This window comes from Theropithecus gelada, chromosome 17 (assembly GCF_003255815.1).
Source record: "Theropithecus gelada isolate Dixy chromosome 17, Tgel_1.0, whole genome shotgun sequence".
In the NCBI taxonomy this organism is placed as follows: domain Eukaryota; kingdom Metazoa; phylum Chordata; class Mammalia; order Primates; family Cercopithecidae; genus Theropithecus; species Theropithecus gelada.
The window spans coordinates 77,753,940-77,898,118 of record NC_037685.1 but is presented as its reverse complement, the minus strand read 5'-3'; the positions used below and the strand labels follow the sequence as shown (position 1 = coordinate 77,898,118).

Genomic DNA, 144,179 nt, shown 5'->3' with positions numbered 1-144,179 from the left:
TCTCCTAACACACAAAGAGCAACTCAAAATGAATTAAAGACTTAAATGTAAGTCCTGAAACTGTAAAATTCTAAGAGAAAACAGAGGGAAAGCTTTACGACATTGGTCTTAGCAATGATTCCATGGATATGACACCAAAATTACAGTCAACTAAAACAAACAGTGGGACTGTATTCAATTAAAAGGCTTCTAGCATAGCAAAAGAATCATAGTGAAAAAGCAGCCCACAGGATGAGAAAAAACATTTGCAAACCATCTATCTGATAAAAGATTAATACCCAAAATATATGAGACTCCTACAACTTAGTAGCAAAAAAGACTAATAATTTAACATTCAAAACATGCTAAAGACTTGAATAGATATTTTTCCAAGGAAGCCATACAAATGACCATATTCAAAAAGCCATATATGAAAAAAGTTTAATATCACTGATCAGAGAAATGCAAATCAAAACCGCAATGAGATATGACCTAACACCTGTCACAGTAGAAATTGTCACAATAAGTAAAGACAAGTGTTGGTAAGGATGTGAATAAACTGAAACTCTTCCACACTGATGGGGGAATGCAAAATAGTGCAGCCTCTATGGAAAATAGCATTAAATTTCCTCAAAAATTAAAAAATAGAACCACCATATGATCCAGAAATCCCATTTCTGGGTATTTATTCAAAAGAACTGCAATCAGAATCTCAAAGAGCTATCAGCACTTCCATGTTCATTGCAACATTCACAATATCCGAGATGTAAAAGCAATCTAAATGTCCATTGACAGATATATAAAGAAAATGAAATATTATATAAACTTTAAAAAGAAAATTCTGCAGTATGTGACAACGTGAATGAATCTTAAGGACATAGATGAACCTAAGTTAGATAGGCCTGTCACAGAAAGACAAATATTGCATGATTCCATTGAGATGAGGTATCCAAAATGATCAAATTCATAGAATCAAAGAGTGGAATGGTGGTTGCCAGTGGGGTTGGGGGAGGAAAATGGGGAGTTTCTAATCAAGGGGCATTAAGTTTCAATTAATCAACATAAGCTCTAGAGATCTTCTGTACAAACTTTTAACTATAGTCAACAATAATGTATACTTAAAACTCTGTCAAAAAGGTATATAGCACACTTTAAAAGTTCTTACCACAGTAAAATAAAATTTAATAAAATAAAATAATTGAGCTAAAAGACAGATCTCCACCCAGTTTGGTGTTCCCAAACTGACCAACAGCTGATGCACAGATGGAGTAGATCCAAACATTGCAAGACTTTTAAAACTGACTTGACATTGGAACCACTGCAGTTTTAAACTTTCAGTCTGACTAATCAGACTACTAAAACAAAACTATTCATATTCACCGCAGGATTAAACAAGACCCAGAGTCTCACAACATAATATTTAATATGTGTCAGATTTAATCCAAAATCACTTAGCATATGAAGAACCAAGAACTTCTCCATTCACATGGTGAAAGACAACCTACAGACATCAAAGATTAAACATTTGTTAGGATTATCTGACAAAGACTTTAAAGCTGCTATTATAAAAATGCTCCAGCAAGCAATTGTAAACACTCTTAAAAGAGCAAATAAATAAAAGACACAAAGAAGAACAAATGGAAATTTTATAACTTAGAAGTATTGTCTTGGTCAGTTGGGTAGCCATAACAAATTACCATAGATTGGGTGGCTTAAACAACAAACATTTATTTCTTGTGGTTGTGAAGACTAGGAAGTCCGAGACCAGGGTGCTGGCCTGCTCTAGTCTCTCATGAGGCCCCACTTTCTGGTTTGCAGATGATTGTCTACTTGTTTTATCCTCACTAGGCTATTTGTGTTTCAGAGGAGGATAATTCCAGATATATATAGTACATGCTTCTCAAACTACCCTACTACCCAGGCACACAGATTGATTTTTTTATGAAGAGGAGACCACAGTGCAGAATGAGCATAATAGAACATCATTAGGAAATCGAAGAGACTGATAGCTCTGCTTTAAGGCAAAACATAACACAAGCTGATGTGGAGCATCTTGCCAATGTCAGATGTAGAAGAGGCTAGAAGTAACCTGGACCCTGGGCTTCCCCTTCTGCTTCACAGCAGCAGAGAAAATGCCTATCACAGCCTGGAAGAGGTAGGGGATGGTCACCTCACATGGTCACCACAGCCCTTCACACATGTAAGGACCCCTCAACCTCAGGGTTTCAGAGAGAGAAGGCTGGAGTCCTGACAGCTTTGAAAGTGGAGAATCAGTTCGAGAATAAATTCTCCTCCTAGTCTGTGATCCCCTTTACCTCCTGGGGAAGTGCAGGTGTCATTGCTTAGATCCAAGTTACCTTGGTAATCTTCTCTTGCTGAGAAGGCAGGGGAACTGGCCCTAAGTGGACTGCTACAAATCATGACCAGAAATAAGCAATCCTAGTAAATAATGACTTTCCTCCATATTTCAACATTGTCAGTGTGTGTATTCAAACACTATATCCAAATATTAGTGATAAAGAGGATTTTTTTTCCTATCAGCAGACTTCCTTTATTTTTATGAGAACGCCACGGTGGGCTCCTAAGATGAATGTGGGTAAACTCACTAAGCAGACGTGGCCTGCTTTCACAGACCCACAGACTCAATTACTCTATGTACATCTCAGCAGTGTGACTACGATCTGAGCACATGCTGGCAGCCAGCATGACAACATAGTTTCGTTATTAGGAGGTGGACAGATATAACAATCTGAGGGAAGATACTCAGGGGAAGATGTAGCCAACACACTTCTCCACTTATTTCCCTTCATAGAATATCTACCACGTTCCAACCAAAAACAAAAATTGTTTCCAACAAACAAAACATTTTTCTTTCTTTCTTTCTCTGAGGCAGAGTCTCTCTGTCACCCAGGCTGGAGTACAGTGGTATAATCTCAGCTCACTGCAACCTCTGCCTCCTGGGTTCAAGCGATTCTCATGTCTCAGCCTCCTGAGTAGCCAGTATTACAGACATGCACCACCACACCTGGCTAATTTTTGTATTTTTAATAGAGACAGGGTTTCACCATGTTGGCCAGGTTGGTCTCCAACTCCTGACCTCAGGTGATCCGCCCACTTCCCAGATTGCTGGGATGACAGGCGTGAGCCACCGTGCCCATCCCATTTTTGTTTCTTGATTAGCATTCTTGTCATCCAATAACCTTGTCCTTTAAATATATAATTTTAACTGTGTGCTATAATGCAAGGTATCATTAGGACTCTTTCAGATACAACTGATAGAAACTTAAATCAAACTAGCTCAAGCAGGAAGAGGAAACTACTGGCTCAGGTAACTGGAAATTTTAAGGGAGAATGCAATTTGGGCATAAATCTGGAGACTTGAATGAGGCTGCTCCCACTGTCTCTCCACCAATGGGCTCCACTTGTCTTTGCTTCTCTGTGTATTTACCTCATTCTTTCCTGCCTTAAGTTTATAGGTTATTCTCCAAAACAAAAAGAGTCATCCTGCCTCTCAACATCTGTATTTAAAATCTTACCTCTCAACATCTGTATTTAAAATCTCACAGGACTCCAATTCAGTCTTTTTTTTTTTTTTTTTTTTTGACATGGAGTCTCACTACAAGCTCTGCCTCCTGGGTTCAAGCCATTCTCCTGCCCAGCCTCCCGAGTAGCTGGGATTACAGGCGCCAGCCATCCCACCCACCTAATTTTTTGTGTTTTTAGTAGAGACAGGGTTTCACTATGTTGGCCAGGCTGGTCTCGAATTCCTGACCTCGTGATCCGCCTGCCTGGGCCTCCCAAACTGCTGGGATTACAGGAGTGAGCCGCTGTGCCCGGCCCTAATTCAGTCTTCTTATATCCTATGTGCACACCTAGACCAACACAGTGGTGAAAGGAATAAGGTCTCCCAATCAGCCTGGCTAGGTCCTGTGCTCACCCTAGAGGTCAGTAGGAAATAAGAGCAGGTCCATTAGAATTCTGAACTCAAGAGACAGCAGATCCCCCACTTAGAGAATGGAGCCAGACAGACAAAAGTAATACATGTCCATTTCACATGTCCATTTCACATGACCAGTCCTGTGTTTAAACTGAAAAGCATGTGTTCAAAGAGATGGTTAAAAAAAATTTAAAGAAAATAACAGTTTAAAATGAAAATATTTTGTTATATGTTATTCTAATCTGCTTTTATTTTGTTGTATTTTATTTTTCTTCTATCCTATTTTAATCCTCATCTTATTCCATTTCACATGTAACACAACTAGCAATCTCTTCTGTCTCAGTACTTCCATCCCCCTCACTATGGAATTGTTCCCAGCAACACAAACATTTTGCAACATTTTCCATCAGAAACAAACTCCAGTACCACATGACTTCTCTCCTGCTCTTTATTGCAAAACCCAAGAACAGTCTCTATTCACTACCTTCTTTCTTCTTTTTCTCCTCACATCCTATTTAAATCTATCCTAATCAGACAACTTTCAGTCCCTATACTTCCCTGAAATTTCTCTGTCAACAAGGTCATAAAACAAGATCTATTTTGTAACTTTTATGGTCAATTCTCCATCTTCTCCTTGTTCATCATTTAGCAACATTTGACACCCTCTGGTCAACTTGAAAAACTCTGGTCTCTTGGATTTCACAGAATTTTGATTTCCTAGGTCTCCTCCTACCTCAATGACTGCATCTCTGGTATTTTTTTTTCCAAGCTAGCCTTCCTTCTCTTACACTTTAGAACATTCCAGGGACTCCTCAGTCATCTTCTTCTCTTCACCTCTACAAACTCCTTAGGCAACTTTTTCCAATCACATGGCTTCAAAGTACCAAGTAGTCTCAAATTTTATACTCTATCCCTAATCTCATCTCTCAATTCCAGACCCATATATCCAATGACTTATTTAACATCTCCATTTGAATGTCTAAGAAACACCTCAAATTTAACATGTCTAACATAGAGTTTAATCTTTGCCCTCCACCAGAAATACATTTTTCCTATAATTTTTCATATCTCATTAAATGGCAACTCCATCTTAATTGCTCAAGCCAAAAACTCCAGAGTTGCTCTTGACTTCCCTCTCTCTCTCACACCCCACATTCAGGGCATCAGCAATCCTATTGAGGTCTGCCTACTTCATATATCCTATATCCCAAAACTGAAAAGATCACTTTCACCAATACCAGCTAGTCCAAGCGTAGACCACTGCCACAACCTCCAACTGGAATTCCTTCTACTTCTCTTGCTTCCCACAATCAAATTTCTATCCAACAGCTAAAGCACTCTTCTCTTCTGAAGTCCCAATTTTATGACCTGCACAGCTCTCCATAATCTGGTGGTTGCCTATTTCTCCAACTTCATGTCCCACCATTCACTCTTCCCCTCACTTCCTCTACTCTAGCTACCGTGTACTTTATTGTTCTGTAAATATCCTAAGCTAATCACACATCAAAGGTCTCTGCATTTGCTTTTTCCTCCCCTGGAAAGTTCTTGCTCCAAGTCTCATCTCCTTGTTATTCAGATATCTGCTCTAATATTATCTCTTAAGAAAGATTTTTCCTAGCCACTCTATTTAAAATACTCCTCACCCCTCACCATTCATCACCCCCATCCTCTTACACTGCACCATTGTTGTTCTATGCACACCACTTGGCCAAATGTTATGTGTCATTCTGTGTATTTTTTTGTAGTCTGTCTTCCCAGATAGAAAGGAAGCTCTGTAAGGGAGAAGCACAGTTCCACTCTACTCCCATCTACATATGCTCAGCCTCTAGAGTAATACCTGGGTAACAGCAGGCCCCTAATAAATAGTAATGAGTGAGGAAAATGCCAGAAGATGTTTCAGAGAAACTGGAAAAAACATGAGGAACTGTCAGGGTAACTGGAATTTGAAAGAAGTTACAGAAAACATCCCTCTGTTCAATTAAAGAGTTTTTATCAGAGACAGAACATCTCTAACCTAATTATGTTTGCAGGAATCTAACTGATTTTTAAATACTGTTAAAAAAGCACAGCAAACACTGCAGAGAATGTCAAACTTCTGACAGGAAAATGACAGTTAAAATTCATCAAGAATATGTAATGAACATCTTATGACTGAGTAGGCTATGATTAAGAGGTTGCATCTTGGAATATGCTTAAGTATCGCATATGGAATTTGATCATTTCCAGTTATCTTTGTAAATTCATGTTATGTGCTATTTCTCATTTATTCTTAAAAGTTATTTGTATTTATTATTTATTTACAATTTAAAATTTGACTCAATTTTTTGAGAAAGAGTCATTCTATGTTCTCATCTCCTTTTGTATTTAATTTGTTCATTTATACACAATCTTCAAACTGTCCAGGTATTGCTAACCTAGATAATTAGTATCTTTTCTCACAAATGGAACACAACTTAGGAAGAAGGTAATAGTTCTTGTATTAGTTATGGTTCTCTAGAGGAAGAGAACTAATAGGATAGAGGTATATATGAAGGGCAGTTTATTAGGAGAAGTGACTCATATATTCACAAGGTAAAGTCCCTCAACAGGCTATCTGCAAGCTGAGGAGCCAAGAGTAGGGAAGCCGATAGTGCAGCCTTCAGTCTGTGGCCAAAGACCCAAGAGGCCCTGGCAAATAAGTCCAAGAGTCCAAAAACTGAAGATCGTGAAGTATGATGTTCAAGGGCAGGAAGCATCCAGCACAGGAGAAAGATAGAGGCCAGAAGACTCAGTCAGTCTAGTCTTTCCATATTCTTCTGCCTGCTTTTATTCAGGCCATGTTGGCAGCTGATTAAATTGTGCCCACCCAGATTGAAGGTGGGTCTGCCTTTCCCAGTCCACTGACTCAAACGTTCATCTCTTTTGGCAACACCCTCACAGACACACCCAGTAACAATACTTTGCATCCTTCAATCCATTCAAGTTGACACTCAATATTAACCATCACAGTTCTTAAAAACCTTAAGAGTATATAGTAACCATTTCCTAGAATATCAGGTCATTCAAACTCTCTTTTCAAAGCCTCTGCTTCCACTCTGCAAGCTGAGTTGGTAGCAAGCCATGGCATTATTGCCCTTCCTGTAGACAAATAGAACAGGAGTGGACAATTAACCCCAAATGGACTATTGAGATGGTCTCTGCCCATAATTCTGAGATAATCTTCAAAAGCTCCAGCAAAGGAACCTCTACTTCCACGAATACAGAGTAGACATACTTTATCCTACTTATCCCTCTAACTACAACTAAAACCTTGGATGCTGTACATATTTTAAAAAATAATAAGATAACCCTAAAAGGTATAGAAGGCCAACTGGGTCCTTACAATCCAAGGACCAACACATTAGTAATTTCTTTGTTTTTTGGGGAAGAGGTAGGTGGGGTCTTATCTCAGATATCCTAAACTGGGTGCTTCAGAAAATGGCAACTAGGAAACACCAAGAGGAACAAACAAGAAAAGTCCCAACAAAAGACTCTTTCTAACCAAAGAACCAGGAAAGGGGCAGCCTAGAAAGATGGAAAACTTTTAGATAATAACTACTCTACTAAAGTCAAATACCACAGAATACACTAGATGTGGCCCCAGCTAGTGAAGGCTAAATGGAGAGTCCTGACTGCCACACTTGCGAGGCTGTCCTGAGGCCCTGAAAGCCCCCACACCAAGATGGTGTCAGAGAAGGCTGAGTAGGTAGCCAGGACGTTTGCCCCTGCTGGGTGATAACAAGTCACCCCAACTCAGTGTCAGTGGAAGCCACGTGGGGAGCCTGGACTTCTACTCCCATGGAACAGAAACAAGGTACCTTTCCTCTTCCACAGTGTGGTAGTGTCAGAGGTGGTCCAGTGGATAATCAGGATGTTCACTGCTGCGTGTAATGAGGCCGCCCCCTTCCCATGGTGTCACTGGAGGCCCTGGGGGGAAAAGTAATGAGGTGCTGGTGTCACTTCAGCATAGGAGGAATCAGTAGAGGCCTAGAGAGGAGCTAGAAATCCTACTCAGCAGTAAAAATGAGCCCTACCCTCAGCTGTCAATGATGGCTGTATTAGTCCATTTTCATGCTCCTGATAAAGACATGTCTAAGACTGGGCAACTTACAAAAGAAAGAAGTTTACTGGACTTACAGTTCCACGTGGCTGGGGAAGCCTCACAATCAGGGCAGAAGGCAGGGAGGAACAAGTCACATATTACATGGATACAGCAGGGGGAAAAAAAGGGAGCTGTGCCGGGAAACTCCCATTTTTAAAACCATCAGATCTCCTAAGACTCATTTACTCTCACGAGAACAGCACAGGAAAGACCCGCCCCCATAATTCAACCACTGCCCACTGGGTTCCTCCCACAACATGTGGGAATTCTAGTTGAGATTTGTGTGGGGACACAGCCAAACCATATTAGTGGCCAAGTGAGAAACCTGGACTTCTATCCCCACACAGCAGTAACAAGCAGCATTATCCCTTCCCCTGAATAAGCAGTGGTAGAGAAAGCCAACTAAAACAGAAGGTGTAAATAAGATGCAGAATCTTATAACAAAATACACAAATGTCAGCTTTCAAGTGAAGATCATATGAAAAAATTCCAGAAACATCTCAAACTGAATGAAAATAATCAACAGGCAACAACAGTCAGATGACAGATATGTTAGAATTACTCTGACAATTACTTTAAAGCAGCCATTATAAAAATGCTCCAAGGAGCAAATGCAAACATACTTTAAACAAAAAAATAGAGTCTCATCAAAGAAGATATAAGAATGAACGAAATGAAAATTTTAAAACTACAAACCGCAATAATCAAAATTTAAAACTCAGTGAATGGGCTCAATAGAATTAACTGAAAACTATAATAATAAAAATGTAAAACTCAGTGAATGGGCTCAACAACAGAATTGAGCCCATTTGAGGACAGAAGAAAACAATCAGTGAGATCAGTGAGCTGGAAGATAGAACAACAGAAATCACCCAACCTGAACAGAGAGAAAACATACTAAAAATATATTAACAGGGCCTCTGGGACATGTGGAACCAAAAGATCTAATATTCAGCCATTGGAGGGTGGGAAGTAAAGGATAAAAAGAAAAATGCTGAAAAGGTATTCAAAGAAATAATGGTTAGAAATTTTCCAAATCTGACAGAAGACATAAACCTGCAAGCTGAGTACGCCCCAAACAGGATAAACCCAAACATGCCTACACCAAGATACATCATAGTCAAAGTTCAAAAAACAGAGAGAGAAATACTATCTTATCTGTAGGGAAAAACAATTCAAATGACAATGGATTTATCATCAGAAATCATGGGTGCCAGAAGGAAATGGCACATTTTTCAAATGTGAATATTTTTCAAATATGAAGCAGAAACAAGACATTCTCAGGTGAAAGAAAGCTAGTGTTGCCAGCAGACCCATTTTTAAAATGGCTAAACAAAATTCTCTACAATTAGAACATCAACAAGGATATAAAAGAATTCAACACCATTATCCAACAGGATCTAACACTTACAGAACACACCACTGAACATATAATAATTTGAAAACACAAATTATGTTCAAGCACTCTCGAACATATGGCAAGAAAGACCATATCCTGGCCCCTAAAATAAACCTCAACAAATTTTTAAAAACTGAAATCATACAAAGTACATTATTGCAACCACAATGAAATCAAACTAGAAATCAATAAGAAAAAGATAACAGGAAATTCTCCAAACTAAGCTACATACTTCTAAGTAACTCATGGGTTAAGGAGCAAGTCTCAGGGACTACAAAAAAAAAAGATACCCTGAACTGAATTAAAATGAAAATAAACTATATCAAAATTTGTGAGATGCAGCAAAAGCAATGCTGAGAGGGCAGCTTGTAACATTAAAGGCAAACCAATGGCAATGATATTAGTAGAAGGAACCCTGAAACAACAGGACAAAAAAATATGGATAAATACAATGGACTTTTCTTCTTTTCAGTTGTCTTATGTTTGATAGTGAGAAAAATAACACTGATGAGGTTCTAAATGTCTGTAGAGGAATTATTTAAAATATTTTTAAGTTGGGAAAATTGACAAGGGGAAATAAGGTTTTCATACTTCACTAGAACTGGTAAAATGATGACACCAATGGACTGTAACAAGTTATATATACATAATATATTAGCTACAGTAACTACTAAAAGAGCTGCTCAAATGGATATATTTTTAAAGTAATATAAATAAATCAAAATAGAGTTGTAAAAAATGTTCAACTAACCAACCTGGGCAGCATGGAGAAACTCTATTAAAAAAAAAATACAAAAATTAGTTGGGCATGGCCACTGCACTCCAGTCTGGATGACAGAGCAAGATTCTGTCCACAAAAAAGAATAAAAAGTTCAAGGAACCCACAGGAAGGTAGAAACAAAACTAAGAATAAGAAAATACAAAGAAAGAAAAAAAATAAAACGAAAGGCTTAAGTCTTCCAAATTAACAAATACATTAAATAGAAATTACCTAAATATATCAATTAAAATATAGCTATTGGCAGAAGGAGGAGTGGCTGTAAATACTGATGAAGCTTCTTTGCTCACTTGCCCGCCACTCATCTCTTGCTGTGCAGCCCGATTCCTAACAGGCCACAGATCAGTACAGGCCAGGGGTTGGGGGACCCCTGACTTAAAAGACACATAGTGGCAGGCTAGATAAAAAGATAAAAGCCAACTATCTGTTGTTTTCAAGAGACCCATCTCACATGTAACACCCACAGGCTCAAGGTAAAAGAATGGAGAAAAATCTACCATGCAAATGGAAAACAAAGAGGAGGAATCACTGTCTTTGTATCAGATAAAACAGACTTTAAATCAATAAAAATTAAGAAGGACATTAATATGTACTTTAAACCAATAAAACTTAAGAAGGACATGCATTAATACATAATAAAGAGAATTACATAATGATAAAGGGTACAATGCAACAAGAAGGCTTAAATATCCTAAATATATATGCATTCAACACTAGAGCACCCAGATTCAGAAAACAAGTTCTTCTTGGCCAATTAAAAGACTTAGACAACCACACAATAATATAGGAAACTTCAACACTCCCACTGACAACATTAGACAGATAGATTATCAAAAGGTAACAAACTCTGGACTTAAACTTGACTCTTCACCAATTGGACTTAATAGATATCTACAGAACACCCAACAACCACAGAATATACATTCTTCTCATCTGCACATGGAATATATTCTAAAATCAATCACATGCTCAATCATAAAGCAAGTCTCAATAAATTGAAAAAAACTGAAATTATACCAAGCACATTCTGGGACTGCAATGTAATAAAAATATAAATGAATATCAAGAAGATGTCTAAGAACTACACAAATACATGGAAATTAAGCAACTTACTCTTGAACAACTTCTGAGTGAACATCAAAATTAAGGCAGAAATCACAGAATTCTTTGAAATTAAAAGAGAGATACAATTTACCAAAATCTCTGAGAAGCAGCCAAAGCAGTATTGAGGAAAGTTTATAGTTCTAATCAAATCACTTATAATCAAGAAGTTAGAAAGACGTCAAATTAACAATATAAATTTGCACCTAAAGGAACTGGGAAAAAAAAAGAACCAACCAACGTCAAACCTAGCAGAAAAGAAATAACTAAAATTGGAGAAGAACTTAATGAACTTGAGATGCAAAAATCCGTACAAAAGAGGAAATAAACAGTTGGTTCTTTGAAAAACTAAGATAAGTAGAACACTAGCTAGATTAACAAAGATCCAAATAAACACAATCAGAAATGACAAAGGCAATATTATTGCAACTGATCCCACAGAGATATAAAAGATTCTCAGAGACTACTATAAACAACTCCATGCAGATAAGTTAGAAAATCTAGAGGAAAAGAATACATTCCTAGAAGCACAGAATCTCCCCAGATTGAATCAGGAAGACTTTGGAACCTTTAACAGACCAATACCAACTTCTGAAATTCAATTAGTAATAAAGAACCTACCACACACAAAAAAGCCGAGGACCAGATGATTCACAGCTGACTCCTACCACATGTATAAAGAAGAGCTTATGCCAATCTTACTAAAACTATTCAAAAAAATTGAGGAGGAGGGTCTCCTTGCTAACTAATTCTATGAAGCTAGCATTAGCCTGATACCCAGATCTAGCAGGGACACACACACAAAAATTAAAACTTCAGGCCAATATCCCTGATGAACATAGACACAAAAATCCTCAATAAAATATTAGCAAACCAAATGGAAAAACATTCCATGCTCATAGATTACAAGAATCAATATAAAAATGGTCATATACCCAAAGTAATTTACAGATTCAATGCTATTCTTATCAAACTATCAATGTCGTTCTTCACAGAATTAGGAAAAACTATTCTAAAATGTATATGGAACCAAAAATAACACAAATAACCAAAGCAATCCTAAGCATAAAGAACAAAGCCAGAAGCATCACATTACCCAAATTCAAACTCTAAGCTACAATAAACAAAACGGCATGGTAGGTTTGGCGCAGTAGCTCATGCCTGTAATCCCAGCACTTTGAGAGGCCGAGGCAGGCAGATCACAAGGTTGGGAGATTGAGACCATCCTGGCTAATATGGTGAAACCCCATCTCTACTAAAAATACAAAAAATTAGCTGGCGTGGTAGTGGGCGCCTGTAGTCCCAGCTACTCGGGAGGCTGAGGTGGGAGAATGGCCTGAATCTGAGAGGTGGAGCTTGCAGTGAACTGAGATCATGCCACTTCACTCCAGCCTGGGTGACAGAGTGAGACCCCATCTCAAAAAAAAAAAAAAAAAAAAAAAAAAAAAACACACACAAACAAAAAACAAAACACCATAGTACTGGCACAAAAATAAAAACATACATCAATGAAACAGTATAGAAAACTCAGAAATAAAGCCACATGCCTACAATCATCTGATCTTTGACAAACTAACAAAAAAAAGCAAATGGAGAACGGACTTATTCAGTACATGGTGCTGAGATAACTGGCTAACTAAATGGAGAATATTGAAGCTAGATCCCTACCTTTCACCATGCACAAAAATTAACTCAACATGGATCAAAAGTTTAAATATAAGAACTCAAACTATAAAATCCTAGAAGATAACCTAGGAAATACATTTCTGAACATCGGTCATGGCAAAGAATTTTTGACTAAGTCCCCAAAAGCAATTGCAACAAAAACAGAGATAGACAAGCAGGACCTAATTAAACTAAAGAGGTTCTTCACAGTGAAATAAACTATCAACAAAGTAAGCAGACAACCTACAGAATAGGAGAAGATTCACAAACTATGCATCTGACAAAGGCCTAATATCCAGAATCTATGGGAAACTTAAGTCAACAAGCAAAAAACAACTTCATTAAAAAATGGGCACATAACATAAACAGACGCATCTCAAGAGATGACATACAAGTGACCAACAAACATATGAAAAACTGCTCAGCATCACTAATTGGAGAAATGCAAATCAAAACCACAATGAGATACCATCTCCCTCCAGTCAGAATGGCTACTAAAAGGCCAAACAACAGATGCTGGCGAGGCTGTGGAGAAAAGGGAACGCTTATACACTGTTAGTGGGAGTGTAAATTGTCCAGCCATTTTGGAAAGCAGTTTGGAGACTTCTCCAATAACTAAAAACAGAGCTGCCTTTTGACCCAGCAATCGCATTGCTTGGAATATACTCAAAGGAAAAGGAATCATTCTACCAAAAAGACATGCACTCGTATGTTCATCACTGTGCTATTCACAATAGCGAAGACATGGAATCAAGTCAGGTGCCCATTAATGGTGAATAAAGAAAATGTGGTACATAGACAGCATGGAATACTATTCAGCCATTAAAAGAATGGAATGTCTTCTGCAGCAACCTGAATGCAGTTGGAGGCCATAATCCTAAGCAAATAAATGCATGAACACACACACACACAAAAAAACAAATACTGCATGTTCTTACTTATAAGTGGGAGCTAAACATTAAGCATACATGGAGATAAATATGGGAACAATAGACACTACAGGCTACTAGGGTGGCGGAAGAAAAAGGAGGGAGGGGTTGGTCAGAAAACTACCTATTGGGAACTATGCTCACTACCTAGGTGATGGGCTTTGTACCTCAAACCTCAGCATCACATAATGGTCCAAAATAAGAAACCTGCTCATGTACCCCCAGGATCAAAAATAAAACTTGAAATAAGAATGAAACAAATCTAGTTCTTTGAAAAGACTTTTAAAAATTAAAAATCTAGAGGTTTGTCAAGACTGACAAAAAAGAGAGAAAAGACACAAATTATCATCATGAACTAAACCCAGGTTATCACTAAAACATTGTAGACATCAAAAGAATAAGAGATTACTATGAACAATTCTACATGTATAAATTTGACAATTTAGATGAAAAGGACCATTTCCTTAAAAAACACAAACTACCACAGTTTGCTCAGTGTGAAATAACTAGTTTTATAGCCCTGTAACTATTAAGTTATTTGAATTCTTAATTTCAACACTTCCAAAAAATAAATCTTTAGCCCCAGATGGTTTCACTGTAGATTATGCCAAATGTTTAAAGAAGAATTAACATCAATATTACACAGTCTCCTCCAGAAAACAGAAGAGGTGGAAAACACTTCCCAATTCATTTTATAAAACTGGCATTACCAATACCAATCCAAAAAGTATCATAAAAGCCACTACAGACCAATATCCCTCATGAGCATCAACACAAAATTCTCAACCAAATGTTGACAAACAGAACTCAGCAATACAAAACGAAGTATACAGCGTGACCAAGTTGGGATTACTCCAGGGATGCAAAGCTGGTTTAATATAAAAAAAAAAGTAACCGACCTTATTAACAAGCTAAAAAAGAATGAATCAAGATCATATCAATGGACACAGAGAAAGCATTTGACAAACTTCAATAACTATTATAAAAACTCTCAAAAAACAGGAATAGAGGAGAACTTCCTTGACAAAATAAAGAGTTTATAGCATACTTTATACTTAATGTTATACTTGAAACCCTGCAGCTGACATTATACTTAACGATGAAAGACCGGAATAAGGCAAAGATGTCCACTCTTACCATGCTAATTCAACACAGTGCTGGAAGTTCTAGCCAGCGCAATAATAAAAAGACATAAAAGGCATAGATTGGAAAGAAAAGTAGCCCTGTTTGCAAATCATATGACTATGCAGAAACTCCCAATAAATCTTCACAAAATACTCCAAGACAAAAGGACATAAGTTTAACACAAACTGTGGTACATCGAGACAATGGAATGTTATTCAGTGCTAAAAGAAATGGCTGTCAAGCCATTAAAAGGCATGGAGGAACCTTAGATCATGTTACTAAGTGAAAAATGACTGTCTGAAAGACTATTTATAGTATGATTTCAACTACATGACATTCTGGAAAAGGCAATACTACAGACACAATGAAATGATCAATGGATGCCAGGGACTGGAGGAAGGGATGAACAGGCAGAGCACAGGGGATTTTTAGGGCAGTGAAAAATATACTAACACTACAATGATGGATACCTGTCATTATACATTTGTCCAAACTCATAGAATATACAACACCAGAAGACGACCCTAATGTAAGGCTATGAACTTGGGAGGATGATGTATCAATGTAGGTTCATAGATTATAATAATGTACCACTCTGGTGGGGATGTTGCTAATGGGGAGTTAGGGGGATATATGGGAACCTGTACCTTCCTCTCAATTTTGCTGTGAACCTAAGACTGCTCTAAAAGTCCTTTTAAAAAGGATGTATAGAATACATCAGAGGTACATTTCCTTTTGTTTTGGGTTCCACCAGGGCACTCATTTTTTAAGGGTAATATGAAATGGCTAATTTGTGGAAATATGCATAATATTACCAGTATTGATTATAGTTGTAACCAGGGCACCTGCTCAGATCAATTGACTTGTATTTAACCTTTGGGATTAAAAGGCCTTATTTTCAGTGGGAGAATCTCAAATTGTTTTTCTAGTAGTTGAACCAAACCATTTTAAGCTTCTCTTACTTTCCTTAAATTAGGTCATCATGTTCAATACTTAGAAAAACAAAAAGAGAATGTTTAAGAACAATGTGATTGCTTAGAGGACATCTATTTTTCAAGCTGGATACTTTGAGGGGGAATCAATTTATGTTACTGAGCTATATGAACCTCCAGTAAAACCTAATTCTTTTGCTCTTCTGCTTATGATCATCCTTAGCTTTTCATATGGCCCCCAATTAAATACAAAAGATAATTCTGATCCCTTCTTATAAAGCAGAGGAATGTTCATTTAGAAAAATCTTCTCAAAAGCATTTATCTCAGGTTTGTTTGAAATAGCCATTATCTTTCCATCTTGAATAAAATTCAAGTTTAAAAAATAAATAAGTGAATAAAATTCAAGTTTACAAAAATTAGCCACAATTCTTTCAGAACACATCTATTACATATATACATACCTCCTTACATATTGTGAAGAGCACTTAGCCACATGCTTATTCATTCTATTCAGTAGTTATGGTACTCAAACTGTTACACATTGGACTACATCTATAAAGTAGAACAGCATATCTTAAGATCCTCACAAGCAGTGAGAACTGTACTGGGCCTGTTAATTGCATGCTATCTCACAGTTGTAAATGAGCAAGCATGTGTTACAACATGTAGAGAAAATCAGCAGAAATAATTCTATTTAAAGAAAAACTATGACCAGACTGGGCAACATAGCAAGACCTCATCTTCACACACACACACACACACATAAAATTAGCTGGGCATGGTGGCACATGTCCATAATCCTAGCAACTCGGGATGCTGAGGCAGAGGGATCACTTGAGCTCAGGAGTTCAGGGTTGCAGTGAGCTCTGACCACATCACCACACTTTAGCCTGAGCAACACAGCCAAACCCTGTCAATCAATTAATAAAGTAGAACTAGTGGGGTTGTATTTATGGGTTGTGTGTAAGTCCAATAACATCATCATGAAATTGAACAAGGAGCCCAAGAGGACCATCTCGTAGCTTGTGGTGTGCCAACTAAAGGTAAGCCTTTAGTGAAGTGTCAGGAACAAGTTTCATGGAAAATGAAAGAAATCAAAATGCAATACAATATTTTAGCAATTAGGAATCTTGTATTTGTACCATGATAAAAGTGCATTTGAATAGAGGCATAGTAACAAAAATGCATTATGCCACACAAGCTGTGAATATAAGCATGAAACTTTGTCATATTTCTGACAGTGAGAGATGTCTGGATCCGAGAAAATTTACCTTCAGGAAGCTTGGCATATTTGTAACTCAGCAAATTATAAGAACATTGTCTCTGACATTTTCTGTGAATGGCACAAGCTTCCAACCTGCTTCTGCGTATGTGGAAATTGGATTAAAATGGAATAGACATTTTTGTAAGGTAAGCAATACTGCCTAAATGTATCATACAAAACACTTTCCTCTTACCTCATTAAAGTGCTTTGTTCTGAAGGCAGACTGTTAGTCAGTATCATAATTATAACCCTAATTGTTCCATTTATGAAGTGCCTATCACATGCCAGGTACTATATTTGCTACTTTCTGGATGTTGTCACATTCATCCTCACAATAATCCTATGAGGTATTGCCACCCCACTTTATAGAAGAGGAAACAGTCTCAGAATGACCTGGCTAGCCTAAAGTCACAAACAAGAGTACCATATCACCAAACAAAAGTCAAACACCTCACATATGCTTAGAAAATGGAGGAGGGAGATGGTGGTTGCCTCTGGAAACTTGAGACTGAGGGGTGGTGGGTGAACAAGCAGAACTTTCATTTTTATTTCTCTCTCTACTGTCTTATTTTTTTTTTTTTTTACAAAGAGTATGAATTACTTTTATAATAAAAACAATGTAATTCTTTGGTCTGAAAAACACCTGCTATATGAAAACATCAGATCCTTGAAAGCTAAACACACAACAGGCACTAAGTAAACACTAGATAGAACTGAAACAGGTTAGAGTGTCTTGTTCATTTTAAAAAGGAAAGATAATGATTGAAAGTAGCTAAATAGAAATGTGTTTGTTTACACTTATAAAATATCATTAGATAATATACACATATATGTATATACACATACCCTTATATGAAGTGTAAAAAAATATCTAAGGAATATTTAACATGGTTTGCCATAAAAAAGATCAGTTATTCTCAACTTCTGTTGCATAACTGAATTTCCATGAAGTTTTGTTTTTAATGAAGAAAACTTAGTCTTAATCAGGTAGGAAGTGGGACTTCTGGAGGCAGAGCTCTGTCACAGGACCAAATTGAGGACTAGTTAAAAATCAGGTCTGGAAGTATCTCCTAATTATACGTGCCCACCAATGTACCATGTTTACCATTGCCATGGCAATGCCCAAGAGTTATCACGCCTTTTCATGGCAAAGATCCAATGACCTGGAAGTTATCACCCCTTTTCTAGAAATTTCTGCATAGACTACCCCTTATTCTGCATGTAATTAGAAATGGGTAGAAATATGACTACAGAACTCCTTCTGAGCTGCTATGCCCAGCACATTGCCTGTGGGGTAGCCCTGGCTCTGCGGAAGCAGTCATAGAGCCATAGCACTTCAGAGCAATTCTTTCCTAGGCAAAGCCAAGAACCCTCCCAGGCTAAGCCCCAGTTTAGGGCTCCTGTGTCCTCCATCATTACTCCACATGGCTGACCTGAATTTAAATTGCTAAGGTGGAATTAGACATAGGAATGTTTAAAAATCTCCAAAGATATTTGTTGAATAAACCAACGATTTAGTATCCCTACTAAAATTGTTCTTTAAAAAAAAAAAAAAGACAGAAATTCCACTCCTAGGTATATACCCAACATACATATGTTTATCAAAAGACATATACTAGTCTGATAACAGCACTATTCATAATATCCCCAAACTAGAAACTAGCCAAAAGCCTAGAGACAGAAGAATGGATAAATGAGAATCTTCACACAATAGAAGGTTATAAAGCAATCTACAGCTACAAGCAACAGTAAGGATGAATCTCATAAATGAAATGTTGAGAAAAAGTATCCAGATATAAAAAAGTACACAGTGTATGATTCCATTAACATAAAATTTAAGAACTAACAAAACTAATTTTTGCTGCTAGAAGTCAGGATAGCAGTTACTCTTGGAGTGAGGAGTTTGGGTAATAAAATGGAGAATAAAAAGCACTTCTGGGATGCTGGTATTTTTCTGTTTCTCAACCTGGGTGCTAATAATATGGGTATGTTCACTGGAGAAAAATTGAGCTGTACACTGAACACTATGTGCACTTTACTGTAATATGTAATACAGCAATATAATAAAAAGTAAAATACCTCTAAAATGTCCATAACAAAATAAACAGGAGTTATTAGGCAATTGAACATTTTAAAATCAAGACATAATAAAATTTAAAATATATAGTAAAGGAAAGGTTGACGTAATAGGGAGGGAAGGAGTAACAGATGTAGGCATTGAGATCCTGGCACCAGAGCATGAGATAAACTCAGGCGCATCTTTTGACCTGAGGGCCATCTGTGTCATAGACTCTATTTTACTTCTCTTGCAGAGTCATTGCCAGGATTATGTAACATATGTATGTAAAGCATAACACTTGGCACTTGGTTCAATAAGCACTCATTCATCTCCATTCCTTCCTTGACTCTAAAGCAAAATATGAAAATAAGTTTCATAGAAAGCCAACTGCTATATTCTTAAATGTAGTAAGGGTATATAACCAATGTATAACTCAATATCAGTGTGAGCGTACAGAATACAACAAAATGTTGACGTCAGTTCAGAATTACATAATCCCTGAGGATTTTTTAGGTATTTCCAATTTGCATACTTTTCTGCGGTGAGAACACAAATGGTGGTAGTGACTGAGCTACCAGACACACACCTTCTCCAGCATCCATATCCATGAGGTGGACAATGTAATGTCTAAAAAAACACTGGCAGTGATACACCGTTCAACAACCTGGATCTATTGTGTCATTGAGGAAAGGATGATAAAACTAAAGCAGCCAAATCCAGATGCAACAGAAAAAACATCTGGGTATTGAAGGATTTCAAGCTGAATGGGAGTAAGCACTAGTATGTTCTCATTTAAAAGACAGCCCATTACCTGATGCTACAAGAGGAGCTGGCATGGTCTGTCACGGCACTCTGATAGTATGGAACATCTGCCCTCACCCCCAGTTCTCATCTGGGCTCCAGAGCAGATGAGACTTGGAGAAGACTGAGAGGAGCAAAGGTTGAAATCTAAGACAAGTAAGCAAAATGTTAAATTAACTAGCATTCTTCACACAGGGAGAAAAGTTGGGGACACTTCAACAACCATTAACTGTGTTTGAATCAAAACATCAATGACTTATGAAGAAAAATAACAGAAATAAATAGGCAACAAAACCGAAAGTGATAAACCTTATGGTGTGGTTTTAATGCCCTGCATATTGGTTCAATTACTGCTTTCCCGGGCAAGAATGATGCCTTCTTGACTATTTTGCTTTTAGAACAACAAATACAGTGAGGGAATAATAACTATAATTTCTGGTGGCAATAAAAAAAATGCCTGGAAATAAAAGAAAAAGTAGATGAAAAAGAAGTGTTTGAATGAATAAAGTTGTTTTATATTCCACAAGCTTCTAATATGGTCTTGGCTACTAGGGTCTATTGCAAATGATTCTAAATGTCATGGATCATGATCATCCCCAAAATAGATACTAAGAAAATTTGGAGGCAGTTATACAGTCATGAAAGATCAATATATTACATGACGGTCTTCTAAATATCAAAAAGGATGATAAAGACAATAGTAAAATATCATAACTTTGCTCTTTACCTTGAAATCTTTAAAAACTTAATTTTCAGGCATCTTCCAAAAAGTAAATTGATTGCAGACAAACAATGGGTCAGGTCTGTGGCTAACAATTTAAAAGGTCTGTTTACATGCCAAACTTTCACATACTAACTACAAAGAGGACAGAAATGGGAGATGGAGATTTCTGATTTATTTTTAGAGTGATTATAATGGAAAACCATAGAAGCGGAGAATTAATTTTAAGGTGACAGAGAATTTGCTCTTATATAGCAGGGGTCAGCAATTTGTTTCTGTAAAGGGAAAGATAAATACCTTACAATTTGTAGGCCACGTGATTTCTGGCACAACTACTCAAAGTTCTGCCATAACAGCATGAAAGAAGCCATAGACAATATATAAGTGAATGAGTATGGCTGTATTCTCATAAAAGTTTATTTTCAAAACAGGTAGCAAATATTTAGCCTTAGGATCATCTGCCCACTCCTACTCTAGAGAGTACTATTAAAACCACCTTTCTGTTCAGTGGAATATATCAAACACCCATTTTAATAAATCTAGCCATGAGAAGATATCAGTCCTCGATGCCATATTAAAAGCTTGGGCATTTATTCTCATAAGATACTAGCTTCCTCTTTAAGTCTTCTTACACTTAGAAAAAATAGAAGAACTTCTTTCTTGATATTTAAGCACATATTTCACCTGTTTTCATAAGCTTAGAAAGCATAATATCAAAACCTTAAAATGAATGAAAGATAAATGCCTGACACAAAATAGAATTCTTAGGGGAAGAAAATCCAGTCTATGTGAGTGATTCAAACATGATTCATTCCAATGCAACAAGGGCTTATAATCTAAAATATGCATGCAAATAAAAAAGAATGAAAAAAATGTCTTTTGCAGCAACTTGGATGGAACTGGAGGCCATTATCAAAAGTGAAGTAACTCAGGAATGAAGAACCAAATACTGCACATTCTCACTTATAAGTGGGAGCCAAGCTATGGGCACGCAAAGGCATACAGAGTGGTACAATAGATATTGGAGACTCAGAAGTGAGGAGGGTGGGAGGAGGGTGAGGGATGAAAAACTATCTATAGGGTACAAAGTACACTACTCAGGCAACAGGTCATTAAAATCCCATACTTAACCACTATCCAATTCATCCATGTAACCAAAAACCACTTGTATCCCTAAAGCTACTGAAATAAAATAATTACAATTAACAAATAAAGATGTATGCAGGCAAGACAATTTTGCTCCTTTCTCCTTTCAGTGACACTATAAAAAACGTAAGAGTTAGAAACAAATGCAGGTTCTATCTTCAACAAAATTGGTAACCTACTGTGGCCTTGAACCACCATATATGAGAAAGGGCTGCCAAATTCAGGGGAAGTCAAAATAATTGGTGTGGGAAGATGTCAGGAGAGCATGCCTGTGGCTACAGACATCAGACAAAGCAAGCCACATCCATTTTTCCAAGAGGTGGCGAAATATGCGAGAGAACAGCAACAATTCCTTTTTTGGTAACAGACTGCGGTAGGTGCACTGATGGCAAGAGCTTCCCTAATCCCATCTGGTACAGAAAAGGCAGGAGGGATGAGAAGTCAGGAAGCAGTCATCAGTGAGTGGGACAGGCTGACTACAGGAGATGGTTTGCATTGACTGCCGTCCTGCAGCATCAATCTCTGCTGGCTAGGGAAAAGATTAGAATCCCTCTCCCTCTCATCTGAGAGGTGGAAGGAGAATGAGGGATGAGAAATTACCTATTGGGTACAATGTACAACTATCTGTGTGATAGTTGCATGGAAAGCCCAGACATCACCACTACACAATATACCCACATAACAAGTCAGCACTTGTACCTTCTCTAAGTCTATAAAAATAGAAACACACACACACACACACAGTGGGATAAGAAGCTTGACCAAACCAGCCATAAACCCACTAAGACTAGGCTCTAGTTCTATAGGACCTATGGAGAAATTCCCTAAGAAAAAGAACAGAACAGAACAGAACACAGCAGGAAAAAAAAAAAAAAAAAAACTGGCAGACCAAGAATATTCTCCCCTCCTAAAAAGTGACCATGGAGAGTAAAACTGAGCAAACATGACATGTATGAACATAAAGGTCTTAATCAAGCAATCTTTTGTATAAATAAGACCTTGAAGCAGCAATTCTAAATCTCAAATAACCTCATGTAAGATTAGCAGGAATATCGGGAGGAAGCATAATAGGAAGGAAAACAAAACGCAGTCACAGAAACGTAGACCACGTTGAAAGCAGCAAGAAGAATAGACACTGCTAAAACACAGTAAGAGACAAGGGGGACAGGATTGAGAAAAGTGACTAAGATAAATAAAAGTGAATAAAGGCAACATATACTCACTATTGGTGCCCCTAAGGAAGACAATTTAATCAAGATAGCAAAAAGATATGTAAAAATGCAGTCAAGAACATTTTAGAGACATTCGGCCAGGCACAGTGCCTCACGCCTGAAATCCCAGCACTTTGGGAGGCCAAGGCAGGTGAATCACTTGAGGCCAGGAGTTCAACACCAGCCTGGACAATATGACAAAACCCTGCCTCTACTAAAAAATACAAAAATTAGCCAGGTGTGGTGGTGCATGCCTGTAATCCAAGCTACTTGGGAGGGTGAGACAGGAGAATCATTTGAACCCAGGAGGCAGAGGTTGCAGTGCGCCAAGATCATGCCACTGCACTCCAGCCTGGGTACTAGAGGGAGACTCTGTCAAAAAGAAGAGGAGGGAAGGAGAGGGGAGGGAAGGTGAAGGGGAAGAGGAAGGGGAGACAAAGAAAATTTCAGAGACATTCAAGAATTTTATCTGCAGATGAAAGGGCATACAATGTTCCAGGAAAACCTGACACAAAACAACCAATAGTAATAGGTATTCTAGAAAACTTACTAAATATCAAAAGCTCAAAATGAATAAAAGAGTTATTTGAGCACCCAGACAAAAAGCTTAAGACACCTAAATGGCAGAAGAAAGTCGCTGAACTCACACCTCTCTGCAGCCATATTCAACCCCAGAAAACAGTTAATACTTACAATGTTCAAGGAATGAAAATGTAACAAGAATTTTAGACTGATCAAATGTTATTCAAGGATAAAGACAACATAGAACTGGTGAACTTTAAATCACTCAGGAAATACTTTTCCATGACTCATTTTTGAGGAAACTACTAGAAAACAATCTTTAACCAACCACGAGCTAACTGGAGAGCTATAGCAAAATGGAGGGTGGAGAATATTCATCCCATTAAACTATAGGACTAATACCAGGGCAGATGTGGGAATTGTGTTCATAAAACAGGATTTAACATTATAAGCCCTAGAAATGTTTAGAAATTATATAATTAACAAAACTGGAAAGATAAGAAAGAAAATATGTATGATGGTTTTTCCTTCTTTTATAGATATTAGCTAAAGCTGGCAAATCAAGCAGTAAAGGCATACATATGCTTAAGAGTCAGACAATCCATAAAGACCTTGATGAGTCACAGCTCTGCACAAGGCTATGATGAATTTCCACAGTGCATTAATAGGTGAAATATTTTCTCCAAACACATTATAGCCTTTGGATTTTCTTTATGGCAAATGATGTAAAGAGAAGTACTTAAGCTTTGTAGAGAAATTTTCTAGAAACAAGTTATTGAAATGCAGATAAAATAAACACTGATGGAAATGGTAAAAGCAGGGAATCTCAAACTGTGGGAAGAAGATATTATATGAGGATATGGTCACTTTTTTGACTTATGAAGATTGTGACTTCCAAAAATATTGCTCTATTTTTAGGCCTTGAACATTTATATATTTGTGAAATTTTTCATAAATATCTTTATTAGAAAAACTAAGAATTTTGTTTTACAATGAGAAGTTCTAATAGAGTGACTGGCATTTCATAAGATATAAAGGTGTTAGAGTTGGCAGTTTAAAAAACTCCATGTTAGATGTGAAGAAAACACTAATACATTGTTGGTGGGAATATAAATTAGCATATTATTTTAGACAGCTATTTGGTGAGATCTTTGAAATTTAGCACTTGCAATCCTAATAATTTATTTAACGTGTTCAAAGAAAGACCAGTTAAATAAATTATGGTATATTCATGAGAATTCTATTACCAATCTATACATTTTTAAGTCATATGTATTATATATATAATACATATAATCATATATGTAAACACTTGTATACGCAAGGAAAATATCTGAAAGGATATAAAATATGAGTATGAAAGAGTTCTTTCAACATGGTTTGACTTTTTTACACTACGCATTTTTATAGTTAAAAATGAAATAAAGATCAAATTTATGATACAGTACCAATGTTTAAATTTTTTTTTAGAACACAGAATCAAACATTAGGGTTGGAAAGGACCTACAAGGACATCAAAGCCAACTCACTCTATGAATATTTCTTCTCCAGAGATTCTAAAAATATAGTTGTCCAGTCTTCTTCAACCTTTCTGTTCTGAGAATTCACAACCTCCTGGTGCCTAAGTATTTGTGGTTCTGGCAGGAATATCCCACAACCAAGTCACCCTATTATAGTCTTGTACTCCAGGGCCAATGGCCACCATGTGAGTATGAATGAAGAATTGTACTGGCCACCTAACCACTGCAGAATGCCAAGGAGCAAGGGTGCTTCCATGACAAATCAGCTTTTCTTGAAAAGGGCAGAAAAGGCTGCAACAGAGACACTATGTGGCAGCAAGAAGCAATGGCAGTAGAGGACTGATCAGTTACCTCCCCTCCCCACATGAGGTTTGGTGTAGGACCGACCTCTTTGGTCAGAGACTCCAGAGTCCTTCATCAATTTGGGGGAAAGTGGGGATAGTAACGGGCTTCAAAAGGGAGATACTAGACATCTTGTTTTAAGGGCAGATAGGAGCTCAAATGATTAATTTTTACAAATAAAGTATGTAACCATCTTTTTTACTCCAAAATTATGGAGCATGTCTTACCAGACATATTGAAATAGAATGTACAACCTTATCCTGGACAACACCATCAAGCATAATTTGAGATAGAAAATAGAACAGGAAGAGTAATTTCAACTAAATTGAGATAATGTTCTGATCCATTTCAGTGGTTTCTAGGACCCCATCTGAGATATTGGTAAAACGCTCTGAGGGGATTAAGTGCCTAAATCATCACTATCAGGTGGACGGAAGGAACCATAATTTGGTTTTTAAAAGTATCTTCATGAAGGTGAGAACTTGACTTTTCTGATATACTGGGAAGCTCCCAAAGAAGGCAGCATTTCATATTCATACTGACTGACCTGTGGCTGCTGAAGCCATTGGAATACAGAGGAAGCAAGAATCTGCTCGACCCATTCTACCCTGAAGTCAAAATTCAAGACTTCCATTCTCCCAAACTGCCACTCACCACAAAGGAGGGAGAGCACCAGCGTGAGTCGAGACCAGGGATGCCATTAGGCCATATTTTGTTAAGAGATCATTGAAAGCAGGAAAGAGGTTAAAAATCTATCCTCTGAGTAGAGAACTCTCGTTATTTTCATTTTAGGTGTGTCTTCTTCCTCCCATAGGCTGCTTTTCTCATATAGCTGGTTTAATAACATTGGTCCAAAAGGCTCCTCTTTTCCGTGGGAAATACCTGAACCATCAGTCTCTCCCCATCCCTCTCAGCATGAAGTGGGAACCGGCATGGGCTCAGAGGACAGATCTAACAGGCTGCTAGCCAGTCCCTGACCAGGAAAACAGAACCCTTACAACCCAAATGGTCCTGTCTGGTTCACTACATGCCCTCTTTAAGAGTAAGAGGTAAATGTACCTCGAATATCCATTCAGCCACAAACACCTGACAGTTGGTGCCGGAACAAAATTTGGGATCCTGGCCAAATAGCTTAAGTTTCAACCAACAGGCATCTGCAAACATCGGTGAGGGTAATTCTTTGGGACTAGCAAAAATCTTTTGCCTCAAATAGTTCTACGCTTTTCTTATAAGAAAGGTAATCATCTTGCTCTATGATGATCTAAGTGATAATATATTAATTTCTCCCAAAACCTAGGTGATGCCTGGTAGTAAATTAGATATTTTGGGAAACACACTTTTAGATCACTGACTGGCTGAAGTGCTATTTACCTCCAGAGTAAAAATGTAAAAAATGACCTCCCTGTGACCTCACAAAAAATGTGATGCCTCGTGAAACAACCAAGTATGACTCAGACACCAGAGCCAATGTGGCTGAGTAAAAACACAACAAAAAATAGACAAGGTGAAGAGTACCTTCCGCTAATAGGCAGTCATTATTTTACGGGCCTGGGCAAAACACGTTTATTTGGGAAAGGGTCCATTTCCTACAGTGTCAGTGAAGCTGGTAAGTCGTGTTGCTCTGACCCCCTGCCCACAGGGACAGCAGGGTGACCCAGATTGGCTAACTTGAGTACTCTATTCCCCTAGCTATCATGATCATTTCAGAGATGGGCATGTGGGTCTAACCAGCGTCTTGTCTGCAAGCAAAAAATACTCTCTTGCAGAGTTAAATCCTGTTTCACAGGCTGCAATTATGTAAAATCAGAACTGCCAACCACCACCTTTTCCAGTTACATGAAAGAAGCCATGTATAGAAGAGAATCAGGTCAGTGAAAGGGAAGCAGATTCTAGAGGTAGCAACGTAGTCCTAATAAGGTCCTTTCAGCCACTAGATCCAGCCATGCCTTAAGTTAGTCCCACCTGGGACTTGTCAATTACTTGCACATCTCCCTTGATCCTTTTCGACTTGGATTTCTGCCATTTGTCTATAATAATCCTGAATAAAACAACTGCCACACCTACCAAAAACAAGCGGTTTAAAAATTTTAACTTAAAGCCAGTCTGTCTCAGTCATGATTAAAGTATAAGGTCATCTCTGACCCTCCTTTACCTGAACTTATTTTAAATATTTTTTAAATAATTATGTTTATAAACACATGCATGCTTCAGAATATTTAGAAAATTCAAAATCAGCATTGAAATAAAAAAAAAAAATCACAACTCCTTGACCCAGAAGATATCACTGTCAACATTTGAATGTACTTCCTTCTAGTTTAGAACCATGCATCCATGGTTTTTTAAAGCTGAGAACATGGACTACAGAGCTCATTCTTATTTAGCATTAGCTTGTGCATGATTTCCCACATAATGAAATGCTCTTCAAGTATTATGACTCTTAGCAGCTTCACCATATTTCATTCGGTCTCTCTCCTCGAGATATTTTCTTATCTTGGCTCCTAGAACACCACATTCTTCACTTTTCCTCCTTCCTCACCAACCCCCAATCTCCTCTGCCACGTCTTTCTTATCTCCCTTACCTTTAAGTGTTGAAGAAGCTCCAGATTCAGTCTTTAAACTGCTTCTTCCTCTACTCGGATATTTAGGGAATCACATTCTACCTCACAGCTTTCAAAATCATGTATATACTGACAATTTCCAAATTTATATCTGCATCCTGGACCTCTGTGCTCTATTTCAGACTCTTATGTTCAATGTCTTATAGACATAGTTATTTGTCTTATACAGACCTCAAGTTAGCATATCCAAGACTGGTCTGATAATCACCCCAAATAAGCTCCCACTGAAGCCTTGCCTATTTCTCTTAAGGACAATGCCCCATCCTTCTAGTTGCTCAGATCTAAAACCTTCAAAGTGATGCAGCTCTCTTCTTTCTCTCACATCCCATATCCTATCATTACCTGTCATCAAGTTCTGTTGGCTCTACCCTCTACCTTTAAAACTTACACAGAATCTGACCATTTCTCACAAACCCACTAGTACTACCCTAGTGCAAGCCACACCATCTCTCACCTGAAACTGATGTTCTTGCTTCTATCCTCCCTCTCCCCTCTTGAACCCATTCAGTTGGGCTGTTATTCCAACTACTCCACTGGAACAGTTCTTATCAAGGCCGCCAAAGACTACCATTTTGACAAATTTTATGGTGATTTCTCAGTCCTTATTATACTTAGCCGATCAGGAGGCATTTCACCCAGTTGCACACTCATTCTCCTTGACGGTCTTTCTTTTACTTAAGGATTAGTTTCTCTTTGTATGTCTCCTAACTTGCTGGGTGCCCCTTTTCAGTCTACTTGACAGGTTCCTCCACACTCTCTGACCTAAAATATTGGAGTAATCCATGGCTCAGTTCTCAGACCTCTTCCCTTCTTTATCTCCACTCACTCTTTAGATGATTTCACCTAGTATCATACCTTAAATACCAATATGCCATTGGCTACTTGATGTCTCTTCCCTAAACTCTGTACTCATCCATGCTACTGCCAACTATTTCTTGAACAAATGAAGGCAGGAACTATGCTCATCTTCATGGTTATACTCAGCACCTAAAATACTGCTTGACACAGCAGTCAATTATCAACTGTTAAATTAATGAAAATTGTGCAACTCAATGCCACCGAGAGAAAATTAAAAAGATAGATGACAGTCATTAGCTAATTTCAATTAGTTTTTTTTTTTTTAATACAAGCCGGTGCCATAACAGAAGGTAGTTCATGATATTGTTTTCCAAGTATACGTTGGTCAGATGGTCTGGCTTGTTCCAAACCTGAGAATCAGAGCACCGAAAGGAAGTGATAGATTAAATGTCAGTCAGTAAAACCTCTGTTAATATTTTTTTCCCTCATTCTCAGGCCATTAGTAATGTTTGAGCAGCAGAAATCTTAGAGACATATTCTTAAATATCATAGAGTAAAAGAATTCTATGCTGCCAATTCATAACAAAATCAGGTATAATCAATTGAGTGAAGGTTAAGGTTGGCACTGTCTTGAAAAATTAAGCAGCTTAAAAAGGACAGATGTAACAAAGAAAAGGTACCGAGTCTATGTTCCTTTGAACAAGAAAAAAAAATAAATGTTGATATCCCAAATGTCCAGGCCATTTCAGTTTCTCAGACTACAATCCATTAAATAATAATTTAATCACAGCGACATGGATGAACTCACAGATACACTGTTAAGTGAAAGAAGCCGGACACAGAAGACTGCAGAAGATGCTAGTCTTTGCCTCCACTAGGAAGGAGGGCCACATGTTTCCATTTAAGTTAAAGTCAAAAAAGAATAGGAGGGTACTTTCAAAAATGATGAAAATGATGGATATCTTAATTTGAGTGATGGTTACATGGGTGTATATATTTGTCAAAACTCAGTGAATTGTATACTTAAGAACATTATAATAAATTTAAAATATAACTCAATTTAGACAAAACAAGTGTCCTTCAATGTGTGTTCTGGAAGAGGAGGAATGAAATAGATAAATATAAACAAATTTCCTTACTGCAGGATCTTTCACAGCTTTTAATATGCAATTATGCACTGTATATTTCTAAGAGGAGACTATATGATACAGTAATGTTCCAGACTTACTTGGTCAAAGAACTTTTTTTTCCTCATATACATTGACATCTATAAGGCACTACAGTTTCAGAAACCCAATAACTTTAGCCTGGAAAAAATTCAAACAAGGGCTACAAATACCACTGAAGTCATTAAGAAAAAATTAACATCTAATTTTAAGCAATGACTTTGTGGTGAACCTTCCAGAATGAACTAGTTATAAAAGGTATTCCCATATAAGGTCCAATTAAGGACTAGAGAAATTCTGCCCAAGATAATAAATATAGTTCTGAAATTGTTGACCTTAAATTCCTTCTGGCAGTAATTAGACAACAAAGCCAGATGTATATTGAAGAACTCTAAGCTTATGGCAAGGAAGCATCATTCATCATTATATAGACAACACTTACCTGTTTTGTGTAAGACATCCAACTCAGCCAGAGATGTTATTCAAGGCATTAAAACATAGCTAAAGATGATAGGTCACAGGTTGAGCTCCCCTGGAAGCTGACTCTGTGACTGATCTGTGTGCAAGAGGTTTGTGTGGGGAGAGCTCTCAGATCAACACCGACAAGGGAGCAAGAGAAGCAGACTGGACAAGGGGGGAAATTTAACCTGGATTTGGCACAACAAAGGCCTCAGTGGATCCCATAGAAGCACTGGAACCAAAGTTATTCAGCCATCAGGCAAGAGGGCCAGCCCTTTATATCCTCTCCTCACAGCAGACCAGTGTCTGCATGCTGGCCGTCACAGAGAAGGGGCATGACCACTGGCAAGTTGGCCTTCTTGGCTGAGGGGAGTCTTCACAGAAAGAATGGAGAGCCAGCTGCCAATCCTTCAGCAGCAGGGAACCTGAGTGTCCCAGGCCTGAAGCAGAAGCTGGGCGATGCATCACAGCGCACACTACAGCAGCCAACACACACTCGTTTCACCAAACTCACAAGGGGCATCTGCCCAGCAAGAAACCATTCCTACCTAATCTGACTCTCATGCTATTAACCAAGAAGCTCTGTAAAAGAATCAGGAGCCTAGATTGTGCCCCTACTACTTTGTCCATAACAAGTATTCATAAAATTGCAACAAAAACTACAAATAATCTTACATGGTTGCCAAAAAAGTATTTCCCAGTGTAAACCACATAAGAAACACTGATTAGTTTTGACATGACTAGAAGCCTAGCTGTTCTTCATGAGACATAATGGACTGAGACCATCAGAATCAACAAGAAAATCTGTAAAATTTAACCTCAGAAAACTTTTGAATAACTTCCTAACACTGGAGTACTTCTTGTATCACATTTCCCTTTGTTCTCTTTAATAAAATTAAATTGGTATCCTAATAAAGTAACAAGAAAGAATGAGAGGTTCTAGGTTTCTCCCTGGTTCTCCTTTTTAACAATCAATTCATCTTAATTTATGCTAATAACAATTCAATCAGAACACATCTATTGAGGACCTTCCATTATGAGATACCATGCTTAGATACCACATGTGAGGTTTCTGAATTACATCTCAGTGGATAATATAATAGTATAATATAGTTGTAATAGACATTACATCTATATTAAGGGCATAGAAATGAAGTTCAACATCTAATAGAGAAGACATTTACACAGATGTCTGTCATGCATTCATTCAACAAACATACTTAAGCACTATGTGCCCAGCTGTGAACAAGATAGACACAGTTCCTGCCTTTATGAGGTTTACATGAGATGTGATGTGTTAAAATAGCAGGCTGCAGAAGATGCTATAGTCTTTGCCTCCATTGGGAAAGAGGGCTAAGGAAAGCTTAGGAACAGTAAACTTAGTAAGAATAATAGCAACTAGCCTTTACTGAGTGCTTAAAATGTGCCAGGCACATATGTAAATTTATTTGGCTTTCACATCAATCCTCTGAGGTCTTTTAATTATTAATATTCCCTACTTGCAGATGAGGAGACTTAAACACAGAGATTAAGTAGCTTAATCAAGGTCACGCAGGTGATGAGTGATAGGCCTGGGATCCAGAGCTGCTCTGGAACTGAGCAGGAATTTGCCAGCTGGACACACACGCACACACACACAAGGAATGATAAGAGCACTCCAGGCACAGGGAAGTACAAGTACAGAGACATAAAAATGGTCAGAAACATGTAAGTTCAGTCTGCATATAGGCTGACTGGGAGAGTAACCAGAGTCCAGGCCCACAAAGTGGGGCAAGCAGGGTACAGGTAGATGAAGAGAAGTGTCATGTGCCCCACATGGAAGGGACTGCAGGAGTGCAGGCATGGGAGTGATGCCAATTCTGTCATTAAATAGTATCAGTAAGAATATCAGTAAGAATGAAAGTGGCTGACATTCCTTGAGAACTCCCTGTAAGCCAGACATGAGCCAAATACTCACACACATTATCTCATTTTAGCTTCACTACAATCTTATGAGGAAAGTACCACCATTATCCCATTTTACAAGTGAGAAGACTGAGCTTTAAAGGGAGCAACTAGATGATGCCAGATTCTACTGTTTATGAGTTACAGAGCTAGGATTCAAAACCAAGGAACTCGAAGGTCTGTGTTCTCCGCTGCCTGCTCGCCAGTGTGCACATTTGACATGGAGGGGTAGGAGGGTGGCAGGCAGGGCAGTGAGGGGGACACTAAGGTACCCACCCAGGAAATGGATGGCCCAGGTCTCAACCACAGGCTGCGAGCTGCAGGCTGCAGGAGAGGACATGTGAGAAATATGCATACAGAGGTAGCGCTGGAGACTAAGTGGGATCTGGCAGCCAGAATGAAGAGTTATAGATAACAGCAGCTGTCTGAAGAGGTGGTGATTCCATCACGCAAGTGAATGGGTAGGAACAAGCACTGAGAGCAGGGCAGGGGGATGGACAGTGAGGGAAGATGCTGAGGTTGAGGTCTCATAGGCTATCATGGAAGGAGCCAATGGGCAGCTGGAGATTTAAGTCTGGAACTGAGGGAAATAATCAGCTATGAAGGTACAGACTTGGCCACAAACATATTGAAGCCATGAGAGTAACTGAATTTGTCTAGGGAGAACGTGAAGAACAGAAGGTGATGAAACTCCAGAAAAACCCAACTATTGAGGAAAATATTTTCATGCCTGCAAAAATAGAGAGATCGAACTGCTTCCTTGAGAAACCTACTTGGGAAAGGGCTTTCTTTACAAGTAAGGCAAGTTGTCATTACCGGTGGGGGAAAAAGTTGGTACTGCAAAACCAACTTATTTCCTACCACATGTGAGGTTTTGAATAACATCTGGGTGGCATACTTCTGCTGAAGAAAATAAGCCAGTTCAATGGCATATCTATTAAATATAGTGCTAATAGTGAATCAGAGTTATCACCATAGATGTGCCTGGCCACCCTGAGCCCATGTGGCCAACGTCAGTAATTCCACTCTGGACACAAACACTGTTGGCTTTGGATGGAAGTGCGGGACGCTCACAGCACTCCCAGGACGTACTGTTTTTCAGCCTTATTTATGTTCTCTCTTCACCCTTCAGCCTAAAAAATTACCACAGTGCCACTTACCCACCTTAATGGGAATCTGCACGAAAGGCCATTTCTCCAGTTTCTCTCTCTCAAAAGCAAAGGAAAACTTCCCAATATTAATATGTAGCAAAAAGAGGGAGAAGAAAAAGCCTATTTGGTCCGCCCTCCTGGCTGTTGCTACCTTGCAGCTTATGACATACACATAGAGGGAGGTCTGACGAAGTGAACGAGGCAGCCAGAGAGCTACTCCATTCCCGTGGAAACCAGGAGTCCCTTGGTGCAGACAGCTCTTCCTACTTTCCCGTGCAGTTCTTTTGTGTGACTTTGAGGGGCTCGTGAATGATTTCTAAATGTGTGCCTGCTGAGGCGAGCCGCACAGGGAGGGAGGAACCCAGCCGAGCCGTGCCAGAGGAAGCCAACAGGATCCTAGCAGTGCGGGAGCTGGCTCGGCTCTTGCATGCAGTTTTTGAAGTCAGCAAAACAGAAACCAAATTACTATCATATTATGCTGGTGGAAGATCAAGAAGAGGGGATTCTACACCAGTTTAATTACTGTGAGTTATACACTTGTTATTCTGTGACTCGCTGCATCTCATGTGTGGACCCTGAAGACAAATGTAAGTTCTCGTGCCGCTATATTTTATTGCTATGTAATTTTCTTTCCGGTTTGAAATCATGCTTGGCCAACATGTAATCATTTCAGTGAGAATTTCTAGTGAGCAAAGTTGTCTGCTAATCTTTACTTAAGACTTTTTTTGTGTTCCTTTTATTAGCTAAGCAACATTGTGGGAGCTGAAATTCCTGACGGCAGCTGTGGCAATTCAGCCTAAGAATGGCTGAGAACTGTAACCCAAAGTACATCCAATTACTATGGGATTAACACTGGATGTATTTTTAATTGACTTTCTTAATGTAGAATGTGTACATCCCCACTGTTTCTGATTGCATGCTATTTTAATAATACTGTGGCTAAACTAGTACTATCGGCATAACCAACAAAATGAGATATAAACAAGAGTCCCAGTAGTTATAAAACTTTTCTTCTTTGTCCAGGACATTTATCTCCCCAAATGCTCAAAAAAACCTGCAACCTCTATGCTAAAAGTTCATTCTGCTTTTTTGTCCTCGCTTTGCCGAGAAAATAATAAAATCAAACCGTGGACCTCCTAAAATTGTGAATGAAGAAAACTTAGAGCCACCACAGTTCGGTTCTTTATCATTGTAATAATTGTAATAATGGAAGACAAAAATCCAGCCCCGGGAGACCAGCATGTACACCAGTCTCAGTGTTACAGAGCATGGGGACATCAAGGTGAATGGTGAGCAGAGGCTATAACGTGTTAGTCCTTCCACACCTCATCTGCTACAAGTTCTGGCTTAGACATGGATATTCTTTGTGAAGAAAATACTTCTTTGAGCTCAACTACGAACTCCTTAATGCAATTAAATGAAGACACCAGGCTCTACAGTAATGACTTTAACTCCGGAGAAGCTAACACTTCTGATGCATTTAACTGGACAGTCGACTCTGAAAATCGAACCAACCTTTCCTGTGAAGGGTGCCTCTCACCATCGTGTCTCTCCTTACTTCATCTCCAGGAAAAAAACTGGTCTGCTTTATTGACAGCTGTAGTGATTATTCTAACCATTGCTGGAAACATACTCGTCATCATGGCAGTGTCCCTAGAGAAAAAGCTGCAGAATGCCACCAACTATTTCCTGATGTCACTTGCCATAGCTGATATGCTGCTGGGTTTCCTTGTCATGCCCGTGTCCATGTTAACCATCCTGTATGGTGAGTGGCATTAGTTTCCCAGCTGTACTCGCACTGGTAATAAAGAGCATGTGCATGCCATCAGCAGATGAGATGGGGCTCAGGAGGCAAACAAATGATAAATAGAAGGCTTTATTTATAGACTAGGGTCTACTATGTTACTTATATTTTACTCTTAAAATGGGATTTCACATAAAAATCAGACAGTCTATGACCTGTGATCATTGGAGAGTTTCGTGCTTTAAAACATGTACATCCTGTGTAAAAATGATCATTGGAAAGTTTTGTGCTTTAAAACCTGTACATTTAATGTAGACATTTTTATAAATTACCCCGATGCAGTCATAAACCAGTAACTTACCCGTCATTCTGAATCTACTTGATTTTTGCTCCTTTATATTCCCAACCAATATTCCAGCCTTCAGGACAGAACAGTTTCATCTTTGTCACACAGTTTTCGGCACTTCTAATGGAGTGATAAAGCCTTCCCAATTACCTTGAACATTTGCAGGGAGGACATTAGTGGTGCAGTAGGTTTTATGTTAAAATATGCAGAGTCTCCATTAGAATAAATGAATTACTCCAGTTTTAATTGTTCCCTGCCCAGAGAAGCTAATTTGGAAATGTGCCTTTGAATTATATCCTCAACTCTTTAAAAATGCATATGCATACACTCCTCCCGTCTGGTTTGGAGGAGGGTGGGAAACAAATGGGAAGGGATTAATCTTGCTTTCTTCTCAATAGAGTTTGAAACAGTCAAACCTCTCAGCAAGGGACCAGAATGTGATATTCTTTCCAAATTATGAGTAATACAGCCAGATACCTCCTTAAAGGAGAGAGAGACTATTGTGACTGCTGACACAGGCACGAGCAGCAGTCACCCCAGAGCTTAGAGACAGGTTATGATAGCTATCTTTAAGGGGAAATTTTCTGGCCAAGTCTTAGGGGCTAAGATTTTTTAAAAAATCAACCCAGCCCTGGAGAGTGTGAAGAAGGAAGGCGGTAGGCAAGGGCGAGCAGGCGCCAGTTTGCACAAAGCTGGTAATTCTCATTGCAAGTCCAGCCTTCGCTTGACCATTTAAATGCCACACCAGAATGATTTCATTAAATTTGCCTGTCCTTTCCCCGGCATCCTGGGGAAGATTCTCCCCTTCCCAAACCCCCTCCCCTAGGGGGCAAACTCCAGTGGGGGTAGGAGGAGTGACAGAGCAGGAACCAAAACAGCGGCTGGAGGGTGGGGTGACCCCAGGCGTCACCCGCTTGGGGAGCAAGGGCGCCCCCTGGCGGCCGCCGCTCTGAGCGCAGCCTGTTCCCTCCGGAGCCCCGCCCCTCCCTGAGCTGCTCCTCCCGCCTCGCCCAGTCCACGGGGCGTGGGGCATGAGGCTTCTCCTACAAGGAAATGCCCCCTCCTTATCCCGCATCGGAAACACGGACTGAGGCCTGGGCTGCCTGCTTGCGGAGAAAACCCCTCCGAGGGCCATCTGTTTCGAACAGAGAGTGTGGTTTCCCCCATCAGGCGCTGCAAAGGAAAAGGCTTTCATTTCAGCTCAAGCTCTTTGCAAATAATCTAAGTGAATGGATGTAAATTAGGCTTGTACCTACGCTCTTTACTGGTCTAAGTATCTCCTGTGGCATTTTGGTAGAGAGTGTACGTTTGCGTTGGAGTTTGTTCAGCTTTGTGGGTCTGTAATAAGAAAAGTAGACTTTCAAATTTTCCTTCTCACATGCAGGCAGATCTAACTCCGCTGCTTATGCAGCGATCAAAACTAATTAAAGTTTATATAACTGCTTGATCTACCTCCAAAACACAAAACCAGGACACTTTGTTTATGTCCATAAGGCACACTCTAACCTTCCTCATACAGCAGGTGACCTGCAGTGTCTCTTACATTGGAATTGTCTGGGGAGCTTGGAAAAGGCTTTGCAAACGCTTTGACATTTGATGTCCACCTCAGCCCCCCCTCCAAAGATGATTTAATTGGGCTGGATTTGGCACAGGCATCAGGACCTTCTCTAAAGCTCTCCAGCTGATTCTGATGTGCAGCCAAGATTGAGAGCCACCACCCTAAAGCAGCTGTTCACATAGCGTGGTCCCTGGACCAGCAGCATCCGCATCACCCTGGAGCTTGCTAATTCAAATGCAAATTCTACAGCCTGCTCCAGACTAACTGCATCAGAACCTCTGGAGGGAGGTCCAGCAGTAAGAGGCATGGCAGAGTCTGATGCTCACTAAAGTTTGAGAAATGCTTCCCTAAAACAAAGCTCAGAGCAAGGACACCTTCCTTTATTTTTCTTCACCCTTGTCTTCACCTCTCCCTACAGATACCCTAAATTTGAGTTTGGCACCCAAAGCATTATTAGATCATTATTTTTCATTTTTACAAACAGACATATTCACAATCTGAATTTTTAATCATTTAGTCATTTGCACCAATGCAATTTATTGCCATCACTGTATGGGACTGGATGGTTATAATAATGACTAAGAGGTGAGATTAACCTCAGGGAAATACAATCCAGAGAATCTGTGACTAAATCCTGACAGTACAGGGTGAGAGGTGCTCCAGAAGAGGAGCCAAAACACAACTTTTGACATAAGCCATTAAGAAAAGTTTTGCCAGGTGTAAGGGGGAAGAAAGAGAACCCCCAAATAGAGACAATCTGAGTTTCCATGCCACACTCACATAACTCCAGACGCTAGAAATGTTCAAACCCTGCATTCATCAGCCAGTGCTAGCTTATCATATTTAAGTACAGTTGCCAGTGGGCTTTTTTTCAAATACTAAAAATATATTGTGTTGTCCTTTGCCATCACCTGTGCCTGTCCCAGAGCTGGAAATTGTCATAGGGTAGGGATCCGCATGCTCCAGGAGGCACAAGGTTGCTCACTGACACCAACCTTCTGCCCTCGTAGGGTACCGGTGGCCTCTGCCCAGCAAGCTTTGCGCGGTCTGGATTTACCTAGACGTGCTCTTCTCCACGGCCTCCATCATGCACCTCTGCGCCATCTCGCTGGACCGCTACGTCGCCATCCAGAATCCCATCCACCACAGCCGCTTCAACTCCAGAACTAAGGCATTTCTGAAAATCATTGCTGTTTGGACCATATCAGTAGGTAAGTGGGAACATATTTCAGAGTCTCATTTGAAATGACAGTTCGTGCTTTCTGAAAAGACTTGTTCCATTTTGTTGTACTGAAACCTGACATCCTCAATCTACTGTTTTGGGTGGTACAAGATACGTTACAACATCGTAATTATCAGATTCGCTTCAGGAAAGAAAAATCTGTTTATGTCACTGGCTGACAACATCAATTTGTATTGCTTTGCACAGGCAAGACTATAAACAGTAGAGCCAAAAAAAATCAGAAATAACTGTGTTTTCCCTATTTCTTACTTTCAAATCCACGACTCTAATTATTGGGTTTCCCAAAGACCTCAACTTTTATAATCACTGGACTTACGGTCAACGTAAAGATGCAGACCACTGTGTTAGAGAACATAAAGCCTCTGGGCTCTAGAGAAAGGTACCATGTGCTGAAGCTTGGAGGGGAAAGGTGGGCCAGAGGAAAGTGCCAGGATTTGCTTTGGGGCAAGGCTGCTTCTCAGTCTGCCCCGGTGTCCTTAATGACCTTCCTCCTTTTATGATACCACACACCAAAGGATTTCAACCCGCTTCTGTTAAGTTGATCACATACATTCATCTGTTGCCAGTATTGATCTTCTGTCACACACCTAACAGTGAGAAAAGCCAAGGGAAGGGAAGCTAAGGGGGCAGGTCTCAGGCAGTGAAGTGCATTGTATCTGTCAACCTCGGCGGCTTGGTTGGTAACCAACGATTCTCTGACATTCATTTTAAAATCCAAAAGCCTGTCAGGCAGGAGTGTTGCACCTGCTTATGGCCACGCTGGTGCCAGCATCTGCTAATATGAGAGACTGAGATTCCACCGCTTGAAATCAAGGGCTTGAGTGAGCTTATCCACAGCATTGGATAATAGTACCAATAATAAGAGCCAACACAATGATACAATATCTTGTGTTTTTTAGTTCCCATTGTTTACTTTGCTGCTAGCAATGGGAACTATTATGCAATTTGAAGAGCAGGTAGCTCCATCTTATAGAAGAGGAAAAACTGGGATTCAAAAAGCAAAATGAGCCGTCCAAAGCCCCACAGCCAGTAAGCAGCACAATGAGGATTCTGTTGAATTCTGATGGGAACATCTGATGGAAACACTAACAAATCACACTTGTGTCGCTTTCAAATGTTTAAAAAGTCTTGCCTACATTCTGTTTTAAATTTCCCATTACAGTTTGAGACAGAAGATTCTATGGTGTTTATTTGATAAATGAGGGAACCAGAGTACAGAGGTATTGTGGTTTATTGGGTCATATCTCCCACTTGCAGCAAGACTAGGACCCTAAACTTCCAGCACCAAGCCCTGTTCTTTCTGCACCGTCCTTAGGAAACAGTTTTTGCTCCTAGAAAATGCTTGTAGTTTCTGGGACTGTGCAAGTTGCACTCATTCTACTAGGAGCAAGAAAGTGAAGGGCCAGTAACCACTCATTGCCAGTTACATATAAAATACTCCTGGGGAACATTCTGATTTAATGGCCTAGGGTGAGGCCAGGTGATTCTAAGGAGCAGTCAGAGTTGAAGACCACTGAGACAGGTTTTCAGGGTGGTCAGTGTGATAAGTAGGAGAATCAAGAATATAATGCAAAGGGAGCAAATGAAGCTATTTATTTTTACCCTGATACACTGCCCATAGTCTTACCCTAATATACTGTGCCACTGGTGAGACAAATGCTGAGAAGGTCAACCATCTTTTTCTCAGCCACACTGACTCCCCCATCTCATTCAAGCTTCATGATAACAGTAGTAAGGTAACAGTTTCTGAGCACTGAGTACAGACCCAGTAGTATACAAAACCCCTTAAAGAAAATCAGCTGCAGAGAACTCAGTTGCACAGGATGATATTGCTTATAATCAGGAGTCAATATGGGTCAATCGGAGTCCAAAGCCCATGCTCTTTCCACCGCCCAAAAGATAGCCAGAAAGAGCCAGAGGCAGACTATCACCACAGGAGGCAGGCAGGCTGGAATGGCTGTGGTGATGCTGGGCAAGGATCATTCATCCATCCATTTGGCCAGTCTTTTTGAGACGGAGTTTCACTCTTGTTGCCCAGGCTGGAGTGCAATGGCACTATCTCGGCTCACCACAACCTCCGCCTCTGAGGTTCAAGCGATTCTCCTGCCTCAGCCTCCTGAGTAGCTGGGATTACAGGCATGTGCCACCACACTCAGCTAATTTTGCATTTTTAGTAGAGATAAAGTTTCTCCATGTTGGTCAGGCTAGTCTCAAACTCCTGACCTCAGGTGATCCACCCACCTTGGCCTCCCAAAGTACTGGGATTACTGAGCCCACATTTGGCCAGTCTTGTAATGTACATCTATTATGTGCTTGGCAACGCATAGACCAAGATGAAGAAGATATGCATTCAAAGATCTCTCACAGTAAGGTAGGAGAAGACAATTGATTCTTTTATCATTAAATGTCCCACTTTATATCTAGTGATGCTTCTTGACTTAATATCTATTTGATCTTAGTATAGTTAATTTTCTTTTGATTATCATTTTTGGATATATCTTATTTCATCCTATTACTTTCAAACCTTTTGTGACTTTAAAGTGTTAGCCTATAAACAGCATATAAAGTTTTGTTTTTAACCCAATCTTTGTCTTTTAGTTGGAGTATTTAGTCCTTTTACATATAATGTTAACTCATATTTGGGTTTAAATCTGTTATCTTACAATTTGCTTTCTATTTTCTTTTTTGTTCTATATTCTAGTTTCTTTTCATTCTTACCTTCTTTTGGACTAATCAAGAATTGTCAATCCATCATTCCCCTTTATGAGCTTTCATCCATTGTTTTAAATTACATTAATGATTACAACATTCCTTATTGACCTTCGAGTCTAAAACAAATTATTACTTGTAACACTTCTTGGTTAGTGCAAAAACTTTAGAACCTTTTAACTCCATCTATCCCTGTTGTCTTTTAGGTTTTTCCCTGTTTACTAAATGTCTTTTTTTTAAACCCGTAAGACATCATTATAGCCATTCTATTCAGTGTTTCTCACATATTAACCCCTGTTGCTGTTTATTGTTTTCTTCACTTTCGTGATTTTGCCTGGGTTCCTCATTCCTGAAGAATTTCCTCTAGAATATCATGTAGTTTTTTCTGTTTTTCTTATCCTAGGCACCTTTATTTTGCTTTCATTTCAAACACATTTTCGCTCAGTATAAAATTCTAGGTTGACAGTCATCTTTTTTCCAGCACTTCATAGGTGGCAAATCCAACATTTCAGGCTTATATTTTTTGTTTATAAGAACCCAGCTGTCAGTCTTATTGTTATTCCTTCAGAAGCATTGCCTTGTGCCACACCCTGCTGCTTCAGAATATTCAGTCTCTATTTTAGCAGCTTTACCATGATGTACTTAATTGTGAATTAGTTTCTGTTTTTATCCTGCATGGTGTATATATTGATTCTTAAACTTGTGACTTTGGCCACTTTGAGAAAACACTTGGCCATCATCTTTTCAAATATTGCTTCTGCTGCATTCTCTCTCTTCCTCATGTCTGGGACTCCAATTTCATGTATGCTAAACCTTTTACCCAAGTTCTTTATAACTCAAACACTTCTACTTTTTTTTTTTTCTTTTTTCTCCAACTTTTAAGTTCAGGGGTACATGTGCAGGATTTTGTTACATAGGTAAACATGTGCCATGGTGGTTTGCTGCACAGATCATCCCATTACCCAGGTGTTAAGCCCAGCCTCCATTAGCTATTCTTCCTGATGCTAACTTTCCCACCTCCCCGCCACCCCAACTGGCCCCAGTGTTGATCCCCACCATGTGTCCATGTGTTCTCATCATTCAGCTCCCACATATTAGAAAAAACATGCAGTGTTAAACACTTCCACATTTTCTACATTTTTCTTCTCTTATTTCTTTAGATAGTTTTACTGACTTTTCTTCTTCTGTTTCTAGTCCTCTCATCAGCTACTTCTAATCTGCTTAAGACCCATCTCGTTTTCTTAATTTTAATTCCTACACTTTTAGTTCTAGATTTTTTCATTTAATCCTTTATAGATTCCAGGTTTTTAGAATAATTCTTCATGTCTTCATCTATTTTCTTAAATATTAATCACAAATATCTGGATATCTATTTTCTGGGTTGTGGGATGACCTAGGGACTTCTCTTTTCTGAGTTGTGTTTTTTTTTCTTCATTCTGTCTGTTGGTACATCTGGTAATTTTTTAAAATTGAGTACTGTGTATGCCTGGTAATTCTTTTTAATTGAATACTGGACACTGGAATAAAATGTTTGGATGCTTTGTTGATACTGTCTTTCTCAGAGTGGAGTCTTTTAGCATTGGCAGCAGTTAAAGTAAGCACAGGTCCCCTTAATCCAATAAGGGATTGAGTTTATTTAAGGCAAGGTTCTTATAAAAACCAGTCTATTTCCAGTTTGCCTTTACACCTAGGATGTATTTTTTCATGATCCCAGATGAAAGCCTGACGTGTTCTCCATTTTGAGGAGCCCTGAACTTCAAGTTTTATATCCTCAACATCGTAAGACTACGGCTAACTCTCTTTAGCTATTCGGTCTCTCAATCTGTTCAATTAACAAACTGGCAAGTGCCTGAGTAGAAAGGTAGCTCATAGTGTTATCTTGCTTTCTTGCTCTTCCCTTCACTCCACAATCTTAACTTCTTAACATCCTGGCTACCTTGGTACCCTCTCACCAACTGCTTTTTATCTCCCTGATCCCAAGGACAGGTTTGGGACCTCGAATTCTGCTTTATGTGGTACTAATATTACTCCACCTTTTTTGTTTGACTCTCCCCAAGCTATTTTCTCATCTTTTCATTTTTAATATGTTTTTTGTAGCTTTGCTTTATGTGCATTTTCACAAGTAACATAGGGACAGATTTATTTTTAACAAAATCTGTGAGTCTTTGCCTTTTTAATACTGAAATTTGACCTGCCCACATTTGTGACAATCAACACCAGTTTTAGCCCTTCCATCTTATATTCATATTTTAATAGCTCATTTTTTAAATGAACTGTTTCATTCACTGACTTTTACAATGTCTCCATTTCCTTCTCCATCCCAGTTAGTTTGAATTGTTATGGGCCTCTTCCATTGCTCTCATGATTACAGTCCCATTGCAAATCATCACGTTATTTCTATTAATATATCTAAAGTAAATAATCTCATTAAGTTATTTCCTCATTACCCTGAGTCCCAAGTCACAGGTTTTCCAATAATTTCTAAATTACCTAGTGGCAGAGCAGATCTTTTAAAGCAAGTCAAAAAATGCAGAAGCCATAAAGAAAAATATATAAACAGTTATATAAGTTTGATGTGGCAAAAATCAGTGTAAGCAAAGTATTTCAATGTATATGATCGGCAGACCAAGGATTAATAACCTTAAGATACAAATAGCAACAGATTGAAAAAGAGGAAAAGGAAACAATCTAACAGCAAGAGAATAAGCAAACTAAAATTTCAGGCAATTCACAGAAACATAACATGAAATGGACAATAAAACTTATTAAACATGTTGAGCCTCTTTAACAGTCATGGCAATATAATCTGAAACAATGCAGTAACATGTTTCACTTATCCAACTGGCAAAATGAAGTTAGTGAAAACAGCCAGCGCTGCCCTGAATATGGTACCACATGCGCTCTCTCAAAACCCTGCTTGTGGAAAAGTGAATTATTTATTCTTGGACTATCTAGCAAAAGCTATTCAAACTTGACCTACCAGTTCCACTTGAGAGAATCTATTCTATAGAAAAACAAGAGTACATGTAATGATCTTTAACGCAGCAATTTCTTCAGAATGGAAGAAATGGAAAGGCTGGATTATGTTGAGATACATCACTTTTCTCTAAATTGCAGAATATTTAGATCATCTTAAAAATACTGAGACTACAGTTGTTTCCATTTATCCAGAGTTTCCCTTTCCATGGTTTTATTTACCCAGTTAACCACACTCTGAAACTGTTAAGTGGAAAATTCAAGAAATAGACAATTTGAAAGTTTTAAATTGCCCTCCATACCAAGTAGAGGGATAAACTCTCCCACCATCCTGCCTCATATTACCCAGAATGTGAATGTTCCCTTTGTCCAGCATATCCACACTGCAGATGCTATCCACCTGTGAGTCACTTGGTAGCCATCTCAGTTATCAGACCAACTGCCATGACATCATAGTGCTTGAAGTCATCTTTATTTTACTCAATCATTTACTAATACTTTAATTCTTACTGCTGCTAAGCTCTTACTGTGCCTTATTTATAAATTAACCTTTATCATAGGTACGCATGTACAGGAAAAAAGTCTATATAAAGTTTAGTATCCTTGGTTTTGGGCATCTACTGGGGGTCTTGGAATGTATGGCCCTCAGATAAGGGGGACCACTGTATTTAAGTGAAGGAATGTTCATGATATTAAATGCAAGCAGCAAGTTTTGGGGTGGTATGCATGGTGTGAGCTCATTCTGGTAAACTAATAATATAGGATAATATGTGGGGATATAGATGTATGTATATAGACAGACACAAATACACACACAAGTGCTGAGAATCTGTCAAAAGATTTCACACTTATCAAGATGATTAAATTAGAAAGAATGGTAGGATTGTCATCTTTTTCCTTATGCATTTCTATATAGTTTTGTGTTTTTTCTTAAGACAGAGTCTTGGTCTGTCGCCCAGGCTGGAGTACAGTGGTGCGACCTCAGCTCACTGCAAGCTCTGCCTTCTGGGTTCACTCCATTCTCCTGGCTCAGCCTCCTGAGTAGCTGGGACTACAGGCGCCCGCCACCATGCCCAGCTAATTTTTTTTTCGTTTTTAGTAGAGACGAGGTTTCACCGTGTTAGCCAGGATGGTCTCAAATCTCCTGACTTTGTGATCCACCTGCCTCGGCCTCCCAAAGTGCTGGGATTACAGGCCTGAGGCACTGCACCCAGCCTGTCACAAATATTTTTATTCCAAAGTGTTTCAGATGATCCAGAATGCAGCTGTTATACCTGCATCATGGGTCAAAGACAGCTTCTTGGATGAGGCGGCCTACTTTCAAAGTTAGCAAGGATCTGACACATTTTTACCGTGGTAACCACATCATAGATTAGTCAGGTTTTCCTGCACTCAGTACTCCTGAAATGTACTGCTGCTTTTCCCTTGCTCACCATTATCAGTGTGGTCACTTCACTGCCTGCCAAGGACTCCATCTAATTCTGAGGAAAAGGAACATCATCGCAAATCAATTGTGTTCTGTGTGGGAGCTTCTGACTAAAGCAGCAATGACAGGAGATTGAAGCATTGGATTAAGAATAATCCTAGGGGGTGGGGAGGGAGGGATCCTGGTGTTCTCTATGGGTTTCATTTTCCCTTCATAAACCTACCTCCCATGATCAGCAGTAACTGTGACTTCACCGCAACCTATAAAACGAGCAAACCCTTTCCTCAGGATGGTTTCCTTTCTCATAATGGACACTTCATGATGTATCCTTTTTCCATATGCCAATGCCATGAGAAGAGAAAATAGAAGCTACTTTATTTCCTGTCTTTAGCAAAGATGTATCTCAGAAAAGGTGAAAATGACTATTTTCACATTGTCATATTCTGACAGGCAACCAAAGATACCACTTTAAATTCCTTTTCCAGACATTTCATTTCAGAAATATATTTGCAGTTTATGGGGTAATTTTGAAGTACCGTCGGTCTAAATAGATTTTTTTTCCCTCAAGGATAAACATGATCATGTATTTTCTGCATTATTACTTTTGTAATGGGAGGAAAGGCAAGCTGTGTTACATTTATTTGGGGCCATTCCCCTCAAGCTGTGACACCTTACATAGAATCTTAACCTGAAGGCTGAGGTCACCGGACCTAACCTCTTGCCTTCATGCAGCTCAAATCCTACCTTCCTAGACAGTGCAGATGTTTCAGGAATCTTTGAAGGACAGTGAAAATAAGCTCTCATTGTAGTTTTGTGTTGATTTAGTATATGGGGGTTTTAGCATCGTTTCCAGTTTATTCATGTTTAACATCGTTTCATGTTATGTTTATGTTTTGTTTTCTATGATTGGCTGTCCATGGCTTTTACTGTAGGACGTAGGGAATATAAGCAAAATGTCTGGAGCCACACTATCTGGATGTGAATCCTGGCTCTGTTCCTCCTAAACTGTGTGGCCTTGGGCAAGTTACTTCACTTGTGTCTCGGGTTCCTGGTGATAAAATGGTGATGGTAACAGTACCTATATTATGGTCTGTTTGCATGATGGATCTCTCTTGGATTCTATTTCATATGCTAATGCCATGTGAGAAAAGATAATAGATGCCGATTTATTTTGTCTTTATGAGGTTATTTTAAAGATTGAGTAAATGTAATGCTTGTCATATAAGTGTTAAGTTTTCAGTATAATTTGAACTCTTGTCTATAAAGTTCTTGGCCTTTTCCTAATTGGTAAATTAGGGGATTAAGCGCTTTGTGTTATCACAGCTTTCTTGTATATTCCCAGTTTGTCACTTGTCACTTGACATTACTTGTTTTTTTTCCACATGGATTTATGGAGTCTCATTTATAAATGTTCCTTTCTCTTATAGCTTCTGAATTTTGAATCATTACTACAAAAGCCTTTTCCACTGCAAAGTTAAATGTTTTCTCCCATTACTTTTATGGTTTTGTTTTATAAATTTAAGTCTTTAAACCATTTAGAAATTAACCTGTGATCTAATTTTATCTTTTTCTGCATGGCCACCTACTGTCCCCGCATCATTTGTTTCCCCATTGATTTCATATACCACGTTTGTCATCTACTGCATTCCATGTGTATTTAGGTATGTTTATTGACTGTTTCTACTGATCTGTCTACTCATTCACCAGAGCATACTTTTAATTAAGGATTTTTTTTATTGTCTGATTTATTAGTTTCTCATTTTTAAACTTCCCTGATCATTTTCATTTGCTTATGGGTTTCAAAACTCAGCCTCTAATTTCCCAAAAACTACTATACTTGGAATTGCATGTAACTTTATATATCTACTTTCTAGACCTTTTGGCTGGCGTACTTTTTGCACTTTTTTGGTCTTATTTTTTATTTCTTTTTTATGAGCAACCTCAAGTTCTATATGGAATGAAGTGAATGTATATAAGCAAATGTAACAACATAAAATCTAAGCACTTAGGTTGAAAAAATAGCATGCTCATTTAGGTCCAAGAGGAATGACAGTGAAATATGTTTTCCCATGATGCCATATCTTCTGGGAAAAAAAAATTCTTGAAAAAATTAATCAACTGAGGAAACCAGACTCAAAACCAGATGGTGTTCTGTCAGCCTTTACACTGGAGGACATTCCCAGCCCCACAGCCTGAAACAAACGATCTGAAGAATCCACTTGAGATTGTCTCTCCTGGGACCCTCCAGGTTTATGCCCAACTCCTTTACACAGAGATTCGTCAGAGACTATTCAGGCAACCAGAACAGAAAGGGCTTTGGGTTACCTGTCCTCGCTTCCACTGCTGGGAGATCATGTTGTAAGTTAGCATCTACCAGAATACAAACGGAAACTTGAATTCATCCAAGTCTCCTTTGGTTTCTCTGTCTTCTCACTTTCTCTCCTGAGGGGAAGAAGTGAAATTGCCTCCATTTGTTGTACCTTTATTTTTGCCCCTGCCATGCTTCGTTACGCTCCCCAGAGGTCCAGGAAGAGATCCAGGCACTGCCCCAGCCTGCAGCTGAGTGGCTTGGCATTCAGGAACAGAGATGTTCACAGCCATGTTGAGAGAAAGTGCTGCTGTCTCTAGAGTATGGCAGTGCTGGAGAGCTGTCAAGTGTCAAGTGGCCATCTATGCCTGTCACTACCCTGAAACAAAGGATCCGCAGGGCCACCACTTGGCCCACCCGTTCTCTTGTCCCTGAGTGCAGTGACCCTTTCCTCTCCTCTGCCCACAGATGCAGGAGAATTTAGGGACATCTCCTTGCCTGGCCAGTTGTCTCATACTTAGAAGTACAATATGGTAAAATATCACAAAAATCTCTGCTCTTGAAAGACATGTCCTTGGCTGTCCTTCAGGACATTAGCCCATGGGTAAGAAGTCATTTAATGACCCAGGCAACTGAAAGCCTGCCAGAGTGGCAGCTGACTTCTCTCTGCATGGCAGACTTCAACTACAGCTTTGGGAAAACACGCTCAATAAAACAGCACTTAGCACAGCGTAGACACTCCATAGCCACTGGAAACTGGTGTGAATAATTAAGAAACGATCAGATCATAAGAAAGAAGTGCCTTTTTTTTTTTTTTTTTTTGAGATGAAGTCTCACTCTGTCACCCAGGCTGGAGAGCAGTGGTGCCATCTTGGCTCACTGTAACCTCCGCCTCCCAGGATCAAGTGATTCTCCTGCCTCAGCCTCCTGAGTAGCTGGGATTACAGGCACCCGCCACCACACCCAGCTAATTTTTGTATTTTTATTGGAGACGGGATTTCACCGTGTTGGTCAGGCTAGTCTCAATCCTCTGACCTCAGGTGATCCACCTGCCTCGGCCTCCCAAAGTGCAAGGATTATAGGCGTGAGTCACCATGCCCGGCCAGAAGTGCTTTATTCTTTGTGAGTCTGTTGATTTGGCCTGGCTTATGGACTACGAATTTATTTATTCATTTGCTAAATATTCTTTCTAAGAGGAAGAGAAGGGACAGGGGATTTGTGTTGCTTCTGGCTATTTAAAGCAGAGGAACAACATCTGCATGCTGCCCCTTCATGCCCACTCCCTGCCCTTGGGCTGCATCAGGAGCCTGTATGCTCTTGAGTCTTCTACTCTCTCCAGATAAGTCTTTTCTGGGCTAAAAGACAGGAATCGTCACCATGCGAGGAGCTAAGGTGGATCCTCCGATCAGTTTATTATTACCAGCATCCTCTGTGTCCTAGTATCCTACTCCTTCATTGGCCTAACCAAATCCCAACCTGGATGGCTCTGACAAACCAGCCTTTACTGTTGCTATACTCAAGTAACTCAGACCTGCTGGAGAAAATTCCACTCCATGAATTGGGCACACACCTATTTGTGGTTTTCAATCTCGGCTAGAACCTCTTCTTCATTGCTATCAGTCCTGAATTTGTTCTTGGATTTTTTTTCTTTTTGATACAGGGTCTTACCTGTCACCTAGGCTGGAGTGCAGGGGTGTGAGTATGGTTTCTTGCAGCCTCAGTCTCCCATGCTTAAGTGATGCTCCCATCTCAGCCTTCCCAGTAGCTGGGAATATAGGTGCACATCACCACACCTGGCTAATTTTTGTATTTATTGTAGAGATGGGCTTTCAATGTGTTGCCCAGGCTGATCTTAAACTCCTGGGCTCAAGCAATCTTCACACCTCAGTCTCTCAAAGTGCTGGGATTACAGGCATGAGCCACTGTGCCAGGTAGTGGATTTTTTTAGATTTTTCTACTTAGATCCTTTTTACAGCCTTTGATTGCCACTGTCTAAGGCAGATAACCATTTCCCATTCTTCCCCAAGAAAAGACCATCATGCACAATTGTATTTTTCTACTCCCATCATCCAATTGTACCCCTGATCTTCTGTACTTCCTGTCTCTACCTCCTGTCCTTCCCAAGAATTTGATTTCTCTCCATCTCTCTTCAACTTGTGTTAATTTCCTCAAGATTTTACCCTTGCTTTTTCCATTTTGTCACCTCTCATTCATGTCTTAAAGCAACATTGTCTGCAGCCTCCTTCCCTTTTATTGTTCTTGTCAAGATCACCAAGGCCTTCTGCATTTCCAATTCAATCCAAAAGACTATTTCTATGTCAATAATTTATTCAGGTAATACACAAATACATTCTCAACATGACAGAATCAAACAGCTCAGGACTATAGAGAATAAAAGTGAAGTTATCCTTCATCCCTCTCTGCCTCTCTGGATCAGCACCCACAGCTCTTGCATTAACCTTGAACTATGCTGTTCCTCCCCAGCACAGAGCATAGGCAGGAGAGGAGCACTGCCAAGCAAAGCTCCCTCAGATTTCAGCCCTTGGAGAATGCCCCTCAATTCCCATCCTTCTGTATATCCTTTGATCCTGCATTTCATGCCAATTCCTCAAACCCCTGCTGACATTTACTGCAGTTTCTTATATTTATTTTTGTCCTTTCTTCAAGTTCTGTTTCCCTCTAAACCAGATCCCATCTGCTCTCTTCCAGAAATTCTTCCATCATTTAAAAAATACTAATAAAATGACATTTTCTTTTTGGGAATTCTGTTTTTATTCTTTTGTATCATTAAACAGAATTTTAGGGGTGAGGTAGTATAAACCTGTGCTCAGATACTATCTTGGTCTACAAAAACAGAATCGTATGTGTATACATACACATATATGCACCCAATCATCTACTGTTACTGTTTAATCCAATTTTTTGATTCTGTGGATTGATGTCTTCACATCTACTTCCTCAGCTCCTTCCCACTCCCTAGATCTTCCTCCTCTGTGGCTTTTCCAGACTCCTTTTCTTCTCTTCCTTAAATGGTAATATCCTCCAGGGACCCATTCTCTACCTTCTCATTTTTTATTCTTGCTTCTGCTGGGTCCTTTTCTTTTCATGGGTTCAGCTATTAGAACACTAGTGCTTCCTAGGGCTTCAACCCCCTGCATCCGACTACTTGATGGACACTTGTAGCCAGAAGTCCCCCAGACTTCTCAGGTGAAAATCTCTACTCATTGTCTACCTGTTTCTTCTCCTGAAGTCTGTCTTAGCATCGGCCATCAACATCTACTCAGCCCATTAGATTCACAGAATTCCTCTCCTCTTCCTCACCTCCACATGCAAGCAGTTGAGTGGTTCTTTTGTTTTTAACTTATTCACTGTTCCCTAGATCAGTTTTCTCCTCCCAGTCAGCCCTCATCATCTCTCTCTGGTGCTACTGCAAACATTTCCCTGTCCACGGGATGGTTGCTCTGATTCTCTATCTTGCCAGTGAAGTGAGCCATATGAAACAGGTTTAACTAAATCACTCTCCTGATTGAAACTCTTCAGTGTCTCTCTTGCCCCATAAAGTACAGATCCTTAAATGAAAGGCATGAAGTCCCCATAAATAAGGTCCTGGTCCATACCTCTATTTCATCTCTTACCGTGTATTGCCTCACCTTTTATTCTCCAGCTACAATAAATTTACCATCATTCTCATGTCATTTCACTCCTACACTTTCATTTTTTAATCTTCTACTTGAAAAGTCTTCTCATCCTCTTGCCTAACTGCCTTCTACTTTTCTACTTTCCTATGATTTTGATATCACCTCTTCCAGGAAGCCTTCACATTTCCCCTTCCTTCTATAAAGGAGGTACTTGGCCTGCTTTGATTCTTCCAAAACCCCTCCATCTCTCTCTCTTTTCACATATTCAATTATAATCATTAGTTTATTCCCATACTAGGTCACAAATTTTCAGAGAGCAAGGAATGGAAAGCAAAGCGGAAAATGTACTTCATCTTGAGTACAAACTATATAATAGAAAATGCCTATCCAGGTTCGCCTGCATACAAAAATTAGTTTCTGGAGTCTGACTCTGCAGGCACTTTGAAAAAAAAAAATTTGTTTCCTTATGCCCTTGGTTTCAAAAGTTTTAGATTACTTTCCCCATACGGTACTTTAAATAAAAGCCTAACCTTTATATAAGAATAAACCACTTTTGTTTGTCTACTTAATACCACCATGCTGTAATTAGAAAAGCCTAGTTAGTAAGGTCTGTTTAAAAAAAAAAAAAAAAAAAAAAAGAAAAAGCTGTTGAGCTGTTGATTTAGTTTGAATTTCTCCCCAACTCCGCCTGCTCCACCAAGCTGGTGAGCTTTAGTTTCAGATTGAGATTTCTTTGGGAAGCTTGCAAGAATCGTTCTCATCTGAGTTCTGCCATAGAGTAATACACATATCTCAGGGCAGTTTTTTTGTTCTTTAAATTTGATGCTTTTGGAAAATATATACAAGAAGGGGTATAATATAGCTTCTAGGGGCCTCATGGGTCTCACCACAATGGCTACTCATTAGTGGAATCCCCACATTTCACAGTTTAGGCATCAACTTAAGTTTAGATTACTATGTTTTCCCCTTCATCCAGAGATGACTGCACTCTGGGAAGTTGGCTTATATGACTCAAATTACAATAAACTCACTTACTTAAAATGAATGTAATAGGAACCCATTTTCCTGGATCCATTCACTTGCAGGGACACACCTTCCTGATAAAAGAATCTTCTCAGCTGGTCATATTAAATGACAATGCAAAATTAGTAAGGGTCCACAGTGGATAACGGACTATACAAGCATATGGGGGACACAGTGAGGATTCAGTGAACAAAAAGCATCTAGCAAAAGGGTTTGACAGATACATTCTCATGAACTTTTGTTAAAAATATGAATCAAAATACAAGCACACAGCAAATGGCTAGCAATTGAATGGAGAAACTGCTAACTCTAAGAGAAAGCAGAATCTGCCATTATAATAAAAATGCAGAGAACTCGCAAGAATTGGGGATCCGAGATGGTTGTGTCAAGAGGGAGATGCTTGAGTTGAACCTTGAAGGATGGGCAGAATTTCAACAGCGAAAATGGAGAATAGGCCAGAACTTTTGAAGATAGAATATGGGAAAAAGACATTATGATATGGCTTGATAAACAACAGATTGAGATATATGAACTTAGATGTTCTTTAAAGGATATTTTTGTAACTCTATAACATTGATGAATCACCATTTTCCACTCTAGGGATATTTGTGATTAGATAAGCAAGATCGGTTTTCTAAAATCAGAATGTCTTCTCCCCTGGAAAGAATGCTGAAGACTTTTTAGCTGTTATACTCATCTTTTTCAGTATGTCTTGTCAATCATCAAAATTGTTATAACATACATTACTATTACAGTTCCAAAATTAGCACCTGCTTTCTCTAGTTGTGCTGTGGGTATTTGTTTTTGATTACTTTTGGAGAGCCATTTTGGAGTCCTGGATGAACAGGGAGCCACGTTTTTAATCAGAAACATTTTCAAAACCTTTCTGCTGAAGAGTCACTTCTAGGAAGATTTCTGTAGGTGAACATTTTCATCCATTTTATGATGATCCTCCTTGGCTCTCATTTCAGAACGCAGCATTTTTCTGACCTTTCCTTGAATTCTAGGGCCCTGTTTAAGGGTCTATAATAGCTTTTGTTTTAACCAGGAGGAGCTGAGAAACATGAAGTATAGTGGCACTTTAAAAAGTGATGTCTTCAAAGCCAATTATCTGCTGTCTTTTAAAATTAACTTTAATTATTAGTAACTCATTTCATGAGTTAGGACCATTAGCTATGGTGACATGTAAAGATGAACAAAACCTTTTGCTCAATTTATATTAGCATGTGTCAATAAGAACCTTTAGGGTAACAATCATGAATGCTTGCCATTCTCTGCTTTTTAAAAGGTCTTTAAAAATGCGAATTGATTTTTCTCCTACCTTTCCTTATTTTCTGTGGGGGTGGATTCATGATTCCTTTCCATATTTCAAACTTTTTTAAATCCCAAATGAACAACTATAAAGGTTTATATGAGTGACATTTGCAGGCTACATTCCCATAATTTATACATTGTGCAATTAATTCCCACTGTACATATGATTCAAGGAAACCACTCAGATTATACATTTAATAAAGAACTTTTGGAGATAACCCAGTTGTTACAGAAATCAAAGGTCTCTCTACTCAGGGGTGTTCTTTTTCTAATAGACCAATTAATCCATCTGTCTTTGATAAGTGCAGTTATGTATTAAAGTTGTTTCATCTGAGAGAAGATATTCAATCCTGTCTGTTATAAAGAGAGTTGATCCTCATTTATTGGTTGTGCTTCAAGCACTGTGGTTTTCTGTCTACTATTTCCACCTTAGGCGCAGGCTTCTGAATTCCCCAACCACACACCTGTGACTTCTTCACTCAAAGGAAAAGAGGTTCCTTTTGTGTTTCTCAGCTACTCTAACTCTCCAACACATTTCCTATACCAGTCCTCAAGAGTTCTACTGTAGCTCCAACCATTCTGTTCAGGCATCAGGATTCCTAATGTTTATGGAGCCATTTTGTGTTAGATGCCAGGGATGACAAGGCACCAACCTTACCCTTCCATTGTTTGTATCGGTTTAAACAGAGATGCTTCCTAGATAGAACGCCAGAGAGTATCTATTGGTTTCTCTCTGAAAACCATGCATCAGAGTTCCTGACCTACATGGGAGAAAACAAGTATGTGTACATATATTTAACCATAAATAGGAACTCGATTATATTGGGTGAAGGAACGAATGAATAAATGAGAAGGCAGGGAAAAAGAAACAAAAGAGGGATAGGGAAATAGAAGGAAGAAACATGGTTCCCTGAGACGCCCTTGTGGTTTCTCCCTGATAGCAAAGTCATTTTTATACTAGGATGCCAGCCTGTGCTCGCCTTTTTACACCCGCGACCTTACTTGGCAAAGTATAGCAAATGAGTCTAGATGATCATCCCCGTGGTAGCTTTTTCAATATTTTCAGATTTGATGTCTGTTTCCATGGAAATAGTTTTGGCAAGGCTGGTTGTAGACAGAAGCTAAGAATAAGAGACATACCACGAGAATTCCACGTTCCAATTGTCAGGCAAAAGCTGAAAGTTGCACTTTTGTCTTTTCAATAACTTGGTGCTTTAAACTCAGCAGGACAGAGTTTTATTAATTCCAGCAAGAAATATTTTCATTATATTAATGGGGTTTCATTTTTGACTGTTTACATTTCTCATAAAAGTGAAAGCAATTATGGGAACAGTGTTAATAGGGAATTTTCCTCAGGGGAATGAACTTCCTTTAGATTCTGGTTATGGCCTTCAGAACTCTCCCCCTAGCCCTTTCCTCAGTGAACTGCCTTAGCCAGCACTTGCTCACCTGCCTATGTTTGGGGACATTTGAATGAAAGACAAGAATATGACTGAATTGTGAAAGTGAAGTGTTTCTAAACATCCAGACTGACCATTCTCAGACAAGTTTGAAAGTAAAATAGATGCAAAAATAATCACTCATAACTGAAGATCATTTCACCTTTGAATGAGAATTTGTCTCTGAAGGCTAACATTTCTAGGCAAAGTCAGGAAACAATGGCAGCGGCCGGGTGCAGTGGCTCATGCCTGTAATCCCAGCACTTTGGGAGGCAGAGGCAGGTGGATCACCTGAGGTCAGGAGTTCGCAACCAGCCTGGCCAACATGAGGAAACGCTGTCTCTTCTAAAAATATAAAAAATTAGCTGGGCATGATGGCAGCCACCTGTAATTCCAGCTACTGAGGCAGGAGAATCACTGGAACCTGGGAGGTAGAGGTTTCAATGAGCTGAGATCACGCCATTGCACTCCAGCCTGGGCAACGAGAGCAAAACTCCATCTCAAAATAATAATAACAATAATAATAATTACTGGGAAATACATATTCTCAGGGCCCATTCCCAGAGAATCTGAGTAGGAACTAATGGGAAGCCCAAAAATTGGGACACTCTGAGAAGCACTGCCTAAACTATCAGTTTAGGATTGGAGCAGACTTTTAACATCTACTCATGAATTATACTGCGTGTACACTTTTTTAAATTTCAGGGCTTTTTTATATAGAGATGCAAGGTATTAAACTAATAGAGATACAAGGTATTAGACCAATGTTTTCATGTGTACTTTTTGTATGTACACTTGTTAATGTTAGCACTTCCATCAGTAGTATACAGAGTGGTCAAATAAACATAGACATAACAAATCATAATTGTAGTCCAACTTAGACATAACAAGTCTACATAATATAGTATATAATTGATACAACTATAGAAGAGAAGCTAGCCTGCAACTCCAAAGTTATTTTTCATAATAATTACTAATTGAGATGCAATGTATTAAACCAATGCTTTCATATATCCTTTTTGCACATACGCTTGTTAATGTTAGCACTTCCATTAGTAGTATAGAGTGGTCAAATAAACCATGCAATACAGCATGCTAGATTTTTAACCTCTCAAGGATAGGGGCTATGTCTTATTTGTCTTTGAGTTCCTCACCACTAGCAAAACAGGTGCTTAATAAGTGTTAAAACTGGCCATTGATAACCAATTCTGATTTCCTTAAGCAGGTGCACATCACTTTGATAATTTTCTCTCACATTATCTTTGATTTAAAGTCTACACTTAAGCGTAGTTTTCATTCCAAATTGGTCAGAGTAAAAAAGTACCTTCTCAGATTTGAAAGAACACCATGGTATTTTAAAGATATCACTGTCCATTAATAAGATATTTATCAGAATTTAAAGAGGAAAAATAAAAGATATGACTAAAGTAATTTCCATGGCGGTCTTCTGAAACAGTTCAGAAAATCATGTCTTATGCGGGATTTGTCTAGAATTAAATTACATTTTGATAATCCTTTCCAGCTCTATAATTCCATTTTCTACTGTTGCGTTTCAACACCTAAAATTGTGAGCAAGCCTCTGAACAAAGATGCTTTTGTTCTGTTGGCAAAAGATTCTACTTCTAAGTTTCCACATGACCCACAGAGCCATACTCCGAGCCAATTGGGTGTCAAAAATGCAGGGAAAAATACTGAAACCTCTTACTGGCCTGACCAATATACGCAGTGTTATCTGCAACTCATGTCTCTGTGTGCCTACCTGGAGAGTTTACTTACTAACACTTTGTAATTATTTTGAAATTGGGTTGGCTCTTTGTGTAATAAACTAAATCCTAGACCCTATTGAAAGAGTAATGCTAAATAATGTATTTTCCAAATTGCTTATTTTCTTTTTCCATTATGGATAAGTATAGGATAGAAAATTGTTTAGTTAGCAGCCTGATCAGTGGCTCAGCAGCCTATAATAGTTAGGCAATAAAATAAGACCAAAAGAGAACTGATGGACCAAAAGAGGTGGTTTTTCCATCCAGTCTCTTGCTTCAAGTAGAATTGAATAATCATAAAAGGGGGCAATGTTTTCATTACTGATTTTGCTTTTTCAGGTCAAAATTGACCCACTGAATTTATGGATTTGGAATAGCTTTTTCACAAGGATGGAATAAGAAATCTGAATCAGGTTGCATTTGCACTTCCACATTAAGCTTCTAGCATGTGCTGAAGTCCAACGACTGCTAAGTTGAAGTAATTCTCAATGTCAGAAGGGATAATGGGTTCAGTTAATTTAGTACAAGTAAACAGCAATAAGTTAGCATCCTTTTGAAGTTATGTCTTCCAGCACCAAGCTCATGCAGGCACGTGTCTATACTACATGGTAATGTAGAGTTTGAGGATAGATAAGAGATTGCTCTGGCATGATAGTATGAGCAGAGTATTAAGACTTAGGCAACCTTGGCTACTGTCTGGCTTTTGTCAGCACATGGGCTGTATATCTCAGTTTTTTCCTTTGTTAAAAGAACTTGGACTACTGAATTCCTAAGCTAATTTCAAACTATATAATCTTAGTTATATATGTTGAACCTTGAAATATTGGAGTTAAATAAGAATATTTAGTGAGATCCCAAGCAAAACTCATTGTGGAATTTCTTTAGCTTTTAACTTCTTTAAATCCCTGGCTTAGCTGTAATATCACTAATCATAGCCCAATTTAGACATAACAAATCTGCATGGCAAAACAGTATATAATGGATACAACTCTAGAATAAAGAGAAGCTAGCCTGAATCTCCAAAGTTATTTTGCACAATAGATAATTACTAATAGAGATGCAAGGTATTAAACCAATGTTTTCACGTATCCTTTTTTCTAAAAACCTGAATTAACAATAAAGCAACAGTAGTAGAAATGTTTTACTCCTAGCACAACTGTTTTCATATTTTGTCTACCACATACAACGTATCTTAGCAAAGTTGCAATAATGTCATATACTGTTTTATATTCTAATCCTTTCACATAACATTGTATTGTCAATGTATTTGCTTTTCTACATGGGCTTTATAGTGACTTTAATGCCTGCAAGTTATTCTCACATATTGGCATACCACAATCTGTTAACTATTCTTCCAATTCTGTTTCTAGTCTTGACCATTAAAAATAAAGTAGCATTTTCAAGACAGTAGTTAAGCATTTGATCTGATTTATTCTACACCTACAGTAGTCTATATCTGTCCTTTTAGTTTCACTTGCCTGTAATTATCTCAGGTATGTTTACCTAGACCCCAATAATTTCTTCACTTTTTTGTTTTAAAAAATCCTTTATATATATTTGCCCAATTTAGACTTCATATTTTTAAAAGTCACAAATAAAGGCATATACTTTGTGTAGTAAAATATATAATAGAGAATTTGCCATTTTAACCATTTCTAAGTATAATGGTTTAGTGGCATAAATTACATTCACAATATTGTGCTACCATCACCACTATCTATTTCCAAATTTTTTCACCTTCACAAATTCTGTAACCATTAAGCAATAACTCCCCACTCCTTCCAATTCAACTCCCTGGTAACCTCTAATCTGCTGTCTCTTAATTCATCTGTTCTAAATATTTTATACAAGTGCGATTATACAACATGTGTTCTTTCTATCTGGCTTATTTAACTTACCATACTGTTTTCAGGGTCTGTAGTATAGTACATATCAGAACTTCATTTTTTAATGGCTGAATAATATTTCATTATATATATGTACCTCATTTTATTGATTCATCTGTTGGATATATGGATTGTTTCTGCTTTTGACTATTCTGAATAATGTTACAATTCAGAGCTTTGGCATATTAATAACTGAGTCCTTGTTTTTAATTCTTTGGGATATACACCTAGGGGTATAATTACTGGGTCATATGATAGTTCTAGCTTTAACTTTTTAATGAACTATCAAACTTTTCTACAGCATCTGTACGATTTTACACTCCCACCATCAACATACAAGGGTTCTGATTTCTCCAAGTCCTCAACAATATTTTCCTTTGGTTTATTATAGCCATCATAGCATGTGAGAAGTGATTATCTCATTGTGATTTTGATTTGCATTTCCCTAATGACTACCAAGGTTGATCATTTCATGTGCTTGTTGGTCATTTGTGTATCTTCTTTGAAGAAATCTCTATTCAAATTCTTTGCCCAATTTTTAATTGGGCTGTTTTATCTTTTTGTTGAGTTTCAGAAATTCTTTATGTTCTGGATGTTAAACCCTTATCAAACATATGACTTGCAAATATTTTTTCTCATTCTGTAGGTTGTCTTTTCACTGTCTTGGTAATATCCTTTGATGCACAAAGGTGTTTAATGATGAAGTCCAGTTTATTTATTTTTTTTTTGCTTGGGCTTTTGGTGACGTGCCTACTTCAATCACTTTGTATTCCCTTTAATCTAATTTCCCTTTTTAGTCTCTTCAGATTCCTTAAGCTACTTTATCACTATGAGTCTAGTCACTGATTGCTTATTATTTAATAATGTATCTGGAAATTTTAAAAGATATTCATGAAGTTTTATTTTTCTAACACTTCTTAAGAATATTTTAATACATATTGAATTTGTGTGCCAATAGTGGCAGTAAATAACTTTTTTGTTCCACATTTAGAAATGACACTGTATAAGTAACTGGTGAATATAGAATAGAGTTTATAGAGCACGTTTAGATGCCTCAAGGATGAAAAACTGTCCTAGACTTCCTTCGGGAATTACCCAAGGACAAATAATGGAAATGCTGCATACAGGATACAATAGGAACTCAGCTGAACATAGGGAATTTCATATATATCCCCTGTGAGTAGGTTCTTTCAAAGAACTCCATTTAATAGTAAAAATGATACATCTGTAAGAGTGCTAATTCCCTAATTTTGGGGAAAAAAAGTTAGCGGCATTTTGGGGAAATATTAGACACAGGTAATACACAGTTCCTTCAGGTGGAGATTTCCTTTGGTCCTATGAATGACCCCCTCAAATCTATGAACTTCTGAATAGTTTTACTTGTTCTTGGCAATTGCCTTTATCCTCAACAACCTTGTACAAATGTTAAATCTCAATACCAACGTGTTAGAGCTTAGCTTTCCACTTCATCTTCAGATTGCATTTCCAGCCATATAGCTGCCTTCAGTAATTCCATTCAGCTTGACCCTCTGACCCAGCTCTGGCAGTTTTGCACATCCAGGGATGCTGAGCTTTCAGATTATTTCAATGTTATGTGCTTCCTGAAGGCTGACCTTTCTAGGGAGAAGGTATTCCCATCACTTCAGAAAGATGGAAAGAAAAATGTTTAAAAATAGAGAACGTCCATTAGTGGTCAATTAAATTCACAATATTAGCTAGATTTCCAGTTGCCTAAGGAAACCAGCTACTTAAGAATTAACTATCTCTTTGCAGTGGTCCTGGGACAATTGATGAACCATTCTATTTTCTGCTTTATAATCTGGGTATTCTGTACTTCACTCAGGACAAAAAGTTCTAGATTTCAGGAAATCCTACCATAACGGATGTCTATATGGTTTATTATCAGTTCTTAGATTAAATATTCTCTTTAAAAAATCCCTATCTCAAATCATAGATGTCAAGACTTAAAGGCAGGTTTCGGATTTTATTCTAGTTGCAAGCTAACACATTATCTTGCTGCAGTTTCATGGCTGCTGGCAGAAGACATGAGACTCTTGGATCAGAGATTCACCACAGTACAATAGCCAGAGTATCGCCACTTTCTTGCACTGGTTGTCCAAGTCCCAATTTTCACAGGGTTATGTAAAAAGGGCCACATGGCAACTACAGACACAGTGGATGTATTACAGGAAAGAAAACTGAGCTGAACAAACCCAAATCTTCATAATGAGCAGGAAGCAAACCTGAACTTTGCTCCAGATGGAGACACTATCTCCATCTTGAAAGATTATTCACTGTTTGAAAATCCTTGAAGTGAGATTCTGGAGAAATTAGCACCTCAGATTTCCATGTAGAATTGGCTAATAGTTTTGTATATTACATACACGTATGCACCAAGCTATCTCATAATATTGCTACAAATTCATAGTAAATGGTGGAACAAGACAGATTCAAATTGAAAATGATCCCTTTCCTGAGATGCTTTTAACTTGTCAAGATATTTGGGATAACCTTCATTTTCCATGATGAAGGAAGTCAGTCAGCATCAGCCTTTAAACGTAAATAAGTATTTGGCACCTAGCATACAGTAGGCATTTTATGGGTAACTTATCTCTAGGTGAGGGTCAACAACCAATTTTTATTTTCAGGTTTCTCTGTCTTATTTCTGGACTTAAACTTGCAGGGTTCTTCACAGATAGGTGCATGCCTTATTTCCTTCAAGCCTTTGCCCAAATGTCTATTTCTCAGTGAGGCTTATCCCGATTCCCCCACAGAAACCATGTTCTCTCCCATCTATTCCCCATCCAGTTTACCAAGCTTTATTTATCTCCCTCACTTACCACTTTTTGAGACAGAGTTTCGCTCTTGTCATCCAGGCTGGAGTGCAGTGGTGCAATCTCGACTCACTGCAACCTCTGCCTCCCAGGTCAAGTGATTCTCCTGCCTCAGCTGCCCAAGTAGCTGGGATTACAGGTGCATACCACCACACCCAACTAATTTTTATATTTTTAGTAGAGACCATGTTTCACCATGTTGGCCAGGCTGGTCTCTAATTCCTGATCTCAGGTGATCCACCCACCTTGGCCTCCCAAAGTTCTGGGATTACTGGCATGAGCCACCACGCCCAGCCTACTTATTATCTTCTGATATGTTATATAATGCATTTATTATGTTTTATTTTCAGTTCCTCTTGCTGAAAATGTAAATTCCATGAGGGTAGAGATTTTTAGTCTAGTTCACTGATGACTCTCCAGTTCCTAACACAGTATCTAGCTCAATATTCGTTAAATGAATGGGAATGGGAAAACTAAGTTTCAAAGAGACTAAGTACCTAGTCAGAATTTCATAATTAACAAGGCAAGTCTGGGACTCAAAGCCAGGTCTTGTGACTTCAAGTGAATTACTATTTACACTGTGTACCACTTACGTTCCTCAGCTGCTCTCTCCCCTCAGGCCTGAGTTGATTGCACAGCCCCTCAGGCAGTACAGGCTAGCTCTGCAAAGGGGCTGATAGACCCTAGGACAGGAAGCAGGTAGAGAAGGGAGGAACCATGAGGCCAGGCTTAGTCTGAAGGGCGAGTCAGCTTTCTCGGTAAGCCCATCAGGAAGCTTATTGTTTAATCTAACTGAATCTGTGTGGGCCTGCCTCCTGGGCTAATAGCACAGATGCATTGCTCCAAATCCTATAAATGGGAATTGTCAGAAGTCTAATCTCTCCAAGTCAGGACTGCAGATAATAGTGGACACTTTAATAGGGAATTTTAATCTATAAAACAATTTATGAAACTCACGAATTAATCCTCTTATGATTCCCAGGATGTGAGCAAGATAAAGATAGCAGAACTTGAAAATAATGAAATATGTGAAAAATACAGCAAGAAGTCTCAGGAGATGGCTGGAGAGAACCCAGAAAAGGGTACCTCATCTCAAGCACCCAAATGTTTCCATCACTGCCAACAACATCTAGGACCACTTCAACTGTAGTATCTGTACATCTTCCAATCAGTGATAAATGCCGATCAGTAACCTACACATGAGATTTCTCTCCAAATAGCACAGGCCTTGTAATATTTAAGTAAATGACCCCCAAAATCATCTTGCCTTGAATCATATAGTTCTATGCTGTGCAATAGAGTAGCCACTAGCCATATACATTGCCATTTCATTTTTGTTTTATCAACTTAAATTTAACATTCAACTCCTCTGTCACACCAGCCACATTTTCAGTGGTCAGTACACACATGGCTGGTGGCTAGTGCATTGGGCAGTAGATACAGAACCCTTCCATCACAGAAAGTTCCAGTGGACATTGCTGCTCCAGGTACAGTCCAGGTGACACAGGACTGGTTTAGGTCAGCATCTTTACTTAGAAGAGCCAGAATTGTTTTGTATTGCAGTCTGTTGCTAGAACTTAAGGCTGAAATCTCTTATATTGTTTCTTTTCTGTTGATGAACTTTGAGCCATTGCTTCATTTCGTCCTGCCTTTCTAGGCATGTAATATTTCATTTTTTGTTATATACTCACTGACCTTAAATCCTCAACAGCTCAGCCTCTTTCCTATCATTTGCAGTCTTTCTCAGCTAGCTGACACGTGAAGTTTAAGATAGTCTACTTGCTGTTATCTCATTATTTGAGATACCAAAAATCCTGTAATTTAAATTAAAACTGCAGAGCATTATCAGTGATAATCCCAGGAAGTGAGTGAGGAGGGGTGGCAAAACATGTTCTAGCGTGACTCAGCAAGATCTGGAGGGAGGACAATCAGTTTTGACATGAATGGCTAAGCCTTAGGCAGTAAAGCTAATGTCAGCATCTGCTGGGGTTTTAGGGACATATTTTAAGAGCGTGTGAAATATATCTAAAATCAATATGAGGTTAGGTTGGGTAAATTTAAAGACAAAATCATCTTCCAACCTAAAAAAAACCCTCTTTATAAATATAGTAGAGAAAGAAAGCAGCTTTATTATTTAATAAACACAAAACAGAATGTGATACACATACAGGGAATCCACTGAGGGATTGCAAAGACAAATCTCACTCGTTTATACAGCCAAACAGATGCATCCTATTACACAGGCATTCTCTAGATAAACAACTAGCCGGTCCTCAAACAAGAATTTGACAGCATCATGTGCTTCACATAGTTCATCCTAAATATACCTGGTAATTGGGGTGACCATCTGTGTTAGCTAATTAGTGTCATATAAAGGGAAAAACAAACTTCTCGTATCTTAATGACAAGAAGTAGTTTTGCAACTTGGAGGAAGAGGCTCCTCGGAAATTTAGGCTCCTACCTACTTAACGAAGCCACAAGATAGGAATGTTGTCTCCTTTGTTTCAGAGAGATGGCTCCTTGGTCCTAGAAAACGACACTCCTGGCTTGTAAGACCTGCAAGGGCCTTTTAAAATATTTAAAATATTTTTCATCTCAAAGAGCCAAAGAAAGAATTTATAATTAGAAGGGTTTTATGAACTTTTAAGTTCAGGGGTACCTGTGCAGGTTTGTCAATGTAGGTAAACTTGTGTCATGGCACAAGTTTATTGTACAGATTATTTCCTTACCCAAGTATTAAGTCTAGTACCCATTCCTTATTTTTCCTGATCATCTAACTTCCTCCCAGGCCCCACCCTCCGACAGGCCCTAGTTGTGTGTTGTTCCCCTATGTGTCCATGTGTTCTCATCATTTAGCTCCCACTTACATGTGAGAACATGTATATGGTTTAGTTTGCTAAGGATAATGGCCTCCAGGCTCCATCCATGTCCTCGCAAAGGACATGATCTCATTTTTATGACTGCATAGTACTATGGTACATATGTACCACATTTTCTTTATCCAGTCCATCAGTGATGGGCATTTATGTGGATTCCATGTCTTTGCTATTATAAATAGTGCTGCAGTGAACATAGGTGTGCATGTGTCTTTATAACAGAATAATTTATATTCCTTTGGGTATAGATCCAGTAATGTGATTGCTGGGTCAAATGATATTTCTGCCTCTAGATCTTTGAGGAACCACCACACTGACTTCCACAATGGTTGAACTAATTTACACTCCCACCCAACAGTGTGTAAGTGTTCCTTTTTCTCCACAACCTTGCCAGTATGTTATTTACTTCTTAATAATCACCATTCTGATTGGCATGAGATGGTATCTCATTGTGGTTTTGATTTTCAAATGATCAGTGATGTTGAGTTTTTTCATATGATTGTCTTTTTTTTCATCTTGAGGGAGTCTCACTCTGTTGCCCAGGATGGAGTACAGTGGCAGCTTACTGCATAGCTCACGGCAGCCTTGAACTCCTGCTAATTTTTGTATTTTTTGTAGAGATGAGGTGCTGCTCTGTTGCCCAGAGTGGTCTTGAACTCCTGGGCTCAAGCAATCCTTCCACCTCAGCCTCCCAAAGTGCTAAAATTTATAGGTGTGAGCCACCACACCAGGCCAATTACAAGTTCACAAAGGAAAATGCTCTAAGAGAACTTTTCTTCTTATTCTCTTTGTATTTTTTGAGCATCAGAGCTATCACACTGGGTTCTCTTATTTTTAAAAGAGAGTTAAGCCTTTTATTTTTCAAGTATATTTGCCCTTATAGTCTTCATAAGAAATGAAGAGTTTTATATAACCATTTGTACTTTCACCTTATTTAACTAATTTTGACTAATTGTTGAGAAAATAAGTCTGAATTAAAGAGTCAAAATTGCAGTTTATTTCAGATCAATTTTGATTCTCCAATGCACATGGTAACTAGCGTTATACCAGAAAGAATATCAGCGGGTGGAGGTCCTTGAGGTATCTTTAGGATTAAATTAAAATGTTTTACAATTAGTGATTTAAGTCATTTACACAGAAATGACTGGCAAGTGCCTGAAAAGTCTACACATTTTAATTATCTCCCTATAATTGTATACCATTGTAGAACAAATCGCATTTTATAGGTAGTGCAAATATAGTATCTTTCTACACGTTCTGACAATAGTGGCATTCAAATAAAGTTTTATTATATGAACCAGACATATTACAAGCTATTACCAACTAGAGGGCACTTCTAGAGCTACCTGACCCAATGTAAGTTATAAGTTGTCTCACAGAGCTCGTTTAGCAGAAGCCACTAACAAATGCGATCTCCCAAGTGAGTGGTCAGCCAGTTTTGGTTTTCCTGTTTCTCTTTTCTGTTTCTGGAGTTTCTTATGGGGCAGGAGGGGCTCTATGTTCCCCAACGTCACCTTTTATCTATCCCAAAATGGATTATACAATACCCATCCCCCCTGGCTAACTCTATTGTTTTTGTTTTATTAAACTTGATAGCAAAATATAACAGATTCCCTAATACATTCATTTCCATAGAATAGGCCCTTATATTACACAGTTCTTACCTTTGCACACCTGGACTGTGATACCTACCACACAGTAAGCTCTCAGTGATGAATGTGATGTATATAAAAAACATTTTAAAAGGAATTACATGCTTTGAACTATCTCCTTTAATGTATAATACACTAAAGCTGATTGATTCAAAATCACATATCCGTTTCCTATATGCTGTGTACTGACTGTTGGGGTTAAGTACACTTACAGAAGTTATAGTAACTTAATTACAATAGATCTGCCAAGGAACTTACTCATATCTGGTTCTCTATTTTATAAAGTTGGACAGAGGTTATTGAGGTCCACAGCTAATTTCTTATGTAAGAAATTAACGGGATCCTGGACCACTGACCCAGAAACTGAAGGACAGGCAATAGCAAGACAGAATCTGTTTCTGTCTTATAAACAGGGTGGTTATCTCCATGTGCCTCCAATATTCCTCATTATCTAGGGTTCTTTTGCAATAGAGAGAGGCGTGAGGAAACCAAAACTGACTTTAGTTTGGGAGTTATTGATCCAAAAAGTTTTGGCAGTAAAGGTTAGTTAAGCCACAGAAGGGCCGTCCTCTTGGAAACTAAGATAGGCAAAAATGATCTCTTCCCAAATGGGAGTGTCATTTTCCCTCTCCCAAACACTAACTGCTCTGAAATAATCCACTCCTCAAAACTTCTGTCCTGACAGAATCTCTATTTAGGCAAAGGTATTAGTTGATCAGCCTAATGGGTTCTCAGTTATTGCCTGTTCGGAAGTGTTTGCATTTTAAACAGAAGCCAGTAAGTTCAAAATGCTTGACAGATCCAAAGAAACAAATATTTGATGGGAAAACCAGGAAGGTGAGGGAAACAATCTAAGAACAGGCCTTTCCAATGTCTCCCAAACTGTATCCCAGAAGCAACTGTACGCCTTTGCCCACAGCTGGTTCCACTCAAATGAAATTGGGTTGGTGTTTCTTGTTGCTGGGTCATGTCTGAAGGTAATGGACATTCATAATGGTTTTCAGGATAAGGGAAGTAGAATGCTTACAATCTAAAATTATGTGAGAAGAAAGCTGCTAACCAATGAATTTTTAGGAGGAAAAAAGTAAATCACTTATTTTGCACTTCAGTCCAAGTTTACAAATATCAGGAAAGCTAACACAATAGAATTGTCTTATTTCTTCTCCTGTTCTTGCCTCTGAGCTTTTCTCCTCATTCCCTTCTGAACCTAGCTGCTTTCCATTTATGATTTCAGTTCAATTTCCTACCAGCTATTATGAGATAACCAGGACCTTTAAAGAATAAATTTATATTTTCCCACTTAGTCAGCTTTCCATTCCTGCCTACAACAAAAACATCTGGTGAGTCTAATTTTAAGTAATCAACCTTTTCAGTATGGTGATTAAGAGATATATATCTGAATTTGCATTTCATTTGTGGAAATTCTGCCTGGGAGCCATTCATTTTTCATCAAGCTCCCTGTGCTTTTCATTACTCTCTCCCTCACCTTTTCCCTGTGGTCAACCTGCCTGAGTAAACAGCTCTGTTTCGCTGGTGTCAAGCTCTGCAATGTAAAACCATTAGCAAATCTTAATAGTAACCCATCAAATTTCATTATTTCAGCAATGGAATCTGTCAAGGTCAGCCACTGATGGCTGCTAATGGCCACTTTGTTGATAAATCGGGGGTAACTGCTATAATATTCATTTTAAGCAAATAAAATGTTCTGATTAAGAATTCATTCTGCCCAGTTGGAGTCCAATTAAGCCAGCTTCTGGATGGAGGCTCACCCAGGATCTCTCCACTTAAGGAATATATTCGCAGTTGAAGTTTGACTTTTTTCAATAAAGCTCTTCTCTCGCCTTGGAAGAGATAAAACTTTGTCTTCAATCCAAAAGAACATAAAGGTGATTGTTCTGCAATCCTCTTGCCACAGACCTCCCTAACTCCTAACCCTGACGCAAACATGTTCACACAGACCTCCCCATCTGTTTACCCTACCTGAGGCTATGGTTTTGCTTTAATATGAACTGAACTTGTTCATAATTAGCCATAGGGATCTTTTCCTGTGTTACTCTATGTCATTATTATGGACGTTTCCATGTATTCTATAGCAACAGAAAGTAGACTCTGGGTTTGATTTAGAAGTCTAGGCAGGTATGACCTTCAAAATATTTACCAACCTGTACAGCACAGACACCCAAGGTGAACAAACACAGGCCTCAGTACCAGAGCTAGTGCACACTCGGCCAGGTGTTAGGCCTTAAGTTGTGGGTTGAGGAAAATTCTGAGAATTCCCTGAAAAGGGCAAATAGAAGAATAAGTAAGGGCTGGGGGACTTCCAGGGCTCTGAGCAGAGGTTATTGATTTAAGTATAGAAGGAGTTTGAATTTTACCAACCAACATAGCCATAAATACGATACTGGCTAAAAAGAGCCTTGAGAACAGGAATCTCGACTGTTCTCTAGCTATGAACTTAATTAGTATTTATAGGATGGTGATGATATGCCAGGGCATAAAGCTGCCACTGGCTATACCTGGGTAGAAGCAAGCACAATCTTCACCTTGTATCAGTCCATTCTTGCATTGCCATAAAGAAATACCTGAAGCTAAGTAATTTATAAAGAAAAGAAGTTTAATTGGCTCATGGTTCTGCAGGCTGTACAGGAAGCATAGCAGCTTCTGGGGAAGCCTCAGGAAACTTTCACTCATGGCAGAAGGGGAAGCAGGCATGAATTACATGACCCAGAGCAGGAGGAAGGCGAGGGAGGTGCTACACACTGGTAAACAACCAGATCTGATAACTCCCTCAAGAAACAGCACTAGGGGGATGGTGCTAAACCATCAGAAACCACCCCCATGATCCAATCACCTCCCACCAGCCCCACCTCCACACTGGGGATTATAATTCGACAGGAGATTGAGCAGGGACACAGATCCAGACCATATCAACCCTCAAGGACCTTATAATCATAGTGGGAGAAGAATAAATATGTAAATAAAAATATGCTTTTAAGCTGATGAAGTGGTATGGATGACAGGACATAGTGCCATGATAGTAATAACAGGACCTGTTTGGAGAAGGTATTCAGGGAATGCTTTTCTGACCATTTTTTATCTCAGCTGAAACTTGAAGAATGAGCGGAATCAGCCATGTGATAGCATCTTGAGAGCTTGGGCAAATTATAGATACTTCTTGTCAGCAGAAGATTTTAAATATCTCATTATTTGGGAAAGAGAGATCCCTGCAAATACCAGTTATATTTTGTCAATTTTTAACACGTTGAATATGTTTCTTTCAAAAATTAAAGTAGTTTTTCAAACAGAACTAATTCCCAAGCTTTGATATTGAAAAAAAGTGTAAAGTGATGCCAAAGTCTTCACTGCAGGTGAAAGTAATTAAAATTGCTGTTTCTTGCAGGAATCCAGAATTCGAATGTCTTAGTGACTCATGATTTTTCAGTCAATTGTAAGATCAGGGTTTATGGCGCATCTGCCCTGCTTTTCTCAGACCTGTACCTTGCCATTCCACCTCTGAGATGGGTAGTGCCCATCTCACCTATTGGTCCACCATCAACCAAGCCAGAACCCTGAATATCATCCTTGCCATCTTCCTCACCTCCCACATTTAGTCCATGGCTATAGCTGTCATTTCTGCCACCTCAATATCCCTGAAATTCATTCCTTCTTCCTCACCCTCTCTGTTCAGCCTCAGATTAGGACCTGATCTTTTGAGAGGCATAAAACTAGATTATTTTAACTGGTCTGATTTATTCCCATTTCCAGTTCACACTCATGCCAGTGCCAGTCTAATTTCTAAAACCCAAATATGATCAGGTTTCTCGCCTGTCTGAAATATTGTATTAGCTCTATCTCATTCCTTAGGCACAAAACATGACAGGCAGAACCCATCAAGAATTATTCCCGGCCTTCCATCCACACCCCTCTGTACTACCTGCAATTCCTCATGGCATTTTAGTCTCACCATCATCCCCCAGCTTCTAAGCATTTCCTACCACACCCCCTTCCCACTACTCTTCATCCTTCAAGGCAGCTCAGTACTCCTTCCTGGAATCCCCTACCCCTGAGAGCTGTCTGAGTGAGGGGTCATCAGATTCAGGTACCCGTTTTCCAAGCAGCTCTGCTTGGATATACTGTATGTATATCCAAATCAGTATGTCTAAAACTCAATCGTCACTTTCTCGGCAAAACTTGCTTCTCTCTGAGTTCTCAAGCTCCACTGGGAGGTACCACTCTACAAAGCTAAACTCTTAACCTTCATTTGCTTACTTGCACCTCCACCCAAACAATCACTAAATCCTGCTGATGCTCCCTGCCACTATCTTAGGAGTCCTTAGGGACTCCTAAGATAGTGGCACTTGTCCCCAGTGGCACTGTTTCTCATTTCTCACGTTGCTCACTGCAGCAGCCTCTTTACTGGTCTAGTTTCCCTCTAATCTTTCCACCACACAGTCAGGCCGTCATCTGAAGATTTCCATTCTCTGCTTAAAGTCATTTAGTAGCTTCTTATTGCCCTCAGGGAAGAGGTAAATCTTCTCCATGTGGCTTGCAAGGCCCTTGGAGATGTGACTGCTGCCTCCCTCTCCAGGTTCCTCTCTGCAGGATCCTTACCTCCTGTCAAATTACTTTCAGCTCTTACTTGCTGTGCTTTCTTGCCTCCAGGGCATTTATTTCATTTGTCTGGATAAGCCCTTCGTGTTTTTGAGGCCTCAGCTATCACTTTCTACAGATAAGCCTTTTTGATCAGTTCTCAAATTCAAGTCAAATGCCCCTCCCTACTTACTATGGTCTGAATGCGTCTCCCCAAAATTCACAGGTAGAAATGTAATCATCAATGTGATTATTTGGAGGTGAGTGCTTTGAGAGGTGGTTAAATCATGAAGGCAGAGCTCTCAGGAATGAGATTAGAGCCTTTATCAAAGCGGCCCTACAGAGCTGCCTTGGCCCTTCCACCTTGTGAGGATGCAGCGAGGAGGTGCCATTTATGAAATGGGCAAACTGACCCTCATTAGACACTGAATCTGCTGGTGCTTTCATCTTGGACAGCTCAGCCTCGAGAACTGTGGGCAATCAATTGTTTGGTTTTTTTTGTTTTTTTTTAAGATGGAGTCTCCCTGTCACCAGGCTGGAGTGCAGTGGTGTGATCTCAGCTCGCTGCAACCTCTGCCTCCCAGGTTCAAGTGATTCCTCTGCCTCAGCCTCCTGAGTAGCTGGGACTACAGGGGTGCACCACCACCCCCAGCTAATTTTTGTGTTTTTAGTAGAGACAGGGTTTCACCAAGTTGGCCGGGATAGTCTCGAACTCTTGACCTCGTGATCCACCCACCTCAGCCTCCCAAAGTGCTGGGATTACAGTCGTGAGCCACCGTGCCCAGCCAGCAATGAATTTCTATTGTTTACAAGCCACCCAGGCTGTGGCAGTTCGTTCTAGCAGCCTGAATGGATGAAGATGCTAGTGCTCCCCCCAGCACCTTGCACTGCCCTCATCCTCACATGGAATTATAGATACCTCCTACTCAACTGAGCTCCATGACAACAGGGACTGTTATCCTGCCCCTGCTATCCATGTGGCTGTTTTGGACAAGTTTGTTTAGCATTGTGCCTGGCACTTAGTAGACATTCACTAAGTATTTGCCAGATGAATGGATTTCTTGTGTAATTAGATAATGATAACCCTCTTAACCTAATCTGCAAATCCTTCATTAAGGATTTTCATCCCAGGATGGAAGTACATACATATGAGCCATCGTACTAGATGATATAAATGGCCCATTCAGCCTAGTGGGTTTTTTTTGTTTTTTGTTTTGTTTTTTTTTTTTAACTAAGAGAGTTAAAGCCTACTGGGGAAGGATTTGCTGACTTTCACTTTCACAAACTTTAAGGTATAACCAAGACTCACATCCATGTAGAAGACCCACATCCCAAGTGTGGGGATAGCCAAGCCTCACATTCATTTAAAAGGCTCTTCTTCAAAACCCTGCTGCATTGTCTACCTCTTGAATTTCATAAACTTGCAGTGTATGAAGAAACACTTTACATTTTTCTTCCCACTTGCTTTGCTTGGAAAAATAAAAGTAATTCGTTTTATTGAAGTGTCATTAAAAAGATAAAACATTGTACTAGGTATTTGCATTTATTTCTAATCTTTTCTAAGTGGTACATTACTTTGATTATAAATCTATGAGGGATTGTTTTGCTTTTTATTGCAATGAATTTTTAGAAATTTAAACTGTGTACTCTTACAAAAGATACGAGAGCATATTGTCAGGGACGAAGAGGTACTTGAATCTTCTCACCCACTGTCTAGAGCACTCTTGTTTTTCTAAGATCGACATATAACCAGGGATGAAGCAGGGTAAGGGATTGCTTTACTACCTGTTCTGTCCCAAACCTCACACTAGGTCTCTAATCTTACTATTTTGGAATGTCAAAGAGCACACCAGTCAGGAAGAAGGTGTAAGTACAAGACAATGGTAGCCAGAGGAAAGACCATTTGCTCCAATGCCCAAAGCTGTTTCAGACCTTTGGCACCCTTACTTTTGGAGACCCCACCCACATCTTATATTATACATAATATACCATATTAAATAAACTTAATATACTCTACTATCAGCTGATCTGTCTAGTGGACACGTTATATTTTAGATATTGAAGTTAAATATTAATTTTTAGATTGAATTTTTGGGGGAGAAATGCTTCCTTTTCTCGGTTCTGACATTTTTGTAGCAAGGTCCTCACCTTTCCTACTGGCCATCCCACCTCGGGTCTTTTTAGGGAGGGAAAGCTTTTGGGTTCTGTCTCCAGTTTACATGTTCCCTGGCCACACAGAATGAAGAATGTCCCAGAAGCGTAAGGGAAAGTCAATGAGAAAAGCAGCCTGTATATCTCCCAGTTGGGAGCACCTTCCCCATCCACCCACACTGAACTGGGAAAGTGGAAATTGAGACAGCTACCCAATGAGATTGATTTATGTCTCACACAAAGCTCCACCCACCAGAAAATGTATTTGACTACATCCTGTGAAATGCCGCTTCTGAGGGTCATAGTAGTTACATACCAGCCTTTTCACGTTTCCACTGAAAAACTTAAGGAGTTCCCTTGAGTTTGAGCAATCTATAGTATCACTTCTCCTGAAAGGTAGAGTGAGAGAAAGGGGGGTGTACTGGTTTCCTAGGGCTACTGTAACAAACTACCTCAAACTTATTGGCTTAAACTGACAGATTTCTTGTGTCACAGTTCTGGAGGTCAGAATTCTGGGAATCAAGACATTGGCAGGATTGGTTCCTTCTGACAGCTGTGAGGGAGAGGCTACTCCATGCCCTCTTCTTAGTTTTGGTGGGACATTAGTCATTTTTGGTGTTCCTGTAGTTCCATCTCCCAATCTCTGCCTTCATCTTCACATGTTATCCCAGTGTACACATGTCTGTGTCCAGACTTTTTCTCTTTTTATAAGCTCAGTCAGTGGATTAGGGCCCACCCTAATGACCTTACTTAACCTTAACCCAATCATCTACTAAAGAATCTATTTCCAAACAAGATCACATTCACAGCTACTGGGGATCATTTTAGGGGGCACAGTTCCACCATAACAGGGTGGGTAGGGATCTGTGATTTCCCGGCCAAAGGCATTATTCTATTGCTGTCTGGAATGCTATCAAAAAGTTAAATATGTTATCACATCTCTGTGCCTAGGAGTGTCTACTGACTTCTGTTATTGGTCATGTAAGATCTTACAACCCCAGGGCGACTTTCAGCCTCAAAAGAACTGGTGTCAGAGCCAGAGCTGGGGATAATGATATTTTGTTCTGATAGAGGCCCAAAGTCACTATTTGAAGTCCTGGCATAAAAATTAGTTCCAGCAGCTTTCACCTAAAGCTGGCCCAGGTCTGAAATGAACTAAATTGCATGAGCTCTATCATGTGCCCCTCTTGTAATATAAAACTCTAATAAAAGTAAATAGCAAAGTCTAATAGATAATCCTAACAGAGGAGCAAGCACTAAGGTGTGGTAGCTGAGGAACACCTAAGCTTGTGCTGTTTGTAATGCTGCCTATTAGATCCATCGCTGATCCTCCTGCCAACTCCAGTTAATGTTTCTGTCCCATTCAAGTTGAAAATGTTCAAATTCAGCTAATGTCTATGGGCATCTCCTGAAAGCCCATCACTCCTGGCCTTTTTTCCATTTTATCACATTTAATCCTCACAACTCAGAGAGGAAACTTGTTTTCTTAGCTAAGAATCAAATCCTGGACTTGACACTAAGTCCACTGTGCTGGTCCCCCCCACTATTTGATAATATTCCAAAGCAAAATACTCATGCTACTGATGACTGGGACCCCCCAGCTCAGTCACTGGGGCTAGTTTTTCCCGTCGTCTTTAGGATGGGAAGTGGAGTGGAGTTGTCAGGTCCTGTTACAAAAGTAGACTAACTGGAACTGTAGACTTTTTTCTTTAAACCTAACAGAAGGAAAAGATTGGTGAATCGAAAACTAGCATAAAAACTGCAAAAAGCCTCTGGGAAAATAGACAGTCATGAAGTCCATATATGGGAGAGAAATGTAGCCCAGAAATTTCTAGGCATATGAAAAGCACAACTGTAAAACTAAGATGTTTTAGATGGAGGAGAGCTGAGAGTTACAGGCAGTGTAGATGCTGCCTTGGAAGAGTGTCCACGCTACCCTGGACGTGGACATGCCCACCCAGTGACCATGGCAATGCAGAGAAAAAGCAATGTCAGCCTAGTAGCTTCTCCAGCCAGTGGGGTGGCTTCAGGAGAGGGCTGGGACTGGAGAGCTCAACCTTAGCAGCACATTAGAATCAGCTGGGGAGCTTTAAAACCACCTGATGCCCTTGGCCTCACCTGGAACGCACAGAATCAGAATCTCTATGGATTCAACCCACCATCAGTATTTAAGGCTGCCAGGTGATTCCAGTGTGCTGCCAACAACCCTAGGCACGTGAGAGCACACAGCAAGGGAAGAGAGCGACCTGCTGCTTCGGAGCTCTTTCTCCTCCCAGCCCAATGGTTAGGGGATTGGGAGTCAGAGAAGGGACCCAGGCAGATGAGTATGGTTGTGTCCAGCAAGATGTGGGCAGATGGAGGATCTGGGAGCCCACATTTCAATGCTGGAGGCCATCTGCCCTAAGGTCCACCTTCCCCTTCTTCCTAATCAAGATCACCAGGAGACGCACAGGCTGTAACTCCTTCTCCTGGTGTACGATATTAATCATGGCATCTTATATCCCCTGGGGAGGATATAAAGTCACAAGAAAAACCTTCTAGGCATATGAGAAAAGCACAATCTCTTTGAGATAAAGACAACAAGCAAACCAACTTTTACCTAACAATTCAGAAGTAATGCACTATATTAAGGAGAAAAAGAAAAATCCAATAAGAATTACCAGGAACTTTATAGGAAGAAGAAAAAAGAACCCTGGAACTATTATAGGACAGACAAGACCCAAGTAGATTTTAAAAAAAGATATAACGTGTCCAAATTATTGAGATAACTTACCATGGTTAACTGTAGAACTAAGGTGTTCGTTTTCCACCAGATTATCTACAATTTCAACAGTTTTAATCCAAACGTTAAAATTTTTTGAGGAGCATGACTAAGTGATTTTAAAATGTTTATGGGGGAAAAAAAAAGTTCATTACAACCATAGCTTGTATGTGAACAGGCCAACGAAAGAAATCAAGGCTTCTGTCTCCCAGTCTGGGGCTAATTTCACCCCACCTGTCTACAGCTGTGAACTGCATTTTAATAGCGCACAAAGAAATACACTGCATGCAATGCCACTCTCCTCATATCACAGAACAATTATCTTCCTCACAGGAAAGCTTAAAAGTTAACACATCAGTCTGAATGGCATCATAGCTCATTAAGTTTGTCCCTTTGACAAAGAATTTTTGTACAGAATACCACTCCAAGCGCACAGGGACGAAGGCAACGCTATTACCACAGTGGAAGAGGGGAGCACTCTGTGTAAGCAGACATGGCCAGTCCAGCCGAGAGAGCCCCCGTTTGCTGACTACCTCCATGAACATGGGCACCTACAGTGCCGCCCAAGTGCCAGAGCAGGAGTGAGTCCCGGCAGCGCGTACCAGCTCCCTAGTCCTGCTGTAGCAATGACTACAAACTGAAACGACACCTCTGCTGTTGGCTTAAAACAACACAAATTTATTACTTACGGTTTTGGAAGTGAAAAGTCCGAAGTTGGTCTCACCAGGCCAAAACCAAGGTGTCAGTAGGGCTGCGTTCTTTCTGGAGGCACTAGGGGAATAAAATGTCACTGGCCCCTCCAGCTTCTAGAAGCCGCCTACACTCCTTCGCCCGTGGTCCTGTTCCTGTATCTTCCAAGGCAGCCAGTACAAACTGAATCCTGCTCTTATTGAATCACTTTGACCCAACACACCTTCCTCCCTCTTCCACTTTTAAGGAAACCTGTGATTACATTGGGCTCACCTGGAGAATCCAGCTATGAGTCTCACCTGGAGAATCCAGACATTGGGCTCACTTGGAGAATCCAGGGCACTCTCACTATTTCCAGCTCAGCTGATTGGCATCTTTAATTCCCATCCGCAACTTTAGTTTATCCTTGCCATACAACACAACGTATTCACAGCTTCCAGGAGTTAGACATAAGCATCTTTGGGGACCATTATTCTGCTGATTACAAAATGCATCAGGTTCAAACATTTAGCAGGCTAGAGTTAACACCTTCCTTATTACTATCACAAAATGTAGAAAAGCAGTAAATAAATCATCCGGAGGTTTGCAGCTTATTTGGCTGGATCCACAACTGCCTTTCATGCCCAGAATGTTTCTAAAAGGAGAGTCTCTCCCAGTTACTCTACACCCATCCTGCCCTTGTAAAGTCACCTGGAAAACTGCAGCTATTTTTCAGAAATCCCTGTTTCCATTATACAGATATTCTGTGCGAAAGTGTTCTTTCGGTCTGACTTATTCTAATAAAGCTCCCATTTAACACACATGTATGTAACCCAGCAAATTACCTTCTCCGCAGGATATTAAAGTTAGTATGTTTTGTGCTGTATGCATCTGTGCGTGTATTATGTTTGAACCAGAATATACAATGCATCAAGGAGCTCATTCTTTATCCTTTTCCTGCATTTTCTTGTAAACTATTTGGCACATTAGATTTTTACTATGACTTTTGTTTCTTAACGAACATCTTTTAAAATTAGAAATTCCTGCCATATTCTTAGAAAAGTACTATGCAGAAGAAATTGAACTATGAAGATATGAAACTGTGGTTTTACTAGGAAACACACACATACACAGACACATACACCCAAGACATAGTGTTTGTACATCCAGGCTCAGCGATTCAGAATCTTTTTTGTGTTGCAGAGTATTGGGAGAATTACCTCTTTCCTGAAAAATGTATGTAGTCATATGAACATAAACTTTTGCACTCCTTTTCAAAGAGTTTCTGTCCCATCCTCACCCCCACTCCAGAAGTCATCTATAGGTTAAGTTGGAGGAAAAACATTCAACATCAGCACAGGTATGGGACACCAGTTAGGTGGAAACCGTGGAAAGAAAATAAGCATTGCAAGAAATAGCATAGGAAATTGTAATCTTAAAAAATGTTGATCTTGGCGTTTTGCGTTAAAGACTTGCAGTAAAAGATAACTGCTCATTAGCATTACGTTCTTAAAAGATGGTTTCTATAGCTTCTTCATTTTTATATCTCTCCTAGGGGAAGCCATGGCCAGTCTTCCCACGGATAGCGTGTAAATGGCTCTAAATGAGAAACTTATAGCCCCTGCAACACATGCACAGATAAAAGGAGGCCTGTCCCCACAAAAAGATTTCATAGGTAGGACACCGCGTGAATTCCAGGCTCCAGATCTAAGAGCCAGCCTTGAGCAGCAATGAAGCAGCAACTCTTCAAGCAGCAACTTTTCTGAAGTGAGGAAGTTTGATCCCCAAGCCTGCATACCTGATGGTGAAAGTGTGCTGAGGCTACAGAGCATAGAAAAATACAGAATACAGAGCCAGACTGTGGCTCAAAATTCTAGTTTCACCACTTACTGTGTGACATTTGGCAACTTACCTAACGTCTCTGTGCTTCCAGTTTCTCATCAGCAAACAGTGATAATAATAGCACAAACTCACAGGGTGACTGTGAGGAGTAAGTGAGCTAATCTGTATAAAGCACTTAGGATAGTGCCTGGAGCACAGTAAGTACCATATAAGTATTTGATTGTGCTATTTTTTATGATTATTATTCACTACCACAACCAAGACATAGTCCTCCCTGATGCACTGTTAGGATGTAAAGATGGAGGATTATTATTAACTAGTATATTAGAGAAAGGGCTCTGTCTATGGAGAGTCCTCAAATTAACCAGCTTTACCTTCAACTTCTATAAAGCCCTAATTTGTCAGAATTGTTAGTCTCCCAAATTTGGGAGATTTGAGCAATTTCTTGCCCTTGCCCAGATAACTAAGGTAATGAGGAAGTCTGCTAGGTAGTCATAATTGTTCTCTCCTCTTCTTTTTATGTTGCATGTGTTCCCAAAGGCCTCTGCATATGCTTATTCATTTATTCCAGAAATCTTTATTTCGTGTTTAACATTTAAATACGATGTGCCATGCACTGTCTTAGGAAAGTATCTGGTTTTATGGAGCTCACATTCATGTAAAGAGAGAGATGACAAGCAAATAAATAGACCAACAAAATAATCTCATACAGTGGCACATGCTAAAGGAGAAAAACAAATCAGAGAAATGCGCTACAGAGTGACTCAGGCAGGGTGAGGAAGGCTGACTGGGGAGAGGGCATTTACACAGATGCCAAATAAGAAGGAGCCAGCCATGGGAATATCAATAAAGAGTGGTGTGTGCCTGGCAGTGGGAATAGCAAGTCCCAAGGCCCTGATGGAGTAACCAGCTTAGAGGGTTGAAGGAGCAGAAAGCAGCCAGTCCAGCTCAAGCATAGTAAGAAAGGGAGGGAGTGAGAGGAGGGGAGGAAGGAGATGTCAGCAGGGCCACATCTCTGAGGGCCTGTAGCCAAAGTAAGGAGTTTGGATAGTATTCTAAGTGCAGTGCAGGGTCTCAGGCTCAGAGGTACACAGGTAAAGATGGGAGCCCCTTGAGGGCAGTGGGGAAGGTCTTGTGGTAATTCAGGCAGGAGTCCTAGTGGCTTAGAGTACAGAGATGGCAGTGGAGAAAGAGAAGTAGACAGATTTGGTCAAAAAGTATATTTTGCAGGTAAAATTAGGATAGATTATTAGGTAGACTTATTAGAATGCTGGTGAGTCTTTTGTAAAGGCAGGATAATGGAAAGAGACTCCTAAGTTTTTAAGCTGTATATCTGGATAGATGGTAGGACCTTTTACTGGGATAAGGAAAGTGGGGGGTGAGCAAGTGCAACCCAGAGTCCTAGTGTGACCACGTAAGGTTAGGGATGCCCATTGGAGACATCCAAGTTGAGAGGCCAAGGAGGCAGCTGAATATCTCAGTTGTTCATTAGTTACTATGACGATGCTTAGCCCTTGGGGTGGAGGTTTTGTTTGTTTTCCATTTCCTATCTCCCATTTCTATTCCTGCTTCCCGTGTGTAAGTAATATCAGATCTCAGTAATTTCCATATGCATCTCAAAGTTCTTTACAAGTAAACACTCTTAATCCTTAAAACCCAAAAAGTATGAACTACAAAATGAAAGCAATGAAAAAGCTAACTAAACTCTTTTGATGTCATGAAAAGAACACTAAATTAGGGTTCATGAGGTCCAGATTCTAACAAAAAATTGAAACACAGAAGAAAACAAATCAGATGTAGATTCGAGTCTTAGCTTGTGCATTTATTAAGTATAAGGCCTAGACCAAGTTATAGAATATCTTGGAGTCCCAATTTTCTTCATCTGTAAAATGGGAATAATAATTCCTTCCTCGTGAGTTTGTTGTGAGGATGAAATGTGCTGATGTCTGTAAAGACCTACACAGTGTCTGTCACATTGTGGACACCTGTAAATGTGGGGTTTTCCCCCACTTTTTACCCATTAAACTTACACAGAGAGCTTAACAGCTCTACCTTGACTCATTAACTATAAAAGAAAGCTGCTTCCTTAGATAATCGCTAAGCTCTATTTCATCTCTTCAAGAAAAATCTGTACAAGACCTTGAAAACAACCAGATAAACTTCTTGATTAAAGCTGCTTTTAACCTGAACTCAGTGCATCTTTCTGCAAACTAAAGGCATACTTCGGACTGGGTAAGACAGGGCCTTCACAAGCAGAAATTAAACCATAGAAATGTCTCTCCGATGTTGCAAAACAAACAAAAACTTCTCCCTCCAAATCACTAACGTTTCAGGGTATGTACAACTTTTTAGGAGATGGAGCAAATGAAATCTCATAGAGTAGCGGTTTTCATATCACTCGCTGAAAGATAGTAAAACCAAAAGCTCTTCATCTTGGGCTTCCCTGAGCTGGATGGGAAGTTTGGAGGTCTCAGCCAACCAGACTGTTGAGGGATTAAAAAGTGAAACTGTGAAGAAGCTTCTAGAATCCTAGAAGCTCAAGTAAATGGTGGGTAAGACAAAAGGGAGATACAGAAGTTTAGCTTGGGTTACAAGAAGAAGTTGCTAGTTAGGGACTTTCTGTGCCCCAAATAGTGCCCAGGAGCACTTATCTATCTGCATGATAACAATTTTTATCTAAATCCCAGAGGTGTGCATCTGAAACCCAAACTAAGAAAGATCCTGCCTAATCTCAGGATTTAGGACCAAAACAAAAAGTTGTTTGGGCCTTGTGGTACAAATAGTGTCAGTTGATCAGGACATGACCAGTGACCATAAGAGCAAGGCCAAGATGAGAAGTCCATAAGAGATAGGAATAAAGAAGAACCCAAAAGAAAGTTGTTAAAGCTCTAAACCTGTGCCAAGCTAATTGAATAATGAAAAATGTGTCTAGCCCACAGATCTGTTTTGTTTGGCTTGCACAATGTGTTTTGTTTTTTATTGTATTGAACTTGATTGCCCTCAGGCATTATCCAGTTTACCAAGCAGCACTCCTCCTACCGTCTTCTCTGCCAAACGTAGCTCAATTACATTGCTACACTGGCCCTGTAAGCATTTGAGATGATAACTATCGGTACATAGTTTATGTTTTCAGATGGATTCATTTTTAACTGTTAAACACTTGAACATATGTTGACTGCAGAGATGCCAGAAAAAGAGAGGAAGATCATAGGGGGGAAAAGTGGGAAATCGAAAAAGGGTAGGAATCCTAGCAGAACCATCTTTGAAAGAGGCACCCCCGCTCACTGCCCCCATTACAGCAGCTACAAATCATGTAGTTCAAGCGAAGTGGGTGCCTGCCACATTTCTTTCAACTAGCTTTTCAATATTTTGGGAAATTCCCAAGAATCAAAACTCAAATTCCCACCCTTCTTTGTAGCTAGGACATTGGCTTATAGCCTCAGTTCCACCAAAGAGCAGCATGCTGCCAAAACTGCAATTTGGAAAAGAGCAAAATGAACAAACAGGAGGAGCCCAGCCACCCCCATTTTTGCCAGCACAGCTGAGGTATCAGGTTTCCAGGGCTTGCATGACTGAATTCCCAGTACAGAAGTGACGCTAGTGACACTGTGGCAGGTCCTTCTGTTGTCTCGGGTGAGGCATTGATTCCATATTAACACAGACCTCTGTGCAAAGAACCGATTCCATATTAACACAACACCTGTGGGAAAAAAGTCCCAGATTTCCTATGACCACCCTTGTTCCCACAGAGAAAGTACACAGTGGATGTCTCTCTTTAGTCCTTGTTCTGCGAATCCCAATGTGTACTTTTAAGGCAATATGACATTGCACACCCATTACTCAGCACCCTTGGCACTTGACTTCATTGTCACCATCCACAGAGGAGGTCATTCAGTTTTCACTGAGGAGACCATTATCAGCCATTCTGGGAAACATTCTTGCTCTGCAGGACCCCTATCTTGGGTGATAAACTGGTTCCATATTAACAGAGACCTATGCGCAGTGGCAAGCAATGCACAGATTTTTAAACTAAATATAAAGACAATATTAAACTGGTTTTCATTTCTGTTAGCCCCAAACAAGAGTGGTTGGAGGTTTCAGCTACAGCAGAGATTTTTAGACAGAATGAAGAACTCTGGGCATTAAGGACGGCTGTAGAACATTCTTCTCTCTAATTGCCAGCTGTTAGACAATACTATATTTACTATGTAGTATTTATTTTATATTTACTATATAAGGGTAGTAATTCTCATTTATATTTCTCATAATCATCTCTTGAACGGTACACTGTTAATCCCCATTTTATGGGGGAAAAAGAAAACTCAGATTAAATGACTTGCTTAAAACCAGAGATGATCTAAATTTGGGCTTTCCCACTGCAAACTAATAACTTTTTTCTCCTATATCAGTGACTTTCCAAACATATTCTGCAGGTTCCCGGGGATCCCTAAGATCCTTTCAGGATGCCCAGGGGGTCAATACTGTTTTCAAAATATAGTCATGCATTGCTTAATGAAGGGGATATGTTCTGAAAAATGGATCATTAGGCAGTTTCATCCTTGTGTGAACCTCACAGAGTATACTCGCACAAACCAAGATGGTATAGCCTGCTCCCCCTGTAGGCTGTGTGGGACAGCCTAGTGCTCCTAGGCTACAAATCTGTACAGAGTATTACTGCACTGAACCCCACAGACAATTACAACACAATGGTAGTTGTGTATCTAAATGTATCAGAAAAGGTATAGTAAAAATACAGTGTTATAATCTTATTCTGATCTTATGGGACCACTGCTATGTGTGCAATCTGATGTTGATTGAAACATTTTTATGGATGCATGACTATGATATGATGTTATTTTCCTTTCTCCCAGTCACCCTTTTAAGAGGGTAGGAAGTTTTCCAGAGGATACATGCTATGTAACTTCACAACAGACTGAAGCAGAAGCAGATACATTTCCCTGTAAGATCCTAGTTTTCTGCTTATACCTCTGTATCCTCTGCCTCCCTAGCCTTTTTTTTTTTTTTTTTTTTTTGGAGTGATGAATTAATGAATGGTAGTGAAGGTATTAGATTGTAAAGTAACTGATTATAGACTCAACCACCTTCTCCCTCTCTAATTCCTCAAGTACCTAGCTCAGTGTAGGCTCAATTACTACTTGATTGATGGATGAAGGAACAAAACTGATCGCTATCACAGATAGAGGAGCTGCTCGATGCTTCTGGTAAGTGATAAGCAATGTGTGCACTTGCTCCTGAGTTCACAGTTGCATACCAGACAACAGACTGCCTCAGCCCCAGCAAGTCCAGGCACACCTTGGCCCAGGATGCAGAGATCACTCCTGTCTCCTTGCCTGATCCCTGTCCAGATTCTATTCATTCACAGGCCCGGCTCAGCTCCTGTGCCTTTCCCAGAGATGCCAACCCACAATGAGCCTCGCACTCCGACATAACATAGGAATTTATCGATGTCATCTATTTTGCCTCTTGATCTCATTCTGTCCTGCACTGCTGCCTTCCTAAATCAATTGTGTATATTTTGTTTTCCCTATGAGATCTTAGACATCATGATTGTATTGAACTTGGGTGATGTGTACATAGGGTTCACAGTACCGTTTTCTCTAGTTTCATGTGTTTAAAATTTTCCATAATCAAAAGCTTAAAAAAAAAATCTTAGACACCATGAAATATCTCAAAGGTCTTTTGCATTACCCAGAGTCTCACATAGTGCTAAGTACATTATAATCACTTTCATCTAAATAAATCTTAAAACTTTACAAAAGTGATTCAGACTCATTACCTCACTGCTTTTTCACCAAAGCCTTGCATGCAAATCAGAGAAGCCCTCTTTATATTATCTCCACCTTACAGATGGAAGCTTGAAAGTTAAGCAGCCTAAGGTCACCCAGCTAGTGATTAACAGAGTCTGGAGGCAAACCTGTGTCTTGTGATTCCAAATTCTGTGATTTTCCCACTATATTCATCCTCCAGTTTGCTGATACATACTTGTTTAATTTACCTGAAAGACACTTGGTGAAAAATAACGGGCCTAGATCCAGGATATGAGTCAGAACAGACAGGAATAAACCCAGGTCTCCTGATTCTCACTAGGCACCATATTCTACAGCGATCTTTTCCCTTGTGATTTTAGCTGTTAAGGTGGTCAGCTCATGTGCTGGTTATTCCTGTATGTGGCTCCCTCAAAAGAGTATACAAATTATGTATCATACAAATACCCATTTTCCGTTTTTCTACCCTATGTGGCTAATTGACAGCCTCATCACTGTGTTTTCCCAACAAAAATGAAGGGAAGCATTATGAAATTATTTAGTAATTTCAAGCTGTGTCTATAAAATGTATTATAATTCCCAACTCTCTCTTTTTTTCCTCTCTCTCATTTGTTTACCCTTCAATCCCACAAGCATTTACTAAGCTCCCAGTATAAGCAGAAGCACATTAGATTCTGGAATGTCTTACAATACAGAAAGGAAAAGATATCCCTGCTATTAATGAGATTGTCATCTCATGAATATAACGACATGTCTAGAGAAAAATTCTAAGATATTGAAAGTGTGAACTAGCACAGTATAATTTATTTATGGAGGTGTTGAAGGAATATGGAGTAAGAAAAATAGTTCTTATTGTAGAAAGAATTAATCTGGGGAAGCTTTCCTACAAGGGATGTGCCTTGAGATATGTTTTGAAAAAAATTGTAGGGTGTGGTTTGCAAACACGATCTCCATCTTCAGATTCCCAAAGCAGTCCCAAATAATTGCACAGTTAAAGTACAATAATGTGTTTTCTATGCAAATGTAGCCTCAGGACAGGTTGCCTCATTTGCCCACGCCCTCCAGCCTCCACTCCTAAGCCCCTGCTACGTAGAAATCCTGGAGCCCCTACTCACTGGTATAGCATTTCAGGGAAAGGAAAGGTATCAAAATTGGTCCAGGGCAAAAATGAAAAGTGAGTCTCTGTACCTCTCAGTAGCTGTTTACATTGCCCCTTCCCGATGGTGCTCTGGGCTCTTAGGAATAGCCCAGTATGGCGCAGCCACCATACCTCCCTCAGACCTGCATCCCTGAGCAATCTTGTATGTCTTCCCTCCTACGGCAACCTTCCTTTCCAAGGCCTATGCCCTCAGGAGTCTTCCCTGCTATGCGTCTCTGTGCTGCTGCACCATGAACTTAGGTTAATAGTGAACCCTCCAGGGAATTATAGGTACACAGAATGGGACCTCTCACTCTAAGAGAGACACTGCAGTACGATAGTTTCCCCTTATCCTTGGGGCTCACATTCCAAGACCCCTAGTGGATGCCAGACACTGTGGATTGTGCTGAACCCTATATATACTATGTTTTTTCTATGTGTACATACGTATGATAGAGTTTAAGTTATAGATTAGACACAGTAAGAGACTAACAATCATTAATAATAAAATAGAACAATTATAACAATACGCCAACCTCACTACTCTTGCACTTTGGGGCCATTCTTAGGTAAAATAAGGGTTTCTTGAACACAAGCATTGCGATCCCAGAATAGTTGATATGCTGAGATGGCTACTAAGTGACTCATGGGCACAGAGCATCTGCAGCATGGATCCACTGGACCACGGGATGGCTTACGTCCCAGGTGGGGTGGAGTAGGACAACACAAGATTTCATCACGCTACTAGAACAGTTCACAATGTAAAACTTATGAATTGTTTATTTCTTGCATTTTCCATTTAATATTTTCAGACTGTGGTTGACTGGGAAACTGAAGCCATGGAAAGGGAAAGCAAGGATAAGGGGGGGACTACTGTATACCAAGCAAGCTACTGAGACACATGTGAGGGGAGGCAGGACTTGGGGCTCCTCAAATCACACTCTGTGACTGGTTGAAAAATCTTGCTATGGGTAATATCCTCCCGAATAGTTGAAGACATAACATAAAGAAGAGAGCGACAGAGAGAGAACACCATATGACTATTGAGAAAGTCGAATAAGTATGTTAAAATCAGATTACAAAGACCCTGTAGCATGGGCTGCGTAGCTGGTAATTGCTCGAGCATTAGGGACGCTGTAGGCTCTTGTGTAATATGATGGACAAGGTGCTTCAGGATGCTGCATACAAGCGAAGCTGGAGGAAAGAGAACTGACTGCTGTGGGTCTGGACTGTGTGTGCACCTGCTGCAACCTAACTTTCCAGACACCATGACTGTTTTTCCCCACACCTTCTAGACCAGAGTCTCTGAAATGAGACATGTCACATGTAAGACTCATTCTCCAAGCTTTCAGAGAGAATCACTCCAAAATCTGCCCCCTTGATACAAATGGGAGAAAGGATACAATACTTTTAAGATGGGGCCTAATAATGTAGGACAGAGATGAGGTTTTTTTTTTTTTAATTTATTTATTATTATTATACTTTAAGTTGTAGGGTACATGTNGGTTACTGTAGCCTTGTAGTATAGTTTGAAGTCAGGTAGCGTGATGCCTCCAGCTTTAATTAATATTAGAAAATTGTATTTCTCAAAAATATTTTATGTGCAATTATCATGATTTATAATGTTAAATGGAATAGGAAGATCTAAAACATATAAGATACAAAGTACTGCATATAAAGTACTGCATATACACGTTTGTAGGTACATGTAAGTGGAAGAAGAAATGATACAAATGTAAATTATGTTTGCCCCTGGCTGGTGAGAATACATATTATTTTTCTTTATTCATTGTTACATTTTTGTACTTCCCAAACTGTCTAGAGAGAAAAGATACTATATTTATAATTTTATAGTTATTTTTATATATAAGCCATGCTTGTGACATATTATTAGATTTTTTAAAAAGATACAGAACTGTTTGTGAAAAAGAACCTCAATTCTGTTCTAAAATGTGTGCACATGGTAAGAGTGTGTGTGTGTGTGTATCTAAAACGAACAGCATCAAAAAAAGAAACAAATCTATATTCTAGATTTTCATAGACAAAAATAAATAAATATATAAATAAAATGAACAGCATCAGTTGTTAATTGTGGCTATCTCTAGATGGTGATGTTATTGGACATTTTTTAGTTATTTACCTCTCTGTGTGTTTCTTCAATTAATAAGTATAATAGTATAATCAGAAAAATATGGCATAAAAAATTAAAGCTAGATTATAGTTCTTTGTAAGTAAAGGATTAGCTATATGGGGCAATAAAACATACAAGGAACTACATAATATATACTTACAAAACACATAAGTAAGTCCAAAGGAATTTTAAATTCTCAAAGTATGTTAAGCTTTTAAACAATGTTGGTATAAAATCTTTTCAATAGCCAACATTAAGTGGTGATGCTCTTGCCTTCATATACTCAACTCCTTAATAATCATGTTTCATTTTCTGTCCAACTCCAGGTATATCGATGCCAATACCAGTCTTTGGGCTACAGGATGATTCGAAGGTCTTTAAGGAGGGGAGTTGCTTACTCGCCGATGATAACTTTGTCTTGATCGGCTCTTTTGTGTCATTTTTCATTCCCTTGACCATCATGGTGATCACCTACTTTCTAACTATCAAGTCACTCCAGAAAGAAGCTACTTTGTGTGTAAGTGATCTCGGCACACGGGCCAAATTAGCTTCTTTCAGCTTCCTCCCTCAGAGTTCTTTGTCTTCAGAAAAGCTGTTCCAGCGGTCGATCCACAGGGACCCAGGGTCCTACACAGGCAGAAGGACTATGCAGTCCATCAGCAATGAGCAAAAGGCATGCAAGGTGCTGGGTATCGTCTTCTTCCTGTTTGTGGTGATGTGGTGCCCTTTCTTCATCACGAACATCATGGCTGTCATCTGCAAAGAGTCTTGCAATGAGGATGTCATTGGGGCCCTGCTCAATGTGTTTGTTTGGATCGGTTATCTCTCTTCAGCAGTCAACCCACTAGTCTACACACTGTTCAACAAGACTTATAGGTCAGCCTTTTCACGGTATATTCAGTGTCAGTACAAGGAAAACAAAAAACCATTGCAGTTAATTTTAGTGAACACTATACCGGCTTTGGCCTACAAGTCTAGCCAACTTCAAATGGGACAAAAAAAGAATTCAAAGCAAGATGCCAAGACAACAGATAATGACTGCTCAATGGTTGCCCTAGGAAAGCAGCATTCTGAAGATGCTTCTAAAGACAGTAGCGACGGAGTGAATGAAAAGGTGAGCTGTGTGTGACAGGCCAGTTGCCATGGTAACTGTGGAGGGCACACTGAGCAAGTTTTCACCTATCTGGAAAAAAAAAATGAGAGACTGGAAAAAATTAGACCAGTCTAGTGGAACCAACGATCATATCTGTATGCCTCATTTTATTCTGTCAATGAAAAGTGGGGTTCAATGCTACAAAATGTGTGCTTGGAAAATGTTCTGACAGCATTTCAGCTGTGAGCTTTCTGATACTTATTTATAACATTGTAAATGATGTCTTTAAAATGATTCACTTTTATTGTATAATTATGAAGCCCTAAGTAAATCTAAATTAACTTCTATTTTCAAGTGGAAACCTTGCTGCTATGCTGTTCCTTAATGGCATGGGATAGAGTTGGTTACCTATATGCTGTAAATAAAAATAGCTATAAATAGTGAAAATTTTATTGAACATAATGGCCTCTTTAAAAAATCTCTTTAAAACTTACTATCGTATATATTTTGAAAGGAGAAAAAAGAGACACTAAGGTCAGTGTTACAAAATCTGTATTGCTAAGATAATTAAATGAAATACTTGACAACATTTTTCATTCCTGCTTTTTCATAGATACCATTTTGAAATATTCATGAGGTTGCTGCATTTGCTGCATTTCAAGTTAATTCTCAGAAGTGAAAAATATTTCAAATGTTATTCAATAACTATTGCTGCTTTCTCTTCTACTTCTTCTGCTTTACTCTGAATTTCCAATGTGGTCTTGTTTGATATTTGTTCTTCTAGGTAAACTAGCAAAAGGATGATTTAACATTACCAAATGCGTTTCTAGCAATTGCTTCTCTAAAACAGCACCATAGAGGTATTTGGTAACTTGCTGTGAAATGACTGCATCATGCATGCACTCTTTTGAGCAGTAAACAGTATATTGATGTAACTGTGTCAGGATTGAGGATGAACTCAGGTTTCTGGCTACTGACAGTGGTAGAGTCCCAGGACATCTCCGTAAAAAGCAGGTGACTGTCCTATGACACTCATCAGGTAAATTGATGCTTTCAGATCCATTGGTTTATACTATTTATTAAAACCATTCCGCTTGGTTCCACAATCATCTATTGAGTGTACATTTATGTGTGAAGCAAATTTCTAGATATGAGAAATATAAAAATAATTAAAATAAAAATCCTTGCCTTTAAACAAAATGGTTCAGCCAGGCACGGTGGCTCATGCGTGTAATCCTAGCACTTCAGGAGGCTGAGATGGGAGGATCACTTGAGGCCAAGAGTTCAAGACCAACCTGGGTAAAAAAGTGAGACCTCCCTGTCTTTACAAAAAAAAATTAGCTGATCCTGGTGTGGCACACAACTGTGGTCCCAGCTACACGGGAGGCTGAGACACAAGGATCACTTGAGGCCAGGCGCTCAAGGCTGCAGTGAGCCAAGTTCACATCACTGCCATTTCCTCCTGGGCAACAGAGCGAGACAACTACCACAAAAAAAAAAAAAAAAAAAAAAGACTAAACTGAAATGGTCTTAGTCAAAAAATATAAACAGACTTATTTTTAGAATCCTTTCAACTTATTTCCTTCTTACCTGGTTCAGAAACAAGTTTGTTTCAACTGTGAGAGTAGTTTTCAAAATAAGTTTTCTTGATTGGTTACCAACAAACAACAAACAAACAAAGGAGGGGGAAAATATCACTTGAGGCTTAACATTGCAATTAATTTAGAAATATACACCTCAATCTCAAACCAATTTATAACTACCATAGTTTTGAGCAAAATTTTTCTTTTATTTCTCCAAAAACTCACTCATTTCAGTATTACTCATTGGCACTGGGCTCCCTAATTGAAAAGCAGATATTATAATATTTCGTTGAAGTTGTTACTGAAGAGAAAAAGAGATTAACAACAGTTAATCCACTTTGATATTGTAACACTCAAGGTTAAATTACATGTTGTTATTGGAATCAGTGTTAGATATGTGATTACAATGCTGAAGCATTTCTATTGAATGAGAAATAGTTTTTGCCGTAAACCTTTGGAAAAAGCTACAGATCTGAAAACTAAAGAATGTGGGAAGTGTCACTGTGTGATTTGGAAATGCATAAATTCTAATTATGTCCTCATAGATATGTTGAAAGATAGTTCACTATTTCGAAGATAGAATGTGTAAGATGCTGCTAGTACCAAGGCTGCATTTGAACTGAACTACTCCATGATTATACCATACTAACTGATAAAAATATAAATGTTAAAATGTCTGTGCTCTAATGTATTTTTGCCTTCACTTATAACACTGCACATTTCATTTTATATTAGGGAAAATATTACAGATTCTACCCCCATATACTCAATCTTGATCAGAATGAACATTAATGTTGCCTGATTGATAGATGTCTTTTGACTACCTATATATTACAAATGTATATGTGTTTTTTATTCCATAAGTATCTATTCAAGTGTATACTGTATAGGCAAATGTGTAGCTGTATATATGTACAGACATGTTCTCATGCACTTTATTCAATATTTATATATTTATATGGAGGAAAAGCAAGTCAATGAAAACACTCAGTATATACACACGTGTGCATGTTTGTATCATGTTTATTTAAATGTGAATTCATGTTCTAATATTTCTATGACCTTCCATTGCTGCAAAGCAGATTAAAGTGTAACAAAAATATCAGCTCTTTAAATAAACTGGAAGTTAATCTAATTTTGTGGAAGAACTTTAAGACAAGTCTATGAGGATGGTGAACACAATGGTCCACATATATATTTTCTTGATCCTAAATAAAATGGCACCTTTGGGCCCTTTGTTTAGTTTGGCGATTTTCTGACTACTATGGCTTTTTAAACAGACTCACACCTAAGTGAAACACAGTTGTCAAATGATTTATGGATCTGTGATTAAAGGACTCACTTTTAATCAATACTATCAAAACGGGGTAACAAACCTTGCTCCACTTTAAGTTGAATGATAGATTCCTCTATATTCAAAAAAAAAGCAATTAACTGCCATAATTAGGGAAAACTCAGTGTAAAGCATACTTCATCTACTTGGCTACAGCGCCATCTCATGGTAATTTTTTAAAGTGCTCCCATAGCCAAATTGAACTAAGTCACTGTACTGCTTTTAGAAAAGGGTGCTTCTCCCATTTGTGCATCAATGAGACACGTCAATGAGACATATTTACAAAGTGCTAAATTATTCTGTGCCATATGTAACAAATACAGTGAAGATTATTTTATGAACTTATTTTAATCAAGGTGATGCTAAAAGTTTTTCAAGAAAGGATAACTGTAAATAAAGTATACTCAAAAATGAATGCAATTTGGTGTGAGTCCATAGCTGTGTCTTCTAAAGGGAATTACCCCAAATCTTCCAGGTCATCAGACTCAGAACTCCAGGTATCATCCTGATATTTGAGAACAAAAAAGCCTGTGCTTCTGGAAGTCAGCCATGTCACAGAGCTAGGACCCATCCAGTTGGATTAGCTTTATCGCCATTATCCAGTTTCTAGTTATCTGCAGTAGAAATATGCTCCATGTTTGATCACTATGTCTGGTTCCACAAAGCCTAGGAACATAGAGAACAACTTCAGTGCCCTAAGAGATGTGCACAGGTGCTCGTGGTGTACACCAAGACATGCACACAGGTGTGCATATGCACAGATGCATTGACATACACACACACTCTCTCTCTTTCACAGATCATTTTGGGAATTAAAGTAAACCAAGGAGGCATGGTGTCGTTTAACAGTTACCCTCATTCATCATTTCATCTTTAACTGCAGGGAAAGTATATTGAGTGCCTATTGTGTGCCAGGCGTTAAGCTGGTTGCTTTGCTTCGTTACCAAATGGAATTTTCACAACAGTCTCACAAGGTAGAATTATTTTTCTTTTTTTACAAATGAAGGAAACTGAGATTCAGAGCAGTTAGTAACATATTCAAAGTCACACTGCTGGCAAGAAAATTGGCAAGTTTAAGCCTGGGTCATCTGACTCCAAAGCATAAAATATTTTCCCAACCTCACACAGTGCAGGGGAAACATCACCTGTCAAAACCACAATAGGAGAGTTCCCATGTTGGCTTCTCCATTCGCTGCGTAAGTGAGTTGGAACCAGTCTCTTAACAACTCTGGGCCTTCACTTCACTGTCTGTGAAATGGAGCTGCTGGTACTCATCCTGGCTAACTGACAGAGTCGCTTAGACAAGATCATGCCTATGGCTGTGCTCAGTAACTTGTAAAACACCATGTAAATGTAATCAGGGTGTTATTAGAAAGGAAAAACTCCAAAGCCTCTGTAAATCATTAGCCATCAGAGCAAATTCTAGCCAAAACTGTGGGATAGGCAATATTATAATTCAGCAGCTTCTGCTACTCTCTTGGTGTTTCTCTTTTTCAAAAAGTTTACTGCTGCTTTGTCCTCACCTTAATGCAGCTCTCCCTTCTTTGGTGCTCTTTCTTATGACTGACATAAAAACTTTTCCATCCCATGTGCCATTCCCTTGAGTGTCAACTCTCTGGAAGACTACTACTAAGTAACTGAAGTTGATATGCTACTGTGTGTCACTGACATCTCTTCAGCAGCCCACCATGATGAAAACCCAAAAGGCAGAAATCAAAGGAAAAATGTTAAGCATGAAGGAGACAAGTGAGAAGAAAATTTGGGGATGAGAAATATTTTCTTGGTATCCCTCAAATGACCAACAACAACAACAACAACAAAGTACCTTCAAACACTTCATAACTTATATGAAGTGTTATAACTTAATATTGAATTTAATCCACAATAGTAATGATGATTTTGAAAGAAACATTCAAGACTTTGAAGATTTCATTCTAAACTGAGAACATTAATGATGTATTTGTTCCAGCAAATATGCAATGAGACAAGACTTCTTTGTGAATTTCTGATTATTTTGGCATGTGGCTTGCTAAAACAAATGTTTTACTTTTTAAAAAAATTTTTCCTTAATAGTTTACACACCAATCTTAACTCTGACCTTATTTTTATTTATTTTTTTATTTTTATTTTTATTTTTTTGAGGTGGAGTCTCACTCTGTCATCCAGGCTAGATGCAATGGCGTGATCTCACCTCACTGTAACCTCCGCCTCCTGGGTTCAAGCAATTCTCCTGCCTCAGCCTCGTTAGTAGCTGGGATTACAGGCACGCACAACCATGCCCGGCTAATTTTTATATTTTTAGTAGACATGGGGTTTCACTGTGTTGGTCAGGCTGGCCTTGAACTCCTGACCTCGTGATCTACTCACCTCAGCTTCCCAAAGTGCTGGGATTACAGGCATGAGCCACCACGCCCGGCCCAACTCTGACCTTCTTTTTTGATATTAACACCAGTATGTCCATCTCAGCCAATGTTTTATGGGAAGTCTTCATACCCAATTGGAACCTTTTTTCACGTGGCCCAATCACAGCAGAAGACAGACAGAAAACCGAGTTCCAGCCTGCTGCTGTTGTCTGACCTTGGACAAATCTGAGCTTTTCCTCCTTGAAGCATATAATACAGGACTTAGGGTCAATGATCTCAGCGAGGAGTCTCTTCTATGTCTATGTTTATCTGAACACTAGAGAGTCCAGGCAAGGCCTTGTTGAACCAAGGCACAGCTTCAGGTGCGAAGGATAATCTGGAATGCACAATCCTCACATTTTCTTAAATTCTCTAGATGAATTTCAAATAAATGACAACTTTATCTTTTATATGGGAATCTTATGAGATAAATTTCGAAATGTCTAAGAAGTTTCTAAGATAAGAGACCAGGAGGCAAGTACCAACATAAATGTTTGTACATTGGCATTTTCCTCACTCTTCCACACAGTTTCCTAACGACTACAATATTTTGGATTGGCCTGTTTAATAACCCTCAGGCTTCCTGAAGAACAAGTGTTTCTACTATTTGAGTTCAATTTCCCTGAAGGGTTAAAATTTAAAAGCCCAAATAGATTTAGAAGTCATGGTGCAGAGAAGATCTCCTTTTTAAAAGCTAGATTTATGTTGACAGTATGCCAAGGTCACTTAAGTTTTCATTTATAATTGAGATTATGAGATCTTAAAAAAAAGTACTTATTCTGTCTTCTAGAAAACGGCACACAATTTGTACTTCCTGTCTTACACTTATTTCAGATATTGAAAAGTAATATGCCATTATTCAGATAATCTTGTCTTAGTCGGGGTGACCCTAAGAGCAGAGTTGAGACTCAGGTGCAGGTTATTTATGCAGGAGATGACCTGAAGGAGCCAACAGCATTAGAGAGGGAAGAAGTAAAAGTTCATTTAACTGTGTGTTCAGTGTGTCACATAAGCAAACACTATACTCAAATTGGGTTGAGCAAGTAGTGCTGCAAACTTATTTATTCTCTTAACAGGTTTGCTATGAGAGTCTGCTATGTGTATGTTGTATGGAAGACCACTAAGTGTGGGAAGTCTGGGGATGGAATTACTCTTTTAAAAAACTTGAATAAGATACTGGGTGGGGAGATCTTTCTACCTCTTTGCAAAATGTTTGTTAATTTCATTGAGTCTACCAACTTTGTCACAAATTAGCCTAAGTAATGTAGGATAACTTAACACGCCTACGTAGAGATGCCACGCTGCATATGATAAGATGTCCCTTAAAGCATTGCCACCACCTGATGCTGATGTTTCAGCCACTTTGGATGCTGGTGAAAGCAAAATTGTGTGAGTCAACGGCAAAAGTGTTAAGAATATAGAATTTTAAAATTAGTTTTATGAGGAAAAAATGAAAATTAGATAGAATGTTCAATATCACTATCTCCAGGCTCCATTGTTAAAGTTCTGCATTCTAAGACCTAGGATCACAATGGGGCATATAAAGAAGAATATCTAAAAGATGGGAATTAGTCAACATACACAAGCAATCCAAGAAGAATTTTTAAAAAGAAGAAAAAAGGAAATGAAAAAATAAACGATGGTAAATATCAAAACAAATGTGTTCAGCATGTATACATGTAATGATGTGTCTCTCTGATACTCTAAAAAGGGGATATATTTATTAGCCTTTAATTTCTAGAGACAAGATGGTAGGGTTCTTTTTCCAAATTAGCAGAAAAATAGGAAATGTTAGTTATTCACAAGTGATTACAATTATGACAAAATTGAGGCAACTAGACATTTCCAAGACTGAAGAACAAGAAGAGTGATTTGCATGGAAATGTAACACTACATTTATTCTTCTAATATAATCACCAGAGGACTTGACTATGATTAATTATTCCTACACTTCTCTAAAATAGAATGTGGAAGCTATGACTCATTTTTGGTCCGGCTCCTCTCCACCAGATAGACCTGACTAAGTCTGAAAACATATTGGAACCACTCAAAAAGAAAAAACTCTTGTCAAACTTAGAATTATTATCACTCTCATGATGTTCAAATTACTTCAATTTATATGAAGTATCAAGTTACTTCAATTTATATGAAGCATAATAAATACAATATTGAAACTACTAGTGCATTTATATAACATTCAGGTTTGAGAAATTTGCTTTAATAACTTTGAAAGACAAAATAACTATTTCTGACTTAGATGAGAATTTTTTTTATTTGACTTAAATACCAGCTTCTTTTGCTAATAGCTTTAAGTGGTCCTACTTGGTTCTAAGAATTTGAGCAAAGTACAGCTAGCCACTTGTAGTAGGCAATTATGTATACATAAAGCATAAACCAGCAATGTTTTCACATTTTTTGAAACAGCGAGATTAAATAAAGAAATATCCAACTTATTTATTTTACTACAACAAGGAAACCAGAAGGAATGTCAAAGGAAGATACTGAAGTTGATACTTATTGAGCAACAATTTTGTGCTAATTTCACACATTTAATCACTAAAACATGTCTATTTATGTATCATTGTAACCACAGAGGAAACTGAGTCTCAAAGGTAAATTTGACCAATTCCACCAAGCTAAGGAGAAGAGTCAGAATTCAAGCATGACTATGTGAATGATAAACTTTTACTGTTTCTTATTTCCACTGTGCTAAAGATCAGAAAATATTTTCTATAAGGAGTCAAATAGTACATGTTTTAGGTTCTGGTGTAGTATGAAAACAGCCATAGACAATAAGCAAATGAGTGAATGTAACTATGTTCCAATAAAACTTTATTTACAAAAACAGACTCTCGGTCAGATTTGAGCCTGGACTATATAGTTAGCTAATCTCTGGACACTACCATCCAACAACCGCAACAATAATTACCAAACTACAACAACCACAACAACATATACTACTACACTGCTACTACCATCACATCTATTTATTTGAGCCCTTAGTAAATGTCAAGTATTATGTTAGATATTTTAGTATATCCTTACAATGCCAACACTACACAGTGGATATTATCATCACCTCCATTTTCTACATAAGGAAACTAGAGATTAACCTACCCAAGCTCACACATAGTAAGTAATAGAGCTGGGTTCTGAATCAACATCTGTATTCTCAGCCAGTTGCTCTATTTCCTCCCTACCCTAAAAGAATGAAAGCACATCTCTATCGTGGCTGCATTATGCCTGTGACTGCCTGGCCTTAGACTAAAGAGTGAAGCTTAGCAGAGCTTTAACTTTGGGAAGGATATAGTTCCTTCTAAAGCCTCCAACTTACAAAATGCAGGGTAAATTAGACTTTGCTGAATAAACATAATTTCAACCCATAAGTATAAGTGTTGAGAAGTGGTGATCAGCAACATGGTTAATTCTCTAAAGGAAATTCTTGATTTGGTAAGATAGAATCATAATATATTGATTGCTGTCTTTTCTCTTAGCTCACCTTGCACAGAGAATGCATCTAATATTAACTTCCTCCTAAATGAAAGGAAGAATGTATAAACTCTATGTCCTTTATATTTGTAGAAGAATGCTCAAAAATAAATTTCTTACATGCCCTTTCTACTTCCTATGCTAATCAATAAAATAATAAATTTTGACTGGAAAAAAATACTATTTAAAATAAATGTTATAGATATTAATACAAATCAGGCAGATTGAAAAATCTCCAAGTTCCTTGGGAGAACATGGATCTTATTGTCAGAACACACATGGAAATGACAAAATAGGAATCATTGTTTTGAATCAATGTCAAATAGGCCTCACAGAAGCTCAGAGACACATAACCCAGTACAGACTAAATCAAAGGCTACCAGAGGGATGCAGGCACAAGTTCCTCCATTTTCATCAAAGGCTTCAATCATCCACAGGACTCAGCTACTCTCTCTCAACCTGTTTCACTCGGTCTCTTTCACTTATGTTGCGGGAAGTCAGGGACCCCAAATGGAGGGACCGGCTGAAGCTGTGGCAGAAGAACATAAATTGTGAAGATTTCATGGATATTTATTAGTTCCCCAAATTAATACTTTTATAATTTCTTACGTCTGTCTTTACTGTAATCTCTGAACATAAATTGTGAAGATTCCATGGACACTTATCACTTCCCCAGTCAATACTCTTGTGATTTCCTATGCCTGTCTTTAATCTCTTAATCCTGTCATCTTCTTCGTAAGCTGAGGAGGATGTATGTCGCCTCAGGACTCTGTGATGATTGCGTTAACTGCACAAATTGTTTGTAGAGCATGTGTGTTTGAACAATATGAAATTTGGGCACCTTGAAAAAAGAACAGGATAACAGCAATCTTCAGAGAACAAGGGAGATAAGACTTGGAGCCTGACTGCTCTGGTGAGCCAGGCAGAACACAGCCATATTTCTCTTCTTTCAAAAGCAAATAGGAGAAATATCGCTGAATTCTTTTTCTCAGCAAGGAACATCCCTGAGAAAGAGAATGCGCCCTGAGGGTAGGTCTATAAGCGGACCCCTTGGAGGCGTCCATTTTCTATGGTCGAAGCCAAAGGGATGAAATAAGCCCCGGCCTCCTGTAGCGCTCCCAGGCTTATTAGGACGAGAAAATTCCCGCCTAATAAATTTTGGTCAGACAGGTTGTCTGCTCTCAAACCCTGTCTCCTGATAAGATGTTATCAGTGAAAATGAGTGCCCGAAACTTCATTAGCAATTTTAATTCCACCCCATCCTGTGGTCCTGTGATCTCGCCCTGCCTCCACTTGCTTTGTAATATTTTATTACCTTGTGAAGTATGTGATCTCTGTGACCCACACCATATTCGTGCACTCCCTCCCCTTTTGAAAATTGCTAATAAAAACTTGCTGGTTTTATGGCTTGGGGCGCATCACAGAAACTGCCGACATGTGATGTCTCCCCCGGACACCCAGCTTTAAAATTTCTCTCTCTTATATTCTTTCCCTTTATTTCTCAAGCCAGCCGAGACGCCTAGGAAACAGAAAAGAACCCACGATAAACATTGGGGGTGGGGTTCCCCCCGATACACTCATCTTGCCTCTGCCAGCTGGTTTCCATTTGGTTTCTTCTTACATATAGCCTGTGCTCACTTACGGTCCACCATGACCTCTCTACCTCATGGACTTTCATCTTCTACAGCTGCCACTAATTACATGAACTTCTCTATACTGACTTATGTAGATTTCTAAGAGAGAGCTGTTTAGGTCAGTCCGTGTTCTCCCTACATGGGCAGAGACTTTGTTCCAAGCTCCCCTTATAGTCTACTGACCAGATATGGCCAGTTGCCTTTCCCAATCCAATCAGCTGTGGTGGGCTATGCAGAATATTCCCCTAGCTGAATCTCTTGACAGAAGAAGAGTTTTCACACAGAGGGCTAGGTTATATCCATCACTGGGTCTGAATGCTAATCAATACTTCATCTGAAAAGAGAGAAAATCTATTGACTTACTCTTCTGGCAAGGGTAGCCACCTCTTTCAACTAGCACTCCCTTTACCTACTTTACATTTTTTCCTTCTAATATAGTTATTTCCAATGTCCTATCCACAGGTTGACACTTTAAAGAATATAACCAAGAAGTGAGTCAGCCAATTTTCTTTTATGGGGTTATCTGCAAAATAGTTGTTGCAAAACACACCCACACACAGACACACACACAGACACACACACACACACAGACACACACACACACACACACACACACACACACAAGCTTGAATCTGAAACCCTGGGAAAACAATGGGAGGTGAACCAATCTCAATGATGCTTTTTCAGGGCTTGCCCTGGGAATTGTGATTTGATGACCTCAACAAGCAATCACAGTACACCATGATCAAAACAGCCGTTATAATGTAATGAAAATTGAACACTCTAGAAAAATCTGCCAAGCCCCAGTGGAGGAGAAAATCATTTAGTAGCTGAAACATTTATGTCATTGGGGCAACAGACTCCTACAACCCTTGGATCCACCAATGTTATAATTCATAACCATGAGAACAAAAACATAGGATGACCCCTGTATCTGCCGCCCCCTGGAGGGCCAGATTATGCCTGAGAAGACCATGGATTTAATTCCCTACAAACCAAAACTCTAAGAATAAATTAGGGAATTGGACGTTAATAAAAATAAAGGAATAAAATATTTTCCCTTGTAGTACAATGATAATTAGTTATTTCATATCCTTTAGGTTCAAAACAATAAGAAAAAATTATGCAATAGAGCTTGGTACTTTACTTTTAGAGAATATTACAAAGACGAAGTTCACAGAAAGGATATTACATGAGGTTGTATTTGCAATCTAATTCTAAAAGATTTAGAAGGATATTTGAAAGAGCACAGCCTTAGGAGTTACATAGACATTTCTTCAAATTCTCTATTTAATTTACTGGCTATGTAAGAAAATTACTTAAACTCTATGAGGTACATCTGCTAAATGGGGTAATAATGTCTTGTGGAGTTGCAAAAATTAGAGGTAGTTTATGAAGAGTTTCTCGAACAGTCTGACCTATAATAGAACTTAATATGTAATGGTTATTAACATGACTAGCTAGAGGAAAAAGAAGTAACTGCCTCTCAGTGGGGCCTTCCTGACTATAACCAACAGAAAGGAGGGCCAAAATGAGGACAAAGAGACCTCTAGAGCTAACACGCCTGAAGCAAAACTACAATGTGAGGTCTGGCAAGGTTCTCAAATGAATCTATCCCCATCTTGTTTCTCCCTTGGTGTTCTTATAATAAGGTGGGTTATCAAAGGAAAACACAATCAACAAAGACAAATGTTGTATGATCTCACTTATATGCAGATCTCACTACTGCTTAGAGAGTAGATCTTAAGTGTTCTCACCATCCCCCCCACACACATACACAGTAATTATGTGTGGTGACTGGCGTGTTAACTAATTTGATTGTGGTGATCATTACACAATACATATGTAGAGCAAATCATCTCATCATTCATCTTGAATACATACAATTTTTATTTGTCAATTATATCTCAATAAAACTAGGAAAAAATAGGAAATGTACTTTATAATTTTTCTAGAAGATTCACAATATATTTTAAGACAAAACTTCTGGGAATTCCTGCAATAAAGAAGCAAGTTTAACTTAAAAAAAAAACAATCACTGTTTTGGGCCCTTTTGCAAGTATGGGTGTAAAGTGGGAGGTGTCTCCTTTCCCTGCCTGCACCTGTTTCTAGAGGTCTACGGGCTCCTTCCCGCAAGGGGCCAGGTAAACAGGTCTTTCAGTCTTGCTGGGGTTGTGGCATATCAAAAGGATATGGAGACTAATGCTTTAACTGAAGTTGGGGGTGATAGCCTGACCCCAAGGTTATCCTGAGACTAGGAAAAGTACAAGCTAAGAACTTTGACAAATGAGAAAGCACTGCACTCACCCCCATCTGGGACCCTGAAGGTTTGTAAGGCCTCTACCAGGCTGTCAGTGAACGGCAGAGGACAGAAAATCAGATCCCCTGGCAAAAGAGCTCCAGGCCTGAGCCTGACACACAGACAGTGAGCCTCCCAGCCTCCCACTACATGAGTACCTCAAGGCTTCTGGACTACAACCTTCAGATTTTTGTAAAGTAACGGTGTGAGGCCCCTGGCAACAGTGACCACAACGGGACCTTCCATTGACCTTTGGAGACAAAGAGGAAGTCAGGCTCAAACTTATTTCATTTGGAAAAACAAATTTTCAGGGTCATTATTTAGAGTAGTAATAAAAAGGAAGAATGAAGAAGTTACATTTCCTTTTCAAATCTGTCCTTTGATGATATAATAGATTATCAGTCCTGTCTGCTTGAGCAGAAGGAGGCTGCATTCCATCCCAGTTAAGCCATCCCTGAGCAGAATAATCCCCTTCTAAGTGGAAAGTTTTATACACTGGCTGACACTGTCTGGGCATCAGCTATCAAGCAATCTCAGCCTTCCAGAACAGAGCTATATAGAGAAATGAGTGAAAAGAGCTTCTGAGTAGCCAAAGTAGTTTTCATCAAGACCCACAGACTCAAGTCTGTCCTTAATACCTCCATAGGCTCTGCTCCAAGGCTCGAGGGCATTAATAGAAGCAGAGCCTATGGGTATAATAAGCAACCGTATGTTGCCTGCAACTTACAAACTTGAAGTTCCATGTGCCCTGGAGTTGTTGTGAGAATAGGGTGATGAAGTGCTACTAATTACTGTTGTATTGTTTGTCATTGCAAAATAAATTAGAAAATAAGATTGGAAAATGGAGATGAAACAGGAAGTAAAGAACAGCTGAGGTAAGTGACCACCATGGTCAAGGTGTAGGCAGTAAAACTACAAAGTAGGGTGGGGAAGTGGAAGAAAAGCATCTTAGGCCTAACAGTTTCATTTTTGGCAACAAATCTCACATTCTTCAAAGGTCCCCAAAGCTAAATTCTCAATCTTCAGAATCCCTGGAGAACTGGTTTAAAATGCAGATTTCAGAGCCCCCTTCCCAGAGATTCTATTTGGATTCTATCTAGAATTGGCTCCAGGAATCTGAAGTTTTTTTGTTTTTTTTTTTTTTAAGACCTTAGTGTTTCTGCAACAGTTAGTCCTTGGACCACTTTTCGAGAAGCATGGACCTAAAGGTAGAATTGCACCCCAGTTATTCATTCCTTCAACTAATGTTAATTTAAAATACACCCAGGTACTGAGCAGGATGCTGAGAATTACAGAGATAGCAATGGCAAAGGCATGGTCCCTGCCTTCAGGAAGCCCACAGCCTTCTTGGAAATACAAACAGGTAAATAAAATCTGCAAAAGTACAAATCTGCAGAAGTGTGATCAATGCTATACTACATGGGCATAAATTTATATATGTGTGTGTGTATATATATGTGTGTACATATATACACATGCATATATGTGTGTGTATATACACATATACATAAATGTGTGTGTGTATATACACATATACATAAATGTGTGTGTGTGTGTATATATATATGTATATATATAAAAAACACATAGGTAACCCAAAAAAAGAACAAAAGAGAATGATGAATTCTACTTCAACAGGTCCGAGAATCTTTTGTAGGTGAAGAGGTCTTGGAGTTGTATCAGGAACAACAAATACAAATTCATTTAGCTGACATGAGGGAAAAAGCATTAAGTAACAGGTAAGTCCAGAGGCTGAAAAAGTGAAGATGTTCAGTGAATCTAAAGTCTTACATTGAGAGTGAAGGAGAGAGAGAAGGGAACAGCAGAAGATAAGGTAGAACTGTACAGGTAGGGGCTAGATCAAAGACAATTCTAAATTGCAAACTTTCATGTTAGGAATCTCTCCTGTGGTCAATATAAGCCATTAAACAAAATAGTAAAAAAAACAAAAACAAAAACATGTAATCAGATTTGTACCTTTGATAACTAGGACCATGGAAAGTATACTGTAAAGGTAAAGGAATTGATGGTGAAGGTATCAACAGTTGCAAATGTACAGGCCAGGGCCTTTTCTAAAGCAATGGGAGCAGGAGTAGAGAATACAACAATGTTGAAATTGTTTGGTAATAAAAAGGATGAATTGGAGAGGGGAGAACTTGTTGTGTGATGCCCTCTAAAAACTATTATACAACAGGCACACAATCTTTTAACCTCAATTCCAAAAATCCTTTATCCTCAACTCCAAAGCCAAAAAGTTCTGAAAACTAAAAAATATTGACTAACTGATTTGGTAGCAAAACCTGATCTGACCTAAAGTAATTTTGACAAAACCTGCCCTGAGCTGATAGGAAAATATGCATAATTTTAATTATCCCACTTGATGTAATTATTTATGTTTCCATTCAGAAATACGAAACTATATGATTCCTGGGAGACGTTCAAGATCCTGCTGGAGATCTTATGAGGAAAGCATGGTTTGGGGTTCAGAATACCTTCCCACAATCAGAACAATCTGAATTCACAAACATATATAGCCCCAAGAGTCTTGGATAGGGGATTGTGGATCTATGAAAAATAAAGTGAAGACACTGACTTTCACTACCCAAGAATGAGAAAGAATAAAGGAGCCACAAGATTAAAGAACATTCAATGGGAGTTTAGACTACACAGTAGGAATGTGTCCATTCAAATTATTATTTTTTAAAAAAACAGTACTCAAATGGGTACTTTACACCGATCTAGAAAATCCACTTGTCCAGAACCTCTCAAAACTCTTCAAAACTAGATGAGCAAGAATAAAAACAATAATGCCTTCTGTTGGTGTAGCACTTTAAGGCTTACAAAGCTCTTTCCTAAAATTATTCCATTTAGTCCTCTAAACAACCCTAAGGCATTTTTGTATGCATGTGCTCATAGACTTAGCAAAATCTTAATTTCAAAAAGGCATTCAGTTTATTTTTACATATGTGAAGTTTCAAAAATTGTATTCAATACTAGAAAAGACTCTGGGGCAAGGAAAGGCTTGATATCCTAAGAAAAAGAATCTATAGAACTATATTCAGCCTAATTAGTTCTACTCCCACATCAATGTGAAAAATGTTGACGTCTATACTGAGTTCACCAAATAATACAGCATTACTGGACTGCTAGAGAAAAAAATAGCAGCCTGTACCTCTCTCTCTTCAAGCACTTTTTATGGTTTGATCACTATTTTCATTTCAATCAGTAAACTTTTCTTCCTTCTAAAAAATGCACAATGATCTATAATTATAATCTATTAACTTCAATTACATTTACATCTCAATTTCCTGAGTCAATAACAAATTTAATTGTTTCATTCTTGATTGCATTTTTCTTTATAATCCTATATTTATCAGATGGTTCCATGGCACATGGCATTCTCCTTGCCAATTGTAGATACTAAGTATTTGTCTGAATTAATCTGCATCTCTGACAAAGCTCATGGTAAAACTGCACACATTGCCTAAATGAAACAAAATGTGTCCTTTGCAAAAGTTGTCAGTCTTGCCTGTAACTTTTTCAGAAGATATACAAATAACATAAAAACATATTGTCACTAAACTATTCAAATATACAACAGCTCACAGCCAAATGGGAGGGTCCCTTTTACAGCTGTTCACTCTCTTCTACTTCACATCAACAGTTTGATATAAGTCACTCCATCCTCCATACTCCTTCCTTCACTCCAGGAGTTCAAAGAAAGAATTCAAACGTTTTTCTCTTTTAGGTTCTCTCTTCTTTCTCTTCTCTTCTCTTCTCTTCTCTTTTCTCTTCTCTTCTCTTCTCCTCTCTTCTTTTTCTCTTCTCTTCTCTTCTCTCTCTGCCTGTGTGTCTGTCTCTCTCAATACATTTGATATCTTCTCCATCAGGAAGTCCTGTTGGCTTGGTCTTCAAAATATATCCATCACCCCTCACCCCACACCAAAACCACCATCAACTCTCACATAAATGACTGAGTAGCTCCCTTCCTGGTCCCCTGGCTTCTGTTCTTACCCCACCCAGAAAATCTGTTCACATCACAACAGCCAGAGCGACCTTTACAAAAAGCAATCTTCTGCTCAAAAGCCTCCAATGGCTCCTCATCTTATGCAGAGTAAATGCCTGAGAAATTCCTACATAACCTGCCCAACCCTCATCTCTCTGAGCTTTTCTGTAACTCCTGAGCTGTGAGCAGCCACACTTGGCTTCCCAAATGTTCCAGAATGTGAAACATAAGTGGCCACTTCAGGGCCTCCAGAATGAATGCAGCTCCTCCAGCACCTTGATTTTAGCCTAAGGACTCATTTCAGATGTCTAACCTCTGGAACTGTAAAACACGACATTTGTGTTGTTTTAAGCCACTAAGTTGTGATGTTACAGGATCACTGGGGTGTCACTTTTTCTGGCTGGAACTGTGACCACAGCACCTCTGCCCAAGTTCTTGTCCCATGTCCTGGAAGAAGAGGTATGCAGACAAGTGAAGGTTGAAGACGAAGAGTTTTGTTTGGTGTTAGAACAGTTCAGAGGAGTGGGTAACTCTTCTCTGTAGGCAGGTCGTCCAGTCAAACGTTCAGCTCTTAGCAGAGAGGAGGCCCTGGAGAGGGTGGCTCTTCTCCTCAGGCAAGTCATTCCAACGTCTCGGCGGGTCTCTGAAGCTCTCAGCAGAGAGGGTAGCTCCTCTCTGGCCCTCCCATTATCTGCAGCTCTCAGTGGAGAGGATGCTCCTCCCTGCAGCTGCTGGTCGCCTTCCTCATCTCTCCATCCTCCGCTCTCTTAGTTGTCTGCCCATCTTCGGCCCTGCTCTGGCTGGGCCCAGGGCTTTTATCGACCTCATAGAGGAGGAAGTGAGCACTGATTGGTCCATGGGCGGCCATGGGCAGCCCAGAAGAGGCACCATGAGACCCAACTCCAGTCCTGCAGGGATTGGCAGCCAGGACGGCAATCTTCCGGCCCTCCCTGGCCTGAAGTGGGGCCTCACTGGGGATCTGCCCTCTTCCACCCAGTACTCTGTCTGCCTCCCACAGCCATTCGTGGCCCTGGGGTTTGGCCCCAACCCGGCTCTGAGATCAGAGCAGGTGGGAGTGGAGAGAAGCCAGGCGGTGGGAGCAGACACCCCCGAGCCTGCAAGGACCCAGGGGGTGAGTCCCTCCTGGGGCTCCCGAGGGTCCAGGCTGCAGAGATGCCCGCGTCCTGCGCCTGAGAGGGCAGCTGCACCCATGCGCACACGCCCTCCCAACTCAGAAGGGGCAGGGCTCCTGGGCGGCTGTAGCCATGCCCTCCTGGCGGGGCCTCCTGCTTGCTCCGTAGAGCAGGAGGCCTGGGTCTGCAGCTGCGGTTTGGGAGGCTGCAGCAGCACAGAGAGCTCCCTCCCCAACTCAGAAGGGGCAGGGCTCCCACCGGCTCCATGGAGTATGCAGCCCCAGACGTGCTTCCCTGCTCCAGCCAGCATGATGGCAGCAGCCACTGCCATAAATAATTTGTTACATTAGCAATAGAAAACTAATACAAAATCTAAACTTCATTTCAGAATAGCCACAGGCAAGCATCCCTTCTAGATGGGAAAAGTGCTTCCAACTTTTAACTTTCACAAAGTTCCTAGTGAATGTGTGGCTTGTTATTTCTGTGTAGCATACGGCAACTGAAAACCTGGCCTATTCAGTAGACATAATGTGTAGACAACCGGGTATTCAAATAGAGAAGGCAGAGAGAGCAAAAACAATTTTATCCAAAAGTTACTGAAAACCTTCCATGGGGGCAGACACCATAACCATGGTAGGCACTGTGCTACTACGCAGTATAAAAGAAACGGATTCATTCAAAAACTGAGTTTATGATCTCAGAGACCAAAATAGATGCCCCTTTATCAACTAAAATGGACCCTAAGTTTAAAGAAACAAAAGTTACCTACAAGCCGAAGGTTCAGGACTCAGTCAGCATGCAACTTCCTAAATTCCCACAAATACCAAAACAAAAACAAAAACAAAAACACTTGCTAAACTCCCTAACAATAGGAGCTATCAGGCAAAATGTCAGACCCTCCCCAACTCTGATTCACAACCCAGAACACTACAATTCTGATTGGACAGAGGACTGGCCTTAGAAACACCATTTCCTGATAAGCAACTGCAAAGCCCAAGCCAGTCTCGGCCAGCTTATAGAGACTGCACACAAATTGGTTTTGTATCCTCTAGTACATCTTTTGATGTAAAGAGCCAAATTCCACCCCATTTTAATACTAAAACCTTGCCCCAAGGCAAACATGGACTGTATGTTACATATGTTTACCCATTGTGCATGCACTTTACTCCCCTTGTAAATATGTACAGATTTTCCCCAAACCTACTCAGTATGTATGATTCTATTGTGTAGCACAGACTCATGGGAAGTAAAAGCAACCTCTTCCTTCCCACTTCTGAGAGAGCGCATCTTCTCACACCAGGGACTGTCTCTTCCCAGCACGCAAACTGATATGACCAATAAAACTCTCCTTTCTACTTTATAGCCATCCTGGTGGTACTTTGGATGATAAACGCATAACAATGGTTATTAATAATTAACCAGCCAACTAGAAATTATTGGTCATCTGCTGCTCAATATTATGCTACATGCTAAGTGACACAAGCATCAGAACGGGTTTACAATGATGTAAGAACAGACTAGTAGACCAGAATGAACAATGTGAGGCAGGATCTATCGAGTTTCCATGGAATTATAACAGGAAGTCAGTGTGGACTAGCAAGAGTGGGATGGGTGAGGAGGGAATATGAGGGCACCTTAGGCAGGAGAAACAATAAGAGCAAACGTGTGAAGAGAAAATGAGCATAGCAGGAGGGAGGGATAATGAGGGAAATAGCTTGGTTACAGCAGATGGCCTGATAGGGAGCAGCAGAAAATAAGGTTGGACAGGTGTGGCACAACTATAATCTTTCTTTAAAGGCCAGGCAGAGGCATTTCAACTTGATGTAATAAGAATAGGGAACTGTGGCACACTTTTTTTCCTGTTTCATTTTGAGGATTTGCAAATATCAAAAACAACTGAAAGAACTGTACACTAAACACCCTCTGTGCATCACATGGACCCTCAATTATGTATTACTACATTTGCCTTATCTCTATTTGTCCTAGTACCTAGCTATCAATTATTTTTCATTTTTCATTTTTGTTTTTCGGCTTTTTTTTTTAAATGGTGGTAAATTTTCAATTCTTATTCTTCCAGATGAATCTTGACTCATTCTGCCAATTTCCACAAAAATACCCTTGGAATTTTGATGAGGATTACGCAAAACTTGTAAATCAATTTAGAAGGAATTTGCATTTTTTTAATTATCTGTTTTTCTTCCCAGGAGAATAGCTTCAGTAATGTTTTGTGTTTTATATTTTTTCCTTTTACTGATTTCTCAACTTTATGATGCAGCTTATTCTTAGGTATTTTATTGACGATGTGGACATCTTTTTTTTTCCCTCATTTAATGTTTCTAGCTGGTGACCCAAGTCTTTCCTTTCATGCTCATGCTTAGCCAGACTTTGCTCATTTTGCTTGTTTCTCTTATACAAGTCTCTATTATAATGTGGGCTCACAATGCCAGGTGCAGAACTGAGAGGAGTAAATGGTCTATGCACACAAACCAGCATTTTTCCTCTATGTACACAAACCAGCATTTTTTCCTATGCACACAACAAGCATTTTTCTCAACAGCTCATTTGTCAATTATTTTTCAGAAAATACATATTTCTCAGTACTTACATGCTCTTTTGCTAACCTAACATTTGGGAGAAAATTCATTCACAAAAGTTTCAAGAGTCAGGGAAATAAAAGACTTAGAAGTTGACAAAAGAATATAGCTAAAAGTAAATATATATCCTTCTTTGATAGCTGATAGCATCCATTTCCTGAATCGATCTCTTATTTTCTTCTGAGAGAATAAAAAGCTGGACTACAAAGAATGGTTATTCTAAATTAAAGACAAAAGATAATGGGTGTGATACAATGTCCATTTTCATCTAAAGTGAAAAATCAAATGGACAGCTCTGTGGCACATATTCTTAACAGCACAAGGCCACATTTTTCTTTAGACATAGTCTTTAATTCAGCTATGAATGAGCAGAACTTTTAAAAAACATTATAAGTTTCAAAACTAAAACCAATAAAATTGAGAATCTTATTGCTTCCTGTTCCCTCATGTCCATTCCCTATAGTATGTTTATAGGTAGCCCTTTTTATTAGATTTTGTATATCCTTCCAGCATCCACTAACACAAATACCTTTTATTTCCATTTTATATATAAAAAGTAGCATACTGCATATATCTATACTTGATCCATACCTCACATTTTTTAAACTAGAGATTGATCCATATTTCTATACACAGAACTACCTCATTCTTATATAAGGCTGTATAGAATCCCATTTTGTAATGTACCCTAGTATATTTAAATGGGCCTTTATTGACAGATATTCAGGTTATTTTTCTTGTTTTGGTGTTATAAACAATGTTGCAATGAATAACCTTGGAGGTATAATATGTAATACATTTGAAGTCATATCTGTAAGAAAAATTCCATTAGTACTGGGTCCAAATATTAATGCATTTTTAATTTTGACAAATACCGTAATTTGACTTCTGTGGTGTTTTTTTCTACCTTGTGCTTCCATCAACAGTGTGTGAAAGAATTTGCTTCTCCATGGCCTTGCCAACAGTGTGTTGTCAACTTTTCAAATTTTGCCTAATAGGTAGAAAATGGTATCTCAATGTGGTTTTAATTTGTATTTCTTATGATAAGTGAAGTGCAGCATATTTTCATACCTTGAAGGCTCACTTGCATTCATTTTCCTGTGAAGGTCCATATTGTTTGCCATTTTTCTATGGGGTTATTTCTAGATCTTTTTCTGCTTGATGTCTAGGAGCTCTTTATTTCTAAGGGAAGTTAAATTTTAATTTATGCTATGAGTTTATTATCTTTTTCTGTTTTTTCCTTTTTTATTTTACTTATTGTGTCTTTCCCTTATGCAGAAATGTTGTTTCTGCTGTTGTTGCTGTTGCTAATGTAGTCAAATTTAATGCATACGTTGGGGGAGTGTTATGGCTACTACATATGAATTGTGATTAGAAGGACCTTATTGATTTCAATGAAAGCACTTTTAGATCTGGCTCTTTAATCCTGTCTCTTATTCACAGCTTAATGCTTCTAGAGGGGTTCTGCAATTGCTGACTTCCAGGTTACATGAATTACTTTAGTAGGAGGTGGACTGGAAAAGGTCAGAATTTAATAATTATTGAGACATTTTGTCTGTGTCTTCTCAAGTACAACTAGTGTGGGCTAAAAGCTGTTAACATTTATAAACAGTAATCAGGTTCCATTTTGTGGGACAAATATTGCTTTTTTGCAAGCTTTGTTCTGCTCCAAGGAATTAGGTTTATCTAGTATTTGAGCTGGAGCCAGATCACCTGGCTTCATAGCAATCTAACCTTAAGCTTTATTTCTAGCTGTACCAGTGCCTTGACTAAGGTCATGCATCTCCTTGTGAATCAGTTTATAAACTGTAAAGACAAAATTAACTTTATGCAAAGATATTTGATGCTGTTAACTGAGTTAATATATATATAAAATTTTGTTTTACTGAGAAATAATGGTATTTTCCCATGCTTTTAGAAAAAGTAAGCTTGGGCTGTCATTCACACCTATAATCCTAGTACTTCAGGAGGCCAAGGTAGGAGGATCATTTGAATCCAGTAGTTCAAGACCAGCCCTGGCAACATAGCAAGACCCCATCTCTACAAAAAAAAAAAAATTAGCCAGGCATGGTGGCAAGTGCCTGTAGTCCCAGCTACGTAGGAGGCTGAGATGGGAGGATCATTTGAGCCCAGGAGGTCAAGGTTGCAGTGAGCTCTGGTTGCACCACTGCACTCCAGACTAGGCAATGGTGAGACTCTGTCTCAAAAGAAAAGAAAAAAAGAAAAAGTAAGCCCTATGAAAGCAGAGACTTTGACTTGTCTATTTCTTTATTTCCAGTATCTAGAAAAGCACTATGCGTATGGTAAGCAAGCAATGATTATTTGTGGGTGAAAGAATAAATAAATGGATAATAGTATAACTAGAAATCCAGAGATACAATGAATGAATTTACTTTGCCCAGTGGCAAAAAATAAAGCCATATTCTTGCACCTAATTTTTTATATTTTTAAAATTAGTTCCTTGTTGTTTCATTAGCTGTGACTAGGGGAAATTAATTTGTTCAGTCTAGAATGCTTTGATAAGAAAAATAGTGTATAGGATCAGTACCTTCATCATGATTATTATTGATGAAGATTATTATTATCAGCAGTATGGAATGGCAGTTAAGCACACAAACTCAGAATTTCAACTAACAGAAGCAAATCCCAGCTCTGCCATTTACTAGCAGACAGTTCTCAAAAGAAGACATTTATGCAGCCAACAAACATACGAAAAAAAGCTCATCATCACTGGTCATTAGAGAAATGCAAATCAAAACCACAATGAGATACTATCTCATGCCAGTTAGAATGGCGATCATTCAAGAGTCAGGAAACAACAGATGCTGGAGAGGATGTGGAGAAATAGGAATGCTTTTACACTGTTGGTGGGAGTTTAAATTAGTTCAACCATTGTGGAAGACAGTGTGGCAATTCCTCAAGGATCTAGAACCAAAAACACCATTTGACCCAGCAATCCCATCACTGGGTATATATCCATAGGTTTATAAATCATTCTACTATAAAGACACATGCACATGTATGTTTATTGCAGCATTATTCACAATAGCAAAGACTTGGAACCAACCCAAATGCCTATCAGTGATAGACTGGATAAAGAAAATGTGGCACATATACACCATGGAATACTATGAAACCATAAAAAAGGATGAGTTCATGTCCTTTGTAGGGACATGGATGAAGCTAGAAACCATCATTCTCAGCAAACTAACACAGGAACAGAAAACCAAACACTACATGTTCTCACTCATAAGTGGGAGTTGAACAATGAGAACACATGGACACATGGAGGGGAACATCACACACCAGGGCCTGTCAGGGGCTGGGGATCTGAGGGAGGGAGAGCATTAGGAGAAATACCTAATGTAGATGATGGGTTGATGGGTGCAGCAAACCACCATGACAGTTGCATACCTATGTTAACAAACCTGCACATTGGGTACATGTGTTACAGAACTTAAAGTATAATTAGAAAGAAAGAAAGAAAGAAAGAAAGAAAGAAAGAAAGAAAGAAAGAAAGAAAGAAAGAAAGAAAGAAAGAGAAAGAAAGAAGGAAGGAAGGAAAGAAGGAAGGAAGGAAGGAAGGAAGGAAGGAAGGAAGGAAGGAAGGAAGGAAGGAAGGAAGGAAGGAAGGAGAAAGAAGAAAAGGAAAAAGAAAAAGAAAGGAAAAGGAAAAAGAAAAAGAAAAGAGGTCTTGCTATGTTGCCCAAGATAGACTCCATCCTCCCCCGCCAGCCTTCAGAGTATCTAGGACTATAGAAGTGCACGACTATCACCAGCTATTGAGAAAGTATTTTTGAGTTTAGTGAGTGAAAGTCAGAACTGATTTTACATAGTTCATAAAATATTTGTAGAAGAGATACAAAACTAAATCAGTAGCAAAATAAATGCATATGTAACTATGAAATGTAAATTCTACTTTCCCATGATATTTGGAAATTGGAGCAGCCTCCCATGTCACATTTTCAAACTAACACATAAAAACAAAAATAAAAAAATAAGATCTCAAATACAATCATGTCTCAAAAACAGAGAATCAGAGGCATAGATTATCTCAAGGTGTCAACCTAGAGTCATATTTTATCAATGCAAAATGTTAAAAGGTGCAAAAACTCTTCTATAGTTAGCTCTGTACTATAAAATAAGCCATTAGATGTTTTATTAAACATAGTTTATAAAAACAAAAGTAGATTAAACCTAAAATAAGCTTTTGATTACTCTGTCAAGCACAAAAAGTAAACAGCAAAATAACCCACACTCGAATTTTTAAACTGCTTCTAGGTCATACACAAAAACCACTACATATTCAGCCTAGCCCCTAAATCACCTGTATTACAAATTAAAGACATAACTTTTATCAATTAATTTATAATTTGACCCTCCTGCTCCATCTTCTAAAAATGATTGAAGGACAATTAATTGCAGTAAGAGCCAAACATATCCCCAGAAAGAGAGAAATGAGAAGTAAAAGAGGAGAAAAGAAAACCTTTATTTAAACATTGTAATTAAAGTAAATACTGTAATGCTACGGTAATGGGTAAAACTTGATTCTGAGCATCCTAAAAACCAGGACAAAGAATAAAGTACAATTCATAGTTCTAACTGATGGACAGAAGTATGCTCATTTATCAGGAAAAACAAACTTTTATCTAGACTGTTAGTGCTAAGAGAAATACTTATAGGAGACTTTGTAACCAGTCACTGAACTACTTTATAAATATTATGTACAACTATTTCAAATGTTACATTTTTTAAATCTTAACTGTCTATATAAGAAAATAACGCCATAGCGTCATTCTGTACGCGCAACTGTACTGAAGGCAGGGAGATAATGGCAGGTAGTGAAGTCTAGGTGTAGAATTTTCTATTATCTTTAATATATTGTGCACATCAAAGATAATGCATTCATCAAAATATCCCATTAGAGAATTATAACTAGCGTTAAAGACTTCTTTGTGATTTCTGAGTTCCTATTGGGACTTTGTAGCAAAATGTGCTTCAGGTTTCCCACCACAAAATGTGAAGCGAGCCGGGTGCAGTGGCTCATGCCTGTAATACCAACACTTTGGGAGGCTGAGGTGGGTGGATCACCTGAGTTCAGGAGTTCAAGACCAGCTAACATGGTGAAACCCCATCTCTACTAAAAATACAAAAATTAGTTGGGTATGGTAGTGGGTGCCTGTAATCCCAGCTACTTGGGAGACTGAGGCAGGAGAATCACTTGAACCCAGGAGGCAGAGGCTGCAGTGAGCCAAGATAACGCCATTGCACTCCAGCCTGGGTGACAAGAGTGAAACTATCTCAAAAAAAAAAAAAATATATATATATATATACACACACACACACACACACACACACACACACACACATATATATATATATATATATATATATATATATGAAGCCAGGCACAGTGGCTCATGCCTGTAATCCCAGCACTTAGGAAGGCTGAGGCAGGTGGATTACGAGGTCAGGAGTTCGAGACCAGCCTGGACAATATGGTGAAACCCTGTCTCTACTAAAAACACAAAAATTAGCCGGGCATGGTGGCACACACCTGTAGTCTCACCTACTTGGGTGGCTGAGGCAGGAGAATTGCTTGAACTCAGGAGGCAGAGGTTGCAGTGAGCCAAGATCACACCACTGAACTCCAGCCTGGGCGAAAGAGTGAGACTCCATCTCAAAAATAAATAAATAAATAAATAAATAAAAATAAAGTGAAGTGTCCCACTGTTGAAGAACATTGCCGAATGAAGGGAGCATAAAAAGAGAACAGGACATGTGGGCAGGGATGTTAAGTGGCGTAAGCGTTCTAGCTGATATTTTGGCAATTTGTGTTGGGAAGCTTAAGAAGGAGAATATATTTTGACTTAGTAATTCTACTTCTAAGACTATGTCCAATCCCTGTGCAGCAGCAATTCTCTTTCTAGGAAATATACCTTGCAAGAATACTTGCTGTGTGCACAAAGGTATATACAAAGATACACACATTGAATTAGTTTGGTCTCATACTGCTATAAAGAGCTACCTGAGACTGGGTAATTTACAAAGAAAAGAGGTTTAATTGATTCACGGTTCTGCAGACTGTGCAGGAAGCATGGCTGGTGAGGCCTTACGAAACTTATAGTCATGAAGGAAGGGGAAGCAGGCACATCTTCACATGGCAAAGCAGGAGAGAGAGAGAGAGAGAGAGAGAGAGAGAGAGAAGGGGGAAGTGTTACATACTTTTAAACAACTAGTGAGAACTCACTATCACAAGAACAGCAAGGGGGACGTCTGTCCCCATGATCCAGTCACCTCCCACCAGGGCCCTCCTCCAACACTGAGGATTACAATTCGACATTAGATTTGGATGGGGACACAGAACCAAACCATATCACTTATACTCACTGCTGTGCTGTTGTAATAAACAAAACTATAATGGTCTAAATGTCCAAGTAAGTGTGGTGGTTTTGAAAATGTGTCCACAGATTCTTTGACACTTCTCTCATCCAGTCTCCTCTCCTGAATTCTAGGTAGTTTGTGACTACCGTGACCAACAGGCCACACTGTGTGGACTTCCATCACTAAGTCAGAAAAAGCCACACAGTTTCTGCCTCTCTCTTGAGACACTTGCCTTTAGAGTCCTGGGTCACCATGTAAAAAATCTGACTGCCCTAAAGCTGCCATGTTGTTAGTGTCTGCTGGCGTCTGCTGCTTGGTGTGTGGGGAACAAAACCCACACATTTGGTCACAGAAGACTTCTTCTGTGTTAACAATTGCTGTGGTGTGAGAGTAGAGGAAAAATAGAGTTTTCCCTACCCACTATGTCGTAAGAAGTGTTGCAGCTTCTGCCTGGGCTTCTTGCAATGCTTGACAGGGGGAAGCCAGACCTAATGTAGGAAGTCAAACTACCCTGAGACTACCATGCTGTGAGGAAACCCAAGCTAGCCAGGTAGAGAGAAGATGCTCCAGCAGCCTCCAGTTGTTCCCGCCATTCCAGCTCAAGAAGCAGATAGGGAACTGAAGAAGCTATCAGCAACCCAACCTGCAACCATCTGACTGCAACCGGATGAAGAAACCCAAATGAGATGCACCAGCTAAGTCTGTCAGCCCCTGGACCCATGAGAGATAATAATAAATGACCACTTTAAGCCACTGAGCTCTGGTGTGGCTAGTTACAAAGCAGTAGGTAACTAGAACATCACTTCCCTCTAAAAAATACCTGTTTTATGATTTAATATTTAAAGCAGTATTTAATCCCTAAACTAAAAGGGCAAATTGCTTTATTTCAAAACTGTAAAACAATTTTATTTTAGGTTATGAAATAAATTAGTATGCAAACCCAAGGAAAATGTTTCTATGAATAGACTGAGTACATGTGTCTGTGAGAAAATCAAACTAAGAAATTTAAAAACAAATTTGCAATTAGGGGGAAAAGTACAAGAGAATAATGTTAGCAATTTAAACAATAATGTTTGCGTCCAGCTTTGTTGAATAACTCCAAAGGGATATTTTAAAATGTTGATTTCATAATCTGTCAAAATGTTAACCATTTAACAAATGGATAGCATCACTGTTTTATGCTAAGCTTTTGTTTCCTTTATGTTCTTTTATGGAAAGAAAATAAAAATTTACTTCTGCATTCTATAAACAATAAATAAATTTATTTCAATCCTGAAAACATGATAATTTTTAAACCTTTGTCTTAGTTATATTGGGCTGCTATACCAAAATACCTTAGACTAGATAATTTATAAACAACGGAAATTTACTGCTCACAGTTCTGGATGTTAGAAAGTCTCAGATCAAGGCATCAGCAGATTCAGTGTTGGTTAAGGCCTTCTTTTATAAGGATGTTTATCCCATTCATGAGGGATCCACCGTCATCACTTTATCACTTCTAAAAGGCCCCACCTCTTAACACCAACACATTAGAGATGAAATTTCCACATAGGAATTTTGGAGAGACACAAATACCCAGACCATAGTAACCTTTCACAAATTCTAAAGCCACTTGTGTGCCTACGATTTGCAAGTATTAGAGCTAGAATATGATCAGCTCCTGCCTTTCACAAACTTCCTTATATTCAAGATTGCAATGCAATCTCAGGTGCCACAATAGAGGTGTGGCTGCATAAGGGCTAAAGGTGCACTGAAGAGTGCTTAGCTTTATCTAAGCAGTTCAAAAAGTTTCCCTGGGGAATGTGCATTTGAGCTGGGAAATGAAAAGCATGTAAGTTTGTAAGGTAAATTGTGCATGGTGACCGGTGTGTTGTGGGATAGGCAAAAGGAACAGCATGTGCAAAATCATGATGGTATAAGAGTATGGGGTGTTTAGATTATGATTAGGAGGGAAGTAGCTCAACACAACTTCAGCATAGGATGGAATTATGAGGGAGCTACAGATCATGAACCTGGAGGGATAACTTGGTAGTGATGTCGTCTTCATTTATAGTGCCTAGCATATAGCAAGTGTTTCTTAACAGTAATATTTTGAGCATGTGTGTGTACAGATGCAGCCATGTGCTGCATTACAATGTTTTGTTCAATAACTTATTATATACACTATAGTGGTCCCATAAGATTATAATACTGCATTTTTACTGTACCTTTTCTGTATTTAGCTGTGTTTAGATACACAAACACCATTGTGTAACAGTTGCCAACAGTATTTAGTACAGTAACATGCTGTACAGGTTTATAGCCTAGGAGCACAGACTATACCATATAGTCTAGGTGGGCAGTAGGCTATACCATCTAGGTTTGTGTAAGTATACCCTGTGATAGTCCCATAATGACAGAACCACCTATCAATGCATTTCTCAGAACATATCCCTGCATAAAGCAACTCATGAGTGTAGGTAGGTAGGTAGGTAGGTAGATAGATAGATAGATAGATAGATAGATAGATAGATAGATAGATCCATCTATCTGTCTATTGAGAGAGCGAGAGTGGGAGGGAAGATATGGGACAAAGAAAATGGAATTTCTAAATTGTTTTCATGTAGGGAGGCAAAGAGAGAGGGAAATTTGGGGTGACTTGTGGATATAATAGTCCTTGCAGTAAGGCCAAGATGGCATATCTGCAGGGGATTTCTACCTAACAGCTGATTCTTTATAACCAAGGAAGTTGTCCTAGTTCTCAGCCTAAAAAGATAATGATATAATATCTAGAGCGACTGACTTTTGGAGGATACATAAAACTCCAATTTTCTTCTAAATTCTTAGTTTCCTTTAGCAAAATCTCAGCCATGGTTATAATGGTAATCTCAGAGCTTTTTAGTTGCCTTATTGTCTATGAAATTGTTCATTTTACTTCACTCTCCATGTTTACAAGTAATTAGAGAAGCATGTTTAAGGTATGCTGGGGAATGTGTAAGTGACTAGGAGGCATTTTAGAAATGACCTAAAGAAACAGTTGGCATTATTGAGAAAAGGATCATGAAAGCATAGATAGTCTCACTAGCAAAATACTAACCTTACACCAAAGGAGATTTATGTGTATTAACCAAAAGTTCGTGAACTGGCCTTTTGTCAGTTTTCATATGTGCCAATGATTAACAGACGGTCAGAGTTCATTTTGGTTCTAATAAGCTACCAATGGAACTTTGAAAATTATGAATAAACTGACAAACTGTGGATCAACAAATACGTAGGATGTTAAGAAACTGTAAGAGTACTGTAATTGAGCAAAAGGTGATAAAAGAATAGGAGTCACTTTGAATAGGAAAAAATCTATAGTTTTAGTTCTCATACTAACAAAATTAACAATAATGGCTAACACAAAGGTCTAGCTCTGTGCAATCACATATTAACTCTTGATTTTTTTGAATGTGTGGTGAAAAAGAAATATAGCTTTTAGGATTTAAGAATAAAAAAAAAAGTTGACAGAATTGAGGCCAGATGCAGCTGGGTGCAGTGGCTCATGCCTATAATCCCAGCCCTTTGGGAGGCTGAAGCGGGAGGATCACTTGAGCTCAAGAGTTCAAGATCAACCTGGGCAACACAGCAAGACCTCATTTCTACTAAAAATACAAAAATTAGTTGGGCATGCTAGCACACGCCTGTAGTGCCAGCTACTCAGGAGGCTGAGGCAGTAGGATAACTTAAGCCCAGGAGTTTGAGGTTATAGTGAGCTATGAATGCAACATTGTACTCCAGCCTGGGTGACACCGCAAGACCCTATCTTAAATAAATAAATAAATAAATAAATAAATAAATAAATAAATAAAATTGAAATATGTGAAATTTGGACATTTGTCAATATGAGCATGAGCCTGAAAGGCTTGTTTGTACTTGTTGTATTGCACTCTGCAGTTAGAACTGAGATAACAAAGGCCAGATGGAACTGTGGCATAGGGCTACAAGATGGAACAGTGGCATAGGGACACAAATTTTCGGTACTTGGTTCAGTTCCCATGATCCAAGGTGCGGTCCTCTGAGTACACATTCAGAAACTCAATTTTGTAAGGTGAATATTATACTCAGAGGTGGTAAGTCTTCGGGAAAATGTATCATCTCAGCTAGACTCACCCGAGACTAAAGCATTTTTAACCTAAGTTCTGATTTATTAAATAACAATGGAGGCTATTCTTTTCCAAAATGTCACTAGATAAGAATAGAATCAAAATAAAGATAATTTTGAAAAATGTTCAGGCCAGTGGTTCTTAACTAGGGGCAATTTTGCAACCCTCCTGTTCCCCAACCCCTCCTTCCATGGACATTTGGCAATGTCTAGAGACGTTTTGGGTACCTAAGCTTGTTAGGGGTGATACCGGCATCTAGCTAGTGGAGGTCAGAGATGTTACTAAACATCCTACAATGCACAGGATAGGCCTCCACAACAAAGAATCATCTGGCCCCAAATGTCAATAGTGCCAAGGTTGAGAAACCCTGTTCCACTCTGTGGAAAAGCTACAAGGACACTTCTCAAGTAGCATATTTGATACCCAAGAGATTATATTACTTCGTATGTATGGTACCTTTTCTAGACTCTCCAAAACCATCTCTGCTATGGATTGAATGTTTGTGTCCCCCAGAATTCAAATATTGAACCCTAAATCCTTAATATGATGATATTTGGAGATGGAGACTTTGGGAGATAATTACACCATGATGGTGGAGTCCATGTGAATGGAACTGGTGGCCTTATAATAAGATGAAGGAACCAGAGCTCTCCTCACCCCACCCACCAAGTGAGACTACATCAAGAAGGTATTCCTCTGCAAATGAGGAAAAGGGCTCTCAGCAGGAACAGAATTCATCAGTACCTTGATCTTGGACGTCCCAGACTTTTAGAATGGTGAGGAATAAATTTCTGTTAAGCTGGAACTGACTAAAACAATCTCTTTTCTTACAAGCTTCAAGTATATTTGACTTTTTCTCATTTTCATTGCATCCCTTTTATTGCCTCCTTAAGATTATATTCCTACTCATTTTAGTTCAAACCAAGAGTCCTAAATCCTCTCAGTCACACATTTACACATAATTTTTGGACTATTTCTTTGTGTACTTAATATTCATCCATTTTTACTGGTAGTGTCATTTTTTAAAATGTCAACCTTAATTTCTGATTTCAGCCTTCTTTGCTTCCATGTCCAAATAATAATAATAATTACATATATTCTTAATATTTTTAAGAAATCGACTTTTGTGGATCTATTAACATTTTATTTATGCTGGGTAAAATAAATTTTAGTTCTGATTATTCTCACACTGCATTAACACAAGAACCCTTTAGAAAAGAACTTCACACTTGCAGTTCTTTGGCTAGTCTGCACCTCACAGCAGCCCACTTATTAGGTGAATTTATCATTTAATTAATTATTTCTCTTTGTTCAAACATCAGTTATAAAGAACTTGTAAACTTAGGTATTCATTTATTCTGTTTCAGTTTTGAAACTGAAGAAAATCCCCTTTTCAATTATTTATATTTAAAAATAGTAAAAAGAAAGTTTAAAACAATTTACTTCAATGCTTTCTCAAAATAAAAACATTATTTTGACTGAAAACCTTATTTTCAGTCTGAGTTCCAATTGATCCACAGGTTCAGTCCACAGGTTAATTTAGTCCAAAGATCACTATAGCAAAATGGGCCTGAGCCACACAATAGATTCTGGCAGGTAATCTCCTGTGTGGCAGCTCATCCACACTTAAGTCAGCTCCCATAGCTACACAATTTGTGGAGCCCAATTCCAAACACAAATGTGGGGCCCCGGTTCAACACTTATTGAGAGAAAATGTAGTGTCCTTCTGTTCTGGGGGCCCAGGTAATAGCACAGGTTGCAGGCCCTTGAGGCCAGCCCCAGCTATCAGATTGTGTATTTACAATGTCAGTCTAACCGTTGCTGAAAAATACTTAGCTCTGTTGTAGTCAGATTTAATTTCTCAAGAGGCAAAGTACACTCAACAGTTTGCTTAAATCAGAGAGACCAAAAGGAAAGATTTGCTGTAAATTATCAACTAGCAAATCTTAGTTCAACTTAATTTTTATTGAGGGAAGTGAGGGGTAAACCGGAAACTGATGGAGCTCCCGCTGTGTGTCAGCCACTGTAGATTTCAAAGGATTCTTGTTTATCTCCAGCTACCAAGTAGGTGACTTGGATAGTCTTGGGACAGAGGAGTTGGGAGAGTTGAAATTAGGCCCTAGTTTCTACATAAGTGACACGGAAACCCTCTGCACGAGTCAAGTGAAGCTAGACCTCAAGTTTATTAATGCCTCGGGTTCTTGCTGCTGGCTCTGGGAAGAGTCTGAGCACGCACAGCAGACTGGTCCCAGACATGGTGACAGGAACTAATCTTAAACGCCCCCCTCGTTGGTCCTAGTAACCACAAAGAGCGGAAACGGGGGCGAAGACAGGAGTTGGAGGGAACGCCCACGCGGAGGCTGCCGGGAAGTGCAAAGTGCAAAGGCGGCGGGGCCGTGGGGACCGGACTGGAGAAGGGCGGGTTCTCAGAGTTAAAATTGAGAGTGAGCGGGACCGGAGGGGCGGGGCATCATGTGGGCGGGGCTGAGGCGAGGCCCCGGCGGCCATCTTGAGCCCCGCCTTTTACTTCGGGCCGCTTCTTCTGGTCGTTCCGCCGCGGGAGGTAAGAGTGGGTCCGGGTAGAGGCCTGGACATTGTCAGCCCTCCTGCGGCTGCAGCGGCGGCGGCGGCACGGCTAGGCCTGATCGGGGCGGACGCTGAGGCCTGCGGTGCAGATATCCGCAGGCACGAGCGCAGAGACGGCGACCCTGGGCCCTGAGCGCCACCATCCATGACAGGAGGCCAGGGACCTTATCCCGTGACGCGAAGCCTTGCGCCTAATCCCTTTTTCTTCTCTGAGCCTCCAACCTAGTGTAACTCGGGGCGCTCGGGCGTGCCACATCCCGGGGGAAGCTCCCGTTTACCTACTGCCCGCTACGTTTGTACAGCTTTTTCCTGTTCACAAAGACTTCCCTAGATCCGCAGCCACCGCGCGAACATGTGAAGTAGATGTGTATGCATTTTAAGGAGGGAGCGGGCCTCAGCGCGTTCCTACCGCCCACCGGCGCCTGGTTCAGGGGAATGTGGACCTGCTGCTCTAGGCAGCGTCCACGTCGGGGCACGACCCAGTGGCGCGGTCAGGAGCACTCACCTCATGGTGCCGAGGGGAACCCGTGTCTTCGGAGTTTGGCGAAATCTGTTCGGGTAGTAAAATGCTCTCAGAGCGCTGTGGGGGACTGGAAGTCATTTCTGATGGGGTCATCAGGGAAATGGGATTGAGGGCACCTGGAAGGAGGGCATTCAGGTTGCAGGAAAAATAATAGCTCATGTTTGTGTGTGTGGTAGAAGCAGCGTTCTAAGCACTACGTGAATTAACTCATTCCCAGAGCAGCCCTATCAAATATGTATTACTGTATCCCCATTTTGCAGATGGGCAAATGAGGCATATAGATTAGCTTGTCCAGTGTCATGTAGTAATAAGTGGTGAAGTCAGACTTTGAACCTGGAGCGTCTGGCCCCAGAACCTGCTTTGAAACCATTGTACCGTGGCATTGAGTAAAGCCACGCGATAGCAACATCCAGGCCATCCCAGAATTATGCATAGTTGAGTTTAACTAACATAATAGGGAGTGAGACCAGAAAAATAATGTGGGACCAAATTATAGACCATATTTAGAGCCATTGGTGTTTGGCGTTTGTAGATGCCATATTTTAAAAAAAAATTTTTTCCCCGGAGTTTAATGGAAATCCTTACGTGGGCAAACCATGTGAACTTTTATGAAGGAAAAGAGACCCAGCCTAGGCAACATGGCAAAACCTCCTCTACAAAAAATTACCCGGGCATGGTGGTGCCACCTGTGGTCCCAGCTACCCTGGAGGCTGAGGCAGAAGGATCACCTGAGCTCGGGGGCCGAGATGATTGCAATGAGCTGAGATCAGGCCACTGCATTCCAATCTGGGCCACAGAGTTTGACCCTCTCTGGAAAAAAAAAAAAAAAAAGACCATGCTTACACACAGGTGGAATGTGACTAAAGTTTATATGGAGTTTTATTCATTCTTACATTTTTTCAGTGATCCTGCATGGTTTTAATTTTGACATTTTAATGGCATTAAACTTGAAGAAAAGTGTACAATTAACATGGTCTTCCATTTCAGTGAGTTTCTGGTTCTCAGCTACTGGCCTAACAGCGAAGGGGATTAGCAGTCTCCACCTGCAGCAGCCAGGGGGTGGTCAGGCAGTTCTCATCTGCTAATTATTGTGAGCTGGCGAACTGTGTTTTCACATATGACTAATGGATACTCAACACTACTGAAATACACACTTAGGAATGGTTAAGATAGTAAATTTTATGTATGTGTTTTTATCACAGTTTTAAAAATACTAAATAAAAATGACTAACAATTCCATGTAGGCCATATTAGGCTGCAGATGAGCTGTTTGTAGGGATCTGTTGACCAGTAAATTAAGTGGATTAAAACCCTAGGCTTTCATGTAGGATTGATCGTAGTGGGATGTTTTCGAAAGAAAGGGAGAGGCTAAGTTTAATTTCTTATATATAATTAGGATGATGGCAGTGGGAATTCAAAAAGAAGGTAACTTTGAGGCATCTCAAATGTGGATTAGGCAAGATAGGCATGAGTCTGGAAAAGGGAGGCAATGAAAAGAATGGTTTGAAGGTGAGACGTAGAAGCTTAATTTTAGGCGTGATAAGTTTTAATAGCTGGTCACATGTCTTGGTAGAAAGGTCCAGCAAGAAATTTCATTATGGGTACTAATGCTTGAGAAAGATTGGTTGCAGAGATGCAGATTTAGATTATTTCATGCAGAAAATGTAGTTGAAATTTAGGGAATGGGGTTTAGGGAAAGAGAGTGAAGAAAAGGGAGGTGGGAGGAGACAGTGAAAGGGAAGAAGCCAGATCCTGAGTTTTCACTTAGAAGAGGGTTTGAACAGCACAGTGGTGGTCAACAGCCAGTTATTGGAACTGTAGTTCGTTGGTTTTGGGAACACTTGTCTAGGATGTTAAGAGCCAGTGGACTAGGACACCCTGGAAATGAAGAAACATCGAAATCCAAGGAATCAGAGAATGGGAACGAAAAACACATGTAGAGATATATGGAAAACTTGAGACACAGGGAAGAAGGATAAAAATAGAACTCAGATTTCTGGAGGTGGATGACATTTAACTTCAATAAGTAAAGAGCCCTGTCTGTACCGGAAAAAAAAAAAAGTATTCCAGTGTGGTGTGCACCTGTAATCCTAGCTGCTCAGGAGACTGAGGTAGGAGATCACACTTGAAGCTCGGAGTTCTAGGTTACACTGAGTCATGATTATGCAACTATACTACAACCTGGGCCACACAGCTAAGACCTTGTGTCCAAAAAATAAAAATGAAAAATAAAGGGAAGAACAATAAGCTTTGGCCTTTAGGGGAATGGATGTATTATGCACTGAGAGACCCTTTCTTCTCCAAAGAATGTTGATGTTCACTAACATTTGGGAAAAATTATGTAACTCCCACTGGCACTGTGAAATTGTTTTTCTGTTTTCGTTGTTGTTTGTTATTTGGGGGGGAAGGAGGAAGGGTGTTGTTTGGTTTTTTGGTATTCCACCCTACTCTGTCACCCTATTTCTCCCACAAAATCTGTTCTAGAACCTAAATATATATTTGTTCTAGAGCCTAAATGAAACCTATCAGACAAGTGACATGATATATACTATGTGAGTTTCCATGTAAATTTTTCTTACTGAATATCAGTCATTTAATCGTTCATAAGCCCAGTTTCCTTACACATCCTTTCCAGTCACCCTAGTAGTCCTTCAGTCCTCATCTCTTCCCTCCTTTTTTATTCCCATGTTACAAGTTCGACTTACAACTAAGCCAGATAGATCCATCTTCCTCTGCTTACCTCGCCCCGACTCTTGTTTTCTTCACTCAGCAATTGGCTACATATCATCCTTCAAAATTACACTTGAAAACTTTGTTTACTGATTTAAATAGATAAAAAACTTTCATAGTACTTTTACTTCAACAGATGGTTTTGACCAAGTACCACCAAGCCTTATGGCAAAATAGGTATTAAGGTGGCCTGTGGCAAATAATTAGGTTATGGGAAATTAAGGTAATTAGATTAAGTGGTGATGTGGTATCCCATCAGGGTGTACAGTCACCTACCTCAAAAGAAGAAAATATCTATTGAGAATGCTTGTGTATATATAAGCTCTGTATAATCTTTCCTGTGAAAAGTGTATCCCATTTGTAAACCATTGGTCTTTTTTTCAGAATCGTTTACAAGCAAAAAGCAATCAGCAGTTGGACAGGTAAACTTGTTTTATTGTTTATATGTTACTCTGAACATTGAATGAAAATACCACTAATAGCTTGTTTTAAAACATGCTATTTTTCACTTAGAAAAATTCTGTTGAAAAATATAACCACCCATTATAACATATCAGATATTATAGTACATCACAGTATTTCATATCTAGTTCTTAGTTTAAGTCATATTTCTTTTTAAGCCTGACATATATTTTTGATTTGTAATTAAAGGTAGTTTCTAAACTGGGTGGGTAGAAAAAAATACTTTAAAAGCTTTGTTTTTTAAAAAATATTCTACCAACTTTTAAAAAGTGTTTTAACCTTGTTTCTTCTGGCCAGATGAAAAGCATTTGGTTTTGAATTTTAAGAGCAGAGAAAACTGACAACTTAAGGTTTATTAAAATAGGCGAATAGCAAAGATATAGACTCCTATGTGCCAGATACATGCTCAGTGTACCATCTTTTGCAAAGTGGATATAGTCCTTTCTAAGTTTAAGTAAATCTGGTTTCCTTGTGGAATAATGGAGCAAATACATTTTATTTGTTAGTCTTATATGTATGTATTAATATATTAAAATTCGTGTGTATCTCTGTAAGTTCATTATTTGAGATAGGATTGTTAACAGTAGCTAAAGTTAATTTTCAGTGGCATCTCATGGGAGTTTATTATTTAAGAATTAATCTTTTATAGATTAAAAGCATAAAACTGAGCAAATGGTAATTTCTTTGTGTACAATTGTAATATCATAATTCTATAGAATCAGTTATCCTACAGTGTCTTTAAAAAAAAAAAAAGAGTATTTAAAGAACTTCTAGAGAGTCAGGACAGCATAGCGGTTAAGAGTAGGGCCTCTGATGTCAGACTTCCTGGGTTCAAATCCCAGTCTTCCAAATAAAACTATTTGGGTTTATTGAAGACATTAAAGATAAGATTGAAACTAATTTTTTAAAGTATTTTATAAAGACATTTCCCGAATTAGCTTTTTAAGATTATTGATATATATCTTTGAATGAGTAATCCTAAAGCTCCAGCTGACTGGCATGTAGTAGTGCATTTCACTGAGAAGATCGCCAGAGTGGTAATACCTATTCCTGATATCTAAAGCTTTTTCTTCAATATGTAGGACTTACTGCCTTATATTCTAATACAGTGCTTCTAGGAATAGGAAGGGAATCTTTCTTTGAGAGGTACATGTCAGGATCAGTGTGGTTTCCCTTTGCTTAATAGGCATTTATGATAAAGATGAGTTTTCCAACTTTTTTCTTATATTTATCATTAAAAGCAATAAAATATGTCATTTTACATGTAAGTTTAAAATTATTTTTACATGAAAAATTTAAAAGATTTGTTGGACAGAAAAGAAGTTAACAGACTTATATATTACTGGTTTGTTTTAAAAGGAGAAATAAATGTTGATCTTAAAGTTTCATATCACTTTCTCTTAAAAATTCGTGGGATGAGTAATTGGATCTGGTTTAATATCTAGAAAAATGTGTATCACACCGTAAGTGTTCAGTAATGTTATATATTATTATTACCAAAATCATTATCACTTCATCTTTCTTCCATTTTAAAATCAACTATAATCAGTCATACCAATTCCTTGACTACTTTGTTGCAGTTGATAGGCAGACTGTTAACAATTTTTAACCTTCTAAACTAAGGTAATTAATTGGTAACTTAACTTATGTATTTTCTGCCTCTTTTAAAAAGAATTTGGGGCAGTCCACCACAACAAAAAAACTTGTTAATAAATTAGTAATGATATACCAAAGTATGAAAGCTTGTAAAAGTGAGTAACACATGTAAATGCATGTATAAGAGTTAATCAGTTTCTTAATATTATTTACTGGAGAAAAATGTGAAAAAAATTCTAAGTAGAAAATAGTTGTATGTTCACATAATTTATCTGAAGGCAGTTAGTTTTATCTCAAGTTTTTCAGGAACTAATTCTCTGGAAATTAATGAGATTACTCTTTACTAATAGGAGAAGAATGGCATTGAAGCAGATTTCCAGCAACAAGTGCTTTGGGGGATTGCAGAAAGTTTTTGAACATGACAGGTAACTATTAAGAAGATATAATTTTAGATAACCTCTCATTCTGTTGGATTATTTTGTTCTATTTTAAAACAAATCTTTATCTGGATATCATAGTACCTCATTTTACTTTTAAACTTGCTTGCTCTCTTTCTGTGGTTATCAGTTTGACAATTTTACCAGACTTAATTAGCTGTGGATATGATTGTGTGAGGTAGAGCCTTAATAGAGAAGTATCTTCAAGCTTTGACTTGATGCTTTTCTGAAACTTTATGAAAATGTTTATGTTGCCAGTAAAAATTCTGAAAACATTTTCTTTGAGGATTTCTAAGTGTAGGAAAAATACCTGGACTTTTTGAGGAAGATGGCACACTAAACACATGCATTTGCTTCTGCTGCCTCCAAAACTCTGACTAACATGGCATTAAGTAAAGAGATGAAGCACTCATACATGCATACATATACCTATGAAGGCATAAAGAAGCAGGAGACAGGAGCTAAGGATAACATTTTAGAAGCAGGAATACAAATGGAGAGGTAGTACCTGACAGTAAAACCTAGAAAGCTAAATTCTAAACATCAGCAAGAAAAAGCTTTGAAATGACACAATTTATATAAAGCCATAGTAATTGGAGGCACCAGGGACATCTGAAAATAAGGATACAAGTTGAGCTTAGAAAAAGGAAGATTAATTGAAAGTCTGTTTTTAAAAGGAGATAGATCTGAGAGTGTCCCAGTTTTATGCACTGCCTCTTCCTAACTCTGGAGAAAGATTGGAGGTATGTTCTCTAGAGACAGTAAACTGTTTGTATTGGGGAATATCAGATACAATTAGTGGGAGTTATGATACTGCAAATAGATTAAGTAAAAGTTTGCACACTGAGTTTCTTCCACTAGCTTTCAAAATTTGGGGAGTTAGTCTTATATCCTTTAGAAGAATTTCCTTGTGGGGAGTTTGAGTAGCCGAAAGGAAGAGATTTCAAGATACTGAGATTTGCCAACAAAGTAATCTCACCAGACCTTACAGTAAAGCAATGGTTGACAACTCCACTTGTAGGCACAGTGCTTTCAACTAGATTTTTAGTGTTTCACTCTTAAATAGCAGTGGGCAGCTAAAGATCACTAGACATTTGTATAAAGTCTTTAATTTGATATGAACTGTTCTTCATATAAAAGACATAAAAGATATTGGCCTCTGACTTTATAGGATGCTATTAAAAATATTCAAGTACATGACCAGGTGTGGTGGCTCATGCCTATAATCCCAACACTTTGGGAGGCCGAGGCAGGCAGATCACCTGCGGTCAGGAGTTCGAGACCAGCCTGGCCAACATGGTGAAACCCTGTCTCTACTAAAAAAAAAAAAAAAAAAAAAAAAAAAAAAAATTAGCCAGGCATGGTGATGCACACCTGTAATCCCAGCTACTCAGGAGGCTGAGGCAGGAGAATTACTTGAATCTGGGAGGCAAAGGTTGCAGTGAGCTGAGATGGCACCACTGCATTCCAGCCTGGGCAACAAGAGCGAACCTCTGTCTCAGAAAAAAAATAAAATAAATAAATCCTCAAGTACAAAAAAGCCCAGACATTTAAATTTTGATAGTAGAAATGACAAAACTCAATAGAAGGGTTAGTTGAACATTCTAGAAAGTGAAATAAGATAAAAGCAATAAATCAGAAAGGACAAGAAAATTAGAGGACTAGTTCAAAAATCCAACATTAAAAATTAGGAATTTTGGAAAATAGAACAGAAATAGAGGTATAGATATAAATAATAAAGAAATAATTCAAGAATTCCCAGAACTGAAGTTGCCAGATTTAAAAAGTTGTCTAGTACAGTGGATGAAAATAGATCTACACCAACAACACTGTAAAGTTTTAGAGCGTTGGGAACAAAGAAAATTCTCAAACATTGAGATAAAGAGAAAGTAGATTAAGAATCTTCAAAGGTTTAGGTCAGCTCAACGGTATTACTAGAAGCAAGAAGGCGGAGCAGCAGTGCTTTCAGGATTCTGAAGGCTAACTTCTGTGTCCAATCATGTTGTCAGTTAAGTGAAAGTAGAATGAAGATGTTTTCATCTATGAAAGGTCTCAAAGTGTATTTCCCGTGCAATTTGGAAGCTACTGAATAATATGCTTCACCAAAATGAGGGACTAAAGCAAGATAGCTGAAGACATAAAATCCAAGAAAACAGATCAGAAGAGAAAGAATTTCCAGATGACTGGGGCCATATTAAGGCAGCAGCTAGAAAGCAGCAGGTCAAAAGTTGGAGATATGGTAGCCAGCAATTACATACAGCCATTTACATCAAATTAGCTAATTAATAAAACTTCAGTCCCACTAGCCACATTTCAGGTGCTCAGTAGTCACATGACTAGAAGCTGTTGTACTGGACAATACATAAATAGAACATTTTTATTAATATCACTGTAGAAAGTTCTGTTTGGCAGTACTGGTCTGAAGAGATATTTTTAATGTAGATGAAATTGATAGAACTGACTCTATTAGAGAGGAAATTTATGAAACCGATCAGGATTGGGGGAGTTTGGTATTGAATTAGTAATACATATAGAGTGACCACACCAATCTCTGTGCATGAGATTGTATTCTTTTGGTAATTAAGCAGCATCTTAATGACATGATAGGGACAGAGGTCTCAGATTACTTGATAATCCTGTTTTTTGTTTTTTTTTTTCTTTTACATAAGTGTTAATCATACCACTGTTGAACATACTTTAGACCTGATTTATTCCACAACTGCCTGAGAAGGGTCTTCTTTTAAAAATGTTATTGTAATAACAACACTTAACATGAAATATACCCTCTTAACAAATTTTTAAGTGTGCAAGAAAGGTCGTAAGGCACCAACTATCCTGTAACAAGATTATGCTGTCTCTTGATTTTGCGTATTGATAACATCCCTGCTTTGAATATGGATTTGATATGGTAATCCATGAAAGTAAATGTTTCAACTTCCCTAACAAAAGTTGAAAACCTAAAAACAGCTGTCAGAATTTTTTTTGTGCCATCAGTCATCAACGAGAAAAGTTGCTTAGAATAATGTGGAAAAAGAAAATCACCAATATGCAGGGAATGGAAAGGAGCATACAGAAAACTTCTCATGATGGAGCCTTTGTGGGAGTCTATTCCTAACAAGGAAAGACAACCAGTAACAAAAAGGAGAGAATTACTAACTCAATGAAAACAAAAAAAAAAAAATGAAAGAAAAAGGAAAGGAATTCTAATATACTACATGGCTCATCTCTGAATAGCATTTGTAACTTCTTAATATTGATCAACCAAAATTATATATGATAGGAAAGTGGAAGGAGAAATGTAGGGGCTTGCAGAGAGCAAAGATAGGGAGGTAAAAGTTAACTAAAATCCTTCTCTAATGGGAAGTCAATAGATAATAACTAAAAACTGAAAAATCTAGAAGCAGTAATAAAGTCATGTTATTTAGATAGAGACATAAATACCAGAAAAATCAGCTAAAAGAGGTAAATTAATTATCTCTGGAATACGGCAAATGAGAAGGTTGGGGCAGGGAAAAACTAGTTTTTCATAACAAAGTTTGTGGAAGTATTTACTATTTACAGTTACAGTTTACTTTAAACTGTTTAGTACATATAACTTTGATTAAAAAGATAGGTGTTTACTCTGAAGTAGTAAGAGTTTACTTCCATTTATATGATGTTTTAAATAAAGCCATGAGGGATCATTGTTGCATAAATTACTGTTTACTGGAAAAATGCCTGTGGTTTTCATCAAAATTGTCTTTTCTAGATTGTGATAAAATATTAGTGATGAAAGAGGGAATTAAGGATGTGTTGCATTTTTAGTGCACATGAACAAATATGTAAGATCTCAAGAATTCATTTTTTTATAAAAGATGATTTGTTATTTTGTACATTTCTTTAGAAACAAACTATTTTTTAATAAGTGCCACAATGAATTACATTTATTTTTTCACTTATTTTGCCCAAAATGACAGTGCCATCCAAAGTATGGGCTCAGGTTGGTTTAGATCAGTATGCTCAATTGACCACATTCTTTCTTTAAAGGACAAGTATATTCCTTAAATGTTGGTGGAACCACTTATTTTGAACATTAAATAACTTATTTTGGACCTTTACTATATATCTTACTTTTTATATAGTACAAAATTATTTTGTTTCTGTATTGATTAATGAGGAGCATTAATATTTTGTCGTTGTTTCTGTTAAAACTAGTGTTGAACTGAACTGCAAAATGAAATTTGCTGTCTACTTACCACCAAAGGCAGAAACTGAAAAGTGCCCTGCACTGTATTGGCTCTCGGGTAAGTATTATGCATTTGAGTTTTATAGAGTCGTTTCTATTTTCTTTTTAACTGGCTTACCTTACCCTTTTATTTTGACTTGGTAGGCTTTTTGAGCTATTTATGAAAGACTTTAAGGGCCTGTTGTAGTCTACTCTGTTACTTTATCCTCAGAATAATTTCCAACCTACTGAATTACACTTATTTCACTTATTACACTTTTTCCAATAGACCAAGAAATTTAGCAGGTAATGTAAAGTTCTGTACTCAGATAGCAAGGGCTTAGACAACTTATTTACTTAATTTGTACCTACCCAAGCATTTCTGGAGTTTATAGAGACTTTACTAGTCCATTAGAACAGTATTAGGTGAAATCAGGACACCAAGATACTCTAAGTAGAAACCAGCTATTGTAAGAAGTCAAATAACTTCATACAATGTTCTCTAAAATATTTTAATTGGACTCCATAGAGCTTCTCTGACAACCTGGAAAGTCACAAAAGAACCCACTGATTCTCTTAATCAGTGTTTCCTATTAAATACTGTAGAATAGATTGTGAAGAGTAAGATTTTGACACCTGCAGTTTTGAAACCTCTGTGCTAACTTTTCTTTCACAAAACGTTGGTACTTCATCTTTAGAAGCAAACATTATGAGGAGAGAATCCTAGCAACTAAATTGTGTCACAGAGTACTATTTTAATTTTGTTTCCTTCAAATTGGTTCCTGTAACTTTGATTTAACAAATCCTCCCTCATGTGTGTTTCATCAAGGACAAGTCCCAAATACCAGTCTTTGAAAATGATAATAAATATTTCATCTTAAAGGGTAGAGATTAAGTACATCTCTGACTTTAACTCAAGAAAACATTTCTGTGATTGAAGAGCACTGATTGCTAGAAGAGCATTAGGTATTGCCAAAAGCAAGAGCAACAAAATTAGTTATTTAATTGTCTTAGAAAACGTAATATTGTATAGCTAACAATGATCTTAGAAATCATGTAATCCCTAGAAAGAAAATGAAGCCCAGAGAAGCTAAATATTGTCCAGGGTCACACAGTAATATGGAGTTGAACAAGTTTTCTGACTCACAGTCCAGAGCTGTATTTAGTTTTTTCTCCTGTTGTTTTTGCATTTTGTTTCTGATGAGGGCTAGTATAGTCATATCTCTTGGCTAAATAATAACCAGATCAGAAGCACTGAGGCATTGTGTCATAGGTACTCTAATAATAGGGCTCTAAGTTCTAACTAAAATTGAATCTAGCAAGACATATCTGAGCTTTACAAGTATAAAATACAGAATTTTTGTTTGTTTACATCAAATGACAGGACAGTTTCCTTAGTGAGATGCTGAAGATAGACTTTGGAAATTAAGGCTTGATTTTCTGAGTAAAGGTAAGATTGCCTGACCAGTGCACATGAGAAATGGTGACAAAAGAATTTCAGAAAGTTTACTTCCCAGTAAGTCTAAGGAAAACAATGACAGAAAGATTACACAATTATTATATTGCTAAAATAAAGAAATTAGCTGAAATCAAAACAGCCAAACTGAAATCTTAAAAGATAGTTCGTGTGTAGTGATTTGTATCTTTCTCAAGTGAAGGTGACCATTGAAACAGCCCTTTACTAGCTGTGTACCCAATAGAATTGAAAACATGTCCACACAAAAACTTGCACATGAATGTTCATAGCACACTATTATAATAGCCAAAAAGTATAAACAAACCAAATCTCTCTCAACTGGTGAAATGATCAATAAAATCGATGGCTAGTTCATTCCTCACCATTCTCATATCATTGTAGTATTAGATACCTATAGTAAAAGAATTAAGTCATCTCCTCTATCTTATGACTGAAAAGCATAGAGCTAGGAAAAATAACAGAAACTTCTAAAAACTGAGGCTAAAACTCAATTTAAGGATGGCATATGGTCACCATTACTCTCTTTTTAGTTCAGTGAAGAATACAAAGATGATCAAGCTAAATTTTGTTGCTGAGAACTATCTGTATATAAAAAAAAAAAATTGTATTATGAGGACCATCATATTTGCTTATTTACTGTGAATATTTATGTTTTGGTGCAGGAATAGTGTGATGTTTAATTAGCATATTTGATAACACTTCACTGGGGTTGTTTTAATATTGGGCATATGCACCATATTGTCAATCTACAGTTTGAAAATTTCTGAATTCCCAAACACTGCTGGTCCAAAGGATTTTAGTAATTGAAACTTTAGTAAGTGGTTTATTTATTTTTTATTTATTTATTTATTTTGAGATGGAGTCTTGCTCTGTTGCCCAGGCTGGAGTGCAATGGCATGATCTCGGCTCACTGCAAGCTCCGCCTCCGGGTTGACTCCATTCTCAGCTTCCCAAGTAGCTAGGACTACAGGTGTCCGCCACCACACCTGGCTAATTTTTTTGTATTTTTAGTAGAGATGCGGTTTCACTGTGTTAGCCAGGATGGTCTCGATCCCCTGACCTCGTGATCCACCTACCTCAGACTCCCAAAGTGCTGCGATTACAGGCGTGAGCCACCGTGCCCGGCCAATAAGTGATTTTAAAAGGACAGTTATGGGATCACTTAAGCTAACACAGTTCTTAGGTTAATACTATTACAAATTTTGTAAAAAAGTGAATTTTAGTGTCTTACTCAAAATTATTTCTAAAGCAAAAAAATGTTTTTAATGATATCAAGTGAGCTTGTTTTCCTGCATTATAAAAAGTTTAAAGCTTATAAACCATTCACAATATAGCATGAGATAATTTATTTTTAATAATTTCAACTTTTATTTTAGATTAAGGGGGTACACGTGCAGGTTTGATATATGAGCGTATTGCGTGACATGGAGGTTTGCTGAATGATTCCATCACCCAAGTAGTGAACATAGTACTTAATTGGTAGTTTTTCAGCCCTTGTCTGTCTCCCTCTCCCCCTGCTCTAATAGTCCCCAGTGCTAATGGTACACATCTTTATGTCCATGTGTGCCCAATAACAATATTTTTTATCTTCAGGTTTAACTTGCACAGAACAAAATTTTATATCAAAATCTGGTTATCATCAAGCTGCTTCAGAACATGGTCTTGTTGTCATTGCTCCAGATACCAGCCCTCGTAAGTGTTTGTGGTCCAGATATCCTTTATAAAAATCTAAATCTTTAAGAGTGTTATAAGTGGTATGATATATACATTATACAATTTGTTTTATATTTTTGCTGTTATCTCTATTAACCTTTCAAGTGGCATCATGACTCCAAAATACCATGTTATACATTTTCCTCAAGTTTTACTCATGACATGGCTCTTATGAAAGAGGATAGTTTTGCTATTCCCATTGTACAGATTAAGATACTTCAAAGCAGAGATTAAGCAACTCAATTCATATGTCATACTGGTACTACTGTCAAAATACTAATGTGTAATGCAGAGGAAATTATTTTTCTATTCCAGAGGTATAATGTCTTGTTAAATGATAATTACATCTTTTTTCATCTCTATTAACATCAACCATACAGTTAAACAAGTATTAGTTTTAGTATAAATGATTTGAATATTTACATTAGAGAAATGAAAGTATCAAATATGTGAGAACTCAATGCATCAGACAGTTAAAACTTGTTTTATGACTCTAGAAGTTTCAGGAAATAGAATTTAAATGGCAGTAAAACTAGGGAAGTTATATGGCTGGCCTGGCAAGTACTATATTTCCTTTCACAGGCTATATTATACAAAAACAAGGTGTATCTGGTTAGAAATATAATAACAGATTTAATTCAAAATAGCATCAAAAATATAAAATACCAAGGAATAAACTTGAAAAATAGAAAGATATATAAAAAGGAAACTGTAAAATTTTGTTATCATAAATGAAGACTTTAATAAATGGGAAAATGCTGTGTTTCTAGATGGATAAAATGAATCTTAAGACAAGGTCATGTCTTCAAATTACGTGTTACTGTAATTCTATTCAAAATCCCAATGGTTGATTTTTAACCACATGCAAGTATATAAAATAAAATGTAACAAGTTAAAAAGAAACATAAGAAAATTCCAGTGGAGGTTGGATAGATAGGGAAATGTGATGGAATGAGTCCATTAACAAAGCGATTTTCAGTTCAAGATAGTGAGTTGAGCACAAGCATCTCCCTCCCCACTCCTTTGTAAAGAGAATTTAAAAAGTGCTGGTAGTGAGAGAGGGTCATCAGGGAAGGGATCACAACACATGTCTGAAAGATAAAAAGAAGGTATCAGTCCTTTTGACAGGTAAACCAGAGTAAGGAAGCATATGTTCAAAGTACATAAGAAAGAAACTTCATCAACAAAGAAAGTTAATTTGCCTTACCTTGGCAGCTGAATACTCCAGCTTGGAAGGTCATTTCTTACCTCATTGGCCAGAACGAGTCACATGGTCCCATTCAAGAGCAAGAGGAGCAGGAAGTATAATCCTATCATGTACTCCAAAAGGCAGAGAGCTCACAACATTTGGTGAACAGTTCCCATGCAAATGGACTTGCAGCTTGATCCAAAAGTGTGTTATTAAACATGGGCCATTACTACAGAGCAGATGAAACCACAAGATTGTTTCTTGTAATAGGTGGCTGCAATATTAAAGGAGAAGATGAGAGCTGGGACTTTGGCACTGGTGCTGGATTTTATGTTGATGCTACTGAAGATCTTTGGAAAACCAACTACAGAATGTACTCTTATGTCACGGAGGAGGTAATTTAATTTGTATTGTAATTATTAACTGATGACTGCCAAGAGTTTGATTTTGAACACAGAGTCCTTACAATCCTGAGGATTTTAAACTAGGGTATAAAAGTTATTAGTAAGAATTCCAAAGTTTACTAGTACTATAGTCCTATTTACTGCAATTTAAATTAACAGTAAGTACAATTAAAGGATTTAATCATTATATATTGAGACCTGTTTATACTACCCAGAATAACCAAGAAAATGGTGTATGAAAAAAACCTTTAATTTGCCTGGCAGCCGGTTCATTTGGATGTATTTTATAGTGATAAGCCAAGGCTTAGTTAGAAAACATAAGTGGTAAAGCGTTACTTCTATTAATAATATTTGTATGCTGTTTATGCATTTTCTAAATTTTATATGATCTTCATTGTTAATATGTATACCATAAAAACTTAGAAACAATAATGTAAGTTTTTAATTACCCATAATTCTGTTACGCCCCCAAAACACTTATGTTTTGATATATTCCAGACTGTTTCTATGACTAGTTTTCACATAATTCTAAACTTTATTTTGTTCTTTTTTTAAGTTATATCTAAAAATATTTTCCAGTGTTCTAATTTTAATAATTGCATAATATTCTGTCATATGCCATAATTTACTTTTTCCTCTTATAGGATATTTATGGTTTTGTATCTATTTTTACCCTAATAAATATGACTGCATTGATTATCTTTGTGAATATCTCCCTAAGGACTTTTCCTGAGAATATATTCCAAAAAGTGAAATTACTAGGTCAAAACTTAAGAACATTTTAAAGGTTCTTTCTGCTTCACCTTCCTAAAGTGTTTTCTAAGAAATCTGTACAATATATTTCCCAGAGATATATTAGTAACCATGGTCTACCTGAGGATTTAGTTTTGTTTTATTTTCATTGTTGCTAGTTCAAACCATTGTAAGATTATGATTTGGCAATATTGATTGTGTAATTATTTTATATAACTTTGAAAATGTCTGAACTTATTTTCTTTGATATCTTTTGTCACACTATTATATTTTTTCTAGCTTCCCCAACTCATAAATGCCAATTTTCCAGTGGATCCCCAAAGGATGTCTGTTTTTGGCCACTCCATGGGAGGCCATGGAGCTCTGATCTGTGCTTTGAAAAATCCTGGAAAATACAAAGTAAGGTTATCTAAACTTCTAGTGATAAATATTTCTCTTGAATATTAGGAACCTTCAAAGAGTAAAATTATAATATTGTTAGTATTGGAACTAAACTTCCTAGTGTTGAGAACTTTGCGGTGTTTGATGGGTGGGTATTTAATTTGACCATAGAGTATAAGCTACAGAATCAGAAGCATAGGAATTCAGCAAGAGTGCCTTCTTTTTGGCCTACTAAAAGTATTATAAAATGTAGCTTCTCCTTTAATTGTTTTTATTCCAACTGTAGTTTGGAACACACTTTTTTCCCCTAAAGGTTATTATTACTGATTAATGTTACAGTGGCAGGATCTATCATTTATATTCTTACCAGGAATATCTTTGTAAAGTTGACTTTGATTTTCTGAGGTAAATGATATGATTTGTAGAAACTTAAGAATTCTGTTCTTAATGCCTCTAATGAAAATTGAAATGCAGCTTGATTAAAAAACATCACTCTCAGCCTTTCCCAGAGTCAAATTTGAATTAACTACCATATGTAGTGTGTCATACTGTGCAGAACAGCATGTTACAAGAGTTGAATAAGGAACTGTTAAAGCAACTAGCATCTTAAAATTTCTTCTGCCTTTAAATTTGCAGGGCTATTCATGCCCTTAAGATTGGTTTAATTCATTTCCTCCTCTTAGGAAGAACTTCTTGATTATTTTAGGTGTGCTACTGAGAAATGAAAATATTTCTCATAGCAGTTTCTTGCTGTGGCATCAAATATTTTGTTTTTGGTACGCTTTATTATGAAGTTTTACTAATTCATGGCATGACAGTGGACTTTCTAAGTAAGCATTTTTATTTCCATTTTTAAGGCAGTCTATTTATCATGTCTGAGGTAGAAAAGCAAACTTAGTTGATTTTTTTGTCCTTTAAAAAAGCTAGTAGATACCACTAAACATTTACATTGATGAGTACTCTGAAGTTGAGAGATCCCATCTCTGCATCTCATCCAGTGAAAAAGAACATTGTATAGAACACAGAGGTGTATTAAAAATTCTGTCATATTGAAAGGCATTGCTCACTGCTTTGTTGATACTGTTTAAGAGAAATCATGTGTCAGATTTAGTAACATGTTCACTAAGGTAAGCATGAACTGTTTTATATTACTATAGATTAATTTTCAGTGCTAAAAAAGCAGAAACACTGAACATAGACTTCTGTTTGTATCTTAATTAAATTACAATGTATTGTTTTGCATTATTTTAGCAACTATATTTATTAGCTCTCTTAATAGAATACACAAAAGATGTATTATGGAAAGGCCTGCAATCTAAGCCAGCAATATATCAAAAGGAAAATTGTTCACAGGGTTTTCGTGGCAAGTCAGAATTTTTAAGCAAATTGCAAGTAAATTCTATATTTTTAAGTAAGTTGCAAATATCTATTCATATTTAATTTAGCAAAATATAACTTGTTTTTAAATTTCTTTTGTTTCTGAAGTCTGTGTCAGCATTTGCTCCAATTTGCAACCCTGTACTCTGTCCCTGGGGCAAAAAAGCCTTTAGTGGATATTTGGGAACAGATCAAAGTAAATGGAAGGTAGGTACTGAATGGCTATCTTAATACTCATTAAGTTTCAAGTTTGTTTAAAAGGCTGGACATATCACAGACGTTATATTCCTACCCTGCTCAAGTTAGGGCTCTAGAGCTGAGACAACTTAGCAAAAGATATATATATGTATATATATATGTCAACAAAAAACCCTACTTTCTAATTGTATTGAATCATGGCAGATATTCTGGGGCTATATTTTTTTTCTACTAATGGTTAATTTATATTTTTATTTCTCAATTAACATAACTTCTAAATTAACATAACCAAAAAAATACCACATATTACAGGTTGAGCATCCCTAATCTAAAAATTCAAAATGCTACAATGAGTATTTCCTTGGAGCATGAGCTTTAAGCATCATGTAGATACTCAAAACGTTTCAGATTTTGGAGCATTTCTGATTTTGGATTTTTGGATTAGGGATGTTCAACCTGTGTTACTAAATTTGGACTTGCCTTTTACTAATTTTATGCTCAGTTGTGTAATAGAAGCAAAGAAGCCTGGCTTTTTAAATTACTTTGTGTATTTTTTTTTTCAAAATTCAGCATTTCAGATCTCAATTTTAAATTCCAGACATAAGAGTCTTTAAAAATAGATACTTTGTTATGTCATTTATGTGAATATTCTCACAGCAAGATTACTTTTTCAAGCGTGCAAACAGGTGCTTTCAAGTGGAAATAAAAATGACCCTTTTACCTGAGAACCATTTTACTCTTATGCAGAAATGGGCCATTTACAAATTCCACCAAGAGTTTGAATACTTTGCAAATGAACTCATCATCATGTGCATTGTTAATAAGCAGAAAATACTGGAATGGATAAAAAAATACAACTTGTTTGTCTTAAAGTATTTAAAGTATAGTTCTGTGTTCAGGGTTCATTCCTACATGAACCCTTATTTTATTTAAGGATGATTACTGAAATTCTAACAAATTTTATTTAAGGATGATTACTGAAATTCTAACTAAATAAAGGGTTCATCCTTTAGTAACTAGATTACAGTTTTGTTTAGGCTTGAATTTTTATTACATTTGAAGAATGCTAGAAATGATTTAGGATTAGGTTCTTTGAGAAATGACATTGTATATACATCAGTGTTTTGAGTCTTCATCAGGTGCAAAGTCTATGCTAAGTTCTGAGCTGTTTTGTCACGAAAATGGTGACCCTTTCACATCTACCAGGGGCTTGTGGTCTAACAGAAGAACTGGGTAGAAGACCAACTAACTGGAGGGAGAAGGTGAGAGGTAGAGGTACAGGTGACCTAAAAAGGAATCTAGATAATGTACTTTTCTCCAAGTGACAGTACATTTTACTGTCTTAATTACGTTGTGTTTAAGGTATTATTTAATTTACGATTGAAATCAGGAAACCATGTAGAATTATGAAATCATAGAATTTAGAACAAGTCAGACCCCACTCTTTTAAGATGAAAGGAAATAGAGTCTTCAAAAGCAGGATACTTAGAGGACAAATCTTTTCATGATCATTTGTCTTGGCCAATGTATAAAAGTTGTGGTTAATGAATATATATGAATAAGAATATTTCAAGGTGGATGATAAAACATAAAATTGTAACTAGTGGCAGCTCCTCAGATAATAAATTTGAGATGACGTTGATATGATTCAGATTATTCATACCAGGTCTTTCCGAAAGCTTATGTAGATAGCAGAGGTTTGGTGCTGTTCAACAGCAAAAAAGAAGGCTGAATGTATTTATGTCTGGAATTAGAGCCATAAAGAAGAGACATTAAAAAAAAAAAAAAAGATTATCTGAAATAGAGAATATTTGGAAAAAGATCATGGAGTTAGAAGAAGCTTCTAATTTCCAATTTGTGGAAGGAGTTATGAAGAAAAAGATCATGTTCTTACTGGAGTCAAGAGGAGATTAAGAATATTAAAGGTTTAGAAGGAAAAAGGCCATTTTGTGAAGAATGCCTGAGGTATGGGATTCTTGCCACTAGTCTAGGACTGCTTGAAAGTAGGGAAGAGACTATTATTAGAAAATAGAATTCCAAAGACCTTGTAAATAAAAGCCTGGCAAGTCAGGTTTGGAACCAACTTAAAAGCATATTTCTGATTTAATCGGCCTAAGAGCTTAAATAACTTTAAATTTCTGTTTGATACTAGTATAGTATTTCATGAAGAATATCTTTGAATTTATTTTTCAATGTTACTTCTCTTTTTACAGGCATATGATGCTACCTATCTTGTGAAATCCTATCCAGGATCTCAGCTGGACATACTAATTGATCAAGGAAAAGATGACCAGTTTCTTTTAGATGGACAGTTACTCCCTGATAACTTCATAGCTGCCTGTACAGAAAAGAAAATCCCCGTTGTTTTTCGATTACAAGAGGCAAGTATTAGGAAACTTTAGCTTGATCTAGATAATGTAACTATGAAAAATTAGGATTCTGTGGTATTTTCTTAACTTTATTTTAGAATATAAAATGCTACTTCTAGTAAGTTTTTAATTATATTCAGACACTTGAAGTGAAAGCCTGCCTATAAAATTAATTATATCTAACACTAAATTTGATAGAAATAGGAAAGCTTTTGGCAGTGAAAAATATTGTTTTCCATCAAACCAGTAAATAACAAGATGTTTAATGCTTGAATGATGATTAATCTTCAACATTAGCGCATACATCTTTCTTTACACAGATACCTTTGCTGCAGTAGTAGTAAAGGACAAACATCTACCGCTATTACTCCTTATTTTAGTCTACATTACTACATATTTTAGTCTCAGAAGTTAAGTATTATTTATCACACATGTGCTTTATATTATTTGACTTGCATACTAATCTATACGTTGTGCTACTTGATATTTCTAGTTGTTTAAGAATAATTGCTGATCCCAATGGGCTTGCAAGTTTTTTTTAACTAAAATATTTTTGATCGTCCACTACTCATCTAATTCTATATTTGCTACTATAGTCCTAATTAAGGAAATTCTGCTTTTATTTTTAAGAAAAATTCATAAGCTTCAGAATATAATTTAAAATATTTTAGAGTGAAAAATGAGCACTGAAAATTATACATGATCATGATTTTTAAATAAAATTTTATCCATGTTTAAGGATAATGTGTCAGGCACATTGATCTAAAATATAATTATGATGGTAAATGTTCAAATAAATCTAGATCACTGTGTAATGTGGTACATTACAGTTTGTAAAATGCTTTCACAGCATTAACTCATTGTTAATTCTTACACCACCAAATGAGATATCATTTCTTTCCTGTCCATATGTTTTACAAATGAGGAGACAGGCTCAGAGAAGTAACCTGCTTATCTAAGGTCACATAGCTAGTAAGTGGTGGAACCAGGACTGGAACTAAGGCTATTTGACTGCAAATACTGTCCTCCTGTCATTTATCAAGCCATTTTCAGGCAGCATGATGTGCTCCTGAGGAGCAAAGGAATGGAACTAGAGCTAGCACAAGGAGAAATTGTGCATCTGAGCAGTCTTCCTGTTTACAGAGATATTTTGCACATGTGAAATAAATAAATAAATATATATATATATATATATATATATATATATATATATATAGTGTGAGAAAATGTCAAAAACTAATACATTATATATACCTTGTTGTCTCTTAGTGTCCATCCTGGAGTAATAGAACTTTGTTTCAGATTTATTTGAACATTTACCATCACAATTAAATTTTAGGTCAACAACCAGCCTTGAGAAATCCAAATACGAATTTGACTATAAATATAGTAATACGTTTAACTGCAGTAACTATAGCTATAAGTGCATACCAAACCATGTTTTTTCCAAATGACCTTAATTTCTTGGCAGTACCCGTGTTGGATACCTAATTTGCTTCCCCAAAGACTGAGCCCAAAATTTCTGTTGTTTCTACAATGTTTCTGCCTGCCAACAAAGTCTGAAAATCTCTCAAGTTTGTTATAAAAACAGCAGAGTTAGAACATGATGACATTCTTGGAGGGAAAAATAAGTCAACTTATTTGTTTCTAAAATGCCTGTATCCCAAGCAACTAGAACACATAGTTGGTTATACTTAATGAATAGTTAAGACGAACCATTCAATTCTTCTAAAAAGTAAGAAAGTATTCAAAGCACCAGAGTCACAATCTTGAGTTCAGGTGCAGTTTGCTATTCACTTTACTTCCAGCATGATCAGGTTAAGAGTGAACTACACAGCTTGAAGCAGATTTCCTTTAGATTCCTTGTAATTGAATCAACAACTGAATGAACATGCCTAAGTAGTGGCTCCAGAGAGTCTACTTTCAGATTTTCTCACCAGCTTTGACCCAAGATTACCTTGGGTCCGAGAGTTTTATCACCTACTTTATCATTTGATTACAAGTATTGTATAACTGTATTTTCTTGTGGGATAGAAGCTGTGAAAAATAAGCTGAAAATAATAGGGGATATATATAAATAAATGATCTGAGAAGAAAGAAAGTAATTACAATCATGCACATGATTTACCCAATTTCATTCCTTTACCTCTTTTTAATGGTGTTAAATGCTCACAAATTATATTTATACTCTGTCAAATGTCAAAAAAAAAATTTT

The 144,179-nt window shown here is 38.3% G+C and overlaps 2 protein-coding genes and 1 long non-coding RNA gene across 4 annotated transcripts in view; 2 read left to right on the top strand and 1 right to left on the bottom strand.

Moving 5' to 3' along the window:
- Window positions 1-33,872: 33,872 nt before the first annotated feature.
- Window positions 33,873-92,057, top strand: HTR2A (5-hydroxytryptamine receptor 2A). Of its 2 annotated transcripts, XM_025364858.1 has the most exons (4): window positions 33,873-34,275; window positions 34,712-35,453; window positions 38,347-38,547; window positions 87,818-92,057. In XM_025364858.1, exons 2-4 carry the CDS (start codon window positions 35,042-35,044, stop codon window positions 88,618-88,620), a joined length of 1,416 nt encoding a protein of 471 aa, XP_025220643.1. In that variant the 5' UTR covers window positions 33,873-34,275; window positions 34,712-35,041; the 3' UTR covers window positions 88,621-92,057. The 2 variants fall into 2 exon arrangements, with proteins under 2 accessions (XP_025220643.1, XP_025220644.1); XM_025364859.1 differs by lacking the exon at window positions 34,712-35,453 and having other exon boundaries at window positions 87,818-91,917.
- On the bottom strand, window positions 72,538-76,701 carry LOC112611174. Its single transcript, XR_003116559.1, has 3 exons — window positions 76,615-76,701; window positions 74,737-74,879; window positions 72,538-72,745 (listed from the first exon to the last, which is right to left on the bottom strand). It is a non-coding gene; the product is annotated as an uncharacterized LOC112611174 (long non-coding RNA).
- A 30,042-nt stretch (window positions 92,058-122,099) lies between the features above and the next one.
- Window positions 122,100-144,179, top strand: part of ESD (esterase D) — a 36,186-nt gene continuing 14,106 nt past the window's right edge. The window contains exons 1-9 of the mRNA XM_025364659.1: window positions 122,100-122,128; window positions 125,789-125,826; window positions 127,813-127,887; window positions 132,094-132,182; window positions 135,174-135,272; window positions 136,753-136,877; window positions 137,919-138,038; window positions 139,506-139,604; window positions 141,809-141,976. Of these exons, the coding sequence (XP_025220444.1) occupies window positions 127,820-127,887; window positions 132,094-132,182; window positions 135,174-135,272; window positions 136,753-136,877; window positions 137,919-138,038; window positions 139,506-139,604; window positions 141,809-141,976 (768 nt within the window). The 5' untranslated portion in view covers window positions 122,100-122,128; window positions 125,789-125,826; window positions 127,813-127,819. The remainder of the gene's footprint in view (window positions 122,129-125,788; window positions 125,827-127,812; window positions 127,888-132,093; window positions 132,183-135,173; window positions 135,273-136,752; window positions 136,878-137,918; window positions 138,039-139,505; window positions 139,605-141,808; window positions 141,977-144,179) is intronic.

Coding starts and splice junctions, on each gene's coding strand:
- HTR2A (XM_025364858.1), top strand. CDS start 35,042: ATGGATATTCTTTGTGAAGAAAATACTTCTTTGAGCTCAACTACGAAC. Junction 35,454..38,346: donor CATGTTAACCATCCTGTATG/GTGAGTGGCATT, acceptor CTGCCCTCGTAG/GGTACCGGTGGCCTCTGCCC. Junction 38,548..87,817: donor TGTTTGGACCATATCAGTAG/GTAAGTGGGAAC, acceptor GTCCAACTCCAG/GTATATCGATGCCAATACCA.